At 37.4% G+C, this 144,179-nt stretch overlaps 1 protein-coding gene across 1 annotated transcript; it reads right to left on the bottom strand.

Annotated features, from left to right (window-relative positions):
• Positions 1-43,863: 43,863 nt before the first annotated feature.
• On the bottom strand, positions 43,864-139,007 carry Grem2 (gremlin 2, DAN family BMP antagonist). Its single transcript, XM_070034270.1, has 2 exons — positions 138,374-139,007; positions 43,864-45,790 (listed from the first exon to the last, which is right to left on the bottom strand). Exon 2 carries the CDS (start codon positions 45,787-45,789, stop codon positions 45,277-45,279), a length of 513 nt encoding a protein of 170 aa, XP_069890371.1. The 5' UTR covers position 45,790; positions 138,374-139,007; the 3' UTR covers positions 43,864-45,276.
• Positions 139,008-144,179: the final 5,172 nt, after the last annotated feature.

Here is a 144,179-nt window from a genome sequence, read left to right as displayed (position 1 = left end):
AGTCAATTTCATAAAAATGCAAACACCAGAAAAATGACGCAAAAGAATAAAGCAAATAAAGTCAAAGCATTTGCAACTTAATTTCAGTCCAACAGCATTCAAATACTCCCTAGGCATATAAGGAAAATGATTTGTTTCCCACAGAGGGACATATTTACTTTATTGGTTTTAATAAAACATAACCCAGGTATGTCTTATAACATTGACATTCTCGATCATCTATTCTCCAGGCAAATTCTAACACTAACATATTCTACAGACAAGTTCTATGGCTCAAGACAACCTAATTCTCACATCATCAAAGCACTGTTGTCATCTCTTCTCAGAACCTAAAAGTTGCTACTTTACTGCTAAAAAATAACTTATAAAGTCAAGTTTAAAATAGAGCAAAATACTATTTGCTAATTCATAGTCAGGAGTAGGAATATATTTCATATATGTATGTAAGTTTTTGTACTGGAGATGGAAACTCTTCTTGTGTATGTGAGATGAGTATTCCACCTCACATTCTCCTCTTTTATTTCTATTTTACTTATTTATTTGTTGGTTTGTCCTGAATTCAGGGCCTGGGCATTGTCCCTGAGCTTTTTGGCTCAACAATAGCACTCTAACACATACCTACTTCCAGCTTTTTGTTGGTTAGTTGGAGATAAGAGTCTCATGAGATTTGCTGACAAACCTTGATCTTCGGCTCTCAGTCTCCAGAGTAACAAGCATTAGAAGCATGAACCCACTGGTGGCCTACCGTCTTCAACTTTTAAATCAATAGTATTCATTCTACAAAGAGATTGCCAACTGCCATTGACAACTCTACTTAAAATCATCATGGAAGAGTATTAAGGAATAGTTTCAAAGAGAAATAATATTGCCTTGGATAAGCTTTATTGGCTATAGGATAATTTTCCTTCTGATATTTGATTTCCCTTACATTATGAGCAAAATTATTATAAAGATCTCATTTTAACATTCGAGTTTATGTTTTTATTGTAAGGGTGATGAATAAGGTAATAAGTAAATTTCTTTTAAAACACTGTTACCCCCTGCCTCACTTTCTCCCATTTACTCTTCCCTCCTTTTCTCCTCCCAAGGTGTATAGTTCATTTCCAACATAGTGTCAAGTGAATAGCATTGTTACATTAGTTCATCCTTTGTCCTGCTGTTTCTATGATTCCCATTCCATTCAGGTATTTTATATACTTGATTTGAAATCAGGTATATAAAATATAAATGGTGAATTTCAAAATAAATGTCAATAGTTAGAATCCTTTTTTAGTTAATAGAAATGATTAAATTGTTTTGAAAATATTTGACATTTAATTTTAGTTATTGGAAAAAATAGAATTGCTTCAAAAGTTTTTACCTCGGGACCAACCAAACTTAAACAGTATGTAGCAATCATAGTAATTCTGGCCCAGACCAATGTGAAAAAGAAGACAAAGATTATTTTCATGTCACCTGTTTTTGCTGCATCCCTAGTCCTTCCTGGCTAGAGTTCATGATCACTTCATCATGAGCAACAGGGTCCTTTTCATGGTATTAGGCTCATAATGTCAGATTTTAAACCTACTATATTCTAGGCGTGGATTCATTGTCAAAGAACCATTTTAAAACTTCTGTGCTGTAGCAATAATAAGATATATCCTCCGAGTTGGACCTTCAGGAGATTAGTCCTTACTACAGTGCTGGCCACAGTATTGGCATGGATTCAGAAATAGCCTCAGCCTCTAAAGTGGCAATCTAATAATGTCTCCCAGGACACTTGCTTCCCTCAGCCTCCAAGTTAGTAACTTAGGAAGACAAATACATATCAATATGGAATGGGTTTTAATTTGGGGACAAATGACTGATATCTTATTTGGTTGAAACAAAAGAAGCATCCCACTACATCCAGTATATCCTAATTTGACCACTGTTCACTGGTGAACTATGTCAGAACATTACATTGATTGATAGTGGAATTGTCCCAGAGTTAGTAATCAGGATAGAGAGGATTGTTGTCATCAACTGCTACCTTCATCCAACACTCTTAACATGAAATTCTGAGGAACTACTGCTGGCGCCTGAAGAGTTAGAAGCCTCTTGGTAATAATAACTATGTATGAATGAAATCAGTGGTTGGATGGAGAAAGAATGTCTCACACTGGAAAATAATCATAGCTTTTATGTTCTTGTGTGTGTGCCCTGACAACTTTCTGGAGCCTGCAGAGCATTTCCTCATGAAACCAAAAATTGGATAAAAGGAGGTATCCCCAAATGTTTTCTTTGGTATCTGGAATGAATTCAGTTCTGACTTGAAATGCTTTAAAAAAAAGAGAACAAACATATTCTGCAAGAGATAGGTATTTTCATTTGCATGATGGCATATAAAACTGATATTTTATTAGCTGTAACATTGGGGTTGCCAAATTTATGCTATAGAGGAACAATTTGATGGCCCTTACTCTGAGCTGGCAAGTGGAAGAGGGTAAGGACATTTGGCAGAATTTGGGATTTGATTAGGAGTGAGCCCCAAATTGTGATGATACACAGAATAGATGAGGTATGGAGCAGTATGCCAGAACCATTGTCTATTAAAACCCCTTCTGCCAACATGAAACTACACAGAAAAAACTACCTAGGGTGTGGATAATCCTGTGGGGTGATAAACCCTATCAACAAAGATAATAAAGATAAGATTAGTAGTTTTATTTTCTTGTTTTGTGCCAATCCTGGGGCTTGGAGGCTTTTTGTGCTCAAGGCTAGCACTCTACTACTTGAGCCACAGCTCCACTTCCAGCTTTTTCAGTGCTTAATTGGAGATAAGAGCTTCATGGACTTTCCTGCCCAGGCTGGCTTACCCTGTGATCCTTAGATCTCAGCCTCCCAAGTAGCTGGGATTAAAGGCATGAGCCACCAGTGCCCAGCTAGAAAAATAGATTTTTTGTCTGTGATTGCTCAGTTTCTGGGACATTGTCAGTTCTGTCATTCCACCAGAATTTCACCCAGATGTCTCCAAGAATCACAGATAATCAATGTTACTTAAAAGTTCTTTAAAGAGGCTGGTGGAATTTCATTGTGTTTCCTAAAATAAATCTTTTCAGGAATGAAAAGAATTTTTTTCTTAACTATGTGAAATGACATCTCTGTGATTATGAAATTCCACAGTCATATTAAATATTAAGTCAAGAAGAAAGCTAGCCCTCCCCAGGCAGCCTGTCCAAATAGCTGGGTCTAGTGGGAAAAATGAAAGGAAAATACAATCCACTATAAAGCAAAACCTAATACTGAACTGATTAACATATTCCTAACATCCCTATACTTATGAAGCCTCTGCTTTGGAGCTTTAGAGAACTTGTATCCTAAGGGACTTGGCTCACAACCACCACAAAATCCCACAGCTTTTTGCTTATTGTCTTCATTTTGTTCTAGTGACCCACAGCACCATCATGTCCACCTAGTTTCCATTTATAAGTAGGTTCTGGTATCTCTTCAAATTAGCTGGAATTAGTTGCTAACATTTATTGAACATGGATGGTAAGAGTAGGGAGAGAAGGCCATACACACACACACACACACACACACACACACACACATATGTTTATCATTGGCTACCAATGAGTTTTTTAGTTGTATAGTTAACCTTTTATGGCCAGTAGATGTTGTTATAAATATCAAATGGCCATGGAAGAAAAAAAATCCTTTTCACTATAGACAATGGCAGACTTGAGTTCATTTGTGTAATTGCAGGCAAGCATGTCTTAACAGTGGGCATCCATACTGAGAAATGAATTGTAGGTGATTTATGATTGTATGAGAATCACAAAATATTTCCATGAATGAAGATTGTTAAGTACCAATAGATGACATTATTTTAGGGGACCACCATCATATATCCAGTCAGTTGCTGACCAAAAATTATGTAGTAAATGACTATGACTACTTACATTCTATTTATTATAGAAAATAATATGCCTCAGTGAATAGCATAAGAGAAAAACCACAGATGGAATAGAATGAAATAGGGAGGAATAATAAAAAGGGTAACATTGATCAAGATGGACTGTACTCATAATTGACATGTTGAAGCAAAACCTGTTTGTAAAACTACTTAAGGATAATAAAACATTTTTTTAAAAAAGAAAATATTTTCAACACCATTCTAAATATAATGAACTGCATCTATCTCAAATGTATGAGTAGGAATTAGCATCAATTGAGTATTTAGTCGAACATCTTCATAGTTGAGTTAGGAAAAACAACTGCTTGGAAATAGGCATATTTGGAACAGAAGCCTTACGCCATAGGTGGAGCCCTGGTCTTGAAAAATGGGAGACCCATTTATAAAATATACCTGGAACTCAAAAAATTAAATCCCCCAACAACAAATCCTCAAAGAAACAACTGCCCAATAAATAAGTGGACTAAAGGCTTAAAGAGAAACTTCTCAAGAGGAAGTAAGAATGGCCAATAGATGCATGAAGAAATGTTCAGCTTCTCTAGCAATAAAAGAAATGTAAATCATAACAACATTGAGATACCACCTCACCACAGTTAGAATGGCTATAATCAAGAACTCTAATAACAACAGATGCTGGAGGGGAGGTGGACAGAAGGGAACCTTACTGCATTGTTGGTGGGAGTGTAAACTTGTTCAACCACTTTGGAAAGCAGTATGGAGGTGCCTCAAAAGACTCCACATAGAGCTCCCCTATGACCCAGCAATCGCACTTTTGGGCATTTATCCAAATGATCACAAACAAGACCACACTAAAGCTACCAGCACGACTATGTTTATTGCAGCATTATTTACCATAGCTAAGATATGGAACCAACACAAATTCCCCTCAGTAGATGAATGGATCAAGAATATGTGGTATATATACACAATGGAATTCTATGCCTCCATCAGAAAGAGTGACATTGCCCCATTTGTTAGGAAATGGAAAGACTTGTTAAAAATTATATTAAGTGGGGGCTGGGAAGGTGGCTCAGTGGTAGAGCACTTGCCTTGCAAGCATGAGGCCCTGGGTTCAATTCCTCAGCACCACATAAGCAAAAAGAAAAATGCCAAAGTGGCGCTGTAGCTCAAGTGGTAGAGCGCTAGCCTTGAGCTGAAGAGCTGAAGGACAGCTCCCATGCCCAGAGTTCAGGCCCCACTACTAGTCCCCCCCCCAAAAAAAATTATATTAAATGAAGTAATCCAGCCCAAAGAAACATAGGTCCCATGGTTTCCCTTATTTGCAATAACTAGTATATGTCTGAGACAAGCAGAAAAGGTCAGATAAGATGATGTTAAGTGAAATGAACCCCAAGATAAGGAGACAAGTGTTTTTTTTTTCTTGCTTGCTATTGTTTCTAACGTATTTATAAGGTACCACGTGATTTTTTTGTTGCTTTGTATGTCCCTCCCCCATGATATAACCCCTGTTTTCACTGTATTTGATGTTAGTATAATTTGAAGAAGGGAAGGAAAAAAACAAATTGTTTAAATAGGGATACAGGTGGACCCATTGCAACAATGAGATGTACAAGATACTATGTCGAAAAGCAAACTTTACAATTTAGGCAGGGGTGGGGGACAGAGTGTAGTCATGGAGGTGGGAGGAAGGGATGGTAGAGGAAAAACAAAGGAGGAAGCAACAATGCTTGATAAGAAATGTACTCATTACCTTGCTCATGTAATTGTAACCCCTCTGTACAGTATTTTCACAATAAAAACCTTATGTAAAAAATATAAGATTAAAAAAGAAAAAAAAGAGAATGAGAGGCTCTGGGTTGAATCAATCCTCATACTAAAAGAAAAATGAATGTGCATAGTTTTGTTCCTTCAGCCATATCTAAAGTGAATGATTGATGGATATTTTGATTTGGGACAAAGGCTTACTCAGCTTAGATAATTGTAAAGAACATACGTTTTTTTAAAGGAAGAAACTTTTTATATATATAAATTAAGAGAAAAAGTGAGGAGGAGAATGTATTCATAATAATCACTACATCCTATGGAACTAGGAAAATTGAATGTTAGGATTGAGACAGATGGGTAGAACCATGAAAGGGATTTTATTGATCAAAATGAATTGTACTTACACAATGACATATTGAATTATAACCCCATTGTACAACTACCTCAAGATAAATTGACTTTTAAGATGAAACTTTATAAAAGCTTGATACATCATATAAAGCTTCCATTCTTTCTCTACTAAGTCTTCCTTTGTTCTCTTCAAAAGATTCCCACTAAAATTCAAATGGAAATTGAGAGTTGCATCATCCCCATGATGGTGAGAATGGATATATTATGATTGAGGAATCCACAAGGCAGGATTAGGTGCAAGCTTTATGCCCTGGTACCCATCACATAAGCAAGTGTTTCACACAGAACAATGTGTTGGCTTGAATGAGGACATAGGAACATACATTTATTGTCATTTTCTGAAATCACATAGAACATAAAGGCAGTGCCATACCTGTCCTCTTGGAGAAAATGCTAGAAGTGCCTTAGATGCAAGTCCTTTAAAAAATAAAATAAAACAAAACAACAACAGCAAAAAACAAAACTCCTGGTGTCTGTCAAACATGAACTTCATGACCCTGTTATGTTTCCAGGTAATTAGCAGCATCAGAGAACTGTCCCTCTATTTTATGGTATTATATGCACCCAACATGCCCTGAACTTACTAGGCTTCCTCTTTTACCTACTTTATAACATCAGTCAGATAGTTCTTTTTTACTTTATCCTGTGCTTTTCCTGTCCTGGAATTATGCTGTGAGCTCTTAGATGCTCAGTTGATGACCTTACTTTCATTTTGGCAGTATTTTGAGTTGGAAAAATACAAGTGCTCCTCACCACAGACTTCTAAGTTTACTAAATCAGTTTTCTTTAATAACAGACCAGTTGCCATTAGGGAAATACAAAACCACTTTTGAGATTCCAACTCACCCCAATTGGAAAGGCTATCATCAAGAAAAATAACAAAGAGCTAAGGGTGTGGCTCAAGTGGTAGGTGCTTGCCTACCAAGTCGGAGGCTCTGATCTTAAAATTTAGCATGTTCCCCTTCAAATAAAAAGAAAAAAAAAAGCAAAGAAAATAGATAGCACCAAATGCTGGAGATGATATAGGAAAATGCTATAGAAATGTAACTTAGTCTTGTCATTATGGAATTGAATATGGAGAGTTCTCAAAAAGTTAAAAATAGAACTCCGATAGGATTCAATTTTACCATTTCTGGTCATATACTTAACAGAAACAACACCAGTTTGCAGTAGAGATGTCTTAATGGCTTTAAATTATTTTAAAAAATTGCCTAGGTTCCTGTCAAAAAATGATGGATAAAGAAAATATGGTATATATAAATAATGAATTTTGACTCAGTCATTAAAAAGACTAAAACATGTTATTTTCTAGAGAATGTATGGTACTAGAGGTCATCATATTAAATATAATAAGCGATTCTCACAGAGACAAGTATATTTTCTCTCATTTAGTTGATGCTCTAAATCTTTTTGGTGTTAGCATTTGGGTCTTTATCTACCAAGGAGAAACTTAGCATTCTCATGGCCACCTTGCTGTTGCTTGCTACTTCCCCACACTGTCTTTCTCCTCTGTGTATCCAAAAAAAATCTGTCCTGATTTGACTTTTATGTCACTAAATTTGACATGAACATTAAAGTAATGACAGCCTTCTAATGTGATAGGTCTTTTTACCTGAATACTTAAGCTGAATATTGTACATAACAAAAACCCCCCTTAAACTCAGGCAATGGTGGTTCAAGCCTGTAATTTAAGCTACTCAGGAGGGTGAGATCTGAAGATCATGGTTTGAAGCCAGTCTGGACAGAAAAGTCCATGAGAGACTCTAATTTCCAATGAAACACCACAAAAAACAGAAGCAGAGCTATGGTTCAAGTACTAGAATGCTAACAATATTGAGCAAAAAAACTGAGGGACAGTACCCAAGCCCTGAGTTCAAGCCCCAGTATGGGCACACATGCGCATGCGTGCGCACACACACACACACACACACACACACACACACACACACACACACACAACCTCCAAATCAGTGAAAAGAAAGTCAGAAAATAGAAGAAGAATGGGTAAGGGTTTATATCCAGATGGAATGGGGGGGGAGGGGAATCCCATATGTAGTCTATGAGGGAAGTTGATATCTTTATTCCTCTTTTTCACAGTCTCTGTTCCCCTTTATGTGTCTTCTCTCTGTCCCTGTGGGTGCTCCTTCTCCCTCCCTCTTCTTCATCTTTCTTTCCTCCTCCTTTACTCAGCCCATTTCTCCCTCGTTCACTCTTTTCCATGGATTTGCTGAATTTTCAAACAAGGGGTTTCCTTCCTTTCTTGTGGTATGTGGCAGTACTAGAGTTTGACTCAGGCCTCTTCACTAGCTAGGCAAGCACTCTACCACTGAAACCTCACCCTCAGCCCCTTTGGCTTTCAGGTATTTTTTTTTTCAGATAAGGTATCATTTTTTGCCCAGAAGTTTGCCTTGACTATAATCTCCTAACCTATGGCCTCTTGAATAGCTGAGATGAAAGATGCTTTCACCATGCCTAGCTTATTGATTTAAGATGGAAGACAACCTTTCTTTTTTTTTTTTTTTTTTGCATAAATTGAGCTTATACCATTATTCTCCCAATCATTTCCTCTCAAGTAGCTGAGATTACAGGCATAAGACACCATACCTTGAAGGCTTTTCCACCAGGCACTGCCATGACTTACCTTCATTCAGCTCAGGAACAGAGACAGTTGTCCAACTCCTTCTGGAAGATGCCAGGAATGATTTCCCATGATCATCTTTACATCTGTTGCAGTGGCTTGGAGGGTGGTGCTATGGCCACACACCCAGGCCTGCAGATTCATAAGCATTTCCTTTCATAGCAGTATCCTTGGAGTTTTCCCAAGAAAGCAAACAATTATCTACTGCCATGATTTATCCTGCTACAGAAGTAATAATGTAATTATTCCAATGTCTGATCATGGTAGAAATAACATGAAGAATGATGTTGAGTGGTGTCCTTAGAATGTTCTCTTTGGAGGAAGTTTCCCTTGATCTAATTTGATATTTATAGATTAAGTAATATCTCTTTTTCTCCCTCTCTCTGTGTGTAGGTGCATGTACATCTGTACTAGTCCTGGAACTTAAACTCAAGGCTTCATGCTCTTGCTTGGCTTTTTCCTCAAAAGACTGGTACTCTTCAACTTGGGTCTCATCTCCAGTACAGATTTTTTGCTATTAAATTGGTGATAGAGTCTTGTAGACTCTGCTGTCTAGCTGGTTTTGAACTACTGCAATTCTTAGATCTCAGTGCCTGAGAACCTAGGATTAAAGCATGGGCCATAAGTGCTGGACCAAATGAATATCTTTAAGGTTTTAAATTCCACATGGATGCTCTTTACTCCATTATTTCTAATCAGTGTCTCATTATAAAGTGATAGTTACTATTGTTCTAGATTTGTCATGATAACCCATATAAATCTATGAATATATTTCTTGAAAGGGTGAATTTCCACACATTATATTCATGTAGGAAAGATTTTCTGTCCTTTTAGTACACATGATTTGGAAAATATGAGTAATTTAGTTATATTTTTTAGTTGTTCTTCTAGTTTGCTTTAGTTTGCTGCTTCCAGAATTGTAGAGAAAGGGTGACTTTTTAGAACGGTGCTTTCTTGGCCCTGTAAAATAGAGATGATAATATCTTTCTTGCAGTATTATTGAGTAGCACAACTGTGATGATATATTAAAGTATGTAGTGATTTATTTACATGCCAGATGACAAATGGCTGTTTCTCCATCCCTTAACAGAAATGATAGCCCACTCATGGCAAGATGATCTAGTATGATCATAAGGCATGTTCAGCATGGTCTCAAGATAAACATTATTATTGTGACCCACTTATTGGTTAGGTAAAAATACCTTCATTCTGAGTCTCAGAATGGCTTTTATTTTAAAATGTTAATTTGTTAAATTGTTAATTTGTATCTGCATATTTGTGCTGGATTTTATGATAGTTTCCTGGCTTCATATTGAAAACAGCAAATCCACTTTTTTGTCAGGGATTCAGAAAAAGTTTATGGGATGGGAAGGGGAAACAGAAGAGGCAACAATTCTTGATAAGAAATGGATTCATTGCAAATAAGCAGAAAAGGTCAGATAAGTTGATGTTAGGTGAAATGAACCCCAAGATAAGTATTCAAATTTTTTTTCTTTCATGCAATTGTTTCTAACGTATTTATAAGATGCTTTCTTTGTTGTTTTGTATGTCCCTCCCCCATGGTATAACCCCTGCTTTCATTGTATTGATGTTGGTACAATTTGTGGAGGGGAAGGGGAAAAATTGTTTAAATAGGGATACAGGTGGAACCATCGCAACAATGAGATGTACAAATTGTTATGTCAAAAAACGAACTTTACAACTTTGGCAGGGGGAGAGGGCGGGGGGGGGTGGGGGAAGATGGGAAGGGATGGGAAGGGGAAACAAAGGAGGAGGCAACAATGCTTGATAAGAAATGTACTCATGATCTTGCCCATGTAATTGTAAACCCTTTGTATGGTATTTTCACAATAAAAAGAGAAAAAGGAGGCAAAATATGCATATACATCTAGAAATAAAATAATGCCCTTTATCTCTAGGTGCTAGTGGCTCACACCTCCAATTCTATCTACAGTATTCAGGAGTATGAGAGTTGAGATCATGGTTCAAATTCAGACCTTGCGCAAAAGTCCATAAGACTCTTGTCACCAATTAAACATGCAAAAGCTGGAAGCAGAGCTGTGGCTCAAGTGGTAGCGACCAATCTAGAGTAAAAAAAACTCAGGGACAATGATCAAGCCCTGATTTCAAGCCCTAGGATTGGCAAAAAAATCCCTTCTTTGAAAAGATACAAACATATTATCATTCAACAACATAGAACAGGAGAAATAATTTTAAAAATCTACTTTATTTACTAGAAGTTGGATGAAGAGAAATGCACATTTACTCTCACTAAAGTTCTCAAAGAATGTTCTAATATATAGTAATTGTCAATTTTCTGACAAAAATGTTCAGGAAAACATTAGCACTAGTGTCATTGAACTACGAATGACACTATGTGACATTGGAACAAAAAAAGTTCTATTAACTAAAGGTTGAGGCATCAGGTGATGAGCGTGGATCATTTTTTTGCCTCCTTGATTGAGGTAAGTGCTGAGGTCTTGGGGAAGAGGGCCTATACAACAACTTTATTTCTTACTTTGTCTTATTGCAATTTGAGTTTGTTTTGAAGCAGGAAATTGAGCTCTGTAATTATGTAACACTGTATCTAATTATTTGCTTATTCCATGTTGAGTTTTCCTAGGTGGACATTGAAATTCCTTTGAAGAAGGTCTGTCTCTGAGGCCTGGCTCTGGTAGTCTAGAACTGCTATAGTATCAGGTACAATGGGAGAAATGAACAGGGTGATGAGGAAAATTAATTTTACCAAGAAAATACTTAGAATGGAACTTTGAGCCAGTGTGGACTAAATTTTATAAGAAATTCAAAGACATTAAGGACATTTTAGAATAGAAAATCTGGTTCCAGATAACTAACCCTCAGAACTCCATCATGCATATAGTATAGGTTACTATGATTTCAGTTCTAATCAACTTGACATTTTAATTTATTAAATTAATTGTGGCATTAGTAAGGGTTATATTTAAAGTATTGTCTAACGTAATTTATTGGTTTATTTCCTTGGAGACAGATAGGTAGTCTTTGATGAAAGGAAAGGATATCTACACTTCTAATTGCATAAGCCTGAACCAGTAAAAGTGTGTCTTTATCCCAGCTAAAATCCGTCATCAGGGAGAAACTTTTTGAATGTGTGTCCTTAGATGGTTATGTGTCCTGATGGAGACTTCCCGGTGCCATCTGAGAACATTCCCATTTCCCTAATTGGCATATAAGTGATCTGTCAGTTCAAGTTGACTATAATGTTACAAGAACACATTTAAGAAGGAAGAGAGCTGCGCGCCAGTGGCCCACGCCTGTGACCCTAGCTACTCAGGAGGCTGAGATCTGAGGATCCCGGTTCAAAGCCAGTCCAGGCAGGAAATTCGTCTGTGAGACTCTTAATTCACCATCAGAAAAACAGAAGTGGCACTGTGACTCAAAGTGGTAGAGTGCTGGCCATTAGCAAAAGAGCTCAGAGACAGTGCCCATACCCCAAATTCAAGACCTGGGATCGACCAAAAAAAAGAAGGAGAAGAAGGGGAAAGGGAAGGGGAAGGGAAAGGCAAAGGGGAAGGGAAAAAGAAGAGGAAGAGAAGAGGAAGAGGAAGGGGAAAACACTTGAAAGGAGATTGTGAGAAAGCAAATCTGAATAGGAATGAGATTTTTTTTTCTCTATATGTGTTAGATACCTAAGTGAAATCCCCTCTTGGATGGTGGTTCTTCAGTGTTGTCTCATTACATTACAACATTTAATGACCTTGGCCAATCATTTATACTTTGCAGTCAAATGCTACCTTCTAAAAAAGCAATTCACATACACCTCTTCATACAGCAACTTTGCATCACTGAAGCTTTGGCAGGACCCCTGGAAAGCCCATAGTTTAAATAGTGGCAAGCAGGACCTGAGAACATGTGAGAAATCTGACTTGCCTCATGAATAAGAATGATTAATATACGTTCAGGAGTAACAAGCAATTCATTCCACAATTATTCATGTTCTCTCTATGCCAGACAGGGTTTTTTGTTATCTGTGTCTTACTCTTTAGTTTAAAAAGCAGACAATAAAAAATGTAGGCATATTGTAACTTTCAGGTTTAGGAAATAAACAGGGAGACATTTTGTAGAATCAAAAATGGGAGTGGTTCATTTAGAAACTAGGGCCAGAGGAGACCTTTCTGGGGAGACAGAATATATTTGGACATGTGAATTCAAGGCTGCAGCTAAAGGGAGAGGTAATGTGTGAGCACTTCAGAGAGAGAAGAAGATTGAAGCCACCTGGTCAGAGAAACAACAGGGGCAAGAAGATTGTCTTCACCACGATGTAGCTATTGTTCTATAGAATAGGTTTGAAGCGAGTGGCAGGCATTAGGCCAAGCCATGCTGGCAGATAATTTAGTTGACAAGGAGCAGTTAGCTTGCTTGACTTTGCGTGTTAAACTCTGCTTATGGTTCTGAAACAATCCTGAGAGGGCATCAAACTCAATTTTAAAAGGAATCATTTGTGGGATTGTGTGTCACAGGACATTTGGGTATGGGGACTGCCAAGAATGGGCATCAAGATTGGGGCATTGTTGTCATGATGGGGACTTTGAGACAGGACATACAAAGGATCTAAGACAACATAGGGAAGATAGGAGAGAGTGAATAAAAGTGCAAAAACACAGACCTTATATATACCTAAGATCATTTTATTTAAAAATGAAGCTCCAATGTTTCTGTTGCTTTAGCTCTGAAGTTTTTGCTTTTACTTTTCCCATGTCCCGGCTTTGATTTTTGAGCCAGAGTTCTGCTATGTAGCCTAGAGTGGCCTTAAATTTGAGATTCTCCTGCCTCCTTGAATGTGGGAACTATAGGTATGTAACTCTCATTTAAGCTTGAATTTTGCATTTTAGTGATAATAATTTGCCAAGTATGGTTGCACACACTTATAATAACAGCAATACAGAAGGAGGTGGAAGAAGCATTTCAAGTTGGAGACGAGCTGAGGCAAAGTTAGCAAGACTTTCTCAAAAACAAAACCAAAACAAGGATCAGGGGCATAGCTCATGTGATAGAATATCTGCCTAGAAAACCTTAAGCCTTAGGTTCCATCCCCAGCTCCACAGAGTATTCATGGGAAGCTAGTCAAATGAGTAGTGTGGTAGTTTGTATAAATCCTAAAATGACATAATTCTTTTGCAATTGCATGATTCTGATACCTTTGACATCCATATGTGGATATACCAAAAGATTTTTCTCCGTAGTTGTGTTTTGATATCATATTAGAACATTTTTATTTAATTTCTGTTGATTTCTTTTGCCTTTCGTTCCCCAGTAAGATCTGCCATTAAATGTGTAGAACCCCTGGTACCTTGAATGTCTCTCTCAGCCTGCAAAGTTTAATCAACCTCATCTGTCATTGTATCTCGTTGCTCATGTTAAACATTCTCTAAATAATCCATCAGCCCTGTCTCCATCCTCTCCCACTTGGCCTTGGCCATGCTCCACCTCCAATTGATTACAGAGGACTCTCCCTTCCTTTAGGACGAACAGTTTAGCTGGCCCAGAATTTCACACACTGGATCTTGATGAAAGAATATGTCCCTGGCCAACATGTCTCCACAGCTCATTGATCTTCCTCTAGAGAAAGACTGATGTGTCTCCTTAATGAGTCTTCTCTTGAATGATTTAAACTTGATGCTGAGCTGAATAGAATTCTGCTTATAGTGAGGGTTGTCTTGAGAACTGCCATTTCTACCTTTACATAAGGGACGCATGAACCTCTTCTTACAAGTAGCTACCTCTACTATGACCTGATGTGGAATGAGACACCAATTTTACGTAAGAAAGCTGGGATTCAAAGATAGCGAAGGCATGCTCAGATGTATGCAATCAGGTGGCACCTCTGCCCCATTCCCCAGAGACAACAGCAGACTGGAGCCCTCTGGCTACTTTTCAGGAAGTAGAAATTTTCACTAAGGAGTAATCTAGATGAGCATAGAATTTTGACTATGATATTTGGTGGTCCCAAGCTGGATGATGGCAGATTGGTGAGTGCCCCGCAGCAGCCAGCAACCTGCTTGATTCAGTATTCCAGGAAGGTAAGCTGATATAGAGGTAGAGGTTAATAGCTTGCCCCATTTGTTAGGAAATGGAAAGGCTTGGAAAAAATTATATTAAGTGAAGTAAGTCAAGCCCAAAGAAACATAGGTCCCATGGTTTCCCTTATTTGCAATAACTAGTATATGTCTGAGTCAAGCAGAAAAGGTCAGATAAGGTGATGTTAGGGAAATGAACCCTAAGAAATGTCTTCAAATGTTTTTTTTTCTTTCATGCGATTGTTTCCAACACTTTTATAAGATTATTTCTTTGTTGCTTTGTATGTCCCTCCCCCACAGTATAACCCCTGTTTTCACTGTGTTTGATGTCAGTATAATTTGTGGAGGGAAAGGGGAAAAAACAAATCGTTTAAATAGGGATACAGGTGGACTCATTGCAACAATGAGATGCACAAGTCGTTATGTCGAAAATGGACTTTACAACTTTCCTGGGGGGACAGGGAGGATTGGATGGGGGGGGGCTTGGGAGGATGGGAAGGGATGGGAAGGGGAAACAAAGGAGGAGGCCACAATGCTTGATAAGAAATGTACTCATTATCTTGCTCATGTAATTGTAACTCCTCTGTACAGTATTTTCACAATAAAAAACGAAAAAAAAGAGACAGGGAGGAACTTTAATAGAAATAAGCAGGACATAGATGAAATTACATTAAAGAGTTAGTATTTTGCTTTCTACATGTATGCACTGTTACTATGTCCTTCTTCTATAATACGAGCATGTTTGGTGGGTTGAATTACTATCATCTAAAAAAATGATTGAAATGGAAAGTTAAGTTATTGTCATTAACTTCTTTTCTAACAAGTTTTGAATCCCCATGGCAAATAGGGATTTTTTTAATTAAAAATAAGCAGACGTAGAAGTTTGTGAGACTCCCCAATCTTCTAAGTTTCAATCCATTAAAAAATGTGATGAGAATGAGGCTTTAAACTGTTGATTAAGGGAAAAGGAAGGAAGTATAAGTATTAGCTCCCAGTGCTCTGTCAAGATCTTCCTGTTTGAACCTCCACAGAGCTGGAATCACAGACATATACCATCATGCTTTAAAATATTTGAATTGTGATTATATCTTTAGACAGCCCATTATTTTTCAGATATAAAGCCCATCATAGCAAAAGTATATTCATATTAGGCCTTAATTTTATTTGAAGAATTATTATTCTTAAAAATTAACCTCTAGGGTTCAAATTCTTAGGTCTAGGGGGCAGACATTTTTGGAAAGCTTCATAAGATTCTAGTTGACTTGTTAAAGTCTTCCAAGTGTGTGTGGGAGTTAAATAAGATGAAGCATAGTTAGAAAGAAAAGTTTGTTTCATCAGTTCTGAGAATTTCTGCTGCTCACAAATAACTTAAATGTTTATATTATGAAATTTTTTAATTCATGTGCTGTTTTAAGTACTCAACTCTGTTATGGGTTTAAATACAAGTTTATTTTCTGCCCCTTTGATTAATTTTCCCAATGTTTTCATTTTTTACAAAGACTGAATATGATAGGTGTTAAGAGCGCCAGCTTCTAGCTATAAAGACTCAGAATTGACATTGTCTCTGGCAATAGATGTATTACCCTTGTCATACTAATATACTTTCAGAATCTCAGTTTGTCCATCTGTAAAATAGAGGTAGAAACATTGCACAGTTCCTAGAGTAAATTATGTCAGCCACTGACTGCATACATTTATCAGCTTCTAATGTGCAGAAAATTTTCTTTGACCATTAGCTGATATTATCAGTTGAATATTAATAATATTCCCAAATCAATAAACTCATTAGTAGAAATATTTAACCTTAAAATTCATATAAACCGAATCCTGCACAATTCTCTTCTAGCTACCATTTTTTTCTGAAGAATCAAGGCATTACCTTATATAAACACTTGACTTTGGGAAATTACTTAATATTAGTCAACTTTAGTTTTCTAATCTCTGAAACTAAAGTAATAATCTAGAAACCCAAAGGTATTGGGAATAATTAATGGTTTTAGGAGCAAAAATGATGACACAGTGAATGGCTCATTGAAGATGTTCAATATTTTGAGTGGTATCATTAATATTTATTATTTATTAATAATAATAGGTATTAACAGATAGTAAGGAAGAACTGGAAAAAGAACTTGGGAAAGGAGAGGAATGATAGTAAGTGTTAAGTAAGTAGAGATTAGGAAAAATAATAGGTTTCAAACAGTAAGCATAAAACACATAGAAGCTAGAATAACCACTTGAAATAACCTCTCTGCCAAGAAACTCGTATCTTTTTATGTTAGCAACATTATCCATCACTTAATAATTAGAACTAAAACAGAGATATGCTTACTATAAAACCTTATGCGTTCTTCGTTCAGATTCTGTAGGTCATGTAGATTTGCTCTGTTTTGTATTCTTTACCAGCTTTGTTCCTCCTGATCATTTCTGTTACGTTGTGACTTTCAATACTGTAGATTGCAGATTTATAAGCTTTGTTATATAATATTTTGTTGGTTTTGTTTTTGTCGATCATGGGGCCTGAACTCTGGGCCTGGGCACTGTCCTTCAGCTCTTCAGCTCAAGGCTAGCACTCTACCATTTGAGCAACAATGCCACTTCCGGCTTTTTCTTCTTATTTGGTGCTGAGGAATTGAACTCAGGACCTCATGCATTCAAGGCAAGCACTCTACCACTGAGCTACCTTCCTAGCCCGACAGGAATGTTTTAAACTTTCTTTAAAATATATATCAACAGAACATGAAAACATAAAACCTTGGAATTTACTGGATATGTCTAAAATTCAAGGTCAATAAAAAACTAGAAGAAAAAAATATTGATGGAAAATTAGAAATAATGGTGGGAAGGAAATAGTTCTTCAAATATGGACAGGCTGATGAAGGATTTGGAATATTTTCCCCTAGATTTGTACCAAACTCATAGGTTAGAAAAGTTCAATTTCATAGATTATTTCTAGTCTTTATTCATTTCACTTAGTGTGAATGTTCATATGTATTTTCTTATTCTGTGCTATGCCAGATACTGTGTATAGTCTTATATACCATATTCTTTTATGAACTTAGAATAGGTTACTTGGCCTGGTTTGGGTAATGTATTATAGAATTAGTAGTTGATTAAACTATGCATTTATTGACATACTCACTCCAGAATCATGGGGATGAATGCAATCACTTCTGCAGTAAATGTATCTTCTAATGTTTGGGTTAACTCTGAACATGTGTTACCTAGAAGAATTCTATTTCTGTGGTATTATATCATTAGTTGTATTCATTATGTTGGATATTCTTGAACCTTTCCAGTTGATTTATTTCCTGTTGAGCTGGGTGTTTTTGTCACGTGGTATTTTGCTACGTCCTTTCTGGTACCAGGTTTTATACAACAAATTACACTTCTCCATTGGTCATCAGTCCTTAGAGTCAGCAGGCACAACCTCTTACCCTTCTGCTCTGGGAGACATTCTCTAAGCTCGATTATTTCAAAATCAGTGTTGTGCAACCTGAGGTACATTCACTCAGGAATGGATATCTTAAGGCAAATCTTGGGAAACAGGTCAAGAATGCTTTCATTCTAATTTTCATGTTCTTACATAATTGTTCTCCACACGTTATCTTCTACTTTCTCTAGAACTTCAGTAGCACTTCTCTGCTCTTTACTCTCCGTTTAGCATTTGTCTACATAACTTGCTAAATTCGTGCAACATGTAACTGAAATTGTTTCAAAATCAAATCTCTGCCCTGGTGGAGGTGACATTATAATAGGTACAGATATCAATAAACATGGGCAAGGAACATGTAAATAGAATGAGGCCAAGAAAGTAGTTTGTTTTCATGTCTCTCCATGTAATTATACAGAAGGATAGACTTGAGGCAAGTGAGAGAGTAAAGGGGTTGAAATCTGAAGGGAGGACATGCTAGACAGAGTGAGCAGCAAGGACAGATGCTGAGGGGGGAAAAACACAGGAGCCCAAGGAGCCCAAGTGGGTGGCACAGAGCAAGCTGGAGGAGAGGTAGAAGTGAATTCATGGGGGGAGACTGGTGCAGAAGGTGTCCCCTAATGGACTGCGTAGAGCCTCTAGAAGGAAGGCATATGGGAAGAATAGTTAAAACATCATTAGTGCTCACATGCACAAGAGAGAGGGGTGGGAAGGGAGAGGGAAAGAAAGGGAAAGGGGAGAGGGAGGAAGAGGAGGAGGGAGAGAGAGAGGGGCAGGAAGACTGAGCACTGACTTTTGCATCTGGGATCTTAGAGGAGCTGCTGACATCCACAGTCCAGAAGTCTGGTCAGTGTTAGGGACAAATGCCTGCCTCTGTGGAAGCAATTATTTGCCAAAGTTTGGAAATGTGAAAATTTAGCTTTTCCATCAGAAAAAATCCATGCTTTTGCAAATCAGGTATTTTAAAATATTAGCAAGAAGCTTAAAAATCCTAGCATTTATATGAACACAAATAATAGCAGGAGGGAGAGGAGGATTAGAGTTTATTTTCTGAGGGTTCTCTCCTGTTTGTTTTTTGGATGGAGGAATAAAAGACATATTTGTAGACAGAGGATTTATCCAGTAGAGGAAAATTGTGACCCTTCTCCCTTAATGTGTGTGTTTCCTTGATACATTCCTGTCTTGTATCTCCCACATCTAATTCCTTAATTAAGGCGCTCTTCCTCTTGCATAATTCTCAAGCATTATGATATAAATAGCTTTGTGGTACTCTTTTATGTGTTTTATAATGAGGAAATTGGAAGAAATTTCTATAATCTAATTCTTATGTCTGATAGTCTTGAATTCCCCCAGACTCCTAGTACAGTCTTTCAAAAAATAGTATACAAATGATTACTCACATCACCCTTGCAAAAGACATGTCAAAATGAAAACCACAGTTTAAGTACCAGGAGAGCTGAATTTGTTTTTAATTTTTATTTTATTTTTGTCTGTTGTGGGGCTTGAATTCAGGGCCTGGGCACTGTCCCTGAGCTCTTTTTGCCCAAAGTTAGCATTCCCACTTTGAGCTACTACAGCAAGTGTTGCTTCTGGTTTTTAAGTGGTTAATTGGAGATCAGCATCTCACAGGGACTTTTCTGCCCAGGCTGGCTTTGAATTGTGATCCTCAGATCTCAGCCTCCTGAGTAGGTAGGATTACAAGCATGTACCACCGGTGCCTGGCTAGAGCTGAAATTTTTGTCTGATTAACTATCATCAAAACTTCTCAACCACATGCAAAAGAAAAACACTAAAAACACTGAGATTAAGAAAATGTCTTAGGGCTGGGATGTAGCTCAGTGGCAAAGTGCTTGCCTAGCAGGTGCAACGTCCTGGGTTCGATCCCCAGTACCAAAAAAAAAAAAAATACAGTTAAAAAAAAAAAAAAAGAAAATGTCTTCACTTGGCATGAGGTTTTAAGTTCTAGGTTCAATTCTTAGCACTGCATTATCTGTGTGTGTGAGAATACACATGAATATGAGCATATGTGTGTTCATATGTGTATGTAGAATGTGTGTATGTGAGAACACATGTATGTGTGCATGTGTGTAAGTAAGAATGTGTGTTTGTGTATACATGAATGTGTGGATGTGTGTGTGGATGTAAGAACAAGTATGTATGTGAGAATGTGTGCTGTATGTGTGTGCGTGAATACATGTAGAAATAGTAACACGATGTTGCCTGAGAAACAGTACAATAAAAGACAAAATTTCCTTTCATATATATATATATATGTATATTTATTACTTGTTTTGGTCGCCACATGCAACAGGAAGTTGTTTTCATACATTATCTCAAGTTTCTGTTACCAGTGACAGTTGCTTTACCATTTTGAGGAAATTTTAAAAATGTTTCTGTATGTCTGATAGTATATCATCACTTTTGTAGGATTTAAAGGGCACAACAACTGAGCTACTTTTACAAAGTTCATGAAAATCCAAGTCAAACATTAAAAGATCCTTAAGGAAAAACAAATACATTTATTCTCCAAATCAGAGATTTCTAGGTTCTGGTGTCTTCTACTTGTAATTGTGTGAACTGTCCTTTCTTTAAACTTTTCAATATTTTTACCTTGCCTTAGATTAAAAGCCTCCCCCCAAATAATTTCAAGTGTCATTAGCTTCCTCTATTTAGAATCATCTTCACTGATTCAAATTTTAAAAAAAAGATTATCTCAGTTTACATTAACCTGAGAAAATATCCACTGAAAAATGTCTGTAACTTCTGTATTATTAGATTTGTCCCAATTTTACAATTTATATTCTTTTCTTTAGAAAGCCGTGTCAAAATTCAATCATTTATTATCCAGAGGAATCTCACATGCAAACACACTTCTCACCATCCAGGCTATTGAGCAGCTTCTACTACATTTTCTTAGAGTTAAAAAAAATTAAGTTGGGCATTCACTGGTGGTTTATACGTGTAATCCTAGCTATTCAAGAAGCTAAGAGAGAAAGGATCAACATTTCAGGTCATCCATGGCAGAAAAGTTTGTGAGGTCCTGTCTTGAAAATAATTAGCAAAAATCAGGAGTAGAGGTATAACTCACGTGGCACAATAACAACCCAGAAAATATAAGGCCTTGAGTTTAAACTGCAGTATTGTCCAACAAAATTCAAAGTATTTTCTTGCAAACTGCCCTCCAGGATCTAATAAGTGACACAATTTTTCTAAGAAGTTTCCTTCTTTTCTTTCTTCTTCTTCTTATTTTTGTTTTTTAATAAGAGAGTTTGCCAGGCACCCTAAGCCTCTCAGGAGGCTAAGATCTGAGGACAAAGTTCAAACCCAGACAGAACAGGAACAAAAAAGTCCCTTAGACTCTTATCTCCAATTAACTACCAAAAAAACTGGAAGTAGATCTGTGGTTCAAGTAGTAGAGTGCTAGCTAGAAGAGAGAGAGAGAGAGAGAGAGAGAGAGAGAGAGAGAGAGAGAGAGAGAGAGAGAGAGAGAGAGAGAGAGAGAGAGAGAGAGAGAGAGAGAATGCAGAGAGTGACAGAGAGAGCAGAGAGACAGAGAGACAGAGAGAAACAGAGAGACAGAGAGAGACAGAAAGTAAATATAAAAGAGACAGGATTAAACTCCTTTAAATCATCTTAATTTCAGTTCTGTCTCTTCATGGAGAAAGTCCTGAGCCAGACATCCCAGCCAGTCTTGTCTAGATTCTGCACCTCTTGTGCTTTGGGTAAAAACTTAGACAGTTGGTCTTATGTCTCCTTGAAGTATGTGTTGAACTGGCAGTGATGATACTATGTCGACTCCAAGCTTACTACTCATCTGTGACTCCATTATCAAGATTCAGACCCATAACATCCCTGTTCTGTACTATGTCTAAATCTGTCACAGGCCAGTAGACTCCAGTGACAAATGAAGCTGCCTTCAGGAAGCCAAATTGGAGCCAGGAAGAAATGACTCTGTCTGCCACACATACTTATTTAGATACAATTGTTAATGTTTAGCAGCAGGGAAAAGGCTCCCTTTCTCATTTGGTTGAATAATGAGAGCATATCTGTTATCTTGATAAGACTGTATCTAGAATGGAATTCAATCCAGAAGATAGAGGAAACTTAGGCTTCCTGTAAACTACAGGACTTCTTGTTTCTTTTTGGTGTCTGTGCCAGATCTATCGCCCCATTCATCTCACAAACTGCTTTTAAACTCAATCACACTGAACTTTTAGTATATGTTTGCCTGACAATAAATGGGTCTGGGAATAGAGGTGGAAAGTACAGAGAAAACTACATCTTTATTAGGAGAAAAAGGAGAAACGTCTCTCATCATTTAGAACAAACATTGTGTAAATCAACCCAGTTATAATAAGAGCACAATTCAAGAAACTTTTCATTTGTTTGAAAAACTAAAAATATTAAGGAGGATTTCAAAGTAAGGAGGATTTCAAAGTAAGAAGGATTTCAAAGTAATTTTTAATAAATGCCATACTAAGACCTATATCCTTTACCTACATCTGTCTCCTTAAAATATTGTGATTTGGGCTGGGAAAGTAGATCAGTGGTAAAGTGCTTACCTTACATGCATGAGGCCCTAGGTTTGATTCTTTGGCACCAAATAAGCAGAAAAAGCTGGAAGTGGTGCTGTGGCTCAAGTGGTAGAGCACTAGCCTTGAGCTGAATAGCTGAGGGACAGCACCCAGACCCAGTGTTCAGGCCCCATGACTGACAAAAAAAAAATGTGATTCCTCTGGTCTCAAATTTTCTTGGCAGAATAACTTTTCAGTTTAATAGATTAAAATCAAATAAGACTACCATAAGTTAGACTATCAAAATCCATATAGCAAGATTTATTTAGTTTCTCTTCAAAGGTTATTTCCAATTTCATCTTTTTAAAAGGTAGTTTTTGAAGAAGGATATTTAAAAGCAAGATTAAGGTTTAATAAATAGAGATGGTCTGTACTTTGAAATGCAATCCTCAACCTCCTAAGTAGCTAAGATGGCTGGTGTGAGCTAATGGTACCTACCTGTCACCAGCTTATTTTATGATGACTAGGAGGAAAAATCTCACAGTCATATTACTCACCAAAAACGATGCTGCCTGTTCTTTTCATGTGACTTTGTTGTGCCAGCGACTGTCACTATGGATTAGTGGTTTCACTTTTCTTATCTAAATATGCTCAAATTTCAGGTGTTCCTTCATCATTATGGACAAGCTATTGCATAAGCACAGTGTGACTAGTTGTGCATCGTGCTTTGGCTTTCAGAGCTCTGATGTCTTTTCTATCTGTAAATCTACCTCTGGTCTCACAAACACAACTGTGTTCCCTGAAGTACATGGGAACTGGGGAACAGCGCAGAAAACCCTAAAGCACTTGATATTACTACCTGCAAGTGGTAGAACTACATTCATCTTGCTAGAATTAAACTTAGAATTATAATGTGGAAGTACCATTGGAGCTAACTTAGATACATGTTTTCTCCTCTAGAGAAGACAGAATTATTACAAGGAAATAAAGAGTTATCTTCAGGCAAGCAGTGAGCACAAATCAACAAGTCAAAATTATATCCGGTTCTTCATGAAAACATAACAATTTTTTTTCAAAAAGGTGGTATTCAAAATTGGTTGGGTAGAGATTGCTTCTTGAAAGGAAGAAGTTTCATTACCTGGCATTTACTCTTTAATCATTGTACACACACACACACATACACACAAACACACACACACACACACACAGTTGTAAAGATACTTTTTAAAGAATTGCCAAAATCAAAGGACTTTTGAACCAAAATTATTTTCTCATATTGATCACCTTCTATTTGGTGACTTCCCATAGTTAAATGTCTTCATAAAAATGGGTGTCTTTTTTTTTTTATTATCCTTAGTCTTCATTGAATGGCGAAAGACTTCTTCAACAAATGGTGCTGGAAAAATTGGCTATACATATGCAGGAAACTGAAGCTACATCCTTATATATCACCTTGCACCAGAATCAATGCTAACTGAATCAAAGACCTCAATGGAAGGCTAGATACCATGGAAATATTACAAGAAAGGATAGGGGAAACACTAAGGCTCTTAGGCACACATCAAAACTTTCTAAGGAAAGATCCAGAATCACAACAGACTGGATAAATGGGATTTCATCAAACTGAAGAGCTTCTGCATAGCAAAGGCCATAACTAGCAAGATAAATAGAAAGCCCACAGAATAGGAGATTTTTTTTACCATCTACACATCAGAAGGGCTTTATATCTAAAATATAATCAGAGCTCAAAAAATTAACCCCACCCAAAAAAACCCTCAAACAAAAACTACCCAATTAATAAATGGGTTAAAGACTTAAAGAGAGACTTCTCAGAAGAAGTAAGAACAGTCAATAGACATTTGAAGAAATGTTCAAAATCTCTGGCTGTAAAAGAAATGCAAATCAAAATAACACTGAGATTTCATCTCACCCCAGTGAGAATGGCCATTATCAAGAAAACTAACAATTACAGATGCTGGAGATGTGGCCAAAGGGAACTCTATTACACTGTTGGTGGGAATGTAAACTTGTTCAACAACTCTAGAAAGCAGTATGGCAATTCCTCAAAAGACAGACATTTGGATTTAGCTCAGCAGAGTTATTTGGTTTCTGAAGTCTCCTGGATAATCAAGGAAACTGCAGAAAAATAATAACATAAAATTTTATGGCCTTTATCTACCCCTTAGTATCTCTTTCTTCCTTATAAAAGATAAGGTGGCGTTTCCTGTTTTTTAGTCACTGCTTCCTGTGTTCTTGTTCATTTTTTCTCCAAATCACTAAAAGTGATGAATTGGGGTTTCTTTTTATTATCCTGTGATCTAATCTGCTTATATTTCCCTTATACTATGTGGCTGCTAATTGGAAGTCACATAATCTAAAGTCAGCCACCCCAGAGGCCACTCTAAATGTTTTACTTCCCCTTCTTAGTTTACTAGGAAGATGAAATCTTGGTCAACAAATACTCTGGAAATCCTTTTCATGAGGAATTCTACCACACTGAAAAGAATGTATCTACCCAGCACTCATCCATCCATCCACAATGGATGTTAGAGTCAAGTGAGAAAAAACATTGTCAGGCTTTAGACTGCTGACTACAGACCAGCCATGTATCCCTGGCCTGTCCACAATAACTACTTCTTCTCTTTGTAAATCCAGAGCTGTCCTTTTTATTTCCTTTCTCCTTCCAGACTGAGATGCATTCATGATTCTGATTTCTTGTTTGAAAGTTTATCCCCACCATGCCTCTTCATAGAAAGCCTTTGGTATAAATTCATAAAATGAACCCAGAGAGGATGGAAGAAGGCTTGTAGCAGTCAGTCATCATACTCTGGAGCCCAAGTAGAAAGGTGCTGAGAGGAACAGCTGGCTTAGCCCCCTCCATACCAAACTCTCCCTTATTATTGTCTTTAGTTCTGTCAACAGTGGCAGCATTGTTGAAGTCTGTGGACATATCTTGTTTTCCTGTCCCAAGTATGCAAAATGTTTCTTGTTGTCAGCGGTATATTGAAATCAGTTTGGCATTTGGAACAAATATTTGCTAGGAAAGCTGGGGAGTGGTGGCCATCACTGAAGTGAGTATGTTTATAGGGTTTGCTTTTGTGATCTGGAGTAGGAAGCCCTGTGCTGCTAGGTCAGTTAGAAGCTGCAGCTAGGCTCCTGGGAGTATCAATGACTCAGAGTGGTGGTTCCATGACCCCACTCCATCACATTCTCCTGGTACTAAAATGTAACGCAGATGGGTGTAAGTCAGCGTATGTAAGAATGGACCTTAGAGAAGTTCATATAAGCAAGATCTCCATGAATCTTCTATTCCTACACTAGAGGACCCACCTGTTCCTGCTGCTGCTCCATTCTCCAGTTTCCTCAGATCCCTTACATGTTACATATCCAGAGATGCTTAGGATGAGATGACTCACTCACCCTAGTCAGACACAGGGGAAACAGAGGCACAAACCAGAAAGCGAGTCTAAACTTTAACCATCAACATGGTGGGGCCTGATGGCAGTGGAGGGAGAGCTGGTCACAGAGCTCTGTTGACTACATAATATCTGTTGGTCACCCATTGCATGCCATTCTGTACATGCTACTTCTATTCCCTAATCCTCAGGACCATGTTTCTTTTCCAAGAAAAGAATGCCCAACTGAGATTTCTCTTGAAACAAGACTTAGGCCTCAACATAACCCCTACCAACCAATGCCAAACAAAACAAAATAAAACATCCTCCTCAATACAGTTGTAACTTGTGCAAACTTAGATGGTGGTCCTAAATCTACCATTGTTATTTACTCCCATATCAGAGATTGTTTAATTATTCTTATACAGATCTTCTATGATCTGCCCTCAGGGCATGAGCAGAGTTCCTGTTCTGTAAATGATTCGGATGTGGGGGTGAAGAACAAGGTCCAGTGAGGACTCCCTGACTCCTTGGCCGCCTTCAGGAGTGATTGAATTGTCCTTTGTGTAAAGTTGAATAGGTTGATACTAGAATCAGCTGCCTGTGATTCTTCCAAAGATGTGTTTTGAGAAGAAACTAAATAGAATCGGGAGAAGAAAGTTAGGATGCTTAGGGGTTCTAAATAGTTGTGAAGAAGTGATTTTATTTTTAAGCCACAAAATGCTTTAAAGATCTCCAAGTAAATTTAAGAGAGGATCTACTGGATTTGAGCTAAGTGCTGGAAAAAAAAGTTTCCTTAATTCCCTATCCAAACAATTCAGTTTAAATTTATTGGTAGCTATTTCAGAGGACGATGGGGACCCTGAAATGCTTAGTTTGTTATAAAGAACATGTTTTTGTCTTCAAATGTTTAGGGGAAGGATTAAAGGCAATTTATTGCTTGGGTAGGAAGTAGTAACAATGGGCGTCATCGTCTTCATCATCATTTTCAGGAATTGCTAACAATATCAACACAACAGAAATTTTACCTCTAAAAGGAATGACTTTCCTTTGTCCTGCTTTGGGAAAACTATGATATCCACATTAAAATGCTAACCCGGACATGATTTTTCTGTTATTGAAGATGATCCAGTCAGTTGTACAGGAGATTGATTCTGTCATTTAGATCATTTGCAAAGAGCTAAAAAAATGTATTAGTAATTAATTTTTTTCAGGAAACTCAACTACAAGGTCTGCATAAAATGTGCTTTCTTAGGATCAAGCTACAGTCTAATGCACTAGAAATGTTTTACTTTCAATTCATATACAAAAACCAGGAGAAGAAGAAATAAATTAGTTTGAATGTATTTTCTTTCATTTAGTACCCTTTTTATTAAGGGCCTCAGGCTGTAGATTTCTTGTTTTTACTCTATCTTTAATTAAGGAAATCAGGTTTCAAGGATGTTTTCTTTAAGCTTCTAAGAAGATCCCAAATGTTAGGATCAAAATGCTTGGTATTTGAAATGTAAAAATTCATATGAATCTAAGCATGGGCATCTATGTGGCCTTATGTACACTTCTAGGAGCAAGAGGCCATTTTTACCTTTCTTTCTTACTCAAAAGTCCTGACCCAAAGCAGCATTGGAACTGAGTGTCTGTGATGTGGAATTCTCTGAAGAAGAATCACAATGAGAAATGCAAGGCTATGGTTTGCTCACAGTGCTCAAACCCCCACTGTAGCCCAATGGCTCTAGCAGAGTTACTGTCTGAAGCGGTTGGTCCACAGATTGGTCTGAACAGGCAGACCTTCTGCTCTGCTTGTTGCCCTTAAAAAGATAGAATAACAAGATGTACATTCTTGGTTGAAATGATAGTTTTCAGTGGCTCACACCTGTAATTCCAGATGACATGAGGCAGACGTTAGGTCTGTGGTATAAAAAACAATATTAATGAGCAAAAAATTAGGTAAAACTCCATCACAACAAAAACTCTGGATGTGGTATGTCTGTGTTCCTGGCTATGTGCCAGGTGCAAGTAAGAGGATTGGAGTACAAGTTCAGCCCCAAGAAACAAAGTCCATGCATGAAAAATAACTAAAGCCAAACAATGTTGGGCCATGACCAAAGTAGGAAAGCACTGTTCTCATAAACTCTGGGGTTCTGAGTATAAGCCTCAGTGCTTGAAAAATAATAGCAAATAAGTTATTTTTGAATCTTTTCTGATTCAAGCTAAATGTTAAAGCTGTATTGAATAAGGAAAAATAATTCTTTAATAGCTAATCTTATACTTCTATCAGAACAGAAGATAATTAAAGTTCATTAAGTATGGAATGGAGTGGCCAGTTCTGGCATTTATAATTGGCATTTGAGATCTAGAATGGCAAAGATGTGTTAATACTCTTTCATATCAGGTAGAACTTTTTTTTTTTTGGTGTGTGCTTGTACAGAGGTCTTGAACTCAGGGCCAAAACAGTCTGTCCATCTATCTGTCTGTCTATCTCTCTCTCTTTCTTTGCTTTGTGTTTATGGCTTGTGCTCTATCACTTGAGCAATCCCTCTAACACAGCTTTTTTACTGGTTAATTGGAAATGGATTATCTCAGACTTTTCTGTCCTGGCTGAGATTTAAATAGCGATCTTCATATCTCAGTCTGCTTTGTAGCTAGGATTATAGGCATGAGCTACTGGTTGCTGGTGATTTGATGAAAAATTTAAAAGACAAAATAGGCACCGTGTGCCTCTGTGTGTGTGTGTGTGTGTGTGTGTGTGTGTGTGTGTGTGTGTATGTATGTGTGTGTGAGTATGTGCACATGCATGTGTTTCATTTATGGACTGATTCATCTTTAACTGTTTCTGGGGTTGCTAAGGAATTTAAACATGAGCAGAAAGGTCTTATTTAGATTGCACTAAATTCCTTCCCTTCAAACTCCTTCCTTTTATCTTCTCTATTTGTTTTCATAATAGAAAGATAAGCATGAAACTTGAACTTTGACATCAGAAGGAACACAGTCACCACAACCACTTCTACAAAATTTATCTGACCTGAGGATGGGATGGAAGAAACACCATTCTAATCATTTTTTTCTGCTTAATTTCCTGCATAATCTTTATATTTACTAAGATAGTTCATCAATCATTGAATTTTACTGTATGTTCTTTTTTAAATGCAAAAACTGTACATCAGTGGAAAGCAGAAAGTTTGACTTTTTGTCAAAGTTCGTGGTATTATGCTGACAGGCCCAAACAGCATATTTGAAAGATAATATCTTCATTAATTCTGGACACGCTAGACATTAACTTGTGGGACATTTTCTTCAGCAAAACCACTTTGTTTTTACTGACAACCAAGACTCCATGAATGGATTTAGATTTACAGGCAAAGTTGGTATCAGATTCACATCTGATATCAACATTTTCTGGTTTAGAATACAAGTACCATTTATATCTCATAGTCTCTGCTGACCCATCTCTTGGGTTGTCTTCCACAACAGATCCCTGTCTTTTCACAGATCCCTGGGAGAAGCAGGTGTGCAGCCTGGTAAATGACATCAGAGGTGTGCTTCTGCTATCCACCTTTGTACACACATGAAGTCTCACTCGGTGTTTAGATAGGATTTATTAATTTTCTAAGATCATAAATTTTTATTGTAAAGGTGATGTATGAATAGAATTGCATTGTGTATATATACCACATTTTCTTGATCCATTCGTCCGCTGAGGGGCATCTGGGTTGATTCCTATGGTGAACAATGCTGATGAACATGCTCATGCAGGAGGCTTTAGTGTAGCCTCGTTTATGGCCAACTGGATTAGATGTTCAGAAGTGGGATTGCTGGATCAAAGGGAAGCTCTTTTGAGGATCCTCCATACTGCTTTCCAGAGTGGTTGAGTAAGTTTACATTCCTACCAACAGTGCAGTATTGTTCCACTAGCATTCCCATTTGGCCACATCACCACCAGAATGTGTGATTATTTGTTTTCTTGATAATGGCCATTCTAACTGGCGTGAGGTAGAATCTCAATGTGGTTTTGATTTGTGTTTCTTGTATGTGCAGAGATGTTGAATACTTCTTCATGTGTCTACTGGCCATTCTTCTTCTTTTGAGAAGCCTCTTTTTAAGTCATTAACCCATTCATTAATTGGGTTGTTGTTTCTTTGAGGATTTGCTTTTGAATACAGCCAGAGTAGGAAAATCTGTGAGACTCTTATCTTGAATTGACTACCAAAAAGTGGAAAATGGAACAGTGACTCAACAACTCTCAACAGAGTGTTGGCGTTGAGCACAAAAGCTCAGGGTCAGTACCTAACCCCAAACTTCAAGCACCATGACCAAAATTTGCATGCATGCACATGCACACATACATATATCCTGATAAAATACCTTCTCCTTTATGCACAACCTAGGATTTCTTTTCATTCCATTTCCAACTGAATATCTCACCACACTTAAAAATAGCACATATTCTGGATCAAATCCAGTTTATCATTTTACCCCTCTAGCCCTTACCTCTCTTACTCTCCCCATGTTACCTGTCTCAGTGAACAAAGCGGCACCCATTCAGAAACATGAATCACTCTTGCCATATCGCTCTCCCTTCCCTCTCCCCACAAACATCCATTTATAGGATAAGTCTTATTGCTTCTATATAGTTACTGTCTGCAATACATCATTGCCCTCCATCCTTTTCTCTTAAATCTTAGTTCAGAGCCCTGGTGAATAATTCTAATCAATGATTAGTTGTTTTCATTCCAACATTTGTTTTGCATCCGTTTTTGCTAGACAATGAACTCATGTATTTTTTCTCTAAAATACAAATGTGCTCATCTGAATTTCATACTGTATACATATTTTTTTTGGCCACACATAATAAAGCATTTGATCTCAAACTCATACAGTCTCTACTATAGCCAATGAAGTGAACTTGAGCCAAATTACAATCTTAAGCCACATGACTCAACTTGCTGGAATCCCATCTAAACTCCAGGACTTTAAAAACTTTTCTGTCCATGCTCTTTGTCATTTGCTGTGAGATGAGTGTATCCCATGGGTCCAAAGTTGAAGTATTGGAAGCTGAATCTTCATGATAACACTACTAGAAGGTGGGACCAGATGGGAGGTGCTTGGGCCATGAGAACAGTAGTGTTATTACAGGAGGAATGGGTCTGACTTGAAAGCCTCCTTTGTTGTACATGACTCAGCATGAGACCCTCCCAGCAAGTTAAGATACAGCAGAAAAGCCCTAACTCATTATGGCCTATTGATCTTGGAATTCCAAGTCTCCAGACCTACAAGCCACAAAAATGTCTATTGTTTGTAAATTATCCATAATTGGGCAGGGATGTAGCTCAGTGGCTAAGTGCTTGACTAGCAAGTGCTACATCCTATGTCCAGTAGCAAAAAAGAAAGAGACAGAAAAAGAAACACAGTTTAAAAAATCCCTCATAACAACAACACAGAATCCTTTTGCTGGCATCAGGGGCTCATGCCTGTTATTCTAGCTACTCTAGATGCTGATATCTAAAGATTATGATTTGAAGCCAGCCTAGGAGGGAAAAATCTGAGAGATTCTTAAAATCTCCAATTAATCTCACAAAAAAAGAAATAAAAAAGAAGTGGAGATGTAGCTCAAGTGGGAGTTCACTAGCCTGAGTAAAATTGCTCAGGGACAGTGCTCAGGACTCAAGTTCAAGCCCCTTTAGCCTCTCTCTCTCTCTCTCTCTCTCTCTCTCTCTCTCTCTCTCTCACATACACACACACATACACACAATTACCCATAAATACCATAATTATAAATTATGACATCTTAACAGAAAAATGGGTGAAGATGGCAACTCTAAAACTTTATCCATGTTTTCTACCTCAGTTTGATTCATATATATTTCAATTATCTATTTCATGAATAATTGTTTCCAAATTTAGAAGTCACTTGCCCATCCCTTGACACTAGTCTCTCTGGTTCCTACTACATAATGAACATATAATACACATTTATTGTTTAAAATGAAATGGAGTGACAGCTATGCCAAATACTTTATGATATAACCAAGTGGAGGACTGAAAGAAGTTATTGTTGAAAAAGGTAATGGTGGCATAGAATTCCATTGTATATGTATACCACATTTTCTTGATTTGTTCATCTACTGAGGGGCATCTGGGTTGGTTCCATATCTTAGCTATTGTAAATAAAGCTGCAATAAACATAGTTGTGCTGGTAGCTTTAGTATACTCTTGTTTGTGATCATTTGGGTAAATGCCCAAAATGGAATTGCTGGGTCATAGGGGAGCTCTATGTGGAATCTTTTAAGGAACCTTTCAAAGTGGTTGAACAAGTTTACACTCCCACCAACAATTCAGTAAGGTTCCCTTCTGTCCACATCCCCTCCAGCATCTTTTGTTATTAGAATTCTTGATTATAGCCATTCTAACTGGGGTGAGGTGGAATCTCAAACTTGTTTTGATTTCCATTGCTTTTATGGCTAGAGAGGTTGAGCATTTCTTCATGTGTCTGTTGGCTGTTCTTATTTCAGAGAAGTTTCTCTTTAAATCTTTAGCCTACTTATTTATTGGGCAGTTGTTTCTTTGAGGATTTGTTGTTGGGGGATTTAATTTTTTGAGTTCTAAGTAAATTTTAGATATGGGGACCCTGGTCCATTGTATGGCTAGTGAAGATCTTCTCCCAATCCGTGGACTTTCTGTTGATCTTGCTAGCTATGTCCTTTGCCATGCAGAAGCTCTGCACTTCATGCAATCTCATTTGTCCAACCTTTCTTTGATTTGTTGTGTTTCTGTGTCTCTATTGAGAAAATTTCGGCCTGTGCCTAGGAGACCTAGGGTTTCTCCTATTCCTTCCTGTAATGTTTTCAAAGCCAGGCTCAAAGAAACATAGGTCCCTATTTGCAATAACTAGTATATGTCTGGGACAAGCAGAAAAGGTCAAATGCTATCTACATATGACCAGATAACATGATGTTAAGTGAAATGAACCCCAAGATAGGGACCCAAGTGTTTTTTTTCTTGCTATTGTTCCTAATGTATAAAGTACCATGTGATTTTTTTTGTTTCTTTGTATGTTCCTCACCCACAGTATAACCCCTGTTTTCACTGTATTTGATGTCAGTGCCCTGCATCTTGTATATACACTTCTCCAGCTTGGGGAGGGGAAGGGAAAAAACAAAATGCTTAAATAGGGATACAGTTTGGCCCATTGTAACAATGAGATGTACAAGACACTATGTTGAAAAATGAATTTTACAATTTAGGCGGCAAGAGGTAGTTGTTGAGTGTAGTTGTTAAGGCTGGAGGGAAAGAAGGAGAGGGGGAAAACAAAGGAAGAGGAAACAATGCTTGATAGGAAATGTATTCATGACCTTGCTCATATAACTGTAACCCTTCTATACAGTATTTTTGCAATGAAAATGTATTTAAAAAAAGAAAAATTAATGGTAAAGACTGAGGGCCATATTAAAGATGGAGGTAGGCGATGCTCCATGGAGATTAAATCAATTAAGTAGTTTCTAATGTAGAATTCTGTAGTTTGAGAAACATAGTTGTCATTGAAAGCTTGATTTGTTTTCTCTTTCCAAAGATAAATTGAGATAAAATATATTCTCAAAAGTATAGGTATTGCTGGTGGTGGTGGGTTCCATGGGGAGGAAAGCAACAGTGAGTGACAGAGCCTGAGTAAGAGCGATGACTACAGGAGAAGAGGGACTGACAGCCATTAAACAAGCCAGGGTTATTAACAGATGCAAGACCAGGGAATCTTTCCTACCACGGAGAGTCTTTTGAAAATAACTTCACGTGCTATGTTATCTCTGACAAAGGCGAAGGCAGGGTTAAATTAGCATATGTCTAGGGGGAAGAGAAACAGATCAAACAAAATGGGCAATGACTACTGCACAGAATTTCCAAAGTCATGGAGACACAGGAACAATGAAGTGACAGTAACCATGAAGGCAGTGCTAGCCAGGGACACCCTAAGAGGCTGGTTCGGAACCCCGGAGGAGTAGGTACAACAGCAAATGACAAGCCACAGAGAAGGAAAAGGGGGAGCAGTCTTCATAGTCTGGCCAGACAAATCTGCAAAGATCTTCAAGAAAATTCTCAACTAGGAAGACTAAATCCATTCAACCAAAGGAGCATTTGTCAATCTAATGCAGCATTGGATTGACTTACCAAAATATCAATAGAGCAAAGTTTAAAAAAGTAGTAGCTATGCATGGAGATAAAAATTTGTGTTAGCAAATGAGTTCTGGATGGATGTAAATAAAGACAGCTATTACCTGCAAGATGCTGCTGGGGAGCTCACTGACATCAGACCTAGCACGTCAGAGAAGGGAAAATAAATGGTTGAAGCAGATTAAGACTCTGTTTAGGAAGAATCTCATAGGAAGAAGCTAAAGGAACTGTCAGGTAAGCCTGCTGATAGCATATAAAAACCATGATTCAGAATTTTCTAGAATCAAAGAGGAATCTACTTGATATTGTATAAAGAGTATGGCCAAGGGCATCAGCTCTGCCCCTGAACTCCATTTTGCTCAAAGCTAGTGTTGTACCACTTGAGCCACAGAGCCACTTCCAGGCTTTTCTGAATCGTTTTTATTAGAGATATGAGACTCCTGGACTTTCTAACCTGGGCTGGCTTCCAAATGTGATCCTCAAATCTAAGCCTCCTGAGTAGCTAGGATTACAGGTGTGAGCCACTGGTGCCCAGCTTGATACCCATATATTTGCAGTAGAAAGTCAAAGTGAATTTTAATCTGGTAAAGGTAACATTTACGGACTTCTGGGAAGAAAAGGAAACAATCACCTCCAATGAGGTGAAAATTGTCCTGAAACAGCTTTGTCCTCAACAATAATGGATGTTAGAAAATAGTAAATACAATGTTCAAATTGTGGAAAGAAAAATGGTAAATCAGAATTACCACAGTCAGCCGAAATATCATTCCAATGGAAGAGGAGATACATACTTTCAAACATTTAAAAACCAAAAAAAGTTATTATCCAAAAACCTCACTGAAATATGCTCTAGTAAAGAGCATATTTTCACAATGAAGACACATTTTTTTTAAGTGAAAGATGTAAGAAAGGGGATATAAGAAGACACAGAGCCCAGACACAGTGGAGCAAATCAACTCCAGATTGCAAATGATAACAACTAAAATGACACCAAACTTTTAGTGCCTGGGAAAAAATTTCAGGGAAAATTTCAAACCTTCTAATGGTCTTACTGCGTTTCATTCACTTATCTAATTCAATAAATGCATAGTGGTTAATATGGACCAGAAATTGGTAGTAACAGACCAAAAAAAAATTCCCTGTCTTCATGAAACTTGCATTCTACAGGAGACAAAAAAAAACCATACAAAGTAATGTAGATACTATGCTAGTTAAGTGTGTTATGAATAACATATATTTCATACTTGAGCCCCTTTGAGAGTGCAAATGGTTGTGACAATACCTGAAACCCTCCATAAACTAATACTGCTACGCCATTCTCTCCAAATGTGTGTTGTGCAGATCTGAAATGCTAGAATGGAAAAAATAAAAGAGGGAAAAGAGCAACACTGATTTGTTTACACTTCATTGCAAAAACGTGACAAATATGAAATTTAGGGGTGTCCATTACAAAAATTAAAGTCCTTTAAGAAGAAACAAAATATTAATCTAATGTAAAATCAGAAAGGTAAGTAAAAACTAAGACAGCAAAATAAAGTGCAGTAAAAATTAAAGTGATTGTTATAATAGACTGGAGAGCCCTGGGTGGAAGAAAGTTGTTACAAGGTATAAACATCTTTTGCCACCATCCTTTGAGTTACAAGAGCTTGTCATAAGCTTTTCTATTTCCCAGCCAATTAGTGGACTCTGATTATGGGAAGCTGGAGCTTCAATATTTCATTTACCATAAAACACATCTTCAGTGATACAGTGCAATCAAAAGCAGTAGGACAAGGCTTCCTTTTTCCCCCATGCTTAGGGAAAAAAATTCATCCCAAAGTTTTACAACAAGGAGTAAAATTGCAAACTCCACCTTTGATTAAAATTAGAAGCATTGAAAACTCAAGCAAGAGAAGAGCTTCCAAGTGTATGGGTCTGGGAGGAAGCAGAGAAAGAGCAAATACTCACTCTGTAAGCAACAGGACCCACCCTTAGGTGCTCTCAAGGTCCTGTTTTTGTGTACCTGGACACACCAATGGGTGACAAATACTAAAGATGAGTATAGAGACTTCCTTGGTGTGAGATATCACTTGTTAAAGCAGGAAGAAGGCCTATGGAAGAAATTAGTCAGACATATGAAAAGGTAAACTGGATATTTATGGAGTAGCAGTATTGGTATTTAGGGAGTAAAGCAGGAAAAAAGAAAGAGAATTTTTCACTATCTGTTGATTTTTCAGATTTGGTACAATAGGAAAACAAGTCAATATAGAAATATTGTATAATTAAGTTGCTGAAATGTACCTCATTTTAAATGTTGAAAAATATTCACCCAGTCAATTACATTGAGCGGAAATTAAGACAGTCTTGAGTTGGGAGGGGTGGGTGAGAATGCTGAAATTCCTTTGTACAACTCCTTAAAGAGAATAAAAACATTTGCAGTCTGAAATGACCACAACCACTCTATCAGATGCCCTTCTCCAGAAAGATCAAGACAATTCTCTTGCCAGCTTACTGCATAGACTTTTTAGAGAGTCTGACAAGCCAACCTTATTTTTCTTCAAGCCAACCCTATTTTTCTGCTACAGGAATGAAAAACTAAATAAATCAAGCTAGAGTCATATGTGAGTATTTTCTCCCCTGGTGGTCTGATTGCTACAATAACTTTCCTAAGGCTTATTTACTTCCCAACAAGCCCATTTTGGTTCACCTTCTAAAAAAAAGTCAATTTTGGAATTTCTTCAGCTGCATTCATGAACTCTGTGTCAGTGTTAGGCACATGGCTGGATTCCTGTCATCTACCTGTCATATATGCTAAGGTTTTCCAGAAATTCTCCATATTTTCTAATCAATCCAAGGGATCATGGGGACACTTATGCTCACAAGATAGAAGTGAGAACTCTCTGCCAGTTTAGGGCTTTTGGAGTCAGCAATTCACAATAAATATGTTTGAAAAATTTCACAGCCATAGCCTAATGGGTCTTATCAGTTGGACCTCAGGATACTTGGGGTTTCATGCCATCTGACTTTCTCTGTAAATTTTGTTTGTTGTTTGTCATATATCCTTAAGTGAGGGAGTTCGTATATTTCCAATAACAAGTGAGAATCAGAAATTCTAGCATTTAGCTTACAGAATCCTAGAGACATCCAGAAATAAACCTTGTCTACAGCATACCTTACAGCTCATGGACAAGCAGAAGCCATTTATTCTAAGGTTCCTCAAACAAACACATCTAAAGCCCTTATATAAGCATACAAAGGACTTGCAATCATTTTGCTAAACTTTCACACATAAAATCTGTAATTTCCAGCTTTGATTAGGTACATAATTAGTAACTGAATATCTAGTATCTCCTCCCCACAAATTAGCAGGTATATCCTTTCTTGTTAGATTAAAAAAAATGTCCTGGCTGTAGAAGACTTCATATGAAGACAATCATTCAGAAGAATATTTATGTGCTTAGTTTATTTTGACTTCTTTTCTTTCTCTTTCTTTCTTTTTCTTTCTTTTCTTTCTTTCTCTCTCCCTCCCTCCCTCCCTCCCTCCCCCTCCCTCTCTCTCACCTCCTCCCTTCCTCTCTCCTCCTCACTCCCTTTTTCTTCTTCTTTCTCTTTCCTTCTTTCCTTCCTTCTTTCTTTCTTTCTTTCTTTCTTTCTTTCTTTCTTTCTTTCTTTCTTTCTCTTTTATTTGGGAGTACTTAATGCTTGATGAGCTGGCGTTCTAATTCCAAAACAGCCTTGTTTTCAATGGATTATTATTAGGACAGGGTCTCTGTTCTGGCTGAGGAGTGCAGCTGAACCATGATCCACCTATTTCAAACTTTCCATATTGCTGGGATCGCTGGCATGCACCATCACATCCAGCTTCCCTCCATGGGGATGAGTCTCTGAGACTTACATGCCTGAACTGGGCCAGAACTGTGATGCTCTCAATCTTAGCTTAGGTCTAAATGACAATATACCCCATTGTGTCCACTTATAATATGAGGCAAAATCGATGGATTTCTTTGCTCAGACTGGCCTCGAACTACAAACCTCCTGATCTCAGTCTCCCCAGCACCTAGGATTGCACACATGAAACACTGGTGCTTGATTTTTTGTTTGTTTGTTTGAGGTGGTATCTCTTTGTATTGCCTCTTGACTGAATTAACCGTCCTGCGTCAGTCTCCTGAGTCGCTGGGACTACACGGGCCTATCTCAGCACCTGACCATGTGCCTAGTTTTTTCTTCAGGAATGTGAATCAAGAACGGAGTTCCAAGCCTGACTGTTCATCTGGAAAAAATAATGCTGCTGCCCAAAAAGCAGAAGGAGAAGGGGGGGATAGAGCTATTTGGAAGGGGAAGAGGAGCATGAATTCTTCATGGCAGCAGAGATACGCATTGGAGAAAGGAAAAGGGCCAGAAACACTGTGCACATTAAGACAGGAAACAGGGAATGGAGAATCACACTTACATCAAGCAGTGAATAGGCAGCCAAGGTTGAAGAATATTGTTCGTATTATCTGGTGTTGCCTTATTCTGACTCTCAAGCATTTTCAAAGGTTACTTTTGTCTACCTTCCCTCTATGACCTCTCTTTTAGAAGTCTGATCTTTGTGGATCTAGTCAGTAGAGTTTTTCCTCCATATCTTGACTCTGAACTCAAGTCTCAGTCCTATTGCTTCAAGTGGGGGAAAGTTGCATTCAGATTATTTTACTCTCACTGCAGACCCATGAAAGCCCACATTATCTTCTAGCTCCAGGTCTTCACTAATATCGGACTCATAACTCTCACAGCAATACATTCCTCCTTGGTGTATATTTCTTACACTATCTCTTCTTTGCCTATTCAGTTCTTTAACTAGGTTTGACCCCAATCATCACTCTCTGTTCTTTCAAGACTCATTCAAGAGCCACTGAACTGGCTTATGGAGACCTGGATTCTGTTCCTCCAACAGCCTTGTATATGGGGAGTGAAACAACCCTTAGTCAAATCTATCAGCAACTGTTAACTTCCCATGAGATAACATGGAATTTCTGTTGTTTTTTGTTCAAAGTCATTCATATTCTCTTCTCTCTCTTTCATCTCTCCTCCCATGTCCTGCCCCAGCAGACATCCAAGATCACTCTTATAATGTTCTCTAGCTGGATATTCTCTTCAGGGCTTATATGCCCAGCTCATCTCACTTCATCCCCTGGCTTCTACTGCAAACATCAGCGCTTCATGGTTTACAGCTGATCTCTCATCTGAATTAGTGAGGAAAAACCAGACCTCCTTTCAGGCATGCCCCTGCAGGCCATGATTGGCTACTGCAGGCTACAAAGTCCTACCCCCTCTCCCCCACCTTCTATTTAGGTCAACTTTAAAATGCCATTTTAAAGCTCCCCTTAGGATCAGCTATCTCCTCATTTAAAACCAGATTGTTTTTCTAGATGATGTTCTATGAGCAATTCCAGTAAATATGCTCGGAACTCTGTGGTCAGAGCTTGGGAAACCAATCTAAGATAAGCAGTGACACAGGTAGGTGGCAGCAGGGAGCACACTTTAACAAGTAATTTGGAGACTAGTCACTTGCTGGAGAATGGCTAAGATAGTCCTAGGAAACTTTTCCAAAGGGTAAGCTGGGATGGGCCATGGTGGATGGGTATATTGGTGGGATGGGGTGATTGGGATGCTGGGTGGGTTGGTATCAATTTCTAAGTGGCATTGATGTGTTGAAGAGATAGTGAAAACATGTTTCTAATCATGAATTCAGGCTGGCTGTGAATGCTACAGATAGGGTCTCTTTGGTGGCATTTCATTACGTTCTGGTTTCCTGCAGTGAAAAAGGGATTTGGTTGTAAGCATGAAGTTTCAGAGAAGTTAGAATTCTCCATTCCTGCAAGTTCCCTTTATTACACTTAAGATTGTCATATGGAAGAGGTGGAATCCTTTGTAAAACTGGGAGAGATACACTTGAGACAATGCGGTGGAGAAACTCTTTAGTTCTCCTCAAACTGTAAAACTTGCTGGTTGATTCCTATTCCTACTGAAAAAGAGTAAGCTGGCTAGTTGATGACAGGAGAATATCCAGAGAGGTCACTGAAGGAGCCAGAAGGAGAAGCCGGGGGATATACCTTAAGGCTGCTGGAGGTACAGAACATTAAGCTGGTATAGGGTATTTCTCACCTTGGGGACAATATGTCTGGGTACAGGATTTGACTGTGTGGAAGTTATCACAGATATAGTGATGATAAGCTACTAGAGTGCATGATTTCTAGAAGATCATGAAAGCTGTGGTCCTCATCAATAACACAGAAATGTGGTAGAGAAAAAGATTCAAAGGTTCAAGCAAGGAATTCCCAAGTTCATTTGTCCTGTTCAAGTGGTCTAATCTTGGATATAGTAAATAGAATAGGTTTATAGTTTATAGTTTCTGGAGGCAATATAGGTAAGCTGAGCAAAAGAAATACATGACAGATGATCAGAGGCAGAGGGTACTGTCTCAATAAAAGTTGCACTCTCTCACCCAGTTTTCAAATCAGACATGGACTACATTAACTAAACAGGTGGCTGATCTTTTATGAGTAAGCGGTCAGTCTCCAGTACGAGGGACAATCCTTTTCTTTGTCATCTCCTCACCCTTTAACCTCAGGACCTTGGATCACTTACACAGGCAAATCTGCTTTGGAGCAAAGGAATATACTCAACAATTACTGAACACAGTCTAGATGACACTAATACCTAGAGACCAAATGAGCCAGCATGGCTTACTACTGCAAGGACATATAAGGGCTACCAGAGTTGGAGCAAAAATCTGGCCCTCAGTGGGCCCAGCGCCTCACTGAGCAGCCTGATGATCCTTTGCCTCTTGTCTACACAATTTCAGAAAGAGTTAGTATAGTGGCTAGGGGCAAGCAGAAGCTCTGAAACTGCTCCTGACCCCAGCAAAAAGGGGACATGAAAACCAAAGCTGAATTCCAAAAGGAATGGGAGAAAATCAATGAAAGTCTTGCATTTTAGTGCTGTAATAGCCTCTGTCACATTTCAGAAATGTAGTAGCCCCAGTGGCCACTTCCACACTCAGTGCTGCTTTCTTTGCTAGAATGCATGTAATCTGACAAATGTGGGTTTTGCCACATGTATTAGAATGGAGAACCAGATGAAGTCTGCCTTCTCCTTAGACCAACACCTGTTTCTGCTCACAATGCTATCTATATACATTCCCTTTGAAAATATATAGACTTGAAGGATCTGGATTTTGCAGTCATTCTGTACAACAGTACATAGAGTCAGTAAATGATTGAAATCATGTAGTAGCACCAGATAAGAGATATGAGCAAGTATGTAAGAGCACTTGGTAAGTTTTTATACAGTGTACCTAGGGAATGAGTGACTAATCTCAAAAACCTCAGAAGACTTCTGATACCAGATCATTTTTTTATTTCCCCTACAAAAATTGTGTGTGTGTGTGTGGGTAGGTGGGTGGGTGGGTGAGAGAGAGAGAGAGAGAGAGAAAGAGAGAGAGAGAGAGAGAGAGAGAGAGAGAGAGAGAGAGAGAGAGAGAGAGAGAGAGAGAGAGAGAGAGAGAGAGAGAGAGAGAGATTATGGGTGTTATAAACAAGCATAAGACTAATGGTAGAGGACAGAAGTTTGCCGATGCAGGTGTCTCAGAATGCAAAGGATGACATGACAAGGAGTCCTGGTTAGTTCGCTTCACTGAATATTCTAGACTGAATACTAGAGAAGCCAGTAACTTCAGAACATCCATAGATAGAAGCAACAACAGAAACTAAGTTTTCCTTTGGCAGGCTGGTTAGACTGCTTGCTGGGGCTTGAGAAGCAAACGTATGACATTTGGTGAGCCAGGGATCCACGTTCAGTGGTAAAGGGGGATTGAAAAGATGACTTGATGACTAACAAGCTTTAATTACATTATGATTTGTTATTATTATTACCTCCAATGTAGATATTAATAATTGGTGACAATGTATCAATTGTTAAATAAGCTTGCTATGAATACATACACCCTAAGTTGTTCACTCAATAGTGAAACTTCATTTTCATTTGCTTTGCAACATAAAAATGTATAACCAGTTTCAAAAATAATTCAACTGAAATACTTTCAGACAAAGTGGATTTTTTCTTTCCTTTCTCTAAGCTGAGATGAATTATTTATTAAGCAACTTAAATCCTTTGATGTCCAGACAGTAAATTAACTGTGTGCAATTTTATTAGGGTTTTTATCTTTTATTGATCGTCGAGTTTCTAATTCAGGCAGATAGTTCAAATAGCAGAAAAAATAGAAACACTATGACAATGGGACAGATGTAAGTGAAGAAATGCTAAACTCTGTGAATGGCAAATGTAAAATTGAACAAAACTCAGGGAGATTCCTACATGGTTGAAGAGACCAGTATGGCACACTGGCTATGAAAAGGAGAGTGGAAGGGACCAGGGACCTCTATGGGAAGCAGCTTTTCCAGGTTTCCTCGTTCATTCATTCACTCACTCATTTACTCATTCTTACTCAGGGAACACAGTGAGAATATCCTATGGTAGTGGGGGTCTGGAAGAGGCATGAAGCTTGCAACACCAGGACTGAAGGCCACTCCTAGCACCTCTCTCCTTGCATGCCCGATTCCAATTCTCCTTCCAGATGCCAGGTCTCCAAAAACATCACAGAGCATGGTCAGCCAGGGGAACATCTCAAGTCACTAGAGTCACACACTCTTCACACCAGGTTTCCTTGCTGGTCATCAACATACACCCAGAATCCCACATTCAATGGCACATCACACCAGGATCACATATAATCCTAGAGTATCTTTATTTGTTCTATAATTTAATAGTATACCTATAAAATAATTATATTATACTTAGAACTTTTCTTCATTTATAAACAAAACAAAAAATTTAAATACATTTTGAGCCATTAGAAGGTAAACTTTATACATAGGATACCCCCAGAAGGAGCGTCAGCCTGCAGCATATCACATTGCTTTCATTGCCACGTCTATGATTGGGTTCAAAGAGTGTGCTCAGGCCTAGAATTGATGGGTTCTGGCTGAATCCTTTCCTTATTTGCATCGGTTCTGCATTAATAAATTGATAAGGTTGGCCTTGTAGTTGGACTGGAGACTCCTCTCCCTTCCACTGAGATCAACGTGGATTTCCTTTCTTCCTTTCTTTTGGCTACATGTTCTGAACTGACTCTATCTTGAAGTTTTCTGCTAAAAATCAAAACTCTGATCTTAGATACCCTCTTCACACATCCTTGCTCTTTGGGTGATACGCTGTAGACACATCATCACTGCGTAGTGTCAGAAAGCCTTGATCCCAGAGCAGTGTGAAGAGGGTCTCTCTCACATTCCAGGAACACCATCCTTTGGCAAGGGCACTGGCTGGGAAGTTACCAGTGAAAGGTATTTAGAGTATGCTAATTCCTCCCTATGGCATCTCATTCACATTTGTCAGATTCCATAAACATCACTCACAGAGAGGCCTTCCTGGAGCAACAGAGCAAAGGGACTTAAAGTGAGTATATTTGCAAGAAAATAAATTAATTCAACTCTCTTATATCTAAGGACCACAACAGAAGAAATTCAGTAACTTCAGGGAAATAAAAAGATAGTTTAACGTTTGCTTATGCTCTTTAAATCTTACTTCTTTTTTTTTTTTTTTTTTGGAAAAGAAGCTAATTATTTTAGGAGGGACTCTTCCTCTAGATTACTATACTCTATATGTTCATTTTTATTTCCTCTGATACCTACAAAGGGACCCAACTTGTCACATTCTCAAGTATGTTTAAGCAAGAAGTATGTTTTGCTTAGTGTCATGGCAGCAAAAATAGTACGTTATCTCAACCACTTGGGCATATTAAATAGTGAGAGCTTTGGGTTAGCAACTTCCCAGTGACTTCCTACCCAACCCCCATCCATCCCAATCCAACTTCTACAAGTGTGCTGCTGCTGCACCTTCAGTGACAGCATCTTCAAAGCAACATGGCGACTCCGCCATCCCCTTGCCCAGTCTCCATTGGGCGTACAGCTGTGAGCTGCAGGTCAGGCAGTTCAGACAATACCTTGAGTCTTTTCAGTAGGCCAGCGCCTGCTCTCTTCCCTACTTAGAACCGTGCTGCAGAGCCAGGGGCAAGACATGTGAAGCAATACACGGAGAGGTCTATACCACTTTTTAACAGCTCATTACAATCTAGGTCCATTATAAAACCAGCGTTAATACAGAGGCCTTGTGTGTGATCATTGTCTAATTGCAGCGGTAATGCATGCACCCCCCCGAGTCCATCTTGACTGCACAGATGGGGATGGGGGCAGTAAGGGAGAAGAGGCGGCGATGCTGGAAGAAGAGGGTGGGCTTGGGTTGCTGTGAGTACGGTTCCCCAGCGTAGTCCCCTTCCTGATCCTCTTGGCTCATCGGATCTTCTAGGCATCAGGCTAGTTGGAGGCGGCCAGAGCAGGGGTATCTCCTTCCGGAACTCTCTACTTGGGCACTGCAGTAGCTGTCAAGGACAGCCTCCAAATCATGAGAAGGAACACCCACTCCAAGAGTTCCATGGGCCTTCCCTTCGTCTCCCTCTCCAGAAGACATTCGAGTCAAAGGAGCGCGCCTTTCTCCAGGCGGGAAGAAGGGGCCAGCTGGCTTGGAGGATGAGACCAGGGGGAAGGCTCGCTTTTCCACATGGTGGAAACATCGACGTCGGATTTGTAGTGCATCACCTGAATGGTGGTCCCCGGGGCCTCATCCATCCGGCCCGAGCCATAGGCTAGTTTTGGGGACACAGGTCAGGGCCCGATTGTGCCAGGAACACATAAGCAAAGCTCCACTGGGGTCCTGGTGACCAGAACACCTTCAGCCCCAAAGAGAAGCGCTGTGGCATTGGAGGAGGGGAGACCAGAGAGCGAGTGGGTGAGCTCCAGGCCAGGGACAGAGACGACTGCAGCCCCCCCACTTCCCCCACCACCACCACACACACACACACACAACACACACACACACACACCAGCTGCCAGGGCGCGCTGTGCTGAGCTGCGTCCCGCCCGGGTGCTGGGTGCTGGGTGTTCACTGCTTGTCCGAGTCGCTCAGGTTCACGGACATGCACCGGCACTGCTTCACCTTCTGGATCTTTTTGAGTCGGAAGGGCGGATCCTGGCCAGGGCAGTCGAGCTCCACGATGGCAGAGGTGAGGCGGTGGGGCTTGCAGAAGGCGCAGGACTGGAAGGACTCCTCCTCCTTCTTCACGTGGCGCGGGATGTAGAACGAGTTGCACTGGCCATAGCAGAAGCGGTTGATGATGGTGCGGCTGCGGCAGCCCTCCTCGCTCACCGTCTGCCGCAGCGACTGTGTCTTGCACCAGTCACTCTTGAGGTACTTGCGCTCGGTGACCACAAGGGCCTCCTGGCTGGAGGCCAGTACTTCCTTGATCTGGTGCTGCCATCTCTCTGAGTTGTTGTTGCTGCTGCCGCCGTCCTTATAAGGCGAGGGGATGGCGCCCGCAGGTCTGTTTTTGCGGGTTTCAGTTACCTTCACCAACAGGGCCACCAGGAACACGGACAGGGACAGCTTCCACAACATCCTGCAACAAAGAAGAGTTAGATGGTGGTTAAGAAGAGCGAGAGAATACAGCTTCCGGTGGTTTCCTGTTAGTGCTGGTGACTGGGTGGCTCCTGGGGGTGCTGGGAGTGAGAAGTGACAAAATCGTACACTTTGGAAAAGTAGAGGACACTTAGGACGCTTCCCTAAAGAGTGCGTGGAGACGGGGTGGTCGGCAAGTCATTTATACAACAGTTTGAAAACGTATCTAAGTTGAACAACTACGGAGAAATGAAAGCAACAATCCTTCCACAATGACAGCTCATCGTGGGGATGAGCTGGGGACTTAACTCAAGCGGCAGAGGACCAAATTAGCAAGCCACCAGGACGTGAGTTCCGACTCAGTACCCCAGAAGACACTGGTGGCTCACGCCTGTAACCCTAGCTACTCAGGAGGCTAAAATCTAGACGGTGGTAATTCAAGGCAAGTCAGGCAGAAAACTCCTGTGAGCATCTATCTCCAATGATCCAGTAACAAAAGGCAGGATTTGGAGCCTGGTTCAGCGAGTAAAAGTGCTGAGCAAGCAAGCCAAGCAAACCTGGGGAATAAATAAGAAAATAAATAACTAAACAATAAATAAGTACATACATATATTTTTGTATTGGAAATCACTTTCTAGTTGAGAATGTCTTTCAAGGCCTATGAAGTAAAAACTAAATGAGTCCCTTAAAAGCCAATAGGATGCCTCCAGGTGTAATGGTCCTAACAGCACAGAGGTTAGGCAAAATAGATGATATTCTGTAAAAGGAATAAAATATATAAGCACAACTGGGAGTCCATGACTCATGCCTGTAATCCTAGCTATTCAAACAACTTAGATCTGAGGAACAAGGTTCAAAGCAGGTGCTAGCTGGTACTGTTAACTAGCAAAATGCCAGAAGTGGAGAAATGCTTTTAAATGCTAGAGCTCCAGAGTTGAGTGGAGAAAGGTAAGTAAGAGTACAAGACCTGAGTTCAACCCTCAGTAGCAACATTAAAGCAAGAAAATGAACAGAGAGAGAGGAAAATTATTTTCTTTTTCTTTGGTAAAAAAGATCAGTACAATTATTGGCAGTTTGAGGTTAAGTTTTAAAAGATGTTTTCTTATGCCATTTAGTTCCATGCATGTGGTGTATGACCACACTTCTAGCACAGCCACAAACCATGAAGGTATTGGACTAGATCTGATAGTTGCAGAATGATTGTGACCTTCATAATCTCTTAAAAAGAGAGTATTTTCCCCAACTCCCCCCCCCAAGTTGTAAAATTCATTTTCAACATAGTATCTTGTATATTCTCATTGCCACAATGGGTTAACCTGTATCCTTATTTCAGCATTTTGTTATTTCCCTTTCCCTCCTCAAATTAGAAAAAAGTGTCTATACAAGATGCAGGGCACTGACATCAAATACAGTGAAAACAGGGGTTATACCATGGGGAAAGAACATACAAAAGAAACAAAAACATCACACAATACATTAAAAACTACAGCAAGAAAGATAAAACCTCTTGTGTCCCTATCCTGGGGTTCATTTTGCTTAGCATCATCTTTATGTGGTCATATGTACATAGCTTTTGACCTTTTCTGCTTGTCCTAGACATAGGCTAGTTATTGCAAATAAGGGAAAACATGGGACCTATGCTTCCTTGGGCCTGGCTTTCTTCACTTAATATAATTTTTTCCACGTCTTTCCATTTCCTAACAAATAGGGTAGTATTATTCTTTCTGATGGAAGCAAAAGGGATAGTAGGGGAAAAACAAAGGAGGGGGGTAACAATGATTGAGAGGAAATGTACTTATTATCTTACTCATGTAACTGTAACCCCTTTGTACAGTATCTTTACAATAAAAATATATATTTAATTTAAAAAGAGTATTTTGATTTCATTTTTCGCTACAAGCTTGCAAGTCTCAGCCAAGAGAGTCTGGACCTCGATCCCTCCTTCCATTTGTAGCCTTAATGCATTGTTGGTAAGCTCCAAACTGCACATTTACCTTCAATAGGTTGTAATTGTTGTTAGACACAGTCAGATGGACTGGCAGCAAAACCATTTCATGTCAACATTAACAGACCTGATGGTTCGATGTATTAATTGAAACATGGTAGGTAGACTCTAGTAAGAACTCAAATGGTGTAATTTCTTAGGAAGAAAAAGTCAAGCACCAGGAAATGGGTACTTTCAAGGAGGAATTTGGGGCCTATGAGAGAGAGGTACACAAAGGAAGAAGAGAATAAGGTGAAATGCAGTCAAGAATTCATGGTATAAATATGCTAGAAACAGTAACAAAAAAGAAAAAGTTTCTAACATATTTATAAGATTATTTCTTTGTTACTTGGTATGTCCCTCCCCCATGGTATAACCTCTCTTTTCACTGTATTTGATGTTGGTATCATTTGTGGAGGGAAAGGGAAAAAATAGGATATAGGTGGGCCCATTGCAACAATGAGATGTACAAGATGTTATGTTGAAAATAAACTTTACAACTTTGGCATGAGGGGAGGGGGGGAGGGATGGGAGGAGGGAGAGGGGAAAGGATGGGAAGGGGAAACAAAGGAGGAGGCAACAATGCTTGATAAGAAATGTACTCATTACCTTGTCCATGGAATTGTAACCCTTCTGTATGGTATTTTCACAATAAAAAATAATTTTTTAAAAAAAGAATTCATGATATATACTACAAGGTTTAAAAAAAAGTGAAAGACAGATGGGAGGTAAGAATATTGAAAGGGATGACACTGATCTATATTCATCTTAGTCATAAACTACTTTGTTAAATTGCAATTCCTTTGTACAGGTACAGATAATAAAAAATTGGGAAGAGTAAAAAAGAATGAAATATGCATTATTTGAGCAGTCTAAGCTAGGTATAAAACACCATGAATCAACCCATACAAAGTATATCTCACAAGAACCTAGAGAAAAAAAGCAAAACTCCAAATTTTAAGAAAGGAAAAAATGACTGCGGAGATCTAGGTGACTAGAATCCACTCAGGCTCTTTCTGTCTTTTCTTGAATTTCATTTCTTTTCTCCCTCCTATGTGTGAAAGAACAGGGAAGTGGGCAAGAGTCGGCCTACTTGCCATGGTGGCTGTTATGATGCGCCCTCTGTCTTCCAGGGGCACCAAAGCAATTCAGATCATGACACCTACTCCACTGGCCCTCTTTCATGTTGGGTTCCCAGGAAGAGAGCATGCGCCTGCCTCTGCCCTCAGTTCAACAATATCCCATACGTGTCTCAGTGGACCCATCAGGACCTGAATTCGGGCCTTCCAAGTTTTTCTCTGTCCCAAACCCCTTTGCTAGCCAGAGAAATGGCTGGCACAAAATTAACCTCTCAGGAATGTTGCTAAGGCTGCCAGTAATGTCAGCATGAGGATACTTCATTTGACTCTCACATCTTGGATTTGGCTTGTATCAGAAGAAACTCATAAATAAATGCTGCTGGTTTTATTAACCATCCTTCTGGCCTGACAATCTTGTCAATTTGCAAATAGTGCCAGGCCTATAAATGCTGATGGCCTAAAGCAGAATGGGCTGGCCAAAGTTGATTTTGCAAAAAGAGAGGTAGTAGTGAAAGTATTTTTCTCTAACAAAACACTCTGGATTTGGCCTCTGAAGAAATCAGAACAAGAGTTACCCAGGCCAGAACTTTACTGCCTTAGGCAGGGGAAGAATCACAGACCCCTTACTCCCAGTGCATCTTAAAATGGTCAAGATTGGGAGTGGAGCTATGTCATAGGACTGGGACAAGAAAGCTTCCTGATTTCTAAGAAACCGTAAGGCAGTCATCCACCCCTACAGATATATGCAAATGAGCAAAAGCCAAGGGTGCAATGAGGTAGATAAACTCTCTAGGACTGAACTTGCTGACTCTCAGAGGTCAGGTGGAGGCAGAACTGGGCTGGGAGAGTGAGGAATGAAATGCTTCTGAAATGTTTTCCTCTGACCTAAGGATTCCTGGGCATCCTTGAAAGATAGAAGGGAAACACTGGGGGCTGAATATCCATCCCTAAGCACATCTGGGATAAAATTGCTTCTACCACCCAAGTAAAAAAACAAAACAAAACAAAACAAAAACCCCCCAAAACTGAAAGCAAACAAAGATTGAAACCCAAACTCTTAACAATGTTAACTACCAGAGATTACTTTTAGAGTTTTAAACAGCAACAGCCTCAACCACTAAAGGTTCCTCAGTTGCCATTTCGATTCCTAAAGCTGGGAGGATAGTGGTTTAGGGACTATTCTCTCTCTCTCTCTAGAGAGAGATGTGGTTTCCCTGGTTACAACATCCTCCAGGTCTAAAATTGTTGCTGCTGAAGCCATTTACCTCCCTGGTAACTGTAAATTACAAGCACAGCAAGCTACAGCACAGGAGTCAAACCCATCCTGAGGTCTGGGTTTGCTAATAAGGTGGTATTGGTGCATGGTCAAATTCATCCAATTACATTTTTCCTCTGGATGCTTTTTGCATTGTGAGGCATAATGAGTAGTGGTGTGGCCATAAGCTCACAAGGTAAAAAAAATATTTACTCTTTGAGTTTTTACAGAATGGCCAGGTTTACTCCAAACTTTTTGTGTCTAATTCAATTCTTGCCTTTTAGCAAGTAGGTTCTTTCATTTTACCACGGAAAAGTAGTTTGCTTTCTTTCAATGTAAAAAAAATGATGAGCTCTTTAGCATTTCAAACATAAAATGAAATAAGGAATGTAATAATCCTTTGTACTTACCAGGAAGAGACAAGCAAGGTTGCTATACAATATCTTTTCATTTTGGGAATAAGCAACAATGAATATCTTTGCTTATATTGGTACAACATTACAGTCTCCTCCCCTTTCCATCCTTTCTTATACCCCCATTGAGATGGTCAGCATGCTGTCACAGGCACCTAACTTCACTGCTGGTGCATTGTAGGTGTGTGTATGTGTGTGTGTTTATGCAAATAATCTTCTATATATATCTATATATATCTTCTATATCAACTAGTTTTTTAAAAATATATGTTTTTGATTTTATTCATGTGCACATTTGCAGAAGTCTGTTCATTACCATTGCTCCAGGAAGCAAAGTTAATTCATTCATCTTCCTGAGAACAGGAGCGATTCTTTTGCTTCTCCTATTTTGCCAAGAGAACTGCATTAAACAGTTTTATATGTGTTTATTTATGCCCATCTGTTGAAGTTTTTCTAGAAGAGACACTGAGCATTGTACAGCACATGTGCAATATGAGCTTGACAATGTTTTTCCAAGTTTCTTTCCAAGGACTTTCTCCCATCTTCTCTCCCTTGACAATGATTTCTGGCTGCTGAACATACTGCCTAATACTTGGTGTTATAAGATTTATTATCTCTTGCACATCTGAAAATTTTTAAATGGCATCTTAAGTTTAATTTGCATCGATCTGATTACAAGGGAGTTGCTTAGCATGATCAAATGCAGTGGTCCTAAGACTTCAGTTTTAGGATTGATTTGGAGTGATGGCAGTTTATTTAGCTTGAGAGAAATGTAAATTATTAAGGAAAAATATCTACACAAATAAATGTCTAACTACAAATTTTCTGAAATGTCACAAAAATAATAGATAATGGTTAACAAATTCAAAGCAGAAAGGGCACAGTATCATGTATGACTCAGAAATTTGAAATCCAAAGTGACCCATTTTCCTTTTCTAAGTGGTGTGGACTGAATGGAACCCTGACCATCATTTGTTCTCAGGAAGACTCAATTTAATCTGAAAACATTATGTTTTCAAAAAAGACTTTCAACCAAAGAAGAAATGATCCTATAACTATACACTTTATGTTCTAGATAGCAGTGGGAATGTGTAATCAATGTTCTGAAATTTGGAAGAAATTGCTGAGATAACTTCAGGATAGGAAGGTGACATGAAGCAAAATGACAACATAGTGCTACATTCATAAGGAATTGAAGGAAAGGTCTTTGAAAGAAAGCTCATTTGTACAAGATATTGCTTCTGTCTGTGCCACATCTACTTGGGAATATGGGGGAAATATGTGTTCTGGGCCTTGACCTTCCCTGGCTTGCTTGAAGGCTTCTGTGCTTTTCTCTCTGTAAACTGGTGGCAATTATACTCCCCAAATCCCATATGTGGTGCTATGAGTTAGAATGAGACTCAAAATTCAAGTTACAATCTAAGAACTCCTAGAGCAAAGTAAATCATGAGAATTATTTGAAAGGAAAAAAACAATTTTAAAAATGTTCACAGAGGATTTCATAGCCAATTACATGGTTATGTGCAATCAGTAGACAAATTTGTTGTTGTTGTTTTCCAAAAGGAGATGTAAAACTATTGCCTGGAGACTGGTAATGTGTATAGCATGGATTCTCCCCTTAAACCACCAGCAACCAGGATGATATTGTGCATCCCAGGGGATCCAAAACAGAAGAATGCCATTTTCCTGGGTGCACAATATAGATACTCTGTCATTATACGTAAAAACAAAATTAAAGAGGCCTGGCTAAGATGGTTTGAGTAAAGTAAAAATTATCTCGTTCATGTGCTCTATCAGCCTTCCAACAGGAACACTGATTTCCAGCTTCTCATCCTCACTTCTTATACCCTTGCTCATAAGAATGACAATGAAGCATATGGTAAAGTCTGAGAAGGCTGTGTGCCCCATGGTTACGTTTTCTGGAATTCCTAATAACACAGTTTACCTCTTCCTCTTTTCACTCAGTCTTGCTATCTCCTTTCTTGATTTTTTGTTCCTTCTCCTGATTTCCTTGAAAGGTTATTTCCCAACATCCTGTCTTCCAGTCTGCCCAGGATTCTGACTCTATATTCACCTACTAAACTAACTTTCCCCAAATGTTGTGTAGCAGCCCAAATTCTATATGTGCCCACTCATTTGCTCCTCATGTGACAGTTTCTACTGAATGAACTGCACAACTTTCATCCTTTCAGACAGAAGGCTGAAAGAGCAAGTCTTACTCACTTATTGCCTGCAAGCCAATGTCTTTGTTTATTCTCACTCCAATTTTGCTCATCTTTTGGATTCTAAATTTGCCATATACTCTTCCACATAACACAGAGGGTATCTTTTTAAGATAGGCAAGTTATTGAAACTTCAGTGTTAAATAACTTTCTACCAAGTTAATTACATATTTATGCAATTTTCATCAAAACAATAAAAAGTAATCCATGAAAAAAATGAATTAACTTTTAAAAATTTCATGGCTATAAAATAAAAATTAGTATTTATATGTGTACTTTTTATCACAGAAAACAATGCCAGGGTAAAAAGAAAAGATAATTTTAAATATAAAACTTACAGGAAAATTAAAACAAAATATGCACTGCAGGAGAGAAAGATGACGTAAAATTTTCTTTAGGGGAGAACTTCTACATGAATTTTTAAAAATATATAGTAGTGTGGATAAAATAGATCTGGCATTTGTAACCCTTTGAAAGCATTTAAAAATATTTCTGTATTTTAACTTGAAGCACTCAATTTGTGAATATTATTTGAATGACATCTAACACAAATTTTAGATGTCAATGAAAAAGCATGTCAGAGTTTAGGTAGATGTGGAATAAAGTTGTTGGAGAGCAGTGCATGAAAGCATATTATTAGTTATTTTAAATATGATAATTACATTAATAAGATTGGGAAGGAATTCCTTGACCTCATTAACATGTAAAAACACTATGTAAAAGACTATGGCATGTAAAGTTTTTGAAGGAAGACCTGAGTCCTTATTCTGCTCTGATTCACCTACTCATATGTCTCAAATGCTGAAGCCACTCTTTGCTAACAGTTTCTCAATATACTTTTGGTTAATGGGTCCAGAGAGGCCTGGAAAATCCCCTATTAAGTAATATAATTGAAACAAGAAGTCTGGTTTGGTTGGTGTTAATTCTTAGGCACCCTGCCCTTTTCAAGTTAGCTCCTATTAACAACTGATGTTGGATTTAGACAAATTTGAGGGCAAATTCAGGGCTCTCGACCAAAACAAACAAACATAATCAGAGACAAACAGGAGACTAACAACATGCCAGTGGATATAGAGTTATGGAAAAAGTGGAGAAAATGGTGATAAAAGTGTATGAAAAAAGAATCTGAATACCAGAAATCCTCTCCACTTACAAGGACATACTAAGCAGCACTTAGTCTTGTGCATAAGTAGATTCATTCATTAATTTTACATGCTCCATAGGCTTTCTTAGGGCTTGGCATATAATGAAAAATAAGACATGAACCTCATCCTTGGAATCACACATATATGCACATAAATAACCTTGGAGATAAGAAAATACATAATCACCTGTTTGCGGAAGGGCATAGGAGCTAGAAAATTTGGAAAGAATTTTAGAAATTTAGGCTTTAATTGACTGAAATTGTCAAAGGAAAGCATGAATAAGGGAGAGAGACAAATCTAGGTATTTACTTTGCCAATTGGATGATTGAGCTGTGATTGGTGTTGGCATTTATCAAGATAAACAAAGATCCGAAGAAGAGCTGGGGACAGAGGAATATAGAGCACAAGAAAAGAAAAAAGAAAGGAAGGAAGGAACGGAGGTAGGAAGGAAGGAAGGAAGGAAGGAAGGAAGGAAGGAAGGAAGGAAGGAAAGAAGGAAGGAAGACATCTGACTCCTACCATGAAACTACTTAGCCACCTCAGTAGGGGTGGTAACATTCGCTGATGAGTAAGGAAGAGTGGACTGAGGATGTACTCTGAAAAGGCCAGCTTTACCATAGGAAAAGGAAAGGAAACTCACCAAGGTGTGTAAGCAGAAGCTGGAGGAGCAAAAGGTTTTAGAAATCAAGTGAAGCATTGGATGGATAAAGATGGAGAGAGGCAACTGATGGAGGAGTTTCAGAAATAGCAAATAGAAAGCGATACTGCAACGAGGAAGAAATAAAGATGATAATGTGGAATAAACCCTTGTTACTGTGTTTTACATTGTTGTTGATAAGCCATAATTCTTCCAGCATTTAAATATTTAACAATCTACTCTGAGTGTATTAAGTGCAATCATGGGGGAGAATAAAAACTTCTTTCTTTGTTGTTGTTGTTGTTGTTGTTTGTTTTTTCCCCCTTTTGGTGCTGAGGATTGAGCCCAGACCTTGGTACATGCTAAGCAGATACTTCACCATTTAACTCTCCCTCTCCAGACATCCTGTTTTCTGAACATTTTCCTAAGATATAAGTTGCACATCAATGAATCCACTATTTAAAGCCTCCAATCATTGGTTCCTAGTGAGTTCCCAAGAAGCCCCCAAAATGAAGTGGCCATTCTCTAGCTCTCTCTATACTCTGCTATGGACCCCTTCCCTCCCACATGCTCTCAACAACCACCCATCTACTTTGTATCGCTGTGTTTTCCAACTATGGACATTTAACTTTTTTTTCTTTTTTATACTTTGAATTACAACCTAAAAATCCAAGGGAAATCATCTTGAAATGCTAAGCACAATAAGGTAAGTACGAAGCAGGTCCATGAAGTTGAAGATCTGTCTTCATTTCTGAGTTATCTTCTGTTTCACAAATAATCTCTTCACATATCCAACTTACTAGTTCTTTAGGTGGAAAAGCTCACTAGAAACCAATTCTGTTTTGCTCACCACCACATTACTAGAATTAAACACAAGGTCCACTACACAGCAGATCACGGATAAATATTTACTGGATAAATGAATGAATATCCAATATTTTTAGCAATTACAGATGTTGTTCTTACTAGTATCCAATATAACTGATATTTGAGAAAGGAAAAGACTGGGAGGTCAGAGGCATCATTCTTTGCCTTTTATTTGGAAAATAAAGCAAATTTAAGTGTACCATTCATGCAGCAAATATTTACAGACTGCACGTGGGTCCATTCTGCTTTTTATAACTCTCTGTTTAGATCTTCCTTTGGATCAGCCTAATTATAAATAATGTAAATAAAATGGACTTTCATTGAACTTTTGAAGTATTCACAGAGAATGGTTCTTGTTAACATCAAACAGAATCAGTTATACCTTTATCCAAGTGTACCAAATATTTTTTGATTTGTTGTTTCTGAACACGAACATGACTCATTCTTTTCCATAGAGAAAATTGTATTATAGATTATATAGATATGAAATTCAAAATCTTTCTTTTATATGTGTGATCCTCAAATTTCATTATAAACCACACATACCAAAACAATTCCAGGTAAGTGTACTGGGAGAATTCTGACATTGAAGATTTGAGTTTGAACCCAAAAAAGGATACTGTTAATATGCACTCCTTACTCTACAAAGCAGAGCATAGATTATTTTTCTAAAATATATTAATCTGAGCTCTGGTCTCCTGGCCAGGCCAAACTTCATTAATTATTTCTTCGTTAATGAAGACCAGAGAGTAAAGCAATCAATGTTCAAGCTAATTGAGAATTAGATCTACTATTTCTTCTGTGAGCAATTTTCCTGTGTTTATAGTAGAGGACTTCTTTAATGGTTTGTGACGGGACAATGTGAAGAAACTGATTTGCAATGAATTGGAATGTGTGTTTTTACTTAGGATTCCTTTATTATTATTCTGTGCTCTACATAAAACCATTTTAGGACAGGCTCTTGCATTGATGAATTAGGGACTCAGAATTAGCCGCACAGATGTTGGGATGTTGATCTTTAACAGCATGAAGAACTCTGACCAAGAACTGACTCACTTGATTCTCCTGACCTTCTTGTCCCTCCTTCCCTTTACTTTTTCATGAAGGTCAGGTCTCCTTCAGGGATCATATATTAACTAGAAGCTTAAAATGCTATTAGGATCTATTATGGTGGAAGGGGCCTTATAAGGAATTGTATATGGAAATCGTTATGAGGAATTTACTGTGAAGGAAATTGTACATGTTTGATAGTGGAGGTACCATTGATGGAAGTGATAGATGTCAAGTGATATTTTTGCCGGAGAGAGCATTATCTGGGATGGAACCTGTGGCCTCTTTCTGGCACAAGCTCAGCAGACCTTTGCTCCTGAGGCACATCTCCACTGAATGACCACAATCCCCAAGAGTCAAGACAAACATATGACAGCCTATGGTATGGAAGTCTCAACTGGGTTTTTTTCAGGGATGCATCAGAGTAAAATGAAGGCCAGTGATCAGATAGGCTGGGAGTGTAAGGGAAGGAAGTAGTCTTCTTTTTACATGCTTTTGGTAAAACCTAAAACAATACTTTAAATATTGACCACTGTGGCTTTGGGGGGTGAATATGATCAAATTTATTAATACACAAATGAAAATGTCATAATCAAAATAATCATTTTGTAAAAGGAAAAACTTTGCTTAAAAATGATATTCAGGCTGTATCCAGTAAATAGCTGAGCTAGTTGTATACCCCACATCTACCCCCTAACAACCACCATCTGCTGTTTACTTGATACACAGTTTCCTTTTGTAGCAAGTTAAAACATTTTGGAACTAGATAGAGCTAATAGTCACAAAATTTTGCAAATGCACTAAATTCCTCTGAGTTTTGTATTTCAAGGTTAATTTCTGCTTCCAAGTGATGTTTCTGGCTTATCTTAAACTGCTGAACTCTAGGCCTCAATCTTCAGAGCAGCTAGAATTAGAGAAGCAGTTAATATTTGACTGGCAGTAGTGGCTAATTTTATATTCTGTGAATTTTACTTTATTAAAAGAATCTACTCTCCAAAATCTACTCATCTCACAAATTCTACTATTCTCAAAATCTAATCTAATCTCAAAAGTTCTAATTGATTTTAAATTATATGGTAAATAAGATTATTTTGATTAAAAATCTAACCAAGATAGATGTACAAGACACTATGTTGAAAATGAACTTTGCAACTTTGGGGGGGTGGGGCAGTGAGAAGAAGGAAATGGGGACATGGGGAGGGAAGGGATGGTAGCAGAAAATCAAAAGAGTGGGTAACAATGCTTGATAGGAAATGTACTCACTGCCTTACTCATGTAACTGTAACCCCTCTCTACAGTATCTCTACAGTAAAATTATTAAAAAAATGTAACTGACCAAAATTCAAGTATTTTTCTCACAAAGAGGTAATTGTTTCAGAGTACTAGATCTTTATTGCTGAGGAAAATATATAAATGAAGGCTTTGCGTTTATTCTCCAAAGAGAAAAAAAGGACATTCATATTGAGTGGAGAGTGGTAACATGTATACGCCAAGTTAATGTATGTTACTTTTTAAAAAGTAAATCATTGTATCTTTAATTTACTTACACTTGGCTTCAAAAGCTCAACTGCAAATAACAAAAATAAGTACAAATGATTTTCAAAGATTATATTATCCAGTATCTATCTATCTATCTATCTATCTATCTATCTATCTATCTATCTATCTTCAAAGTACTTATTCTATTTTGGTTGCTTCCAATTTTCAGTTTGACAAGTAATAATGCTATAATCAATAATGCATATTAGTGAGGATGACATTGCTATAGTTTGGATTTTAAATGTGCCCCAAAGGATCCATTGTTGGTGACTGGGAAAGCTAGGTGAGTTAACTAGAATCATTCAGAATAATTCTTTAAATTGAGTTCTGGAAGTAACTAAAATTGTCACTTATTTTCCTATTGTCTGGGCCCTTTTCCTAATTTCAAATGAGTTATTTGTTAACCTTGATTAGATTTTCTTAAATTTATGATTTCTTAACCAATGAAGATATAAAGTTTGCCTTCCATCCCACCCTATCTCCTAAAACTTTTGAATCAGAAACTTTACAAAGACAGGTCCTTTGGAGCCTTGCAATCCACATTCTATCCAAATAATCAATAGATTTATCTGAATATTAAGTCCAGATATTTCTGAAGTTCCTGTTGCATAATGTACAGCCAGAGGGTTTCATTTGTAAGAATTTTCATAACTGAGTAAAATTTATTCTCTTCCTGATTAATTGCTATTTTTAATAATAACTAGGCAAAAAGATTTAGAAAATGAATTAAAGTAATAAAACATCTGACCTGCTTCTTATTTTGGACATTGTTTGTAAATACTTTTAATTTATAAATATTAATAATTATATATAAATACTTTTATATAATTGTATTAACTATAGTTTAAATTACAATCTTAAATATTACAATTGTATAAAAATAATTTTAATTTATAAATATTAATAGTTTCATGTAAGGTTTTTCATGGGAAGTATTCACCACAGTAGTTCAATTTGCTGGTAGATTTTATCATGTATTTCACTTCAGTTACATGAAGTGAGCCTCTGATATTAGTCGAAATTCTACATTCTCTACAATCTTGATTGTGGAATGCTTTAAAGGGTTCCACCTCGACATTTCTCTCTGACAGAAAGTCATCCATTCTCAACAAATACTGTGAGCCTTCTATGTGCCATCAGGAACTGTGGGAAGCTCTAGGAATGCAGTAATGAAGGTCCCTATTCTTCTAGCAGTCATATTCTAGAAGTGATATTCTAGTGAGTGCACACAGATATTGGCTAGGCCTAAGGGAGCGAGGGTGAACAAAGTACATGGAACCCAGGATGAGGTGCATGTGGACCCATGGATATGTGATTTGATGGGGTAGGGAGAACATAAGGCTGCTTTGGATTTTTAGTGAGAATATCTAATTTGATTTCAGGGATGCAAGTATTGTGAGATCTATTTTATTAGAGGTAAGAATAAAGCAAATGTTTTGAACTGAAGACAGAAAGCCACAATTCAACTTTGCCCGTGCTAACTTTGATATGTCTATCAGATATAGAAGTGGAAAGAAAAGTAAAGTGTCTGAATGGAAGTCTAAAATTAAGAGGAGAGGGGAATGTACACACTAAGCAGAGGCAGCATTTGTATATAAGGATAGAGAGGAATGCATTGACAGAGACTAAAGAGGAACAAGAACACAAGGCCTGTTTGTCCAACCTAAAAAGTCCACAGAGAAATAAACAAGGTACAGGAGAAGGAACAGTTGTCATAAAACCCAAGAAAAGCTCTTTCAACTTTTTGAATGCACCTGAGATGAAGTAGGCAATGAAATGAAAATGTCCCATTGATTTGGCAATATAGAGGTCACAGCTGACTGTCACAAGAACAATTATAACTGAGATGCTTTGAAAGAGATCTGGGATAAGAGGATGTAAGTGTAGTATCTACTAGGGATGCTTTTGGAGATTTTGTTATGCTAAGTTGGTAGCTAGAATAGGAAGACAAATACTGAGGATAAAAGGGAACTATGGACAGTTTCAGCACAAGTGATAGCTTTGCCCTCCCCTCTATGACACAGCAACAACAGTAACAACAACAACTCTACAAGTCTGTAAACCTCAACACAAAGCATGCTCTTAAAAATAAAATCAAGTAGCCTGGAACCAGGGAGGTATCTCTGTAATCCTTGCTAGTCAGGAGGCTGAGATCTGAGGATCCCAGATCAAAACTGGACTAGACAAGAAAGTCCATAAGACTCTTCTCTCCAATCAACCATCAAACATCTGGAAGTGAAGGTCTGACTTAACTAGTAGAGCATCACTCTTGAGCTCAGGAGCTAAAAGACAAGTTCATGTCTTGAGTTCAAACCCAAATATTTTCATACACAAAGTTAAATCAATTGAATAACTTCCTCCACTTCTATTTTTGATTATTTCCTACATGATTTTAATTACATAAACACTGTGGGTCTAATTTCTTTTTGCACCACTTTCCCTCTCCCTAGCTTAAAATAGTAATCACTGTTAATTACCCCCTTTTAGTTAATGAAATGAAAATGGGTGAGTTAAATGGTATCTTGGAAGCGCTTTAAGTCCTTGGAGGTACTGAATTACCAGCGAGGATTTTATTCTTTCTCATTTTCTCATTTCCTTTCTCTCTCTAGGAGGGCAGTTTGGGAATGATGTGAGGTTAAGATATATGAGTTAAACAACACAAACACTTAACACAAGTACTAGCATTTAAAGAAAAAGGGAATGGGGTCATTGCAAAATATTGTAAATGTTGGGACTAGCTGTGTGGTTTTGTGGGTTTTCTTCCTGGGGCTCAGTTCCAGAGAGGGCAATAAAGGGTAAAACTCATTAGTGTATCATTATCTTTTGTCTGAAGGAAACAATGTGTGGTTTCTAGGCAGCCCACTTGATGTTTGCATTGGCTCTGGAAACATTTCAAACCAACTATATTGTTTGAATGATTCCCCCTCTTGAACATGAAAAGAACCACCATGAAACCACAGAGTTGATGCTAAATTACTAGTGATGGCTGCTCTGGCTCCGAAAGGTTTCAAGATCTCAGTCATTGAAATCGTGGCTCTTCCTTCTAATGAGAAAGATCCTTGCTTTGAGAGACCTCCCATGCAGCTCCTACCTGCCCCCAGCATGATCCAAAGATTTCTGGGAAGTTTGGTTTAGAACCAAGGTCATTGAACTATCCCTAATACTAATTCTCTAGAATGAGAATTCGGCCAAGATTTGCCGAATTCGGCCAGGTCTGATTTGCAAGTTCAAAATTCTGGACAACTCATTGGTGAATAGATTGCATATTGAAAATGCAGTCTATTTTCTCTTTTGCAAAATAAAGCATTCAATGTATAGTAGCTCTTTTGTTTACTAAGCTTACTCACCTTCCCTGGGGATTACATTATAAATGATGATGGTTTTATCCTCATTTATAAGGAAATTTTAAAAACACATTTGGAGTAATCAGAAAAGAAGCTTTCCTAGGACTTCCAGGAAGTGTGCCTCTCCAAACAAATGTTGATTTGATTCTCACATTGCAATCTCTTTTCCAGATCTGAGCAACAAAAACAGTGCTTTCCTCTGGTTTATACTATTTCCCCAATCATGAGAAAGTTTCAGAGTTTTAATGTCAGAAACGGAAAGAGTCATCATATTCTAAATGGTGGGTATTCGTATGATTGCTGAGATCAAGTGCACAGCACAATTCAAGGTGTAGTATATTAGAACATGGTGAGCAAGCAGGGCAAAGGTGAATCTGGACCCCGGAGATAGACTGCCTAGGCTCCCATTCCAGCAACAACTCCCCAGGTCCCTACCCTGGAAACTTTTACCAAGTTTCAAATGACTTTACATAGTAGTTTCTCAACGACACACTGACTACTGGAGACAGCACACTGCTCAGCAAAAATCTCATGACATTTAAGAGAAAAGATTTGAAAGTCTTAAAAATATGAATTTGTTTAAAAATAATTAAAAATGGAAACACAATATGATAAGTAGGATCACATACAATGCTTGCAGAAAATAGAGGAGTTCTAAGGCATAGACTTACTGCATAATCATCCCTCCTCCCATACCAAGGTAGGTTCAACCACAGGTATCTCAGAGAAACTGAGATTGAAGGGACAGGAACTGAGGAGACAGTCGCTTTTACTAACCACAATCTTTTGCTCACCTTCACCATAAGGGCAAAGTTTCTCACTTTCCATAAATTATGCCAGTATAACTCTGTACTCTATACCAAGGAGTTACTTTTCACATATAGGTGCCAGTTCTTCTAGTTAATTCAGACTGTGATTGTATTCTGCAATTGTAAGTGTTAACACAGATGTTGGTGCACAAGCAATAATGGCAGTTGCAAAATATTAAATTCTACCAAACGTTGGAGAGACAGGGCTGATGAAATCATTAGTAAAATAGCATTCTCAATAACATTTTAAAACAAATATGCTTCGCTTTGTTCTTTAAAGGATGCACAAAAATGCTGAAAAAAATGCCCTCCGGTCACATAATGTAAAGAACAATATATTTTTTTTTCTTTTTCCTCCCTTTCTTTTTTTTTCCTTTTTAGCTGCAAACTCTTTCATGATAGAAGGTTAGAGTTGAAAACTGTAGCCTGAATTTTTCTGCAGCTGCTATGTATATAGCATTGTAAGGAAAGGTAACTCTAAGCAGGCACAAGTGGCCGGGGTCCAGGTTCAAAGCCAGTCCTGGCAGAAAAGTCTATGAGGGACCATTTTGAAAATAATCAGCAAAAAAATAAAAATAAAAAAACAGGGATAAAGTCATGAATAGGTAGTCAAGTGCCAGCCAAGCAAACAAGAGCCCTGAGTTCAAATTCCAGTGCTGTAAAAGAATGAGGAAGAAGAGGAAAAAGGAGTGAAAAGCAAAAAATAAAAATAAATAAATAAACTGAAGCTCACAGTTTGATTAAAGAATTCTATCTCATTCAGAAGAATAATGCATTCCCCAAAAGAATCACTGTAGGTGCTGGTAATATGGCTTAGTGGTAGAGTGCTTACCTAGCATGCATGAAGCCCTGGGTTTGATGCCTCAGTACCATATAAACAGAAAAAGCCAGAAGTGGCTAACCTTGAGCACAAGAGACATAGATAGATAGATAGATAGATAGATAGATAGATAGATAGATAGATAGATAGATAGATAGATAGATAGATAGATAGAATCACTCTATGACAACATTTCACTGGTTGTGCCCATACAGTGGAGTTTTTGATCAAAAAAGGCTTTGGATGAAAAGTGCCACTCATGGTTTTCTGCTACTCAGCTTCCCTAGTTGGGAGACAATCTGTCAAAGTACATATTGTCTTTCTGAATGCTATGGTGTTTTTATTCCTTGGTGGATTTATTTTATAAGAGGTATCGCTTAATTTGTTTTTTTTACAGTGTATTAATTTTTGTTTTTAATTGGTTATCAAACAGATTCTGGCTCAATGTAAGTTTAATGACTATGATGATGCTCTGCTGCCTTTTCATGTTTCCTGAATTGGGGGCAGGGATAGACTTGTCAGTTTCAAGAGATAATGGTCTGAGTGGCTTTCCTAGAAAGAGATTCCCAATTGGAAAAAAAATGATTGATTTTTGAGGTATTCAATCAAAAGCTCATACTATGTGATCAAATTTGATAGTAACTTTTTAAAATAATATTTTTGGAAGGCAAAGAATCACTCCTTACATTGCTAGCTATACTTTTTCATGTATTAGTTTAACAAAGGTCACTAATGTGTAGAGAGCCATATACACATATATTGAATGCCCTCAGATTGGGCACATAATTCTAGTAATATTAAAAATATAAAATAATTGGTTTTTCCTTTTCTGTTTTCAAAATATTAGCTCCTTGTTAATGTCCCTGTTTGGACTGATTCTGAAATTCCAGCTTGCTCTTAACTTCATTTAGTTTTTTCCCCTTTTCATTTCTTTTCCTTTTGTGTTATCTTAATTTTCCAAATCTGAAACAATATTTGGATTGTGAGAGATGAAGTCTTCGTTCTCCTTCTATTTCCTTATTTCTCATAGTTGCCCAGCTAATCCTTATTATTTATTTAGTATGTACTGGGAACAGAAAGATTTAGCTGTTCTTATTGATGACTTACTATAGTCACTTCATTTCTATTTTCCATAAAATGAATGTAAAACAAAGTGAAGAGACAATGATTATGAAAGGTCCTTGAATTATTGATTAGAATTTGTTCTATTTATTAATTCCAACTCAATTCCACTGACTTTAGGACACTTTTTCTTGTGTGTGTGCATGAATTCCAAGGTCATGATTTATTCTTGTCTCTCCATCTCTCCACCCTTACTATGCCTCTTTTTCTGGCTAACATTTTTACATGTTCCTTTTTAAATATGTTTTATTGTAAAAATACTGTACAGAGGGGTTATAGTTACACGAATAAGGTAATGAGTACATTTTCTATGGAGCATTGTTACCTCCTCCTTTGTTTTTTCCCCTACCATCCCTTCCCTCCCCACCTCCCCAACTCCTCCCTCCCCACCCAAGTTGTGAAATTTGTTTTCAACATAGTGTCTTCTCTTCAGATCATATAAATATTTCACCTTTTACATGTTCTTTAGGCTCAACCTAATTCTCTTAAAGTTGTTGAGTACATAAATTACATCTCAAGATTTGATATGGGCTTAACAGGGCTCTTCTAAGCAATTCTCCTTCAAAAATAAGAATCCAAACTGCAGAACACAGTCAGACAAATAATCACCATGATCTTTATCTTTTTGTGTTCACAAAACAATTACAACCAAATGAGACTATGAGACACTGCAGAATATATTTTGCTTATGGATGAGCTGCTTTGAGGAACTGGTAGATCATCACTGTTTTTCTTTCCTAGATTATAGATTCATCAATCATGGAAATATTTTTTTCATTTGTTTATACATAAAGGCTTTATTAAATCATATTTTGTTTTAGTAAGTAAAAAATGTCATTATCAGGGCTGTGTTGGCTTAGAATCTAAAATCTGGTTCAGGATCTCAGACCTTGAATTTCTGAAAAATCTAAATATATAGGATAAAATACTCTACCAAAATAAACTCTTATAACAGCCATGGCTTACATCACATTTATTTTTGAATAAGTTCGTTCCACCTATGAGTCTCTTGATGTCTTTTCTCACCTCTGCTCTTAAATTTTAGAGGCTTTGTATTTTTCTATCTTCAATAATGTTGGCATTCTCTTTCTTTCTCTTGGTTTGTCATTTTGAAACATTTTAAATAGGAAAATCAATAAGGGAAGTAACTGTCCCAAAGGAAGTACACATCTTGTGTTAATTATATGTGTTACAACATTATGTATGTACTAATGAAAGCTTGCCCAGAGCATTTCATATTATTCTGAAATCAGCCAGTTATTACTCCTGTTACTGATCTTTAATGTGTATCCCTGTTACATAGGCATTTTTATGTGTGATATATTTTTAAAATGTAGTTGGAAACCTCAGACAACAATTAAAATTTCAAAGCCATCCCTGAAATGAACAGGAAAAGATAGGAAAGGTACCTTACACTAGCTATAATGAAAAGCTACAGTGGAACATATAAACTCTTGAATTGCCTTTTCCAGGGAAAAACATGAACAATACTTGTTGTGGGAAGTATCCTATCTTGATCACAATGAACTTGGCTGCTGGCACAAGAAAGACTCTGCTGCTTTATCTTGGGAAAGAATTTTGGGCACAGTACCAAGAGAGAGGGTAAAGGTCTAATTTTAAATATAATTTTGTAGTGGTGCCACAAAACATGGATAATTTCCAGTAAATTAAATGATTTCGAGGAAGGTCCTCAGAGAAAGTCACCATTGTCAATTCCAATTGAAAGGCACCTTTATATGATCGGTTTCTTTCCTAGGAATGTTTGCCCTCCTTCCTTGGAAAACATTGACTTACACACTTGTAACTTCTATCAATTTAGTCTTTAATTTCTTTGGTATTTGCTAAGACCAAACAGCCCACTTGACTGAATAAAACACAAGGCAACGTCATACTTCTAGTTTATTCTTTCATTAGAAGAACCTTTCCAGGCAAGAATATTTGTGTTGAAACAATGATGCCTTTGAGCTTTTCAAATGAACAAGGGCAACCAATAGAGAAACAAACAAATACGAAGACTTTTTCCTTCTACATGTGTTTTCAAAAGATGTAGCTATGACATAAAAAACAAACAAAACAACAGTATTTGTGTATAGAGGTACCTAGTTCAAAAACTGAAAGTGAAGCACAATGAAAAGATTTTTAGCACTTACTTCAGAATAGTAACACCCCTTTACTGTCTCTCCCAAATTACTCCCCACTAACCTCTAAATAACCTGAGTAGGTAGATTGATAATATGTAAAGAATACTGTGAATGTTTGGAGAATATATTCAGTAATTTATTAAGTGTATTGGGAAGATCTATAAACTGATAATCTTCCCATGTTTTCTCTTTTAAATTTTATCGTAACGGTGCTATACATAGGGGCTCCAGTTTCATAAACCAGGTAATGAGTACACTTCCTTTTGAACAGTGTCACCAATCTCCAATCTTTTTCAATTTGCAGTTGCATGTAGAATTGTATTGAAAAATCTTACATATAGGTGATTTCATTTACCTTAAATATGGATTCCTAGAAGAAAAAATAATTAGATAAAAGGCTGTATGTGTTTTTCTTTCTTTTTTAAAATTAAGTAGTTGTATGAAGAAGTTGATATTTTACAAAGCAGTTTGTTTCCAAAGAGTACTCATTAAAAGCCAAACCAACACATACTGTCAGCAAGAATGTAATATTGTCAATATCCTATGCTATTATCATTTGTATTTTTGCCAATCCCACAGGTGAAAAATAATGCCTTTATTCTTTCAATTTTCCTTCACATGCTAATAGAGTCACTTTCCTTTGTTTACCATCTACTCTCATCTGTTTTTTTTTACAAAGTATCTGTTTATGACCTCTTCAGAAGAATTTCACATACTATGCTCTTTCACAATGGCATGAATTACAATTTCTTTTTTAATACAGTTCATTGCTATTTCATTTGTTTATGGGATAAAACAGGGAATTTGGAAAAACACAAGTACAAAGGGGATTTAGGAAATGTCACAGCACTTTGGAACTGTGAAGTATTGTGAGTTATGAAAAAAATTGTGTTGAGACAACTGGAAAAGCATCTCTAGAATGTAACAGTCATAGTACAACTATATAAGCCTATCATGGACATATTTCAACTGAGAAGAAAAAGGATCACAAAAAACATCAATTATCTAGTTAGAAGGAAGGCCTTCTCCAGTATAACACAATACAAAGGCTATAAAGATTGAAATATGTTTACTTTTTGATGACTGTTTTTTCTACCCTGTTTTTCTACCATGATGTTCAAAACCAGTTCCAAGCTCCAAATAAACATACCAGCAGAGCCTCAGCTCCCTCAACATGAACCTAGAGTAACATCATGATAATGTTGCTGAATGGGACTGAACAGTTAGATTGAGAACAGCTCAGAGTTTTGGGAAGCTCATGAGTTTTGGGGTCAGGCAGGACTAGTTCTTACCTCTTACTCCAGTTAGAAAGGACACTATGACCACGAGCACTCATCATTACTCTGAGGTTCACTGTGCACCACTTTCTCAGAAACCTCATCTAAGTCAGATGTCATAATCCTCCTCTAAGTTAGATGTAATAGGACATGTGACATGTCCAGCAGGTGGAGGCTCTAAATCTTTCATACTCATTCTCCACGTCTCTGCTTCCTCTAACATCGAATTCTGGATACCCTTCTTATTTTTCAAGTTCACACTGGCAGGAAGTGTCATGATTTGTTACCTCAAAATTACTTAGCACTACCTCTTTGCTGAATCTCTACTTAGTGATATATGATGGCTGGAATCTTAAATGTCTTCCAGGAAACCCGTACTTTGGAAGCATAAAAATGCACCCTATGGCACTACTAACAGGCGGTGGACCCTTTAGGAAGTGGGAACTAGTAAGAAATGAGGCCACGGGGGACATGATATTGGTTCTCCCTCTCCCTCTCCCTCTCCCTCTCCCTCTCCCTCATCCTCTCCCTCTCCTTCCCTCCCTGTCTCCCCGCCCCCGCCCCCACCCTGACTTTTTCTTTGCTTCCAAGCTGCCATGAGGCAAGCAGTATTGCCATATCAAGTGCTCCGTGACAGATGTTCTCCCATAGGACAAAATCATGAGACCAAGTACCTATGGACCAAAACTGTTAGCTAAAAGAAACCTGTTTTAACAAAAGCTGATTACCGTAGACATTGGGCACAGTGATGGGAAGCAGACTGGCAGGATGTATGGCATGGCACTGTTTGGTTCTTCTCTTCTCTCTGGAGTCCCTCATTTGGAGAGATTAATACCATAAATCTAACATGGTTGTTAAGGGTCTCCTGGCTGTCAACCTAGATCATGCTGAGTTAACTACAGTGAAGTGATATGGACAGAGCTCTGCCTTGGAAACCTACAATCATCCTTTATTCAGTTCCTATTTACTGCCGTTGCTAATTCCCACAAATTCAGTCATTGAAAGCAGAACAGATGTCAATAGAGAGTAAGTCTAAAATAGGGTTCCCTAGGCTAAAATCAAATGTCCAACAGTGCTGTGTCCTTTCTGGAGGCTCTAGAAGGAAATTTATTTATTTGCCTTTTCCAGCTTCCAGAGGTTGACACATTCTTTAATCTTGATATCCTTTCTCAATCTTCAAAACCAACAACGTTGAATCTCTCTTGCCTTTTTTATAATAGTAATTTTTTGAGGTAGACTTTCCCTATGTAGCTAAGGCTGGCTTTGAACTTGCATCCTGCCTTAGGATCCTGCGTGGTAAGATTGCATGTATGCACTAATTTAATTAAAATTTTAATTATACTTATATATGTATATATAGATAGCTAGATAGATACAGTGGAGATTCTTTATAGCCTTATCTCCTGCTGAGCATAGCCAGGAAAGATTATCTTCTAAGAACTACTAAATTCATATTGCACTTACTTGTATTATCCAAGATGATCTCCCAATTTCAAGGCCTTTCATTTCCTCAGACCTGCAAAATCTGTTATTTATCATTTATGGAAACATATTTGCAAAGTCAAGGGACTAAGGTAAAGTCATCTTTGGAGGAACACATTTTTTTTTTCCTCCACACCTCTATAACATGATTGTGAACTCAAGTGGTGGACAATTCATTCTGAGACATTAAAAGTCATATTTTATAACTATGCCATGATACAGAACACATTAGCTGGATGGTTTCTAACAATAATTCAGTTGAAATTAAGATCTTTCTTACAAATAGCATCCACATTTAATCTGCTAGTTTCTATAGAAATCAAAGCAACTCAATCCCTACTCTGCCTTTAATCACTAAGCTAGCAAGCATTTAAAGTCATGTTCTCTCTGGCTTGCTCAGTTGTGCAGTCAAGTGGTACAAATGGTGCTGGGTGCAGTTGCTGGCCTCACTGCCATAACCCAGATCAGGTTTCTCCTGCCTCCTTCTCTACCTGGCTATGGCCCAAGAAGAACTTTGATTTAAATATTCTATTACTGATCTACCAGGCGCTCTCTAACTCTTGGCTGTCTTTGAGACAATTCCAAATCTCTGTGCTCTGTAGATGTGTCTCTTCTTGAGCATCTAATAGAAAGATACACATTGTTCTTCCAGCATTTTTAATATTGAGCTGCAGCAAAAGTTCTCTAATATTTGTCCACCATAAGAAAAGAAATGTGCAAGTTGACAGGTTAAAAATTGCATTTTAAAGCTACTTTTCTTGGCACATAAAAGGATGCCTAAGTGCACTGGCTGGAGGAAACTTGAGCCTCTAAGATGGGGTCAGATATCTTGTTACCTTTTAACCCATATTCCACTAGCTAAGCAATACTTACTAACTGCACTCCTCAAAGTCCGGGCTAGCAAGATGGCTGGGCAATAAAGGAGAAATGCAGGAAAGAGATTAAATCCACTTTGGGGAAAGGATAGATTGTCCATGCCACTCAGTTGTATCCATAGCAGGTTGAATAACTCTGTTCAAAATCTACTGGCATTTTTTTCTACCTAATAGTTCAATGTGAAATGTCCATGTATTGTTTTTAATTTTTTTATTGTGAAAATACCATACAGAGGGGTTACAATTACAATTACATGAGCAAGATAATGAGTGTATTTCTTATCAAGCATTGTTGCCTCCTCCTTTGTTTCCCCTTCCCAACCCTTCCCATCTCCCACCCCCCTTAATGTATTTTTATTAAAGAAAGGAAAATACAATCATGATAGGTTTAGACAGATTCAGTTATTTATTAACATATGTCTCTCTATGAAACATGAAACCATTTGTATGAATTGCAAGAAGTCTTTAAAATGTTTCATGAAAACAATTAGAACAATTTAAAATCATTTAAAATATATTGATAATTTTTGAGAAGACAAAATACCTTACTTATTTAAATTCTATTGAAATACCTGTCTGAATGTCAAATTTTACTCCTAAGAATAAATTGACTCTCAAACAAATATCTCATGGGAATTTGAAATTCCTTGGGATAGATTTTTACAATGTGAATTTGTTGAAGTAGTTGTGTGCAATAATATTATTAATTAGTATATTCTATACTCTAATGACCTTGATTCTCAATAGTCAGACACTCTTTATTCACCCATCCCCAATCCCTAATAGTTAAGAAGCACCATTAGCTATAAGAAGAAAACTGTATCTAAATTGAAATAGAAATATTTTTAAATGGAATATACTTCTTACTCTGTATCAAGCTAAGAATCACACAAAAACTATATTGAATTAATTTAAGTAAAGTTCAAATAATTGGTACCAAGCTTATTCTCAGTATGCTTAGTAACAGAGAAATCTTCACTTACAAACATATCTTTCTGGCTGGCTTCGTGCAAATCCAAGCATTTTAGCTTCTCAGTTCCAGATTTACCAAGGCCTTGCCAGGGAAATGATAAACAGCCTGCCTGCTGAAGTTTTATGACTTTCTAGCTTCAGAACAGCTCTTTCAATCCAAGTTGAGCTTTGGATTTAGCAGCAAGCTTTTGCCAAAGCCACATCAAGAAGAATCATTTAACCTGAATTATTTTCCATCTCTGTCTCTTCCATCCCCAGGATGGGGCACTTGGGAATTTCTTGAAGGGAGCATTTGATAAATCCCAATGTTCAACAGCCCAAAGTTGCCCACAGGTTTTAAAAAAAGGAACATGATCCAAATCCTTTCAGATTTAGTTTGCTTTATCATCTGACCGTTACTAATGATGACAGGACTCTTCCAGCCTTCATACAGTAGATACGTAGAGGTGTCAGGATCTACTAGATTTTCTGATGAAATTGAGAACACGAACAGTGCCGTTGTAATCCATCTTGATTGAGCCTCCTATTGGGTCATTTAAATTGGGTAGAAATTTCATTGTCAAAACTTCCTATGATTATGGCTTAAAGTAGTTTCTTACTATGGTGGTTGCATATTTGTATCAGTGAATTTAGAAAATGACAAGGCATAGAAAGTTAGAACTGGAAAGTAACACAATTTAACAGAATAGCTGAACTGTCCCACATTGCTGTTGTTTTTATGGTCCTAGCCGTATCCTTGTGGCATGCTTTTCCCGAATAACAATTCATATGACATGCTAAAATCCATCAAGAAATGTAAGCATATACCCAACATGCTTACTAGTCAGTACGGCAAACAAAGATGTCTCAAATGAACAAGAAAGAAACTACCAGAAATAAGTTAGGTCTGCTCAAAGATCTTTAGTCACTATATTCCAAAATTATCAGAAAGTTACAATAGACATGCTTGACAGCCTTGCTGTATAGCTTAGTCTGGGCTCAGATTCATAATCCTAATCAGCCTCTTGAATGCTGGGTTTATAAGTATGTTCGACTATGGACTCAACTCTGGGCATGTACCTTTAATGACTTTGGTAGTGGAATATATTAGCTTTATTAGCTTCCCTAAGCTCTCTAAGAGTATGTGTTTTATATTGCACTTCCCATGTGATGTCAAAGTAGGCTTAATTCCTCTGAGGTGGTCTGTTTCAGGTTTATTTGCACATACTATAGTCAACAAACATTACCAATGGTGCTGTAATAAGAATAGCTTATTCAGTAAGAAAAATAAAGAGACAGCCTTAATTTCAACTGCATGGGGATTTTGTCAGTGTAATCTTTGGATATAGATTATCATTAAATGCTAGTTAACATTTTTAGTTCCATTTAGCAAACCAATACCCACTGATAACGTAATTGGACCCTAATTTTATTAAAATGATTTGTGAATGCTAGTTCTATAAAAGTTTTCTATGGCAAAATAAATTAAGTAAACCAGGGTTGAACAAAGCTGTAGACACCCTTTTCTGGAAGACATAGGTGTGACTAATATGAAATGTGAGTCTCTAAAACAGAGTTTGAGTATGCAGCATTTCTTAAATTCACGGATTTTATAAACAAGAGACACACATTGAAACCAGCCAGACAAGATGATTTCTAAGACTCTTGACTCATTTCTGCTCTAAACTCCCTAGTGATCTTTGGAATATGTGATAAACAAAGGTATTCTCTGGATAGTTCTTATACACTTACATCTCTGCAATCCCCTCAAATATATGGGTCTTTTTACTAATACAAAAGATCATAAGGAGATCATTTGTGGCATCTATGAGGAGAACGGTACCTTAAGCTTGTAGAATAAAAAACATGAAATTCCATTCTAAATAGTAGTTTCTATCATTAACATACTAATATAGGACAATCCCAAATGAAACCACTCAGGAAATAAAAAATTATCAATGGTTCATGAACAATGCCATGATAAACCATTCCAAAGCTCAGTTATTCTTTCTATAGTAGCCATGTATGGAAGACTGTTGAATTTTTCTCTTGACTATGAAGGACAAAGGTAGGATGCCATTTGTTGAGTTATGAAGTACTTCTGCGAAATAATAAATTTTGAGCTGAATGGAAAAACACAATGGTACCACAACACTGCCTCTTGCTGACAATCTTACAAAATTTGAAATTTTGATGGACAGCTGGATGTGCATGATATTCATGGCTTTATTTCCTCATGTCTCCAATCATGCCTGGTCAGAACTCATTGAGATAAGCACAAGTATTTTTCTTCACAGCATTATTCACCATAACTAAGATATGGAACCAACCCAGATGTCACTTAGTAGATGAATGGAAGAAAAAATGTGATATATATATATATATATATATATACCACATTATATATTTATAAACCACTATACATCTATCTATCTATCTATCTATCTATCTATCTATCTATCTATCTATCTATCTATCTATTTATCTATCTATCTATCTATCTGAATTCTAAGCCTCCATCAGAAAGAATGACACTGCCCCATTTGTTAGGAAATGGAAAGACTTGGAAAAAAAATCATATTAAGTGAAGTAAGCCAGGCCCAAAGAAACATAGGTCCCAAGGTTTCCATTATTTGCAATAACTAGTATACATCTAGGATAATCTTACCAGACAAGCAGAAAAGGTCAAAAGCTATGTACATATGACCATATAAGACGATGCTAAGCCAAATGAATCCCAAAATAGGGACACAAGAGGTTTTATCTTTGTTGCTGTTGTTTTTAATGTGTGTATAATGTACTGTGTGAGTTTTTGTTTCTTTTGTATGTTCTTCCCCCATGGTATAAACCCCTTTTCCACTGAATTTGATTCTGGTTGCCCTGCATCTTGTATATACAAGGGGAAGGGAAATAACAAAATGCTGAAATAAGGATACAGGTTGACACTATTTTGAAAATGAACTTTACAGCTTCTGGGTTGGGGGGGGGTGCGCGCAGGGGAGGGAGGAGCTGGGGAGGTGGGGAAGGAAGGGATGATGGTAGGGGAAAAACAAAGGAGGGGGTAACAATGCTCAATAGGAAATGTACTCATTACCTTATTCATGTAACTGTAACCCCTTTGTACAGTATCTTTACTATATATGTGTGTGTGTGTGTGTGTGTGTGTGTGTGTGTGTGTGTGTGTGTGTGTTAAAAAAGAACTCATTGTGATAATTATCTTCTTATGAAGGCATGCATAGAATTAGAAAACACCCTTAACCAAGGAAGAATCATTTAGAAACTTCTTTTTGGATTTCCATAAGAGAAAGTAATATTCTCAGCCATATAGTGCTTGTTTTTCTTTTTTATTTTTTTTCTGGAGCAAACAGACACCTTCATTTTGTATTTTTAGTTGTCCCTATCTCTATTTATAGTGCTAATTTTTCTTTATGAAAACTTACACAATTGCCTCAAACAAATTGGTAACATAATTATTTTTTTTTAATTTTTCTAGAAGAGTACTTAATAGGGAGAAAGTATTATAGTTAAAGCTAGGCAGAAACTATGGCATTACACATGATCAGCGCTACATGCCAGGCCTGGAGAACATGTCCGCCTATTCTCAGAGTTTACAATCACTGTAATTTTAATCAGATTTGTATGTAACATTATTTCATAATTTTCCACTGAGTCCTTTTTCCTTTCTTTGGCAAAGAAAAGCTTCTCAGACAAAGGAAACAGAATATTGTAGTTGGTGTGGTTATGTGGCAAGACCACTTCACCCACTTGGTATCTGTCTCCTAGCTCACAATTCTGGGTGCTCTTATTTTCCTAAAACCTAATCATCACAGGGGTTTCTTCAGTCCAGACAACTGAAAATAACAGCCAGTGGTAGACCTTTTAGTGTCAGGCCTGGATTTTTGCCAACTTCTACAAAGCTACAGGGCAGACCAATATTTTCCTATATGAAGAGAGTTTTGAGTTAGTCTCAACTATCTCTTCCATCGTGATGAAACTGAGCCTTATACTTAATGAAAATTTTCTAAGTTAAATAAAGTTATATAACTGATTTTTGGGGGGGGATCAGTTGTGGGGCTTGAACTCTGGGCCTGGGCGCTGTCCCTCAGCTCTTCAGCTCAAGGGGAGTGCTCTACTACTTGAGCCACAGCGCCACTTCTGGTTTTCTGAGTGGTTTATTGGATATAAGAGTCTCATGGACTTTCCTGCCCAGGCTGACTTTGAACTGAGATCCTTAGATTTCAGCCTTCTGAGTAGCTAGGATTATAGGTGTGAGCCACTGGCACCTGGCTAAAACTCTCTCTCTCTCTTTTTTGGTTGGTCATGGGGCTTGAACTCTGGGCCTGGGCACTGCTCCTCAGCTCTTCAGCTTTACCACTTGAGCCACAGTGCCACTTCCAGCTTTTTTAAATTTTTATTTTTTATTTTTATTTTTCTGTTTATGTGGTCCTGAGGAATCAAACCCAGGGCCTCATGCATTCAAGGCAAGCACTGAGCCATCTTCCCAGCCCCAATGATTTACATTTTTACCATAATTTTAAACTAAAAGAATAGGAGGTGGGGAGGGAAGGGATGGCAGGGGGAAAACAAAGGAGGAAGTAACAATGCTGGATAGGAAATGTACTCATTACTTTACTCATGTAACTGTAACCCCTCTGTACTGTATTGTTACAATAAAAACATATATATATATATAAAGAAAAAAAGACTAACCAATTATAAAGCATAATTTAAAGTGATCTGACAGGTCTGAGAAAGGAAAATTGGAAAGGGACATTACTGAAGACTAATTATACGTGCTATAGTAACCATGTTATGGTAGTGGATCCTTGCAAGAATCATATAAGGCATCATCATCACCATCACCACCACTAACATTATTTTCATAAACATCACTGCTACATAATGCACAAAAAGAAGGAATTCTTAAAGACTGAGCACATATTTAAACATGAGAGATCTTATGAACAGCCAAGGGAGACACAAACCAAGGCTTTCTTGTTCAAAACTATTTTCAAATCTGTAGTTAACTGTCCACAGGATTTTTCTTTGAATTTCATATTGTTTCCCTAAGTATTCTTCAAGTCATTTCTCTTTCCTAAACTTTATTTGTATTCCAATTAAAGATTATATACAGCAAGATATTTGATATTTATGACCTAGAGAGGATATAGAACACATTCATTGAGGAGATGCAAAAAGTACTACTTATAATATAGTAGGCACTGTGAGATATAAAGTCAGATATGCCTACGGTATGGAGAAAAGGGAGGTGAAAGTAGATATTGGAAATAAATCTCAAGAATAAAAGTGGGGAAATGTCTGAAATGGAAGTTCAAGAACCAGTGGAAATAACTTACTGTGAATAAATTGGGAAGAATTAAAACATATTATCCAAAGCTAACAGGTAAGAGTAAAGATTTGTAAAAAAAAAAAAAAAAAAGTTGCATGTTCTAAGAATCAAGAAGTTTACATAGGGGCTGGGAAGGTGGCCCAGTGGTAGAGCGCTTGCCTTGCATGCATGACGCCCTGGGTTCGATTCTCCAGCAACACATAAGCAAAAGGAAAAAATGCCGGAAGTGGCGCTGTGGCTCAAGTGGTAGAGCACTAGCCTTGAGCTGAAGAGCTGAGGGACAGCGTCCAGGCCCAGAGTTCAGGCCCCACGACCGGAACCCCCCCCCAAAAAAAGAAGTTTACATAGCTGAAATATAAAGTGCACAATAAATTCTTGGACACAAACCTAGAACACTCTGTAAGTGGGAAGCTCTTAGTATATCACACTGAATGTACTGAACTCTACATTAAATGTATAAGGAGTCGGGGCTGGGAAGGTGGCTCAGTGGTAGAGTGCTATCTTTGCATGCATGAGGCCCTGGGTTCGATTCCTTAGCACCATATAAGCAAAAAGAAAAAAACCAGAAATGGCGCTGTGGCTCAAGTGGTAGAGCGCTAGCCTGGAGCTGAAGAGCTGAGGGGCAGCACCCAAGCCCGGAGTTCAGGCCCCACAACCGGACCCCTCCCCCCAAAAATATGTATAAGGAGTCCTCTGAGAATTTCTGACATTACCTAGCTATTAAAAGGCATAATAATAAGTCATAAACATAAATGTAATTATCTGCAAGTAGGTAAAAGAATCTCCTGGGAATCTATTTTGGAATCTACTAGGTTAATTAATCAAATGCATTTAGCTGAGCCTCATGGTGCTAAGAACAAAAATAAGGACAAATCCAAGTGGGTTGATGCAGGATGAGAAACAAAGCAAAGAGGAGGACAGCATGAGCAAAGAGGTGGAGGATAAAATAGAACACCATATAATTATACATATAACAGATCCTGAACCAAGGTCTACACTTCAATGAAGAGGGGCACAGATAGACATATTGATCTTAAGTTGTTCAAAGGTTAATTTGCTTTGACTTTACAGTAAATGTGCAGGAACCAGAGTAAATTTGTAAATTGGTATAAAGCAGGATGAACAATTAAGCCCTCACACTTGAGCAAGTTGACTTTTCTAAAACTGGGAGTAGTATAGTAATGTTTCTAAGGTTGGGGGAATTGGACAGTATGACTTGGTAATTTAAGAGAAAATGTTGACTGAGGCTGCATGTTCATCTGAGAAGCATTTGTAACTAGGTTCATTAAGACATGATCTTTGAGTATTGGGGTGAGTTTTACCATAGGCAAATACTGACCCCTTGAGAAAATGAAATTGGACTAGGCAGATGTTTACTAACTTTCAATGGAGGTGAAACACCACTAAATCAAAGCAAGGCAAGCATACTGGGGAGTTAAGTACTAAAGTGAGAAGCCACAAACACAGTAAAGAAGAAAGCACTAAAATAACCATCAACTCATGGAAATTAGATACTTTGATTATAGCAATTTTAGTTATAATATGGGAGACAAATTAAGAACAGATTTATTTTTTCCCTAGAAACGAAAATATACTTCCAAATTGGAAGGTTCTGCCTCCTCTCTTCCTTCAATTGTTTTCTTCCTTGCTTTCTTTTAACTTTATATCTAAGATGGAAACCATCTAAATGTATTTAAGCCACCAAGAACAAAGAAGAAAGAGCACACACAAGAAAAAAAGGGAAGAAGTAAAGAAGAAATGAAAGGAAGAAGAAAAAAAGAAGAATGTAAAACAAAAAGAGAAGCATGAAATGGAAGAAAGAAAGAAAGAAGATCTGGACAAGATGATCTACCTCAAACTCAAAAGAGCAGAAATAAGGGGGAAAAATAGTTGTATATGTAGATAATTGTAAGGATAAGGAAATGTATGCCTGGGTAGTTTTCCCTGCACTCTGAAGCTTGTCTTCCCAGAGAGAACAGAGAAAGAAAAAAATTGACTCACCTTAGCATGGGCTGAAAGCATGTGTGGTTGACTCAGGAAATGACTAGTGGGGGATGGGGGAAGCAACTAATACCTCAAGACATCACAAAGGGAATCAATATCCCTGGTAATCATGAAGCAATAGATGTCAGTAAGTAGAAAGAGGAATCTGTTGAAGGAGGATTTGTTTTAAGATTTCTTGGCCATGTGGATCATAAATTTATTCTTATTGCCTATAAACTAGGATTCAGGAGACCAGGATGCACGTACCCTGAAAATGGAATGGTTCGTTTTTGTTTTGTTTTTTTTTATCCACTTGAGAGTGCCTCTCCTTATCTCCTTATTCACTGATTAAACCTTAGAAATGTCAACCACTTTAAATAAAACTAATATGAGTTATCTTCTTCAGCTTCAGCAATGCGGAAAAAGATTCACACAGTGGTTCTAACTACCTGTACTTTCAGTAAAGACCTGGAAAGATTCAACAATCTTGTTCACTAATCTATATGAAGCATGTTCATTTCAGCCACTTACAAGACTGGGCAAATATATATATGTATATATATGTTTATGTATATATGTACATATATGTACATGCATGTGTATATATGTATGCATACAGTGTATGCATGTATACATATGTGTGTAGATATATACAGTATCTATCTGTATATATGTGTGTGCATATATATATACATATATATACATATACATATATATATATATATATATATATATATGAGTGCTCGTGTTTCTTTTAAAATGAATGAAAAACTTGGCAATCTGGCTAAAAGCACTTTGAAACAGCTCTTAAATGAATAATTTTAGATATTACATTGTAAAAATGAAATAAAAGCATCACATCTTTGGCAGCCAAGTCATTTTCCCAAGTACTGATGCCAAGCTCATGGCAGACATCCACCATGTTTTGATGGAGATCAGAAGGGGCTGAGACACCATCTCATGCTTATAGAATTTCAGAGTTAGAGACATTCAAAGGGGAAACATAGCATTATTTGCCCTAGTAAAGCCAAGAATGTGCAGTGGGCTTCTTTTCTTTGTTGGTCAGGCTCCAGTTATTCCATTCTTATTTACCTCTCTCTGAATTCCTCATACTAGCCTGATATATGTTGACACTCGTTGCAACCTAAGGATTCACTGCAGTTACAATGGCTGACTCAGTGTCTTCTGTCTGTGCCTGACTCCCTGGGATTTTGTCCCCCATCTTTAGCTACAGTCTCTGAGTTTGCATGAACAACTTATCTAAAATTATTTTTAAAGTATTAGAGACACATAGCCTATAAAATTAAAATACTGAGGGAAACAGCTGAGTTTGGAGAAAAGGGAGACAATGCTGAAAGGGTTGACATGGATAAAGATAAATTATCCTCACCAGTAATTAGGTTCACTGGTAACTTCTTTGCACAACTATTTCAAGATAATAAAAATATAATAAAAATGAATAAAAGTTTTTAAAGAAAAAAGAAATTTTCCTCCACTTTCATGGAAAGGAGCTACATATCTCTCTGTTTTCTTCTGTTTTAAGATTTTTACTATATCTTCTGATCTTGTAGAACATCAGGTTCCTTACTAATGGTTGCCTTAGTTAATACATGGTTCAGCAATGTGCATGAACAGGTCAACAACATGTCCACCAGGACTTTAAAAGACTCCTTGAAATAATGTACTTGAGTTCTCTGACAAAGCATAAATCCATATACATGCAAAGAGCAACTGGCTCCTCTTTAACATTAAACTCTGTGTAATAATGCTGAAGGGGTGATTGTAAACTGCAATGTTATTGTAAATTTTCCAGTAATCTAGATCTGAATTGCAAATACTGGAAACCAGTTCTGCCTTCCTGCTTCACACGGACAGCAACACTTTACTTGACCACATCTGAGATTGTGTGGTTTTTGATTCATTCTGTTGTCGATGCCTTCTCTTTTGTTTTCTCAAAATGTAAATATTTGTTCTGTCTGCCTTTTAATTGGTAGTTGTGGTGTCTTAGTGAATATAAGGACTGTGGTAACTCAGTGCCTTAGGACCTCTTGCTATGTGCTGGGATTTCATGTCTTATGACATTAGCTTAGCATAGTCAATAGCCACCCTGTTCCTACGCCCCTAAATTGCAGCTATGTCTTTAATTGAAACCCAGTATTATTCTACTCCTTTCTGTAGAGAGGAAACCAGAACTATCATTCTGTACACACACCAAACCACAGGAGCCTGGGTGGGGGTCTGTAATGACAGGGCCTCCTACACAGCATATTTGCAAGCTTTCTACTAATTACTCTAATTTTTTTGTCTAGACGAACTTATTGCATTGAAGCGCTGCTATGCTAGAAGGGGCAGAAGGAGAATCGTTAATCCTTTCATTCCTGCCAAATAAGGAGAGGTTTAAAAAACAAGAATAGAATCCAGAAAACAGAATAAAAGATCAAGCAAAATTGTCCTTGAATGGACTGTTTCCTATATAGTACATTTTGATTCAGATTACCTGATTGGGGAATTATGTTTTAGTAAGATGGTAATCTCTAGCATTAACAGAAAAGAAAATGTGAAATAATAGTACATAAGCCAAAAGAGGAAAGATAATTCTTCAAGAAGACAGGTACTAAGGAGCTTCATTACCTCTGCAGGGTCTAGGCAATCCTCTGTGTGTGTGTGTGACAGAGTTCTTCTGTATTTGTTCTTCTGTTTTTGTGGTAATTTCCTAGTTTTGTTTTACAGATTAAAGGAAAATGAGTTTGTGTGGAACACCCATTTGGCTCACGTTTGTGGTGAACACTAAGGGAAATTTAATATCGCAGCTATAAACTCTTTGAGGTTTGCTTTGGATAAAAGAGAGAGACCAACTTGAGTAAGAACAGGCTTGGAGTTTGAAAAGCCGGAGTTGAAAATGAATGTAGATGCTTCCAGATAGTCTGACCTTAGGCCTGGGGAGAGCAGCACAGAAAGGGGCCGAGAATGGAAAGGCCACAGAGCAAGGCTGGCCCATCCCCAGCTGGAATTGCCTCTTAGGTTCCACAAGCCAAAGTCTTGGGAGCTTTGGGACTGGCCAGTGCCCTAGAAATGATTTGCCTATGGGATATTCCCTTTTAGCCAATTTGTCTAGTTCTGTTAGTTTACTCATTTCCCAGTCTTACTGTTTACTTCAGTGTATCCCCCGCTTCAAGCCACCACTTGCCATGCTCAAAGATTAATTGATCCTATGATGGTTTCACTTTACTGCTGTTTTTATCCCCCCCCTCTTTAATTAAGTTCCTCTTGAAAATTATACTTTTCAGTTTCATTGAAGTAATTCTCAATAGGCCAAAAATTCCAATTAGTTTCGTTCAGTGGTTTTATTTGACTGATTAAATGAATTAATGATTGTCTCTTTACAAATTGCACATCGTAAGGGTATTTTTTTTCTTTTTGGATTAAATATATTTACAAACAGTCAAACTGAGGATGAATTGAAGAACTGATGCAATAGATTCCTTTTGTTTTTCCTGAGACAATGCGTCACTATGTCGCCCAGGCTGACACCAGACTCCAGGACTCAAGTGACCCTCTTGTGGCTGGGACTACAAATGTGTGCCATGATACCCTGCTGTGATGTAGTGTGAATATATACATTTTCTTTTATCTTGGCCTTCCCCACAGTGCATACCATAGAGTTTTGCATGTAACTAGCTAAGGTTAAGTAATTGTTAGATTGAACTAATTCAGTAGAGGACAGAACACCAGAGAATTTTGCTAGCAAAACTACTTTGACCTGTTTCAAAAATCAACATTGTTTCATAGATTTGTAAAACATCCTCTGAGGTACTGTGACACTGTCCATGGTATTTAGGCAATGAGAGAGAAAGCTAAGTTTTCATTTTATTAAATTAAAGGATTGTCAACAAATTAGTGTTTAACACTTGCTATGCTTACTTATTGATTGAAAATATAATCTTCTATGTCATAATACAAAGTGGTAACTTGACCTTCCTGGCTGAAAATAAAGTTAGGGACAGAGGATATATGCAGACACACATAACAATACATTGCCACATGAATATAATCTGGAACTTGTCAATGAAAGGGAATAGATCTTTGACATTGCAGGAAATCAGACAAGAGATATGACATTGAAGACAAGAAGATTGAAAACAGCTTGATGAGGAAGGGTGAAGGTTTCTTTCTAGCCTACAAAGGAAGAGGACTTCAGGGGAAGTTTCCTGAAGCAAAGTATTTTAGGCAAGAAGTTAGAAAGAATGCTTTGGTGACAGGAATGGATCTAACAGGATTACAAAACAAGGAGTAGATGAGAGAAATGTCATTTGAAGCAAAACAGAAAAAAAAAAATGAGAAATTTGCATGTGAGGGAGTGGAAACAGAATCAGACTTTTAAGATCCTCACATACCAGATAAAGGAATTTTGATGATCTTGATAAAGTAGGACTAGGTAATATTTTAAAGGATGAGTCATCAGAATTTGGTGATGAAGAGCCTTTTCATAAGACTATATGTGTAATTTTTATGTAAAAAGTATAGAAATAAGATATTGTCTCTCAGTCTCATAAAATCTCTAAGATTTTCTCCTTTAATTTCCTAAATCTATTCCAGTTCCTCAGATATATTTTCTTTGGCAACTCTATTGCTTTTTATGTATTTCTTTTCATAGTCTGTTTCTATATTGTTTTGTTGGAACTTCCAATAATATACATGCTAGTATATATTGGTTTTAGTAAAACAAATATGAGTGTAGTTTCACATATCAGTTAAATAATTAATAAGCACTAAGAAAATACTAACAGGTAAAGATGAAGGGTGAGTTAGAGGGTGGAGTTCAAAAGAAGGAAAAGCGGGCTTTTAAGTTGGGAGAATAAATAGGATTTCTATGAGGAAAGCAATAATACTGTAAATAATGAATGCTCAAATTCAAGGAAGGAATAAACTGGGAAGGAAGTAATGAACAACCTTTGATTAGAAAAAAGTAAAAGAACTAATCTATATGGAATTGTGGGAAATAAATATGGAAGGAATTTTTAGGAGAAATTAGTCAGGCAGAAGAATAACTAAACACAAACTTGTGATTGGCAACAACTGAAAAAAAGATGCAATAAGGAAGTGTGGACGTTATCAAATCACACCCAATTTTTGAGAAAAAAAACAAATCAGATGTGGTAATTCACAACTGTCATCCTAGATATTGAGAGCTGGAGATCAGGAAGATTATAATTCCATTCCAGTTCAGGCAAAAATTTCACACCCCAACCGCATTCAATAAAAACCTGGGTACTGTAGCATAAACCTATCATCCCACCTATGCAGAAAGTTTAACATAGGCTGACTCAGGGAAAAATAAGACTATATTCATGAGTGAGTTCAAACATCAGTATTGATAAAAGAAAAACAAGAATAGTAAATGAAAGTGATCATATGCCTATTATTTGAACTAAATAGGTAATTCACAGCTGGGATGAAGAGAGGAATTTTTTAAAAATAAGGATTAGAACAGAGTTACAAAGTAAAAGCAAATCAATAGTCAAAGATTGAAGCTAACAACAACAACAACAAAATAGTGTTCATCAGAAAGTACACAAGTCAAGAGAAAGTAAAGATTTGGAGGACTTCAAGGAAAGTCTTCTTTTTTTTTTAATTGTGAAAATACCACACAGAGGGGTTACAATTACATGAGCAAGGTAATGAGTACATTTCTTATCAAGCATTGTTGCCTCCTCCTTTGTTTCCCCTTACCATCCTATACCATCTCCCCCGCCCCCAACCCCGCCGCTGCCCTTCTGCACCAAAGTTGTAAAGATGTATATCTTGTACATCTCATAAAGAAAGGTTGGACAAATGGGATTGCATGAGATTGCAGAGCTTCTGCATGGCAAAGGACATAGCTAGCAAGATCAATAGAAAGCCTACAGATTGGGAGAAAATCTTCACTAGCCATACAATGGACAAGGGTCTTATATCTAAAATATACCTGGAACTCAAAAAATTAAATCCCCCAACAACAAATTTTCAAAGAAACAACTGCCCAATAAAAAAAGTGGGCTAAAGACTTACAGAGAAACTTCTCTGAAAAGGAAAGTCTTTAACCTTGGGAAGAGAAGTCACCATTCCTCTCTAGTTTAGAAAAGAGTAACATATCTGGAGATGGAGGGGAAGATGTCACTTTGAGTCACATAAAGGTAGCAAGGATAACAAAAGAGCTAACTTTCATTTACAGAAAAAAAATGAGACCATCAAAGAGATGGAATTACATAGAATGGACTCTAAAGGCAAGATAAGAAAAGACAAAAGGGCAATTTAAAGCCAGATAAACTTAAGTGAATTTAAAAATTAATCATTTGAAAATATACGCATTGAATAATTGTCAACTATTTCTTCAGCAACTTTGAAGATTAAGTATGAGTATGACCTGGGATTAGGCACTGTACAACTAAAAGGTAAATAATGACCTTTGGTATTGGGGGATTGCAAAGTCATGGGAAAATGGAATATGTAGCATTGAAGACAATGTTAGAAAAGATTGCTGAGTTAAAAAACAATGGAGGTGGGGCTGTGAAGGTGGCTCAGTGGTAGAGTGCTTGCCTTGCATGCATGAGGCCCTGGGTTCGATTCCTCAGCACAACATGAGCAGAATGAGCCGGAAGTGACACTATGGCTCAAGTGGTAGGGTGCTAGCCTTTAGCTGAAGAGCTGAGGGACAGTGGCCCAGAGTTCAGGCCCTGTGACCCACAAAAAAATAAGCAAACAAACAAATAAACAAAAAACAATGGAGGTGATTTCCTAGATGTGGACCCTGATGGGAGGAAGGAGAGTAAACAGATATGGTGGAGAAAGGTGAATCTGACCAATATACTTGACGTACTTGTATAAACATGAAATAATGAACTTTGAGATTGGCTTGGAAAGGGGTCAAGGGAATGAAGGAGATTGACAGAAGAAGTGAATCTGATCCATGTGCATTGTATGCATGTATGCATATACATGTAAAAATGAACCTACCTTGTATAATTAATTGATACTAATAAAAAGCATGGAAAAATTTAAATGTAGTATAAAAAAGTGGCTATTAAATATCTTCAACCTTCAACTTATACTTCACTCCCTTGATTCATAATGGTTTTTCATTTTCTATTTTTTCATGGAAGACCATTTTAATAATATGTTAAAAGTTAACCAAGCCACTATGGTTTCCACTGCACAGGACATGGCTGTGAATGAGTTAGAGCAGATACCATGCTGACAGATGCAATAAAGCATATATTCATACTTCTAAAACCTATACTATTTAAATTTTATCTTTTGGGCATTTGGACCTGTTGCAATTACTTGAGTGGAGCCATTAAGACCAATTTCAAATGGAAACTTACAATTTGAAAGGAAAAAAATATTTCAGAAAAGAACTGTTCCATGGCCAAAAGAACACACTAAAAGTCTTCTATTATCAGCTGAATGTTTCTGGCTGTTTCTTAATTTGATTTATTCTGTTGCAGGCTGAAATTAGGCTAGCTCTGTGTCTTCCCCATGATTTCCATGGAGTTAATCCAAGCACAGATTCTTCTGTAGTGTTGGAAGAAAATTCTCATTTGGATCTCCTTTACAAGGATTGAAAGTAAGTAGAAATATTAGCTCTCAGGAATCAAACAACTGTGAACTTTTAATCCCTAAGATGGAGAAGACGTGATGGTTTGTTGCAAGCCAAGTTTATTGAAAAGTATGGATTTTTGAATATTTGGGTCTATGTCATTAGATACTTTTAAATGAGTACATAAATGAGGTGCACTTAAAATACATGGTGAGTTAGAATGAAAAAAAATTCACAACAAAAATATCTTCAGTTTCAGGGCTGGGAATGAGGACTAGTGGTAATGTGCTTACCTAGCACGCATGAAGCCTTGGGTTCAATTCCTCAGTGCCACATAAACAGAAAAAGCCAAAAGTGGTGCTGTGGCACAAGTGGTAGAGTGCTAGCCTTGAGCAAATGAAGCTCAGGGACAGTGCCCAGGTCCTGAGTCCAAGCCCCAGTACTGCCCCTCCCCCAAAAAAATCTTCAGTTTCTCAAGCTTTGAGTAGGTGGCTCATGCCTATAATCCTAGTTACTCAGGACACTGAAATCTAAGGATTACAGTTCAAAGCCAGCCTGGACAGGAAAGTCCATGAGATTCTTTTTTTAAAACTGGTTTTGCCTTATTCTTTTTATTTAAATAAGTTTTTATTGTGAAAATACTATACAGAGGGGTTACAATCACATGAGCAAGATAATGAGTACATTTCTTATTTCTTATCAAGCATTGTTGCCTCGTCCTTTGTTTTTTCCCTATCATCCCTTCCCTCCCATCTCCACAACTACATCTCCCCTCCCACACTGCCTAAATTGTAAAGTTCGTTTTTTGACATAGCATCTTGTACATCTCATTGTTACAATGGGTCCACCTGTATCCCTATTTAAACAATTTGTTTTTTCCCTTCTTTTTTTTTTTTTTTGTCCATTGTGGGGCTTGAATTCTGGGGTTGGGTGCTGTCCCTCAGCTCTTCAGCTCAAGGCTAGCACTCTACCACTTAAGCCACAGTGCCACTTCCAATTTTTTCTTCTTTTGTGGTGCTGAGGAATTGAACCGAGGGCCTCATGCATGCGAGGCAAGAGCTCTACCACTGAGCTACCTTCCCAGCCCTTGTTTGTTCCCTTCTTATCTCCAATAACCTCCCATAGTAAAGCCAGAAATGGAGCTCTGGTTTAAGTGGTAGAATACTAGCATTGAGTAAAAGAATCTTAGAGGCAGAGTCCAGAATACAAGCCCCAGGACACACACACACACACACACACACACACACACACACACACACACACACACGCACACACAGATATTCATATATTCATTTCTTATTGTTCTTGTCTCCATGTTACAGGCTGAGTCCAGCATAGAGTGGAGATATTGGAGGTGAATATTTATTGAACTCAACAAAAGCAGAGCTTAAGAAAACTTCGGATTTTCTTGGAGAAAGAAGGATTATAGGTCCTGTGACTCACTTTTAAAATCTTATCGATTAGGTGGACTGTGACTTCAAGCAAATAATGAGCTATATCTAAGATGGCACACATTGTCTGTGAATAACCTAAAAGTATAAAACAGTTCACTACATTGTATTTTTCTGCCTCTCATAATTTTCTCTTCATAATTCACCATCATCTGGATGCTTTTATAAGGTATATTTTTATTGTAGCATTACAATCTTATAATGGAAGTGATTGAAATGATATCTAATTCAGTTTTCTACATTTAGGAAGTGGCTAAAATAAAAATGCAGACTCTTGTAGAAGTGTATATAATCTTTGAATATAATACCAGTTTTTAGGAACACTCTCCTTAAAAAAAAATAACATATCCTGCAGAAAGGCAGGTTTTGTTGATACACAAATCATCAGGAAAGTTGGTGTTGGTATAGATCTGTTGTCTAGATCTTGTTGCAAAACAAGTCCTAGATTTTCTGACTTGAGATTTGTAGCTTCCAAATGCAGAATAAGGTCCTTTCAGCCTACTTTGATGTGAAGGATACACTCACATCATGAGATTCTAACTTTGAAAATTATCAGAAAAATACATCTATACGGTGAAATTACAATAAAACATCTTGTTATAAGTTATTTAAACCTTGGCTTGCATCTGAGTTTTCATGGATATTTTTAGCAATCAATGACCACAGTCTATATATTTGAATATTCTTTTTTTTTTTTTTTTGGGTCCGGTTGTGGATCCTGAACTCTGGGCCTGGGCACTATCCCTCAGCTCTTCAGCCCAAGGCTAGTGCTCTACCACTTGAGCCACAGCGCCACTTCTGGCTTTTTGCTTTTTGCTTATGTGGTGCTGAGGAATTGAACTCAGGGCCTCATGCATGCAAGGCAAGCGCTCTACCAAGAGCCACCTTCCCAGCCCCTGTATTTGAATGTTCTTAAGCTTACTCTCTGCATTTTTTGTTGTGTTTTGCATTTCTTTCTTTGAGTATCAAGAAATATCTTCTAAGAAAGAAATTCAGAGAGAGGCTCTATATTGGAAATTCTATACAGCAACCTGATCGTAGAATACCCTGAGGCTAAAGAGCATTGGAAATCTATCTTGAATCACAAGGACTTTGGAATGTCTATGCGGATGCGAAGCCAAAGTCCCTTGAGTCACAAGGGAGAAAACTGGTCTTTTCAGGAATCCTTTAAAGCTATACAGACTCAGTAGGCTTGGCCAGAGTGTAGTATACGCAAATGAAAAGTAATTTCCAAACTTCTGTTGCCAAGGGGAAGTTGGCCTGAATGTTGAAGGCGAGGCTATTCTTCATCTGGGATATAGCCAGTTTTCAAGATATAGAACAAGTGATTTATGTAATTTTCATTGCTATTTCTCCACTCCCTAGAGGTCAGGTTAAATACATTTGTTTTGATAACCTCCCTAGTACCTCACATACCCACCAAGCCATCAGATGCAGTAATATCTCAACTCAGGATGAAATATGGATGACAGAACCTATCTGACAGACTTCAACAGGTAAGCACAAATTCCCAATCAACAAGAAAACCATGCACACACACGACAACAGTTCACACTTTATGTTTAATGTCCTGTGACCTCTTGGGGTCTGCACTATGTTATTAAGAGGAATGCTTTTGCTACCGGTTGCATTTAAATATACCCAGAGAAATATAAGGAAATCTTGTGCAAAAGTAAATCTACCAGAGAAAGATTCATATTTCTCAATGAATAGCCTCTAAATTCTTTACAGAGCTTGGTTTTCTTGATCTTCCTCAAAAAATCCATGAATACCCCCAGAGATTAATAAAGAAATTGAGCCTCACATGAAACACAAAGAAACAAGTGCACCTTCAAAGCAACCCAGGGGTGAATGGCTGGAACTAAGCAGTCAGCCCTGGTTGGTCCAGGGGCTTGTCTTTGAGCCATGTGTCCAGCACAGTCCCAGCTTCTGTGGGTAATGGCATCAACATTGACTTGAATGTTACCTGAACCAGATCTGCCTTTCTCTGAGCCTCACTTCATTCTGCATGGTTCCAGATCTACCACTTGAGCTAGCTTCTAGTCAGGCTATTCTTCCTTGGAAGAAGATGTGTTCTTTGTAATTAGTTGAGCAGAGGATTCTTGCTTCCTTAGGCAAATGGAAACAGATTGGACTTCATGCTACTCTGGGCACACATTCAATAAAGTCAGATGGCACAACAAATTGGAGTTATGGATTAGAAGTTCTACAATTCTTTTTTCTGATTTATATAAAAAAAAGAAAATGAGGGTTGATTTCACTTGATCTTCATTTTTCAGATCAAGAAGACATTATTTTTTCCTTTGTAATATCATCTTAGCTACATCTTCAAATGCTCTGAGATACTAATGCTTCATACAATTAAAAAAGAATTAGGGAGATTTAATTTTTTGAGTTTCAGTTATATTTTAGATATGAGACCCTTGTCTGAAACAACTGCCCAATAAATAAGTGGGCTAAAGACTTACAGAGAAACTTCTCTGAAGAGGAAAAAAAGATGGCTAATAGACACATGAAGAAATGCTCAGCTTCCCTAGCCATAAAAGAAATGCAAATCAAAATAACATTGAGATATCACATTATCCCAGTTAGAATGGCTATAATCAAGAACTCTAATAACAACAGGTGCTGGAGGGGATGTGGACAGAAGAGAACCTTACTGCATTGTTGGTGGGAATGTAAACTTGTTCAACCACTTTGGAAAGCAGTATGGAGGTTCCTCAAAAGACTCCACATAGAGCTCTCCTATGACCCAGCAATCCCACTTTTGGGCATTTACCCAAATGATCACAAACCATACCATACTAAAGCTACCAGCACAACTATGTTTATTGCAGCATTATTTACCATAGCTGATATGGAACCAACCCAGATGCCCCTCAGTAGATGAACGGATCAAAAAAATGTGGTATATATACACAATGGAATTCTATGCCTCCATCAGAAAGAATGATATTGCCCCATTTGTTAGGAAATGGAAAGACTTGAAAAAAATTATATTAAGTGAAGTAAGCCAGGCCCAAAGAAACATAGGTCCCATGGTTTCCATTATTTGCAATAACTAGTGTATGTCTGAGACAAGCAGAAATGTTCAGATAAGTTGATGTTAGGCAAAATGAACCCCAAGATAAGGACTCAAATTGTTTTTCTTTCTTGCTATTTTTTCTAACATATTTATAAGATGATTTCTTTGTTGCTTTGTATGTCCCTCTCCCATAGTATAACCCCTGTTTTCACTGTATTTGATGTTGGTATAATTTGTGTTGGGGTGAAGGGAAAAAACAAATTGTTTAAACAGGGATATAGGTGGACCCATTGCAACAATGAGATGTACAAGACATTATGTCAAAAAATGAAGTTTACAACCTTGGTGCAGAGGTGGGGGATAGAGGGAGTGGGGGGGAATTGGAAGGGATGGGAAGGGAAACCAAAGGAGGAAGCAAGAATGCTTGATAAGAAATGTACTCATTACCTTGCTCATGTAATTGTAACCCCTCTGTACAGTATTTTCACACACACACACGCACACACACACACACACACACACACACACACACACACACACAAAGAATTAGGAGCTAGGTGCCAGTGGCTCATGCTTGTAATCCTAGCTACTCAGGAGGCTGAGATCTGAGGAATGCAATTCAAAGCCAGCCAGGGCAGGAAAGTCCCTGTAAGACTCTTATCTCCAATAAACCACCAGAAAATCAAAAGTGGCATTATGGCTCAAGTGATAGAACACTAGCCTTGAGCTAAAGAGCTGAGGGACGGCACCCAGGTCCAGAGTTCAAGCTCCACAACCAAAAAAAAAAAAAAAAAAAAAAAGGAGGAGTAATTGTTAGTATAGAACAACCTAAGCTAAATTTGTACATTTCAGGTATTGTTCATTTTCCTGTTTGAGGTCCTAGTCTGTAAATCTCTTTTCCAACAATAGTACCTCATTGTTTAATGTAGTATGGAGTCTTGATATGGACACCATTTTGTAGTTATCCTTTTTGGAGTTTTTTTTAAAAAATAAAATACTTCTACTACTACTGCTACTGCTACTACTACTACTACTACTACTACTAATAATAATAATAATAATAATAATAAAAGCTAATCCCTGGTTTCCTCATCTTCCAGGTTCCAGTGGATTAGCTCATTCATCCCAGCCCATATTATTCTCAGGCATTCTTATTCCTAGAAATGCATTTAAGTTTTACAAAATTTTCTCAGACACTTTTTAAAAGCTAATGAGGATTTAGTAACTATGGAAAAGCAGCAGAGCAGACAGAAGTATTGAGTGAATGAATATGTTAATTAAATATACATAAGCTAGGAGTCACAACCTATGCCTGAAATCCCAGAACAGAGGTGACAGAAGCAGTCTGGTCTTCATAGCAAGACCCTGTCTTGAAACAAAACGAAACAAATCTATCAGTCCCACTTTACAAGCTAGCTGGAAGCAAGTATTGGCAGCATAAAGACCAATAGAGATTGTATGGTTCATGACTCCACAGAGCATCCTGAGAACAATAACAACAACAACAACCATGTTTGGAGAGAGGCAAGCACTATCTGGTCAGAGAAATCAGCAATAAGTTTGTCCTGTCAGGCTCATCAGCAGTTTTCTAGCATTAAACATCTCATACGAAACTGTTCTTCTGGTGCCTTTTGTAGAAATGAGTGGTAAATGGGTTTTAGCCCTTTTCTATTTCATATTTTTCTTGTCTTTGATTTTAGGTTTTTTTTTTATAGTAGTGTATAAGTTCTAATTTCTTTCCACTGCTTATTACTATCAAAACCAATAGCACTATAGTATAGTTTTAATTTGAATGTAGTTTCTTTTCTGACTCAGAAAAGATCACAGAGGGAGACAGGAAACGATATTTTGTTTTGAAGCTCTCAGCAACTGAACTTAAAGTTCATATTGTTACATAGATAGTATGCTTCGTGTGTACGGGGCTTTCAGTTGAATCCCAATAGAAAAAACGTCTCCATATTTTAAAGAGCCCTGGTTGATATTTTTGTTTCTAAAAAGCAGAATGCAGATGAATACTGAATAAGCTAAAAAAAATTCATTTTGATCTCCTATAACTTTCAGATTATATCACTTCCAAATTTCTACTCATTCAATTCTAAGCACCAAGCTCACATATGAATATTATTATTATATTATTATAATATATAATATTACATAATAATGTTATATTATTCTGTGAATATTCAAAGTGCAAACCAGAAACCTGTTAATAGTATCCTAAAATTTATTCTATAGCAGCTTCTCCAGGACAAAGGTACAGTGATGTGTGTGTGTATGTGTGTGTGTGTGTGTGTGTGTGTGTGTGTGTGTGTTCGTATCTACATTAAAGTATTAGTAGTTGCCAAATTTTTATCCAAGTAAGCAATAATTTGCCCAAGAAGAAGCCGACATGGGTAAATACATTTGCATTGGCAGAGAACCAGCAATTATTGTCATTGGACAAAAACTGCATTTTTTTACATTGTCAAAAAATAAACAGAACTGCAAGTGAAATTTCACAACTTTCACAATGTTTTTTTTTTCATGTATTCTTAACAGTTTTTATTTCATTCCAACAATTACAGTGTGTTTCCTTCTCTGGGAATCTGGGCTGACATATTTTGTATCTTCTAGCTCTCCCCATTAATTATACTAATATTAAAAATAGATTGTAATTTAACAATTGTAGCATGTCCTAGGGGTGGGAGAGGGTGTTATTTTGAAATGCTGAGGAATGCAGTATTTGGGGCAGACTAACTTTGGTTCAAGTACTAGCTTTGTTAGTAATTAACTATATGACCTTGTGTAGTTTATTTGATTAGATTAACTATATGAACAACATACATGAAAAACTGGAGTCACACATTTTGGGAGGTAGGTGTAAAATGGACCTTCAATGACTTGAAAGCTTATATTTTTACTAGATACTGAAAATAGTTCATTGGTTAGCAACTCATCCCAGATCTCCTTGGAGAATTCCACAATTACAAACAGATGGAGATAATTCATAATTACTACAAAATAGAAAGATTTTATTTATCAAGATATCTTAGTCACTTTTGATTTAATGGCCTTTGGCTTTAATTTGTTCTGTTGAATTTATTTTTCTAAGGTATGACAAAAATTACCTTACTATCAAACATAATACCCCATTTTCTGACCTTGGAATCAATATTTGTGTGTGTGTGTGTGTGTGTGTGTGTCTGTGTGTGTGTGTCTGTGTGTCTGTGTGTCTGTGTGTTCTGCGGCTTGAACTCAGGACCTGGACACACAATCCCTGAGCATTTTGCTAAAGGATAGTGCTCTACCATTTGAGGCATAGGTCCACTTCTGGCTTTTTGCTAGTTAACTGGAGATGTGTCTTATAGACACTGAACTGAGATTCTTAGATCACAGCCTCTTGGTAGCTAGGATTACAGCCTGAGTCACCTGAATTACCAGGACCACTTGAGAATCAATAATTTTTTTTGTCACGGGGCTTAAACTCTGGGCCTGGGTACTGTCCCTCAGCTCTTCTACTCAAGGCAAACACTCTACCACTTGAGCCACAGTACCAGTTCTGGTTTTCTGGTGGTTAATTGGAGATAAGAGTCTCACAGACTTTCCTACCTGGGCTAGCTTTAAACCGTGATCCCCAGATCTCCCAGATCTCACGCTCCTGAGTAGCTAGGATTATAGGCATGAGCCACTGGTGCTCAGCGAGAATCAATATTCTTGAATAGCAAATAATATAATTCCTGAAGTTGTATTTGATGTTTGAAAACTAGAAGTTATAGATCAAATCAGATTTTAATAAGATTCTTTAAAAATGTTCTTATTCTTTGTAAATTCTGGAATATGAAATCACTGAAAAATTCAGGAAATTTTGCCAGCCGAATAATAATAATAATCACAATCAAAGTGTGATAATGAAATGAACTTTATTTAAAGATAATGAAATGAACTATATAAAAACTTTGACTTAATTCTAAATATATGTAACTAACCAGCTAAGAGAGAGAGGGGCTGGGAAGGTGGCTCAGTGGTAGAGTGCTTGCCTTGCATGCATGAGGCTCTGGGTTTGACTCCTCAGCACCACATAAGCAGAAAAAGCCGGACGTGGTGCTATGGCTCAAGTGGTAGAGTGCTAGCCTTGAGCTGAAGAGCTGAGGGACAGTGCCCAGGCCCAGAGTTCGAGCCCTATGACAAAAAAAGAGATAAACCCAAATTGATAAATAGTAGAACAGAATATAATAATAACATTTTGGAGGCTAAAAACATAGTATAAGTTTTAAAGAGTATAAGCCTTGGCCATAAGGAGCTAAGAAGGAAGTGCGGGTAGGAGGATCATCATCACAGGCCAGCCCTAGTTAGCAATTCAAGATCTTGTCCAAACAATAGCAACAAAAATCCCCCCTCCACACTAACTAACAACAACAACAAAGCAAACTAACAACAATAACAAAAGAAAATAGGTAAAGCAAGGAAGGGTTGGCTCAAATAGTAGAATAATTGCCTAGATTGTACAAGGCCCTTAATTCAATCTCGAGTAGTATCCAAAACTTATAAGCTACAAAGGGGTTGGGGGAATCAGTTGAAAAGAAATTAGATATCTTTTGGACAACAATGAATTTAAAGCCACACAGAGGCTGAGTGATATGCATACACATCGTAAGTGGAAATACATGCATGTGTCCACATGTATGTATGAGTGCATGTATACATAGACATGTATATGTAGATATGAATATGTAGATATAGATATTCTTACTCTTTGGAAACAATTTTAGAAGAAGGTCTCTAGCATAGGATACCAGTTAAAAGTGAGTCTATGTGATTTAAAAAAAAAATAAAGTGAGGGGGAAGAAACTGCACACTGAAATCTTCAAGCTTCTCCCATTCAGCTCTCAGTACTAGGCTTCTGTTTCCCATTCAGGAGAAGAAGTGAAATCTATTAGTTTCACAAGGAAGAAAAGATATCATAATACTGAGGGCAGAATTAATTTAGATCACTCCACAGTGTATACCACAAGCATCAATTTCCTCAATGGTGTTATCCTTCAACTTAGTTCTTTACTGTTCCAATTCTAAAAAGAGCCACAAACTCCAAAGTATCAATTAGCTAACCTTAAGAAGTCCTCTGATTTTTTAGGTATTTTCTCATTATTTTTATTTGATAATGAATATAACAAAAATAAAGGAAAAAAATTAGTAAAACAACAAATTTACAAAAAAAGAAATCTTCTAACATTAAAGACAAAATACCAAACAAACTAATAAAAAACACACAAAAGTGGGAGAGGGGAGGGATAGTGGAAAAACAACAAAAAAGTGAATAATAATGTTTGACGAAAAACGCACTCATTACCTTACTCATGTAACTGTAACCTCTCTGTACAGCATCTTTACAAAAGGTAAAAATAAATACATAAATAAATAACATTCAGAAGAACTCAATTCTCAATTCGAATAGTCAGGGGAAAGAAGAATTTCAAAAGCTTCAGGTAAGTATTGAGCGCAGTGCGGAGAAAAGAAGCAGTTACTAAGAGAAAATAGTTCATAGAGTAAAAAAAATTGAAAAGAAATGGCAAAGTAAAAAAATGGAGATGATTACAAAGATGAAAAGACTATGCTTGAAGTTCCAATACCTGAATAAAAGGAATTATATAGAGAGGAGAAATCAAAGGTCAGGAAGCCACGAACCTGTTTTAAAAAAAAGCACTGATCCACAAAAGAACCCACCAGTACCAGAGTAGTGAATTCAAAACACATCCCCAAGCTATATTCTTATCAATTTTCTAAAGTGGAATGGTGTTGAAAAATCCCAAATTGTTTCAGAAAGTAAAATCAAGCAAAAAAGAATAAAAACTAATTTTTGTTCCAGAATCCAATTATAAAAAGGGCATGGCACTTTTCAACACTCTCACTAAAAAAAAAACACAGAAATCAATCTGGCAAGGTCTTCCAAATTATTTATCAAAGTAATAATATACTAATTTGTAATTTGTCAATTTAGTAATTTTGTATTTTTAAAGAAATTTACAACAAATAAATTCATATGCGTTTAGACCCGTACACGCTAGGACATTTAATCTTCCATTTTTGATTTCTAGAAAGTGTGTTGTACCAACCTACGGAGGAGAGCAGGAAAGAGACATTTCGGGGACCACAAGACAGGACCGATTGGTGGGGATTGTGGAAGAATCTCACGACAGTGGCCGCACAACTACTGAAGAGTGTCCCACCATCTACCCCATCTGGGAGCATCCACAGACCCTACTGTTGGAAGATGAAAATAGAACAGTGAATGTGACTAACATGTCCACAAGGGATTGTGTAACTAATGGAAAGTTGGAGATGGAAGTGGTGCTAAATAAAAAGAAAATGGAAAAAGGAAGAGAATGATTAATTAACAAAAACAAAAACAAAAATTTGTTCTGACAAAAAAAAAAGTAGAATAGCATTCCATTGTTTAACTGTGAGTCGTGCATGGAAGGTATCTAAGCAGCCATTTAGGTCTAAGAGGGGTCTTCATGTGTTTGATTGGTAGAGGGACTAGTCTAGGGAATATGAAATGAAAGAGCTCAATTCTTATCTTTCACAGTGAGGAGTGATCAGATAATGCCAACCAACTAAAAAGAGTTAAAATATTCTAGTGTATTATTTGTGTGTGTGTGTGTGTGTGTGTGTGTGTGTGTGTGTGTGTGTGTGTGTGTGTGTGTGTGTGTGTGTGCGTGCTAGGGCTAGGATTTGAGCTCTAGGTGACATGCTCTTGCTTGTCTTTTCCTGCTGAAGGCTGGTACTCTACCACTTGAGCCACATCTCTGCTAAAGGCTTTTTGCTTGTTAATTGGAGATAAGTGTCTTTTGGATTTGTCTGCCCAGCTGGCTTTGAACTTCCCTCCTCAGATCTCAGTCTTCTGAGTAGCTAGGATTACATGTGTGAGCAGTGCTGAGCAAGATGTCCTAAGATAAAAGTAGATAGATAGACAGATATAAATATAGATATAAAAGGTAAATAGATATAAAAGGAATCAACTGGAAACATTGGGAGTATATTTGAAGGTAGGTTGACTCTTGAGGGAGGTCAGATTTATCTTTTTTGTATCTTCTTTTCCTTTTCTTTAAAAAAATTACATTTAAGTAGTTTACAAAGGTGTTGCCATTCAACAAAGCAGTCTATGAATACAACACAACTTCATGAAGATCACCTTTCCCCCAGAGATCAGATTTCTTTCCCAAGTTTTATACAAAAATCAAAAACAAAAACACTTTTTTGAAATAAAAGCTTGTAAAGAAAAAAATAATAAATCCACAATGTATGTATGGCACAGATAGAATTGTGCAAGTAAAATTCCGAATATTTAATTAGAATATTGAAATATGAAATATAAAATGTAGGAAACTTAGTATATCTCAGAATCCAGTTTGCTACTAAAAATTATTAAGGACCAGAAAGATACTTTTCTTTTGTCAGTTATATCTATCATATTTATCCTAGTAAACATTAATAGGATAATGAGAACTGAAAACAAGCTGAAATCTGAAAAGAATTTGAAAAGTATTCATGAATTCATTGTAATATGATGGTAATAAACTCCTGGTAAGCTTGTGAAAAATAACTATATTTCCCAAGTCAACATCAAGAAGCATGGCATTCTTTTACATCATAGCACATCTCATATTTAGATGAATAGAAAACAGCTGCTCATCACAGCTGCTTCTACATTCAGTCCCTTGGGTCTTTATTTTGCTTAAGTTTAGGAAAGAAATTTGGCCTTACCCATAGATGTCATGATCCTTAGTGGATACTTTTTGATAGTACACTAAAACTCAGCTCAACTCAAAAGTGTGGAAATGTGGAATGTGTATTACTGAGTTTCTTGAACTTTGTTCCATGATTTCAGTGGATCTTTTACTCAAGTATGATATATTTTTCTTGCTAGCACCAAAGGTTTGAACTCAATTCCTTGTGGCTTCTAGGCTTACTCCACTAACCCTCTATTACTTGAGCCACACCTAAAGTTTGGGTTTTTGCTTGTTATCTTTATTTTCCTGTTTCCTTTTTTGTTATTATTTTTATTATCTGTAAGTAGTTGTACAAAGAATTTCATTTCAACCTTTGAGTACAAAGCATCTTGATCAATGTCATTTTTTTCCCAGCATGGAGTCTTGTTAACTTTTCCACGCAGGTTGGCTTTGATCCACAATCTTCCAGAACTCAGCATCCTGAGTAGCTAGTATTACAGGCATGAGCCACTGGAGCCTGGCGTAAGTGTGTGTGTGTGTGTGTGTGTGTGTGTGTGTGTGTGTGTGTGTGTGTGTGTGTGTGTGTGTGTGTGTGTGTGTGTGTGTGTTTCTCAAGCATTGTGTTTTACTGAATTGTGAAGATCATGAAAATACTGAAATATTGACATATAATATGAAACAATCAGTCCATACTATCAGCACCACTCTCCTCAGAAAGACGCTCCTTTAGAGCTTAATATTTTTATTGCAAATTGGGTTCACTGCTTTTCTGGAGGTGAGAAGATCATTCTGAACATTGTTCTTCTTGTGTTGGAATAACCATAGATAGTTTGGTAGCCTTTCTTTTATTAAAATGTTCCATGCCTGATGGCTCATACTCACATTCCTAGCTACTCAGCAGGATCATGGTTCAGAGCCAGCCCAAGCAGGAAAGTCTGTGAGACTTACCTTAAATGAGCCACTAGATAATCAGAAGTGGAGCTGTAACTTGAGTGGTAGAGTGCCAACATTGAACAAAAAAGCTAAAGCTAAAAGACACTGCCTAGTCCTTGAATTCAAGCCTCAGTACTGGCTCAGTACTGGGGGTAAAAGAGTAAAAAGAGGAAGGGAGGATACAACTATAATATTCAATGCATATTCTACAAAATTAAGAAAATTGAGGGAAGGGGGGGTGGTTGGGAGGGATGGGGGAGAGTGATGAAAGGTGACATTCACCAACATTTATTGTATTCATATGCTACTAGATTGAATGTCAAGTCCTTTGTACAACTACTTAAAGATAAAAATATTCAAAAAATATAAGGTAAAAAGAAAATGTTCCATGAAAACTGGTTATGGGGTATATTCAACTCAACTACACAGTACTTTTATCTTGACTAGTTGTGGTTGTACGTATCAAGTTCAAACCAAGCAAGGACAAGTAAAGTTTGTTGAATTTCAAATTCTCAAGTGATTCCATGGTATTTTATTTGCCCATCTTAATAAACTCAAAAGAGGAAACAAATTTGTTCTTAAGAATAGAGCTTTGAGTACCTAAACAATAAACTATTTCATGTTTTATTACTAATTAATATTAGAAGAGTTACAAAATCAAATTTTCTCAAAGATGTTGATGCTATGATAAAAAGATTTTGTGGAAATATGTTTTCTTTTTCTTTTTCTTTTTCTTTTTGTTTTTTTGGTGCTAGTCCTGGGGCTTGAACTCAGGGCCTGGATGCTGCTCCTGGGCTTTTTTATTTGCTCAAGGCTAGTGCTCTACCACTTGAGCCACACCTTCACTTCTAGCTTTTTAGTGGTTAATTTAGTCTCACAGATATTTCTGCCCAGATCCTCAGATCTCAACCTCGGGTAGCTAGGATTATAAGCATGGCATCCTGATGGAAATATACATTTTTAAAACTTTTGTTGAAATGAGATGATTCATCATCATTCATATGAAATATTCTTGCATTAAAAATCCTTCCATCAGAACTGTGAATGGAAACATTTACTGTAGCACTTATTATTTATCAAATATGTAGATCATACCATTTCTGTAATCCTTTCCCTCCCCAAATTTTCCATAGAGATATCAGTGTTTCTATTTAGAGAAAAGTAACTGATACTGTCCCAAATCATAGATCCTATAAACTCTGTGTTCTGTACAGAGATTTTGGGGTCAAATTTTGGGGTCTGTTTTCAAGAAAACCACTGCTTGATTTAATAAGGTGTTAAATAAAGATCCTGTGAAAAATTCAAATAATTAAATCTGTAACTAGCTGCCATGTGAATATTAAATTCAATATGATGCCTCATCTTGCTGATTCAAAGATGTCTTGCAGTAAGACAATAGATGGTGTATTTTCCAGCTATGGTGTTTGGGGATGCAAGGTTATCAGTGTCAGATGATGCAATCAGCAGCTTGCTGCCCACACGGAAACTTCCAGAAGGGAATCTATAAACAGATGGTCCCAGAGCCCTGTTTCTTTGCTGAACTGTGTGACTTCAACTCAACCAATCTGCCATTGTGTTAGTGGAGACCCTTTTGCCTTGTCACTCTAATGAAATGGCTGAAACTTTACAAGGACAAAGTCACTTGTAAACTTCTGAGGAGGAGTCTTGCCCCTGCAGTAACCATTTTACATGCCCAAGGATTATGGTTCCTACACTAGCAGGTGGTGTCAGAACTCAAAATCTGATCCTCTGGCGGCTGCCTGGTGTTCAGTTTCCCCTTTCACCGCGGGTGTAATCCACGTCATTAGTTTAATATTTCTCTGTGGGAAACACATCAAGAGACAGGATCCTGGAGAATGTTCTGGGATTTCCGATGTCTCTAGAGGAAATTATTTGGATCTAAACTAGGGCTTTCCTTTAAAGGTTTGCTATAAAAATTTTTTTTTAAAAATGGGGGATGTAGGGATGGCTACAAAGTGTATATAACTGTGCATGCACAGAAACGTATTTGTTTTTAATTTAAAGTCTGAACATCCATTTCAGTGTGATGAAAAAATATGCAAACTCCTAGCTGGAGAACACAATGGTCCTCAGGCTAAATTCACGGTGGATGGACTTCTGTCTGTTTGTTAGTACATATTAAAGGGCACTAAGTAAGTTAGCAAAAACTCCTGTCTAAATACAGTCTCTAACATAATGGCATAACAAATTGATTTAGACAAGAACAGAATAGCTGAGCATGGAAAAAAAATGTTATGTGCCTAGCTAGTAATCCAAACACGGGATAGGGTTGCTACCTTTGTCTGAGTTTCCCAGGATCTTAGTCAAGGGGTCCAAATAAACCTTAGGCAATCTTCAACCAACTAGTGACTAACAGTCAATGAACAGAGCTAGAATCACCAGTGGGCCTAGGCTCACATGTTATTTGGTGAATCTCTTTGCTAGGACAACCAAGCCAGATAGTAGTTCATAGCCTGCTACTCCATCTCCCATCATTTTTTTCCCCTTTTCTTTGATTTTCTTCGCTTTTCATTTCCAGGTAAAATAAATCCTACAGGCAGACATGACTTGATAGTCTTTGAACTTTCAGTGTTTATGGATGTATTAAAAGCAAGCTCCATGAAACCCCATGTGGCAGTTTCAAATTGTACTTGTTTAAAATGAAGATGGGACAGTTTCATCATCATTCTGAAGTTCTACATGTCCCCCTTCTCCCTTTCCTAGGGTGGATTTAACATAAAGAGAAGACATTTAATCTCAGTGACTGCTTAGAGGCCTAGCAATATATATATATGCATGATCCCATGGCTCTATAACCTTCCCCGAAGTCAGTATATTCCTTGAAATTCATTAATGCTGAGTGTCTTTACATTCCAATCTATGTTGCCACACATTTTCTTATGCAGCAGGTGTTCTCTGTGACCATGGGTATACTTTTCATCTCTAAGGGATTGGAGCTGAAGGTATGTTTCATTAGCATTTCAAAGAAGGTATTTATGTAATTTACATTGAATATTGTCCATGAGTGTATTTGCCTGCCACCGATAGAACACTGGATTTGAAGCTACCTTTGGTCAGCAACACATATATTTAGTTTGAATTTTATACCTTAAAGAGGTATATAAATTTTAGGTAATAACAAATCACTCTGAATTTCCTTTCTACACTGTTCATATGTATTTTATGTTAATATTCAGTTCTACATGGGTAGAGGATACATATAGTTGTATGTATGCATACATACCCTCTAAGCATTCTAATCCCACACTATCATTTACTTAAAAAATTATAGCATCAGGAAGTGGCACTGTAGCTCAAGTGGAGAGCGTTCGCCTTGAGCTGAAGAGCTGAGGGACAGCGCCCAGGCCCAGAGTTCAAGCCCCACGACCGACAAAAAAAAAAAAATTATAGCATCAAATTACCAATATGAATCTTTAAATTGACAGCCCTGTCAATTTGCTAAAATTATCTATTACATTTTTATACTATACTTCCTTTTATACTATACTTCCTTAAAAATAATTTCCATTCTTACAAATGCAAACTGGTATAAATGATCATTTTAGAGAGCACTTTGTAAAAACAGTTCAATCTATACAAACTACCCCTCTACCAGGCATTCAACCTCACAGCATTGCTGTACTTAATAACATAAATCTCCATCATGGGTGAGTGGATGAAGAAATTGCATTAGAGTCAGACAATGGAATATTGTTCAGGTAAAGTAAAGACCATTAAGTAGCAAATATTGAACTATGAAGGTACAATATCAGTGTAAATCTCAAAATAATCTCCAGAAGTTACAGAAGCTTACACATTCTGGATGAATTGATGTGTATAAAATTCTAGAAAAGCACCAGGCTATATCATAGAGCAGAAATGCCAAAGGTGCAGCAGGAATCTTGTGGGGAGATAACTATTTTGGCTATCTTAATTGTAGTAAGATATGTCAAAAAAATCTTCTTTAGCATAGATTTTGTGGATCAATTACACATCACCAAGCCTTATGAAAAAGTGCAAATGAAGCCTAGAACCTGTGGCTCACACCTAATCCTAGCTACTCAGGCTAAGATCTGAGGGAACAAGGTTTGAGACTAGCCAGGCAAAAAAGATGTGAGATACTACTATCTCCAAAACATCCAGCAAAAAGCAGTGCTGGAGGCTTGTCTCAAGTGGTAAAGCACCAAACAAGCATGTGTAAGGCTTTGTGTTCAAGACTTAGAACCTGAAATCAAACAAAAACAATTCAAGTTTTTGAAAGTTCTGTAGTGGGATATTGTACTGGATAGTGTAGTGGGAATGTGCTGGATTCTTGGCAGATACATTTATAGCTGATCTATGTGTTCTCAGACTTGAGCTGGAAATTTCTTAAATTCTCTGAAGTCTGCACTGTTTCCTTCTCACATCACCATCTTCAACTGTAACATTTTCTTAATAAAAATCTAAAGAGCTGTACATCAGTGGTCCATGTTTGTAACCTAAGCTAGTAAGAAGCTGAAATTGGGATAATAACAGTTTCAGGCCAGTAGGACAGTAAAGATTGTGAGAATCCATTCAAACAGAAAAAAGACAGGCATGATAATCTGTTCCATTCCTCTCATCTCAGCTATGACAGGAAGAGTACATATGAGGATCATAGTCCAGGGCAGCCTGGCCAAAAAAGACCCCCAACTCAAGAATAACTGAAACAAACAGTGGGTGGAAGCATAGCTCAAGTGGTAGTATTTTTATTTAGCAAACACAAAGCTCCATTACTGTCTAAATGAAAATTAAATAAAACCAAATATGCTTGAGTCACTTGTTGTGCACATACAATGATGCTGTATTGATCTAATTTTGTTGTACACAGAGCGTTTTTTAAAGTGTCTTCTAGGAGAGGAAGCCTCTTTTGAGACAGGTAATTCTGTCTTGTAATTTCACTTCTGATTTTTTACCACATCAAGCCATTCCAAAAACATAAAATAAAATATCAGTTGACTATGGCACACATAATCAGGAATTTGTAGGACATGTCCAGTGAGCTAACTTGATAGTATGTACATAAATGTAATAATTGGAATTTAGTATACTATTGATCCCTGGCTCTCCTTCATCGTTTATTAAGCATTGTGATGATCTATACCCTGTGCTCTACTATGAAAGGAATCTGTCTGTGAGCAGAAAATGGGACAGACATTAAAGACTTAGCATAATCCCATTAAACATACCTGTTACTAGTTTTAATTATATAATATTTCAACATGTGAACTACTTTAAATTATAATCTTTGGTAAGAATAATTTTAATAAGGAATAACTCTGTTTATAAAAGAAACATGGGGTATTTTTGAGCATCTCGATGCTCTGTGAATATTTAATTTTTACTTTGTGTGAAAAAAAATCAGCTTTTGTTTGATGATACTTTCTGTTCAGCTTAAGAATAGCATTTGCTACCAGCAGATAGAATTAAGAGGTAGAAAAATCTTCTATGATAAGAAGTGCACATATGAGTTTTTATTCTAAAAGGTTGAGTTAGCTGGGCACAGGTGGATCACATCTGTAATCCTAGCTATGCAGGAGTATAAGATCTGAGAATTGTGATTCAAAACCAGCTTGGGTAAGAAAGTTCCGGAGACTCTGATCTCCAATTAACTACCAAAAAAAAAAAATCTGGAAGTGGAGCGATTGTTCAAGTGGTAGAGCACTAGCCAAGAGTGAAGAAACTCAGGGACAGTGCCTGGGACCTGAGTTCAAGGCCAAGATAGACACCAAAAGACAAAATAAAATATAATCAATGAATTAAAAGGCTGAGTGACCTAGAAGAAGCTTTATTCTCTGTAAAACTAGAGCTGTTGGAACTGACTGATTTCTAAAACTCCTCAAGTGAAAATGTCTGCTTTGAAGTAATCTTTAGGGAAGTATAAACTTCATAGAATTACGAGCGAGGCCCTCTAATGGCATGATTGAACACTGCCCAGTTTTCAAATTGAGAAAATTGAAATTATTGGTATTACTTGAGCACGGAGGAAGTAGGGAAGCCAAGAGTCAAAGCTGGACCCTGGTCAGTCCTCTCATTGTGGAGATAAGGTGACTGCCAGGACCAGCCACGCACGTCAGCACGGCTACTTGGAACTGTCTGGCTCCGGAGGGAATTTGATTACACCCACAGGGCCCCAGGAGAATTTTGGCACCTTTTGATCCAAGAGGCAATTGACACGGAACTAATGATAAATAAGCATCTTCCCTTTCTCTTGTCTTCTCTAGTTTTGAATACCTAGAACAATTCAGTGCATTTATTAGGACCCTGGGAATCTCACTATTTTTGTATCTTTCAAAAGTGCTTTTTGTGTCTTTAGATGTTTGGACAGATTCCGTGACTTGTCAAATCATGCACAATACTTAGTTGTACACAGTTTGTGACTTTCAATCAGTAGATAAGCAGAGAACTGGGTTTATTACACTGGTGAGTACAGAGCAATTACTGTCTATAGAGTGAAGTGTGAATCTATTGTTCTACAACAAAAGTGAGCATAGCTGGTATCACTTGACAGATGAAATACAGGTTTTCTAAGTGTTTTTCCTCATTCCAAGGTAACTCAAATTGTCTTAAAGAGTTCAAAGTCTTTCCCATTTTCTGACTTATAACCTTCTTATATCAACAATGGTAATTATTGCCAATACCAATACTTAGTCCATTTTGTTTCCTACTAAACTTTACCTTTAGACTGATATTTGTTTTTCTTTTTAAACTATTTTCTTCTAGTTGTGAGACATTCATGTCCTGTAATTCTTGTTCCTTATCGATGCTGTCTTGTTTTACTTGGAGAACTGATTGTAAGGGATATGTCTACATTTTGATGGACTGTCTTAAATATTTCAGAAAAGCGGTTGATGGATGTGGCTAACAGGAGCAGTCCTTAGAATGAATATTTGTTTTACCTGCTAGAGGATAACATATATGCAATTAAATGCTCTAAAAACAACTATTGAAGTGATAACTCACCCAAATTGACCCTGAGCTTGTTTTACAGACTAATTCCCTTACCTGAATAATAAATTCTTTTATCATAAAACTCCTTGAAAACAACACTATTAAAATAGTGATAGTTAGAGCTGAAACCAGGAAGAGGCAAAGTGAAGCATGTGTCTACAATTCAAACTTTAATTACCAGAGCTTGATAATTCTGCTAGGTACGAATGCTACTTCTGAGCTATATGCCCGGTCCACTTCAAGCTTAAAACAGGAGAATAATTCAAACTTTAAGCAGTTTCAAAATATTCAAACATTAAGCAGGAGAAAAACATTTGGTAATTAAACAGCAAATGAAACCCAAAAATAAAGAAACAAGAAACAAAGGCAAGGAAAATATTAAATCACTGTGGAAAAGAATTGCACAATGTATGAAATCACAAAATTGTAAATAAATATAAAACTAGAATTAGTTATTGAGATTATCTTTTGCTTCAACATATATAGACAAATAGATTATATATAGTTTCTCTCCCTATATATATATCTGTATCTATCTGTCTATATAGATTCTCTTTTGGTTTTATATATATATATATATATATATATATATATATATATATATATATATATGGAAAAAGGGGGAAGCTATGTATATGGAAAAAGGGGGAAGCAAAGAATCCTAGTAAAAGAATGAACTATTTGTAATAGAAACAATAGCTTGGCTGTAAAATTACTCCTAACTAGAATGAAATTAAACTCAATGATTTTAAGTTTAGGTATTTTATTTAAACTCTGAGTTGAGGTTTATTAAATTCTGCTGATTTCTTTTGTATTAGTTTACAGTATTTTATTTTACAAGTAATGATATGTGCCAGTGTGACAGGTGGAAAGCAGTATATGGTTAGAATTTATTTGGAAAGATTTTTAAAATAATCCTTAAGTAGTTGTACAAAGGAGTTTCAAATAAATATATCTGTTTGTGAGTATAATACGGTATAATATATCTTGAGCAATGTTACCCTCTCCATTAATCTTCCCATTTTTCCTCTCTCAATTTACATAGTTCCATTTTCATATGTCAGTTAAATATTATGACTGCATTCACCCACCCTTTTTCTCTCCATGTGGGGGAAAAAGAACCCTGTTATACTGTTGGTGGAATTGCAACTGTTGCAACCACTGTGAAAAGCAATTTGGAAATCTCCCAAAAAATCTAAACATAGAACTACTCTGTGATTCAGCAATACCACTCTGCTAACATTCTACCCAGAATTCTATAAATCAGGAGATGGTAAGATTTGTACAACTGTGTCCATTGCTGCATTATTCACCATAGCCATGATTTAAAAAATTACATGTATATTTTTTAGTAAAGTGCTATAGGAAGATCCTTGTTGATATATAATTATTTTCTTGTACTTCTTTATTTTTTCCTCTATTCCTCTTATTTCTCTTTTCTTACTTCCTCCCTTCTTTTCCTTTCCTTCCTCATTCCTTCCTTCTTTCTTCCTCTCTCTTTCCTTTCTTCCTTCCTTCCCTTTCTCCCTCCCTCTCTTTCTTTCTCTCCCTCCCTCTCTCCCTCTACCCTCCCTCACTCCCTTCCTCCCTCCCTTCCTTCCTTCCTTCCTTCCTTCCCTTCCTTCCCTTCTTTCTCTTCTTTCTTTCTTTCTTTCTTTCTTTCTTTCTTTCTTTCTTTCTTTCTTTCTTTCTTTCTTTCTTTCTTTCTTTCTTTCTTCCTCTCTTTCTTCCTTTCTTTTGGGACATATAGAATCTCACTATTTAGCCTAGAATGGCCTCAAATTTTCCATGTAGTCCTAATTAGCCTTGAACTCAAGATTCTCCTACCTCTACCTCCTGAGTACTGGGATTACAGACATATACTACTAACTCTGGCTTCTGTTACTTTTTATAATAAGCAGATCAATAAGAATCATATTTGAAACATTTGTACAAATTTTCCAAATTATTCTTTGTTTCTGCCACATTAGATGCCAAGTAAGTCTTTCCTGTCTTTTGAGTCTTTTCATTTACCTTACAGAGATATCCAAAGCAACAGTATCTTCTTTAACTTAGCTTTAGAAACATTTTTGGCAGCATCAATATCTAAATAAATAGAAGTTTTATTCCTGAAAATGAACATGGAATTGAATAGACTATAAAAGTGATGTGGTCCCAACTTATTTCAACCAAGAGAAATCTTAAAATTAAAAACATGTTTCTTCTGTTGTGTGTCATACAAGGGGGAAAAAAGAGGAAATCTTAATGTGTTCCTAATTTAGATTCTTCTTCAGTACTATAAACACAACTTTCTCCAACAATGACACACACCAATATGCTGTGTCCCTCTGAATACTGATGGCTTTTCTCTTTTCAATTTTGGTTCCCACCATTTGAACATTAGAAATAAAGAAGGTTGAGTGTGCCACTACATTCACAGTGGTTGCAACATGATGAGAGGTAGCTCAACGATTAAATGTAGGGTTTTTTTAAAGAAAAAAAAACCACATTTTTGATCTTGAAAACCAGTACAACCTAGACCACATTTCTTTGTTAAAGTTTGAGATAACAGTTTGCAAATTCACAGATGTTTTGGCCAAGTCGCAAAACTAGTGAACTACCTAGATAAAATATTACCAATTTTTAAAACAAAACTCACAATCACTCATATGTATATTATGAAGAAAGTATTTTAGAATTTTAGCCATGAATTTCACAATGGAAATAAATAGAGCACAGGCTATGTCTATGTGAACAATTATTCACTTTTAGAGTCCTTGTATGAAGTAAGTCATTTGTTAGTTAAGATCAAATAAAATGCAGCCATTTTCTTCTGAGAACAATTCATAAACCTTTGTAAATACATGGCACTGAATTCAGTAAACAAGAAGGTGAAGGTGACTGGGCTGGGAAATGTTAGTGTACAGGAAATGAATTTTTGCTCATTTGCTTTTAAAAAGGTAATTTTCACTGGGCACAGGTGGCTCATGCCTGTAATCCTAGCTACTCAGGAGGCTGAGTTCTGAAAATCAAAGTTCAAAGCCAGCCCCAGTGGGAAAGTCTGTGAGGCTTTTATCTTCAGTTAATCACCAGAGAACCAGAAGTGGTGCTGTGACTCAAGTGGTAGAGCACTAGCCTTGAGCTGAAGAGCTCAGGGATGGCACTCAAGCCCAGAGTTCAAGCTCCATGACTAAGAAAAAGACAAAGGTAATTTTTTTTCCCTAGCTTGCTTATCTTTGAACTGGGTATAAAAACACTTGCTACTTCACTGTTTCGCCTCAACGGGCTTTCTGAGCAATGCTTCTGATTAGTCAATTATTTTGTTTTGGTTTCTTTCCAACTTGCCTCCACCCAGGCTCTGAGACCTCAATTTCACTGCTGGTAAAATAAATGAAATTGGAATTATGAACAGATGCTGTGCCATCATTTCCTGTGTGTTCCAGCCAAAAGCCTAACAAACTTTGAAATTGCTCAAGAGAGTTAATAAGGTAATTGGCTATAAATAAATAATCTTGGGCATCCATGGTAGGATTGGCATGACCACACAAGTTGCCCACCTGCCTCCTCACAGAGCATAGGCTACCTACTCATCTTTGCTGTTGTCTTCTACTAATCCCCTTTATCAGAATCCCCTGTGAGTCTATCTGGAAGGCAGATTCCCTGGGCTGCTGAGCAGAAGGCCATGAATAGGAGATTGGGAGTCTACTTTTTTTTTAAGTAAAGCAGGAGGCTATAAAGTTCATTGGATAATTTTGTATGGCACATTTTTGCTTCCCAGCATAGAGTGGGGGACAAACTGAAGATTCCAGAACTGGAATGAAGTGCTACTCTCCTCCATTCTTGTTCCCTCCTGACCTCTTTTTCCCATAATGGGACATTTGGTTGATATTTAGTGGAGATACCCAACTACAATTATTTTAGGAGGGGGTGGTAATCCAGTTTATGGGATTGATGCTGTTAAGAATTTAATCAAATGCATGTGAACCACCCTATGAGAGATTTGGAATCAAAGGGGAAAAAATAAAAAAAAATAAAAACTTCACACTCAGGAGCACTGTCTTCCTCTTTCCTTCAAGCACTTGATGTCAGGATATTAAAAACCTTCATGGACGATGGATGAGTTCCTAAGGCCACATCTGTCAAATTTTATGTGGCAGTAACATCTCTGTCACCATAGTTGGTGGAAATAGTAGGGTTTGATGAAGACTATGGAGAAGTAGCAGGAGTTTGTGATGCTGACTTTGTAGTGGGATTCCTGATTGTTTTCATAATTACTCAATTCACTTTAAATTTATCATTTCATGCAACAAGTTTCTATCAGCAAATCTATACTTGTGTCAGATGGTGTTGTGTTATATTAGAAGAGCCAAAGGAACCTTGTAAAAATCATGTCCCTAGTCTCCTTGTCAGGTTCTTCTTGTACAACAAAAAGTGAAAGATAGTATTATGCTACTTCCCAGGCTAGAAAAGTCCATGGCTGGAGATTTGGCTCTAGTAGTAAAGTACCAACCATAAGCAAGGAAGCCCAATGAGTAGGTAAGGCCCTGAGTTCAAACTCTAACTCTGGTTAAAAAAAAGTATATGCCAATGCTAAAATATTTCCTTGTCATATGTACAGAATGACAAAGATATTACTGTAGAAAGTGTTTTGTTAAATTTTTGCTGTCAAACTTTTTATTTTTGAAAATAAAAATGGTTTGAACAATTACTGGCCTTTTCTTCAGAATGATGATTAAATAAAATATTTTATTTTACTGGCATGTATCATCAAGATATAAGTTCTAGTTTAATGAACGAATGGTTTATTGGACCAAATATTTATGGAGATATTTTCCTTAATTCATGAATTAATTTTTCAAGATTTAGCTGCAGCATAGTGAAGATATCATGAACATTACCTAAACATTTGTACCTAAGAAACTGAAATTTTGGAGCTGGAATATAGTTTAGTGGTAGAGCATTTGTCTAGAATGCAAAAAGTCCTAAACTCAATCCCCAGTCTTGGGAAGAAAAACAAAGAGAAACTGAGAAAAGCAAATGGATTAGCATAGCCTGTTAAGAATGTAAACTTTTCTGCATTCACATAGCCCATATTTGTAACAGAACTCTGACTGAGTTACTATGTACAAAAAGTAGTTACTAGTACCTATTTCATAAAAGTGTTAGGAAGGTTATCAGGGCAAACTCTCAATAGATTGTGTCTAAAATGGTCCCAATCTAAAAGTTTAGCATTTTATAACTCTAAACAGTGTTATTAAATAATTTATAATCTATAACTATAAAATGAATAAATAAATATTAGAATATTAGTAATTTTTAGAAAAATACTTTTCAGAATGTATTTGTATTAGAATTTCAGATATTTTAAGAATGAAATGTATTTTTACCATAGAATTGAAATTTCTGTTCACTGGAATTAATCTTTCCTATGCTTGCCAATTTATAAATAAATACAATTAGCCGTTTTCCAAATATAAATTCAAATATTATATTGTAAGTATGAATGTTTCTGCTTTTACAGTTACTGAGATGTCAATTTCCCTAATAGAACCCAAGAATTTGATAGATAGCTCCCCAAAATAAAGTAGAGCTGTTACTCAGTATCTGGAGTTCCATATCCACTGATTCAACCAACCACATTTCCAAAATGCACTTATAAAACTGCACCTGTACTGAACGTACTTGGATGCTTTTGACCTGTTATCATTCCCTATAAAGATAGTGTAACAAGGCTTTCCACAGCAATACATATTGTTAGGTATTAACAATAATGGATCTACCTTGTAATGCACACGTGAAAAGGCACGTAGCTTGTATGCATGCAAATATTATGTCTTTTTGCATAAGACATGTGAGTGGCTCATTACCATGAGGATTCTGGAACCACTCTTCCCCTCAGAGAAAGTGAGAAGCAGCTGAATTTATAACAATACATTAACTAATAAACAACGCAATTTATGATAATAATTTAGTAAGCTTTTCAATAGCTCTCTACTCAAAGGATTATTTTCCAATACACTACTTCTTGAATTGTATGGTCACCTGAAGAGTCACAAAGGCACATATGGCTGGGTTCTTGGTCCTGAATACATCTGACTCAGAAAGTCTATTCCTTCCACAGTTAGACCTTTGCTGTAGTTTTGTTCTTGCTGCTGGTAACTGGACCAGGAGGCCTCAAACATATCAGACAAGGGCACTACCAGTGAGACTCAGATCTTCATGTGTTGCCCAGGCTTATTTCAGACTCCTGGGGTCAAGTGACTAAGTGATTTTGCTGTCCCAGCCAAATGGATGGGATCCTACATAGGTCTGCACACAGTGCCTAGATGAATCTCCCTCCCTCCATGCCCCCTTCCCCTCCCTCCCTCTTTCCTTCTCATTCTCCCTCCCTTCTTCCTTCACCTTTTCCTTCTCCCTCTCCTCTGCTATCCTCTTCTCTCCCTCCCTCCTTCTCCCTTTCCCTTTCCTTTCTTCCCTCTCCCTCCTCTCTCCTCCTCTCCCTCTCCCTCCCTTTCCTCCTTCCTCCCTCTGTCCCTCTCCCTCTCCCCTCAATCTCTTTGTCCTTTTTCCTCTCCTTCTCCCTCCCCCCTCTCTATGTCTCTCTCTCTCTCCCTCTTTTCAATCTTCCTCTCTCTCTGAAAGTACTGGGATCTCGTCCGTGCTGGGTAAATGGTCTTCTACTTGAACCATACCTTGGTCTTTTACTTTGGTTTGTTTTTCAGGTAGACTCTTGTGCTTACTTTTGCCCAAGCTGGCCTTGAACCTCGATCTTCCTACTGCTGCCTCCCAAGTAGGAGCTGGGATCTCATCCACCATCATGCCATGCTAAACAATGATGGTGATGATTCTGGATTCAGACCACACCTGCTGTAGATCTTTGTAAGAGAGAAAAACAAAACAAAACAAAAAAATGGATTTCTGTGTTCTGATATGAATATCTTTTATTAAGGAATTCATTGTTGGATTTTTCTCCTCTTTGATCCAAGGGACAGCTATTTTCAGAAATCATATTCTCTTTTGAATCCTAAAGGATAAATAAAAGTTTGGAAAATCAATTTCTCAAAAAACTTCTGGACTTTATGGAAACTTTGTATTTTCATTTTAAATTTGCTTTGTGAACACCTCTTGCATGTTTTTCTGCTCCTTCAAACACCTCGCTTTAATAGTGATGAAAATCTCATTCCCTGGGATTTGAAGGTTTCATCTTGCTTGAAAGAATCCTAAATACACTATTTCCTGTACCGCCCTACATATTGTCTCCTAATCTGTAATTACCTGGCCTGACCATTTTAAAGTATAATTTTCTGGAATGTGACACTTTTGGAAAATAATCCTTATTGCAGAAATTGTTGCTTATTCAGCAAAATATGCATTTACTCAAGTAGGAAAGAAAGAGAGATGCCAAAAAAAAAAGGCTGAAAATTTTCAGCCCGAGGAAAAATCAGAGTGATCTGATCATATAAAAATCATTATTTAAGAAATATGAAATTGTGTAAAGTACATATTAGCCAATGATCAATTTTCCTGTCTAACCAAACTTGGCTACTGGATTTCCCCACCTATGTCTTACTCCAGTGTTGCATTTATCCAGCAGGTCTCAAATTGTCCTCTGTAACTTTACTCTGATGGCAAAACATATGCTTCATACAAACGTTCATGTCTAAGCACTCTTCCCATTCCCTCTCTCCTGCTTTCTCCTCTCTTAGTCACATCTAAGTTCTTCCTTCTCTGTTGCACCTACTTTGGAAGCTGTGTTGTGCCTTGAGTCTGTCAGAGAGATGATTATGTCTGTGAGATTAAAAACTGGAGTGTTACTACAGTTATCCTCTTCTTCCATCCCTTCTTATGTTTGTGCTTCTTTTCATTTGAGAAAAGAAAAGAGCACATTTGACCAGATAAGAGAGCACAAGAATGGAGCTCTGAGGTGAGCTCACAGGTAGACACTTGCTTTGCAAAGGTACTATTTTGTCCCTAAATTCCCATCCTCTAGCTGGCACCATCACAAAAGCTTTCAGTTAGTCCATCTATGAGTTGTAGAAACTGTAGTTTCTTGATTTGAAAATTCAGATGTATTTAGCCATTCAGGGGAGAGGCATCATGTTTTCTAGATCTCCTAAATATGTGGTGTGAATCCTATTATATAATACAGTGATGAAAAAAAGTGTTAAAAACATAAACTACCTGTCAGGGCTGAGGGTAAAGCAAGAAAGGTATGATGGTGACAATTTAAAGGAGACACCATCTCAGGGTTTTGACAACCCAAGGCTGTGTGAAGGTTACCCTTTGTCTTGTGAGTTAACTGTGCTCTGTAACTCTACTGGGATGCCACAGGTATAATCTAAGCACAAATGACTGGAACTGTGTGGATAAAGTAATCTTGTTCCCTAGGGTAGAGGTACTTAACAGAGGCTAAACTGTAAGACTAGAGAATCAAAATCATTAGCTAGTGAAAGACCCCTCATTTTTTTTCAGACTACTGAGCTAAATGTATGAAGGTAAGGAACTGGGTGCTTGTGGCTCACATCTGTAATCCTACTTAGTCATAAAACTGAGACCTGAGGGTAAAAGTTTGAAGTCAGCCCAGGCAAAATGAAAAGAAATCTGGGAGATTCTTATCTCCAGTTAGTCAGAAAAGTGTCAGAAGTAGCTTAAGTGATAAAATTCCAGCCTTGTATGAAAAAACCAAGTAAGAGTATAAGGCCAAGAGTTCAAGCCCTGGGACTGACACAGCTCTTGCAGAAGTACTGAGGGAAGAAAGCTTGAATATTTTCAATTTCTATCTGAACAGCTTCTGCTCAAAACAATCTCTGACTTTTTTACTATATTTAGTTCAAAACTATATTTTTTACTATATTTAATTCAAATGAAAAGCAAAAGTCACAACCAATGAGAGTAGAGAAGCCTTTCTCTACAAACTGCTTTGCTTCCCAAGCAGATTTAAAGAAAAAATATTTCCAACCTCAATATAACATTAAGACAAAGATTACTACATAGTGACAAAGCTAAATCACCTCAGGAGGATTGAGTTACTTGCTCACTAATGACTATCATCTGCCAAGAACTAGCATGCTATTAATACTTGTAAAGCTGCCTGAACTAGAAAATCATTGCTAGCAAAAATACAAGACCATTTTTATTTTAGGCAACTATTCATATTTGACTTTCTCCTGATCATTGCTTAGCAGAAATGGATGTTGACACCCTTCTCTGTAAAGGAAAACTAAATATGGAAAAAATGGGAACTGAAAATAATTGTCCATTTTCCTATTATATATCCTCTGTGTTTAGTCAGTTTTCTAGTGCAGAAACTTATGAATTATGCTAACAGGAAAAGTACCTGGATAGATACATAGGAGAGGAAGGAAGATAGCTGTGGGGAGAAGGAACAGGATAGATTCATGAACCCCAAAAGAAAGCAAGAAAACACATTATTTGTGTATATGGTGATTACATACAGATTACAGAATTGAGATCACATAGATTTTACTTCTATAACTATGTTGCTTCCTTGAAAGAAAGTCAAAAGGCATAAGTATTTATGTTGCTATAAATATGATGGCTGTAAGAGAAACAAAGTTCATATGTATCAATCTCAACTCTATACTTAAAATGTCTCTGATAAAGAAGTCAGGTGACTGAAAATACCCTTCTGAGCTTCTAGTCAGGTTTCCTCTTCTACTGTAAGGGAATTAAACTGGAGAAATGAGAAATTGAGGCCTTGTGGAGAATAAATTAACATACATTACGCACTAAAGCAATCAGTGAAGAATTCTTGAAAATATATATGGTGCATCCTATAGACATTTCTGCATTAAACTAATTTTCCTCATTAATAATATTATTTGGTTGAATGTACCATCCAGTCTTGATTCTTTCTGCCTACTCTGAAGCTAAGCCTTTACAGATCAATTGAAGAGAAATTAGAAAATTCAGATCATCAGAAAAACAAAATCACTGAGAAATCTACCACCTAATGATAAGTCTTCTTAAAACTAAACTATGCATAAGTATTTCCTTGCAGATTTTCATCCATAGTTATCTCCATCTGCTTTTTACCCAAAAGTTTTTTTACACCTTGAATTTTCACTGTTGTAAGTTTTTTTGCATGCAATTACACTCTTTTTCTCAGATGAATTATGACAGATTATATAGACATCATGTAATTTATGGATTTACTAAATCAGATAGAAAATCTTCATAAATGCCATTCTTTTCCAGTCCAGATAGACTACAGAATTCTTAGGCTTTTTCCCTTGTGAAAAGCACTCAACTTATGCCTACTTTTGGAACCTGAATATTCAATTACATTAGTAGAATTAATCTTTGGCCTACATGTAGGTCTGTTGGAAGGGAATGGCCAAGACCCTGCCATATTCCCTCCATGTCATCAGCACTTGCTTGCATACGTGCCTCACCTTCTAGAGTTAGCACCTTTCTCTTGACTGGAAGCCTGCCTTTGACCATCATCGGAACCCACTATTCCTGCAGGCCCAGGAGTCAGAATGACCTGGTAGTATCTGTCTTTCCTGGAACACTTGTGAATCATTGACTGACAGGTGGCAAGTATCAATACTCAGCCTTTCCACCACCAGGTAGAGATAAAAGTGAGGTATGTATTTTGCACATTTTTCCATTGCTGTCTTAATGAATGAAGAGCCATTTGTTCACTGTGGTCACCAACCTCTAATACACCCTTTACTGACTACTTCACTTTCCTGACCACTTCTTCCCTTACCCTGGTCTCTTGTAGTTTCTACTTGCTGTGCGTGCTTGAATTCTTGCTCTGTGTCTGCTTTTGGGAGTACTCAAGCTCTGCCACCTGTTTCAGGTATTTCTGCAGCAGAGATTCTCAAGGTGTAGGCTGTGTTTGCTGAGCAGAAGTAATGTGAAGATTCATCTAATCATCAAATAGTGCAGTCCTGCGCAGATAGCAATGTTTCCATTATATATATATATATATATATATATATATATATATATATATATATATACACATACATACATATAGTTTTATATATATATATATATATATATATATATATATAGTATAATGGTTGACCCATTAGATTATAATAAAACAGAAAAATTTTCTATTTCTGTGGTGGCATATCTATTCTTCAAGTAGCACATGTGTTGGTAGGGGGGTGGTGTGTACAAGCCTATTCAAGTATATAAAAATGTAGCATTTATACACGTACCTACAAAATGCTTGAATGATAATAAATGATGAAGCTCATGTGCTATGCATTTACTATCCCATATTTGATGTCATTATGATAGAGTAGAAGTAAAAGTTACTTATTTAAAAAGATTACTATAAAACAATGTGCTGTTATTATGTGGACATTTCACATTTACCTGATTTTTTGAAACCGTGTCATGTGATTGACCTATGCCACTTAAGGTTGCATGCAAGCACTTTGAGGCTCATACACTATAAAAACCACCTAACAGTGCAGTTCTCAGAAACATCTCAGACTTACTGTACAGGGTTTCACAAGTCACAGGGGATCCGTGCAGGTTAGACCTTTTAAGCTTTAGCCTGAAAAGTTTTAGAATTTCTGAGTTTAGGGCTTTGGTTCAAGTCAATACAGCTAACTAGATGTTAAGCCAGTATCTAAACCTGTATTTTCTGACTAGAACATTTTACTTCTACAAGATAACAATGAATTGCATCAAAAATGAAGTTAAGTTACATTTTATCCGGGATGCAGATATTGACTGAATTAATTTGAAGAAGCTTCAGGTTTATAATGTACAATACAATAGCTCCCCTTTTTCCTGTAAGAGATATATTCCTTGTCTGAACTCCCAGATAGCACCAAACCCTATGTGTTACCATATATACTTTCTTATAATAATGCTTTATAAATTATTTTGATAAACTATCATCAATAACTAATGATAAAACAACAAATTATAAATATATACTGTAAAATGAGTGACTCTAAGAATCAAAACAAATATTAATTTGGGGGGATGGATCACAGTTGTTTGTTTTAGATCTATGTTCCTTCCTTGGTCCTCCTCTCTACCTGTGGACCTCTTCATGGTACATTCCCAGAATCTCCCTCTACCTTTGGTATCTAAGGGTAGGTTGTTTCTAGGAGACACAGCTGTAATTGTGGACCAGCTGACCTTTAGTAGGCTGTGCTCATGGGGCAGAGCAATGCTCATAAATAGGCCTAGTTCAAGGCATTCTAAAAGAGGTGCAAAGTCTTTGGGAGGAGAGAGGAAGGGAAGATAAGTTCTGGCAGAGGGAGAAGAGAAGGCTAGCTGGAACAGGTGGCCTTTAAGCTGCATCTAGAAGGATGGGTAGAATTTCAACAGGCAGATATGGGCTAGGGGAGGAGGAGCGAGGAGTGACCTGAACACAGACTGACTCCCAGGGCACAGGACTGAAGATGGAACATTCCGATGGAGAAGGATTTTCAACTCAATGCCTGGAAGTTTCAGTTTTGTTTTATTTTAGTATTCTATGATTTGGAAAGGGTCATACTTAGATTTACAGTTGAAGAACATTTATCTGAAGATCCCTTTCCTTTATTAGGCAATCTCTGTTGTCTTATACTTAGTCATTTTGCTTTGAAATTTTTGAAATTAGATCTTGTTATATGTAACAGCCCACATTAAAATTCACCATGTAGCCTGGGCTCAAATTTGTAACACTTCTGCCTCACAAATGTTAGAATAACAGTATAAAACATCATGCCAGGCTATTGGCTTAATGGACAGTTCTTCAGAAGAGATTATTCTCTGACCCTTCAATCTAAAGTAATACTCATGTTGTTTTCTATAGAGCAAATAACACATTATTCATTATCTATGTGTTCACTGTAAAGGCCTTAATGAAACCATGGGCCATATTCTTACTATCCTTTGTAATCTTCCTAGAGTTTAGCAAAGTGATCATATAAGAGCTCAATAAGTTCTGAAAAGACTGAATGAACTAAAATTAATTTGCTAGGAAACTGAAAAGATGTTGCATTCCTTAAAACAAACCCTTTAAATAGAGATACAGGTGGACCCATTGAAACAATGAGATATACAAGTCGTTATGTTGAAAAATGAACTTTAAAACTTTGGGCAGGCAGGGGTGTGTGTTGGGGGGAGTGGAGATGGGAAGGGATGGGAAGGGGAAACAAAGGAGGAGGCAACAATGCTTGATAAGAAATGTACTCATTACTTTGCCCATGTAAGTGTAACCCCTCTGTATGGTATTTTCACAAAAAAAATTTTTTTAAAAAAAGAAATGCACTGAAATAGTTTATTCTGAACCTGAGGACAGACATTAAGACCAAGGACTCTGGAACCTATTGGCCCATGGACTTAGAGAACCTTTTACCCTTGGGATCCCTAACTTGCTCATGTCATTCAGTGCAGTGTTTATAATGGAATTTCTTCTTAGTTTCTTCTTCTCACTTGCAATATTTTCTGACCATTATTTCAACTAAGTGCTAGGCTTGGTAATTTTCTAAATGATTTGGAAATGGGCTGCTCTTTTGCAGATGGCTATAGATTGGGTTGCTCAAGACTGACCCAAAGCCACTATTTGCTGAAGAGTGAGAGAGTTGTTTTGAAATGGAAGGGGGGTTTGAGGTCATCCAGTAGCTTTGGAATCAACTCCACCAGCTAAACTAGAAGCCCAGAAGCTTTCTCTGGAAATCTGGGTTCCTGATTTCCTACAAACAGTTTGATGTTATTTGGTGGAGTTTTTGATAAAGAAATGGAATTCATTCTTACTACAGGATAAGGTCACATTTGAAATGTTTTCAGCCATTGTTCTACGATTGCCTATAAAGTGTTTCATTTTTGTTCCAAGAATATGAAAATCAGTAATGGGATCCTCCTCCATTCCAGGCTATAGCAGGAAGAATTCTAAAGGGCTATAGTTGAGATATTCTTTCTTGGAATTGGAAGAAAATAATTCCATAAGTAATCTGAAAACATATAAACTTAGGTGGGATTAGTTCAAATGGACTTTTCTTTCCTTTTTTTTTTTTTTTTGAGTCCTCTGGCCTCTGCTTCCCAAATGCTATGATTACAGGTATGTACCACCATGCCTGGCATGAGGTGATTTAACAATTAAATCTCACCTGGTCTATGAATGAAATATGGCTAATTACCACACCTGTGATTTAAAGAAGGAAATGTAATTAGAACTATGAGACGTGATTCATTTGTAAGCCAGGAAAAAAGTGTTTTATCACCATTTTTATTGTGCCCGTGAACAACATGAGATATCATTATAATAGCAGCCTTGTGGATATTTGGAGGAAATAACTACCTTTTATAAATGTTTGCATAATAATAATTAAACCTTTAAAACATTCACATAAATGGAATTCCACTGATAGAGGTCACTGGCCGGTAGGATTTGCTAACATTTTTCTTAACTATATGCTTCACATGGAGCATCTATAAACATTCTGAAATATGACGTAAAATATTTCCTATCCATAGCACAACTGTGAATATGTTGATTTAGTTATATGCTTCAAAAATCCCAATGTTGTGTCCCTCCTGCTCTCTGGTGCAGAGGAAGGCAGTACCTACTGCCCTTGATGTCCCTCAGTCTTTTGTATTATAAAGGAGAAATTTGGTTCCTGGTATATGAACCAAGCTGTGAGGCTTGGCACTGTTTATGATGTCTCCACTCCATTTTTCTGCTTCCTAATGAAATTCTGTGTATTCTTTGCCCTGTCTATACTGCCACCTCTTTGGAGATATTATCCTTCCTCTTATTCTCCCTGTGGAAGGATGGAAAGCTTTCCACTGTCAATGACATAGAAAGGATCCAACTGGTCTATAATTATTAGGATCCGATCTTCCCATTAGATATATATCTAAGTATTCTCAATAAGAAAGCAGTGAAACATGGTGTCAAGAACTCAGGCTTTGAAATACCATCCACTTCGAACCAAACTCTGTTTCCATCAGTTACCTGTGTGGATGCCCTGGGTAAGTTTGCCTCAGGGTCTCAGCATTCTGATTTGAAAATCGAGCCTAATCATACTACCTATTTTAGTGAATGAAGTGAGAATTTAATAGATGACATAAATCAGCCAACACACTGTGTTCCATGAACAGTTCTCAGTGGGAGTTGGTTATTATTGTCACTATTATTAATGTCTCTCACACAGGTGTCATTCTTCATTTAACTCTTAACTTTATTGGGGAATCTTTAGCAGAACCTCATGTAGCCCTGACAAACATTGTATTCTCAGGGCTCATAAATTAATAGCTGTGGTTTTTTTCAGTAACTGTTAAAGGACATATCCAACTTGTGCATGACTATGTTATCTGAAAGGATTGACACTACCTTAGCAACCAGAGTTCACTCTTTTTTTGTGTGTCCTAGTTTGCCCAGTCATGGCCTAACCTCTGCCTGCTGTCCTAGTATCATTATTAATAGCTCCCTTTTTGCAAAGCAGTCTATTTTGAATAATAAACATTACGGTCACTCTACTTTTGAGAGGCGTCTCATCAGATTGATTCCTAGAAATTGACATCCTCAGCCTCAATGCCTACACCTTACTCGGCAGCAAATATGGGGAGCAGTAGATACCTGCTGCCTGGACCTGACATCTTGAGTACAGGAGAAATGCCCAGCAAACAGAGCTCATGAAGCAAGGAAAGAAGGAAAAGATAACTGGCTAAAATTAGCTAAGAATGACTGTTAGCTATGAGTCTAAGAGGACAGAAGAAATGAATTGAGAAACTCTTCTGGCCATTGACAATGAATGGTACGATAATCTTCTAGAGATTCAAGAATTCAAGATTCTTGAAAATTCTTGAAGATGACTGAACTTGAGAATTCAGTCGCACATCCAAAACAAGATATCAGACAAAGACCCAAGAAAGCAAATATGGTTACAAATACAATTTGCAAACATTCTTTGCCATATAAACAATAAATACCTCAGGGATGAAACTACTCAAAGTAGATATTATTTCACTGAAATTCTAGAATAAATGCTTAACTCAGTATTGATAGCTACTTATCTGTTTGTTTGAATAGATCAGATAGAATTTATATATCATATATATAAATGAGATATAGGATAGAATGCATTATGCATATATATATAGCATATATGTATGTATATTGATACATATATGATAGTTTAGTACACAGTTAATTAGTTCATAGCCAAAGGAAAGTCCATGGTCAATGTCTTTACCTTCCTGGCTCCTTAGATCTATAATTCATCCCCGCTATGTTTCCTTTTCCCTCTTGTTCCCTCTCTCCTGCAGATCTTGGCGACGAAGAGCTTTCTGGGTCAAACTCCAACTATCTCATGTCATATTTTACTTCTTAAGTCCATTTCCAAATTATAGCATGAGGGTTATAAAGCTTATAAAGGTTATTTCAAGCACCAAAACCCAGTGGCAAGGCGACCGAGGGTTGAGAGTAAAACCTCGGCAATATCTGGAGTTTGAGATCAGGCCAAGTGGGGTCTGAATTCTAGCTCCTCCATACTGGCAGTGAGGCTTTGGCCTTTCATTTATATGAGGGGAATATCAGGGTAACTGACTCCTAGGCTTGTATGAGAATGAAATGAGATTGGGATTATAAAAGACCTCATATCATGCCCAGATCATACTGCAGCAAGAAGATCAAGAATAAGATCTTTGATGGATGACAGACCAAGAGCCTTATTTTTAGTTCCCAAGGGGTAATAACTTGATAGTATGGCTTCAGAAGAAGAGAAATAACAATGTTCTTCTCACAGGATGGTTGTAAAACATAACTACACTCAAAAGATTCACCTCAGTTCTTGGTATAATAAACATGAAATAAGTTTGGGCTGCTCTGACAACAGTTATGATTAGGTTGTTCTACTGACAGAAGGCCCTCATGAATGACAATCACTGTGTTGTCATGGTTGGGATGGCATGAGATACAGCCCTGAATTCATTTGGGAGGATATCATTTTATTTAAATATAGTGTAGAACCTTGAATCTAACCAATCATTTCATAGTACATTTGACATATAGGATAAGTTAGCTAAGTGTTGGAGAATCCACTATGTTTATATTGGGAGGAGTTAAAGAAATGTAAAACCAGAAAGGGACCATTTAACCTTCAGTGTCTTGATTGCTACTTCCCAAAGGTCATTTATCTTATATCACAAAGTGACTGATCTGTTTTAACCTGATCTCAGGCTGTCCAGCACAGCTGTAAGGCCTTATTATGAAATAGGATTTCAACTTAGTTGCCACTAGTCACGTACATGTACCCAAATTTGTGCTCTCAGAGAAAATCAAACATTTGGATATCTACTTGTGGATATGTGAGGGAGAGAATAAAACAAAGAGAGAGAGAAGAAAAAAAAACCTATGACCTTTCTGTAGTCGTTTTCTCCATCCTGCATTCTGGCCAGAGAACAAGTAAATAAAGGCTGGAAACTATGAGCCTGTTTTGACTTTCTTTCTCCTGCTCTCAAGTCCAGCCACTGCCAGACATGAAACCAGGAACAAAGACTATTATTGCTTTACATGGCACTTTCCCTTCTGCTGATCATATTTTCCTAAAGAACTATACCTGGATGTGACTTGTTAGAATCCCAATGATCTTTGTTTTTAATGATTACTGTGATAATCCTTCAGGAAAAAGTCAGGAATGAGACCTCTGCCCCTGTTTTGCAAGAAAAACAAAACAAAGCAAAAAACACAGGAACTGGATCTTGCAAAGTATAGCTTGCCCAAAACACCTATTGAAGATGGAAGGGTCATTTAGTTGCTACCAGCTGTTTGCATTTATACTTCAAGCAACTAAAAAACAACTGCATAACAGACCTGCTGTACTTTCACAACAGCCAACAAATGAAACTGCTGAATAAATTAGGTGTGGAGCTGTTGATTGACAAGGATAACCAATATGGTGTATCAGTGATCCCATGTCTTTTCACAGAGGTTGCTCATAGTCATGCACGCTATAGTTATTTGTTTACTTGTTCATCTCTCTTAGTGAATTGGGAGCTTCTGGTAGGCAGTGTCATATCTTCTTTGATATTTCAGTGCCTGGAACACTATTGAAAGTCAAGAAATGTTACTTTTTTCTTTTTGTAACTCTGCCAAAACAGGGCTGACATTCTAAGCCAATGTGTTGGCATCATCCACTATTTTGTCATATTTTAATCAAAATCTTTCCATTTAAATCTATGTGTTTTATGTTTTTCTTTCTGTTTTTTTTTCAGGCAGCCCCTCAACATTTTCTAGGCAGCTATAACTGTGTCAGCTACTGCAAGGGTTACACAGATGGAGAAAATCTTTTCCCTCTCTTTATGTGAGATTACCCGGTCTGTGTTATAAGCCAAACTCTATATATTCAGAAGTCATCCTAATAAATATTTTAGGGTTTATTTGATAGTTCTGGTTGTCATTTGGAACAGAAGATCAGTTCAGCACCACTGCAATTTCATATTGAATAAACCACTATGAGTCTCATTTGGCTAGTGCTGGATCATATGGAGACAATATGAATCTTATTGCCATCAAGAAACAACATGAATATCAAATGAAAGAATTGGGAATGCGTATCAGTTTTCATAATAGAAGTTGGTAATGATGGAAGCACACTTTCTTGTCACAAAGGGGACTTTTGGTAGGCAAGCTATTGTTATGTTGTGTGGAGAGGGTATGGACCTCAGTGACTTCTTTGCCTTTGATGTTTTGCCTTTCTATGTAGTAGTGTTGTGTGTGATACACTGATAATCCAGGAAAATGCACAATCACCATAAAAGGAAATTTTTCTATTAGTCTAAGAATAATCATTTATAGTAAAACCACCTGACAAAAACATGTGGAGGCATATCACCCTCATGAAGACCAAAGGTAGTTTTATAACTGAAGATTACTTTCTTCTTTGTAGAAACCCATATGGTGCCAACACAGACATCAGTCATCTGCAATACTGCCTCATTCAATTCCAAGAAAAGTTAAGAACTTTTGTCCCAAATTTGGATTAGAATTTAGTTGCTTTATCATTGTTGGCTCAGTTACTGAAAGTCAGCAGCACATAGATTCAACAGGAGTAGAAAAAAACAGCAGAAACACAGTGGTCATGGAAGACAGCTCTCTGCCATGGACATACTCAGATTGATATTACCTACACCTCTTCTTCTTTCTCTTCAGGTGTATGTCTACAAAGATAATGCTTACTCCACAAAGCCCTGTCTAACTGTTGACTTTTGAGCTTTCTAGGGGCACCATTGGAGAAGATTGTTGGAACTACCCCACCTAATAATGCATAATACAGACATTTGTTTGTCCAATCATATACCCATTCTATTATCCATACACCCATCTGTTCATTCTTCAACCATGCATGCATCATGCATACATCCATACAATCAACCACTTATATGTATGTATGTATATTGTATGTTTGTATATACACATGTATATACATATATATATACATGTATACATATGTATATACATATATGTATATGTACATATGTGTGCATATTGTATGCATGTATATATACATACATAAATACCTTTACTCACTTAGCCAATAGAGATCAGTTGAGAGATATGTCTATTTTTTCTTGTGGAATGTTGCCCAAGTGAATCTACAGTAATGCATATGTATGCATCCAGAAATAAAAGGGTGATAAGGTGGACAAAGGAACATTATAACCAACATGTCTGGCTAAGAAGAGCAGTATGTTTCTCTCTCTAGAGAGTGATCTTCCTCTGACACTTTTCTCCTTCCCCTTTCATGAGAGAAAAAGTGCTCGTTGGACTCTGACACAATTTTTTTCTGTCTTGAATCCTGTCCAGAGGTTGCATTTGCTGGTTAAAGGAATTTTAAGCATGATCAAATAAACTAGTCTAAATGGGTCATTTGAACTAGAGGAAATACTACTTTGAGATGGGGAAAGGTTGAGCACGTGTTTCATAGAGATAATCCATCCTAACTCCATACCAATCCTGCTCCACATAGAAGTAAGGATGAGGCATCGTAGGTGAGCCAAGAGGCATGGCTGGTTTTCTAGATGTGTTTTGGTTGATTTCAGTAGAATGCAGCTTTGCGGAATTCAGGCCCTGGAATGATTTGGTATTGCAGTGAGCAGTAAGAAAAATCCAAATTACAAAATACAACAAACTTCATATGGAATTTTTCTATTGCCCTCAGGCAGAATGATTTTTGCTTGATTTTGGCATTCAGGCTGCACCTTGGACTTTTGTGAAATTTGCCTTGCAACACATCATGTACTGTTGATTTTGGCTCAGCATGATGGTGGAAACTTGTGAGGGAGCCTGGTATAGCAAAAAAAAAAAAGAACCAGAAGGAATTGAGAAACCTGGGTTCTAGTGCTAGCTCTACAACAAACAAGTTTGCAGTCTTCAAACTCACACAACCTTTGGGGCTTTCACTTTCCTGTCTGTGAAGTGAAACTGAATAAGTTGTTTTCTTGGATCTCAATAGATGTCAAAAGATATACAACACATAAAAGATGCTATAACTGAGGAACGTAGAAGGAAACACTGAAAGGTACAAATAAGAATGATAATAAAGAGCCAAATTTATCTGACTTCAAAAGCTTCCTCCAAACTAGACACGCATTGTCCTATGAACTTGGCTATATTCTCAAGACAACTGACTGGATTTGGACTGAATTTCCAGTATGAAACCAAAGTCATTGTGAGGAACCAAGGCAAATATGATTCAGGGAAAAGACAGTGCTTTGGAATGCTTTTTACATTTCAGATAGTGTCTTGTGTTTTCTTATGGCTGGTTACAGACCATGATCCTCCTGTACCTGCCTCTGAAGTAACTGGAATTATAATTATGCATCTCCATGTCAAGCCCTATTTGGAGTTGTGAAACATTCAATCAGGATTGTTTCTCAGCCACTTAATGGGTGTGTGATTAAAGAAATTCATTAGACCTCAGTGAGTAAAATGTAGACATTCATATTCACATGAAAATAATGCAAATATGATAGATTCAAGGGATGTCACAAATAGTATAATTCCTTAGAAAGCCAAAAATCAAAGTTCAGCAAAATAAAACACCAGGAATCGGGTACTCGAAAGGAATGGGGTGGGGTCAATGGGAAAAGGGCAGGCCAATGAAGATAAAAGAGGGAAAATGAAGTCAAGAATTCAATCAATGTATAGCCTACAAAATTAAGAAGAGTGAAAGAAGGGGCAGAATGGGTGACAAGCTTGAAAGAGGTAAAATTGATCATGATATAAAACATTTATAAACTGCTTTGTTAAATGACAACTCCTTTGTACAACTACCTAAAAAATAACTTCATAAAACATTGTATATGAAAATATCTGGGGTATATACTAAGTTCTCTCCAGTCTCCCTTTTAGCATAAGAAATGAACCTGCAAGGACCAATTCCCTGACTGTGGAAGAATAAAGGAGATGTTTGTGGGGACATGTAGGAACCCTCATCTTATGTGCCAAACGAAGTACTTTATCTATCTAGAAGTGATGAGGACCTGTCAACGCCGCCAAAATGCTGAAAGGTACTTTCTGTCAATGTTTCCATTTAGTGGAGGCTGCTCAATGAGACTGCTTATTTTATGACTAGCAAGATTCCTTTCAGAAGATTTAACACCATGATAGGATCAAGATTCTCCCTTACCCCATCCCAACATAATCCTTCAAGCAAGTATGTTAGTATGTGACACAAGACCTGGGAAAAAACTTTAAGGAAAAAAGTTAATTGTTTCCAAAGTTTCTCAGATCTCAGTCCATGATCACCTGGCCCAATTGTTTCTTTTTTTTTTTTTTGTCTGTCATGGGATTTGAACTCAGGGCCTTGAAGCTATCCCTGCCTGACCTTTTGCATTCCAGGCCATTGCTCTGCCACTTTACCCCACAGTGCCACTTCCAGTTTTCTAGAACTTTATTGGAGATAAGAATCTCATGGGCTTTTCTGCCCTGGCTGTCTTTGAATCTCAATGTATACTTAAAAATGGCGACGACATACATATATATGTACATATACACATCCATTCACCTATATAATTCATTTACATAATATACATACTATATAATGAAATTAGCAAACACTTTGTAAACAGGAACAGAACAGAGGCAACTATGAGAATATAACAGAGGAATCTGAAGGTTTTTAATGTACAATATATGCAACTATGGAGTTATCACAATTGATTAATAATATATGAGATCTAAACAGAGAAATTCCTTAAAAATTACAATTTTTAGCTGGGCACCAGTGGCTCACTCCTATAATCTCCTAACTACTCAGGAATCTGAGATCTACTGATCATGGTTTGAAGCTAGTGTGGGCAGGAAAATCTGTGGGACTTTCTTCAATAAACCATCAAAACACCAGAAGTGGAGCTATGGCTCAAGTAATAGAGAGCTAGTCTTGAAGGAAAAAATATTCAGAGATATATATTAGATTCCTAACTGCAAATTAAGAACAGTAAGGGAAGGGGTGGGTAGGAAAGGGATGGTGACAATGTTGAAAAGCCAAGGCATTGATCAAGATATGTTATATTCATAAACTGTTTTGTTAAATAGCAACTCTTCAATATAACTATTTAATGAAAGTTTTCTTTAAAAAAAAAAAGCAAACTTAAAAATCTTAAGAACTGCAAGGGGGAAATAAAGACTCAGGGATAACACGCAGGCCCTGAGTTCAAGCCCAGGACCAGGCACAAAACAAACAAACAAATAAAAATTTTGGCAGGAAGTATGCCTTTGGGTATTCTTCCTTTTTTTTTCTTTACATAATCTATTTGGCTTAGACCAATAAAAATTCAAGCAGAAAAAAAAAAAGAAATGAATGGCTCCTCTCTTGGTCTTGAGCATATTGCAGTGATAACATGAAGGACTAACTTAATCAATGATGTTTATGACTGGATTGGGTTTTTTCCATTCTCCAGCACAATCTTCATTGGTTCATCTGGTGGCCATGTGGTGCTATCTGATCAGCTACTTTCTGACTTACAAACTTTCTGAGTTACATTCTTGTATTTTGTTACCCAATAGTCATAAGTTTGATGAAGCCTAAATATTCTGCTTCAAATGTTTTTCAAATTCATGAATTATATACTATAAGTAAATCACACACACACACACACACACACACATACACACACACACACACACACACACACACACACACACACACACAAAGAATTATATAATTTCTATAAAGCAGCCAAGAATAGATTTTAGATGCAAGTAAGCTAACTACCATTATTTTGAAATATTGGGAAGCACAGTGATATTTTGAGACATCTGTATCAATGGCAATATGATACTAAAACAGTTTTCCTTCTATTTGTGACACACACTGTGGTTTGATACAGCCATCTCAAGAAGGAATATGACTTCCAATTATAGTAAAATGCAATATGCAATTTTTTCCCACTCAAGTTCATAGAGTCTCCTCAATTCTTCTAGATCCCCCCCCAAAGAAAGATGAAATTCTTATTAGAGAGAGGTTATTTTGGTTTTGATTTATATTTTAATCTGTTCCCTGAACTGGGTGTGGTGCAACATGACTGAAATCCTATTCTAAAGAATGAGGCACAAAGCTTTCACTTGGAGCTCAGTGAAGGCACCATAGTAAATCTCTGTCTGAAAGAAAAATGAAAAAAGATTTGCCTTTAAACATCACACATAGTAAGTCTGCTTATACTCTTCTGTTTCTTTTACATTAAGATTCCCATTAAAAACAGTGACACTTTTCCCAGAATTTTCAGTAGCCTTAACACTTTTTCCTTCACGAGCAGGATTTATTGTTTTTGTTGTTGTTTCTAAACTAAACAGTGAATCTAGAAAGGTAGATATGTTTTCTAGATTATTCTGACCAGCCTGGAGACTCCTATGGGTATAAAGGATAAATTTACAGACACTCTAGCATCCTCTACTAATGAAGTTTTCCTTCATGTGAGAAAACATCCTATAAAAATAATTGATTTAAGCCAGACGCCAGTGGCACACGCCTGTAATCCTAGCTTCTCAGGAGGCTGAGAGCTGAGGATCACAGTTCAAAGCCAGCCGGGGCAGGAAAGTCCATGAGACTCTTATCTCCAATAAAAACCACTAGAAGACCGGAAGTGGCGCTGTGGCTCAAGTGGTAGAGCACTCGCCTTGAGTTAAAGAGTGCAGGGACAGCGTCCAAGCCCAGAGTTCAAGCCCCACGACCGACCAAAAAATAGAATAAAATAATTGATTTAATGACCAACCAAAAAAACAGAATAAAATAATTGATTTAATTTTTAAAAACCTCAGTCATAAAGTCCTTTTGTAAAAAGGAGTTCACTGATTTTTGATGGTAATTGGACTTCATTTCTAAAATGATCTTTTTAAACAATTAAAAAGGCAGAAGAGATCTGTGATGAAACAAAAAAGGGAAAAAAATCCCTTTCCAGAATAGATGAGAGAATTGTCACTTCTTTCACTACTGCTAGATGTGTGTGTTTAAAGCATTTGGAGACAGTCTTCCCACAGATAAACAACAGTCTCCAATCCAAGCTCTAAATTAGGTGCTGCCAGATCTCTGTAGATGCAGATCAAGTACAGTTCATCATGGACCAATTCTGAAATGAAAGATTAATAAGGATCGGCTTCTATGTCTAGATACTCGGAAGGATCAAGGTTTGAAGCTAGCCTATGCTTAGAGTGGCTGAGACCCTTCCTCCCATCTCAATAGATAAAAGACAAGTGTGGTGACATGTTCCTGCCATTCCATCTTTGCAGGAGGCATCGATAGAAGGACCACTGCAGTTCAGCCTGCCTGCCCACTCCCATGCTGAATACTAAAGAAGATTCCAATGCTAGAACACCTGGTTAGCAAGCACGAGCTTAACATTTAGTGAAAGATGTAAACCTGCGGAAAAGTATGAGGAAGAATAAAAACATATAAAAGCAGAGGAGGAGAAAGGATCTGAAATGAGGCAAAGAAAATATTTTAGCTGTTGTTATAATGATCAGACTTAAATTGTCTAAATTAAGGCAAAATGATACTGTAGTGTCAGAGTGTCATAGATTATTATTACCCTCAAACGCTATTATGATTGTTGGTTATTCTTGTTCTTTCCTGCTGATATTGAGTTGTCTAAGGTACACTGTCTTCTTCACAAATCACCCCCTACAAGCTTGCACAATAGTTTACATGTAGCATCTTCTCAATACCTATGAGTGAATAAGTGCATGAAAGTACAACATATTAGAAACCAGATGGAGAAGGTGGATGTGAAAGTCAGTTCTGCCATTTGCTTTTTGAAAGCCCTAAACACTAGTACTCACTTCTGTGAAATTGGGATAGGAAGGATATTAGTTCAAAGTTTTCTATAGATTAGATGAATGCTTATAAAATGTTGAGCAAGCCAGACATTTTCACACAAGGGACGATCAGGACCTGATGTTAAGGGCTGGGATGAAACCCAATGATTCAAATCCTTCATCATAAAGAATGAACAGAGGAGAGACTAGACTTTGCAGAATAGGTATAAATTCAACTTGTCAGAGTTTCTTTGGAAACCACTTTTTTCATGATCATACAATGATGGCATCTAAGTTAACAAAGGCCCCAAATGATTTGATTCTGTGAAACAAAAGCATGTTGATAGACTGTTTCCTTTAAATATTTTATTATTTTTATCCAGAGAAGGAAAACACTAAATGTATGTTCCTGTTTACTTGATTTATTTATGTATTTATTGCTTTGGTTTGAGACAGATACTTGCTAGGTAGCCCCAGGTTGATCTCAAACCCATGATCTTCTGATGTCTGCTTCTCAAATGCTAGGATTCCCAGTGTGTAATCCTTGACTGGCTTTTAAATGTGTTTCCCATATTCTTTATTCTTTATTAGGGTAAAGACATATGTATGTAAATATGAAGTTTCACATTTCAGCATCACTAAAATTTTTTTGTAAAATTACTGGGTGCTGGTGGCTTAAGCCTGTAATCCCAGCTACTCAGGAGCCTGAGGTCTGAGGATCATTGTTTCAAGACAGCACAGGCAGAAAAGTCCATGTGATTCTTATCGCCAATTAACCTCAGAAAAGTCAGAAGTGGAGCTGTGCATACACACACACACACACACACACACACACACACACACACACACACACACACACACACACACATTTTTAAATTTTTCCTGCCCTCATGAAGTATGCCATTATCACAGGAGTAAAATTGACCCAGGCCTATTTTCTTTCAAGTAGTAAGATTGAGGATATTTTTGGCTTCATATATTTATAGTGCATAAACTTGAGTATGTATATATTTTATTAAATGCATTCCTATGACTACAAATCTAAATCAATTAATAATCTATCAATCATATATATATATATATATACTTTTATTATTATTCCACAAAAGAAAGGACATCTAGGTAACTTCTGAATGTTTTTCTTATGAATGAGTACATGGTGCATGGTTGTATTTGTAGGTATCCAATGTTATAGTTATAATGAACTTTATTTACAGCTTGCAATGTGGTGGTGGAGACTAAATTAGATTATATGAGTGAACTGTATTCTGTAATCTGGCCCATGTTGTGCTTTTTTTTTTTTTTTTTTGGTCAGTCATGGGGCTTGAACTCTGGGCTTGAGTGTTGTCTGTGCACTCTGGCTCAAGGCAAGCAATCTACCCCTTGGGCCACAGCTCCACTTCCAGTTTTCTGTTGGTTAATTGGAGATAAGAGTCTCATGGACTTTCCTGCCCAGGATGGCTTTGAACTGTAGTCCTCAGATCTCAGCCTCCTGAGCAGCTGGATTACAGGTGTGAGCCACCGGCACTAGGCCCACGTTGTGCATTTAATAAATGTTAGAAAAAAATCTTAATTTAAAAAATGTTAGTAAGGGAAAATTAAAGATCACTTACAAATGAGATTCCTTGCAAAACATTCATTAGATAAATCTCATTTTAGAATTTTTGGTCATGCTGTCATACTATATTTGTGCTTATTAACTATTCTATTTATTATATTTTCTTATTTACAATTTTTCATTATACTTAGTAACTATGACCAAAACACTATTTCTGTACTCAAAAGATAGAGTGCATTAATTAGAACTTATAACTGGATGAAAGCAGGCAGAGGTGACTAGTTTTCCCCATAGATGATAAGATGGATTTTCACTTAGAAAAGGCTGCAGAGTTTAGATGAATACTATTTTTAATGCAGACAATGTTTGTAATGGACAAAGTCAATTTAGCATTTCATACAAGCTAGTCCAGTATTAGTCTGCTTAGCATGTTCCTTTTTTCCCCTTTACTGTTTAAATAAATTAAAGAAGAAGAAAGTTTTAGCTTGGAACTGCCACTAATCTATGTCATCAAAATCATATCTGAGAATATTTGTTTTCTAGGCCTCATGTTGTTCAAAAGTTCCCGTACAAGAGGACTTTTCCCTAAAACTTCTGTTTCAAAGTCGTTTGCATTCCTTATCTATGAATGGATCGTACATGCACATGGGTATGCCTCCTGGTGATGATTTTGCTATCTGCCTGAATACTAGAAGCTAATCTATGTCATTTTTATCCCCTTTCCTTTCAGCTGGACATGGTTTTAAATGGATGGTAATCTGAAAAGGGGAAGAGAAGTTGGAGTTTCTCTGGTGATCTGAGAAGAATTAAGCAATGCTACCATAGAAAGAGAAAAACAGCCATGGAGACTTTCAAAATTTATTCCCCACTTTTGGGGACTTGTTTCTCTTCTTTGTTAATAGTCTACTATTAGAGCATTGTGTCTGCTACCATGGTGATGCTAGGTGAATCTCTACCTTCCACCTAGGCTTTCCCAGTTCTGGGGCATAACTCTAGTCCACAGCTGGGAGTGTAGCCCATGCTAACCTGGCTGAGCCAGGGGAGGCACAATGACCTCCCTTTCCTCCCAGACACAAAGAATATTGACTTTGTCCCTGAAAAAAAAAACATCCATTGCCTTGATTCAAGGATACCATACTTCCAGTACAGTGCCGTGGCCCCAGAGAAGAAGGAATCCATACACTCAAGGCCTCATTCATGCAAGCACACTGCTGAACAGTGGATGGACACTGGCCTGGGCCTCCTGGGAACCGTTTCCCCAAAGCATCAAAAATACTCACGCTGGATAGGAAGGTGGCTTAGTGGTAGAGTGCTTGCCTAGCACGCATGAAGCCCTGGGTTCAATTCTGCAGTACCACATACACAGAAAAAGCCAGAAGTGATGCTGTGGCTCAAGTGGTAGAGTGGTAGCCTTGAGCAAAAGAAGCTCAGGGACAGTGCCCAGGTCCTGAGTTCAAGTCCCAGGATTGGGAAAAAGCAAACAAACCAAAAACATTAAAAATATATATACTCATGCCTCAAAAAAAAATTGACTTTCTTTTCCCCATAGCATCCATCCCAAATTTTTGCGTTCTTGTCTCTGCATTTTTTTAATCGACAGATACCATTGATCTAGGATTTCAGATGGTTTCAAAGACCCCTCTGTGTCCCATAAAGCCCACATCTTCAGTGGTAAGATGTATGGCAGTTGAACCAAAGACAGCAGAGACAAGGTTGCATCTGAAGCTAATATCTTGAACCCAGAAATTACTTTTAATCACTCTTTTTTTTCTATCAGAATATGGGTGTCTTGATTTAGATTTAAGATGAACTAGGTTAACCATCTCTGAGCTGCTAAGAGGCAGACTCATGGCTGTACTTGTTCAGTATACATCTTAGACTGTGGACCCCAATCAGACAAGCTATTACAGCCCTGTGTTTTTTTTGAAAGCTATCTTGTTAGTATACTGAAGGTACAGTTGATTGCCAGTGTACAAAATAGATCTTGTGTTCTTTAGCTTACATTTGTGATATTCTTAAAATAAAGGGCATGCTTACTGATAAAGTAGTACATAAGCATTTCCCCTGGATAGCTAACCCAGGAAGTCCCATTCTTCCTCTTTCTCTTTTCTGTATTCTGTATCCCTTTTTCTCACCCATCTCCTGACAGATAAAGAAAAAGACTGCTTGAACAAAGAGTGAGGCTAGTTAAAAGAAAATAAAGTTGAGTTCACTCTTAAATAGGTTGTTACTTTCCTTACTTTGCCAGAGAGTAGTCATTCTGGAAGAAAAACTGGAAATAAGTCCTCCTGGATGACGTATGCCTTAAGACTGTACACTGTGCTTTCTGGATACGAGACTACATCATAATGGAGAGGCACTGCTAAGCCAATTGAAGTCCCGGAGCCTTCCCCTGGAGAAGCCCTGACTTTCTCAGAGCTGCATGCTGCCCCCTACTGGCCCACATGCACAACAATGTCAGCCCATCAACTATATTCACTTCAATCCTACACCTGTGTGGGATGTACCAGTGAGCACTGAGGACTTCATTAAAAAATATTCAACATCATCAAAAATATATACTAAGATACATACTAACTAAAGATGATTAGGAGAAATAAATTAATTTTCTCTTTGATTCCTGGACACATAGTTAAAGATGCCCTCATTTTATATCTGCTGCTTCAGATCAGTTGTTCAACCTTCTCATTCTCCACATTAGTAGCCTCACATGGCACTGGCACTCCTCAACAAAGCAGATCCCACCTGGAGCTGGATCCTGTTGATAGTCTTGCCGTTCAGAAAGACCTTCCCTATCGGAAGTAGTAAAGTGGGAAATACACTGAAGTTGTGGATCAGTGTTTCAGAGAATGATCTGAGCACTATTTTAGCCTGACACTTGGTCAGATTTGATTCTACATATTAGGTAAACACATCTGTTTCAAAGACAAGGGAACTATGTAGTAAAGGAGAGAAGACAGTGAATCAAACAAGTAAAAGGAACTGTGTGTCTATGCACATCTTCCCTTTTAGCAATTTGCCTTACATGTTAGTCCTGTGTGAATCTTAAACCCAAAACCAGGTGCATTTTCCCTGACTTAATTCATTCCTCATCTCCTAAATACCTAAAGAAGCCTAATCGTCAGATTCTGTCTGCCTGCAATCTGGCATACTTACTGTGAAAACACTGGAGTGAAAAAGCAGCAAGTCAGGTAGGCTAGTCCCTTCAATATCAGCAAGAACTCAGGGCCTAACATTTTTGAATCAAAAGAAGACTAAGGAAAGAGTATTTACTTTAAAATGATTTAAGGACCTGTACTTTGTTTAAACTTTCCCGAACTTATACCCTGAAGATGTAGAGACCCATATCTACTACAATTTGTAGAGAATGAGCATTTTTGCTTTCATATAGAAAAATGATAGCACAAAACAATGAATAATATTGTTTAGATTTATCTTTGCAAAGTCATCAATGCCTCAGCTTAAACAAGGTATATATTCGGACTCATACTTGTTCAGTCAGTGCCAACATATCTAATACTGCTTCAGAGTTTGGTAAGAGAAACAAGTCACAATTTACTTCTGATTTTGCAGTGATAGAAATTACAGCATGCTTATAAATAATTTGAAACTGTCCTTTCAACCACTCTTTGAATTTGCTGGATCAATTATTTTGTATTTTTTGACTAGCAAATGCTTTATCAGTTATTTCTTTTGTGATATAAAAGGAGAAAAAATTCATCTATGACATTAAAATATCCTCTCCCAAGTGTAATATTCATAATCACTTGCCATATCTACTCTTTGACACATTTTTAAAAATACCCTGTTGAATTATTATTCACATTAGTTCATGGTCCCAAAATGTAAAGTTTTTACGATCTCAAAGTTTTCAGGATCCCATGTATTTCCCTAAATTATGAAAAAAACTTAATGATTTGATTTAAAACAATTCAGGCAGGAACCTGTGTGGCTCATATATGTAATGCTAGCTACTCAGGAGGCTGAGATCTCAGAATCCTGGTTCAAAGCCAGCCCAGGGAGACAAATCTAAGAGACTTATCCCCAATTAACCACCAAAAAAGTGGAAGTGAAGCTAGAGCACCGTTCTTGAACAAAAAAGCTAAAAGACAACAAGCAGGCCTTGAGTTCAAGCCCAAGTACCAACACATACACACACACACACACACACACACACACACACACACACACACACACACATCAGATCAACATAAATTCTGCATAGTAATACACGGAGCAAATACCTTCCTTAAAATTCCCTTATCTCGTTTGGTCAGGCACATATCTTGGGATAAGAATTGTTCTGAAAAATTATGTACCACTGAGTCATGAATTGACTGTGAATCATGGATGAATGGTTTGGATATGATCTACAGGGAAGTCATTAAGAGTGCCATTTAGACTTAAGATACCACACTTGATTGCCTTGCACACACCTGCTAAGTTGCATTCTCTTCTTGAACTACAATCCTTATTTGTGCAAACAATAAGCTGTGTTTTGGTATGGTAGGTGCCAGTGGATCACACATCTGATCTTAGCTATTCATGAGGCTGATATCTAAGGATCATGGTTCAAAGCCAGCCTGGGTAGACTATTATATCCAATTACCTACCAAAAAGCCAGAAGTGGAGCTGTAGCTCAAATGGTTGAGTACTAGTCTTAAGTATAAGAACTCAAGGACAGTGCCGAGATCCCGAGTTCAAGACTCAGGGTGGACATTAAAAATTTTTTAAAAGGAGCTTTGATAGCATCTCACAGCAGTTGAATAACAACTGTACATGAGAGTTGTCTGAAGCAAGGCAAGTCTTTAACCATTTATTCTATCTCTGTTGGTTGGCTTAAAGTACTTAAACAATGTTAATTTAGTCACAAATAATCAAAAGGGGTTAGGTGGAGAATTGTTATATGATCATATTTAAAATTCTGAGTCAAACCTATGAAATCACAGAAAAATAAATAGCTTCAAAAATCTTACACCTCAAAACTAAAAGGTGTAACAAGACAGGATGTACTAAGTAAGTCTCCATTTTTTAAAAATAACAGTCTGACTACATAGTCCAGGCTAGCCTGGAACTCACAATCCTCCAGCCTCAGCTGCCTCCAATTGATCCATAACTTTTTAACATGGTAGCATGTAAGAGATTGAAACTCTTCTTATCTGAAGGTGCAAAATACAAGTGTCTTCAATTCATAAGACAAGGTAAAAATAACATGCATGCACAGAAAAAGTCACAGATAATCACATTAAAAGATATCAATCACCTTTCTCTTCCTTCTTCAACCACAGCATAATAAGTACACCTTGGCTAGAACCATTCAAAATAAAAACCCTGCCCAACTCCACGGTGCTGCCTATTCCTGTAGGGAGAATATCACTCTGATAGGTAGGTGTGAAATGGTCAAAGACTGCTACCTAAACAATACATGCCCTTTGACTAGCTACAGGTCACCATTCTAGTGAAGATCACCTGGAGCGATTCTATTTACAGATTGCAGGCAGCTTGTAAGTCCTGTGGTTAATGAAAACAAAGAGATCTCGAGATCAAGGTTAAGGTCTTTGCCTTACACCTACACACAATCCAAGAGGTGATTAAACCTTGTGTCCTCAAAAAAAAAAAAAAAAAAAAAAAAACCGGGCGCACTGATCGTTGTAATTCTCTAGGATGGCCAGGCAATACACTCACCCAGGGTTTTATGCTGACCGGCCACAGAACAAAGTCCAATTCCTTCTAAGTGCCATGTGAAGGTAGAAATCAGAAACCATGCCTGAGTCAGGTTAGTGGTGGCAAGCTGCATACCTGCAAAAGATGTGCTGAAGCCTCCTCCTCTTCCTCTCCTCGTCCTCCTGGCGTCCTTTCTATCAGTGCCCCCTCGTTGTTTTTTGTTTTTTTTTGCTTTCTCGGTAACACAGTCCACAGCCTGGGGGATGTAAGTTTGCTCTCTCCTGGCTGCAGTTTCAGCAGGTCTGCAGCGGGTTGCAGCAGACTAGGGTGAAGTGCGCCAGGGCTCCGGGAGGACAGAACGTGCCTGGCCACCACCACCACCAGCCCCGGCTCGGGCTGCTGTGCCTGCAGATGTGGAAGGAGTCAGGAGACAGCTCTGGCTGCTCTTGGCGCTGCGTGGGGATATTATCACAGTCTGGGATTTCTATTGGCTCTGAATACTAAACAAATCACACCAGCCACCCCCCCCCCCTCCCCTTCTCCCTTTCACTCAGCACTGGTTTCTCATCTAACCCACAAACATTGCAGCCACACACACTTCAGTCGCTCGCAGTGTTTCTCTTTTCCTCCTTCCAGTCTGTGGATTTACAACCTTGTGGTCAGCGCTAACATTTTTGTTAGCAGACTTCCAATCCAAACGTTTCTTGTTTATGTAGAGAAATTCTCAATCCCTTGAACCCGCAAAAACCACTCGTTCCCTTCAAATCCTCTTCCCCCTTTGGTAGATGGGTTTGAAATGTGAGGAATGCAGAAAGCCTGTGTGTGATAAGTAGAACCTTCGCGCGAGCGCACACATGCTCTCTCTCTCTCTCTCTCTCTCTCTCTCTCTCTCTCTCTCTCTCTCTCTCTCTCTCTCTCTCTCTCTCTCTCTCTCTCTCTCTCTCTCTCACACACACACACACACACACACACACACACACACACACACACACACACACACACAGAGCCAGGCTCCTTTTGTTTTGAATAATTGAGGTCAGGGAAACTAAAAGCAAGCGGACCCTAATAACCCAAGTGAGAGTTTAATAAAATCTTCAATGAACTCAGTGCAAAACGCTCATTGTTTGTATTTGTTTTCTGTTCCAACTAGTGCTAGATTATGGTTACCTCCTCCCCCTCCTTGAATTCAGGGCTCTGCCTGGTCTTTTTATTTTTTATTTTTACTTTTTGCTTTTGTTTTGGTTTTGGTTTTGGTTGGTTGTGAGGCTTGAACTCTGAGCCTGGGCTCTGTCCCTAAGCTCTTCAGCTCAAGTCGAGTGCTCTACCACTTGGGCCACAGCACCACTTCCTCTCTCTGTTTTTTAGATGAGGCCTTTACACCATCTCTCTGATTTCTTTTGCTCGAGGTTGGCATTTTACCATTTGTCCCTTAGCTTTAGCTTCTGCTTCATCTTCTTCCTCTCCTTCTTGTCCTCCTAATTCTCCTCTTCCTTCTTTTCCTTCTTCCTTCCTTCTCCTTCTCCTTCTTCCTCTCTCCCTTCTTACGGCCAATCGGAGATAAGAATCTCACAGATTTTCCTGCCCAGGATGGCTTTTAACTGTGACCCTCAGATCTCAGCCTTCTGAGTATCTGGGATTATAGGCATGCACTACCAGTTTCTGATTAGTCGTGTTTATTCAATACAGAGATTTCTAATGCAAATCAGCTTCCTCTATATCCAAAGAACATGGAAAAGGATACTATACCAATTCTTGGGTTCTGTGAACTTGGTGGGTTCTATCAGCGCCCTGTCTCTGGACAGACTCCTGGTGTCATGTTGGAGAGAAGACTTCTAAACTCAGCTGATAAAGGTGCTTATAACTCAATAGGGACTATAAACCTTTGGCTCCTCATTGGAAAAAGAATACAAGAAAAGGTTCCTGAGGTCTCCCATGATGCTTAGCTGGAAAAAAATCTCACCTTTCACCATGTTTTGTAAAACAGATCCTCCTTTAGCCTTTTCTGCAAATTAGTTTCTCTGGCATTCATGGAAATTTCAGTCACAGTTATTCTTGACAAGTTGCCATTGCTTTGGAAATCACCGAGCTCTGTTTAGATTTTGATCATAGCTTAACAATGATTTGGTCCTGCATGATCCCCATTTATATATTAGGTTTATAATAATTGGATTCTTGACAAGTCATAGCAAGTTTTTCAATGACATCATAGAAATTTGTAATTAGCTTTTGCAATTATCACCAAACATTTTATCTTTCTTTTCTTACTTGGATATTCTAAGTATTCTAAAATGGAATCTTTTTACCAAATGGTCCAGCTGCCCCATACTCTGATTTCTCTTCAGATCATATGAATATATTGCCTTTTACAAAATGAGCCACCCTAATATCATCTAACATTAACAACAATAACAAAAAAAGCAGCACAAAACCAAATTTGGCTGCCAGTTCCTGCTAACCACAGTCCAACTTGATATGATAGGATCACTTTAACAACCTTTCCTACAGGTAAACAACTAAAAATTAATAGTATCATCATAAAGCTTTAAAATATAGAGTACAATGAGTTTCTTAAACACATTTTTATTAGCATCAATTGTACAGGGCTATTTAATTTGGGAATATCAGTCCATCTATACAAACAGTGTACCTGGATCAGATTTACCCTTCATCCTCCCTCATTCCCCACCCCTTACCCAAATCAATCTCAACAAGCTTCATTGTTCCAGGTTCACACATGTCCATAAAGTACTGTGATCATGTTCATTACCTATGAATGTCTATTTTTTCTTTTAAAAAATATTGTAAAAGTGATGAACAGGGGAGTTCCAGTTATATAAATAAGGTCATGAGTACATTTCTATCGAGCATTGTTACCTCCTGCTTTGTTTTTCCCCTACCCTCCCTTCCCTCCCCACCTCCCCACATTTCTTTTTGAACACTGTTACCCCTCCCTCATTTTCTCCCACTTGCTACTCCACACTCCCCTCCATCAAGTTCTAAAAGTTTGTTTCCAACATAGTGTCTAGTAGGTATCATTGTTGCATTAGTTCATCTTTTCTCCTGCTGTTTCTGTGCTTCCTTTTCCCTTCTATGCATCAGATAAGCTTATATACAAGACAGAGGGTAGAATGAAAAAATAGAAATAACTACATTCAGGGCATAATAAGAACCTCTTGTTTCCAATTCTTGGAGTTCATTTTGATATGCTTCATTATATATGGTCTTACACACTTAGCAATTTGGATACTGTGATCCCCTACAAAGAATATCATAGGCATATTCTAGTTATTACAAATGAGGGAAACCATGAAGCCTATTGTGAACTTTTTTAAGGAGCTCAAAAGTCCAACAAAGAACAGACTCCTAGGTAAGATTTTCTAGATTCCACAGATGGAAAAGCGTAAGGTACAAAAGTAACTTGTTAGAGGTTTGCTGAAACTATTGGAAGTTAGTATGACTGCTTTCTTCCTATCCTACAGCAGATTACCCTCCTATGTAGACTAAATAATTCAAAGGAAAGTGAATGATTAAGTTAACAAATTCTAATTTTTGCCTTCCTTTGCACACAAGAGCTAACAATTCATGAAAACATCTCTTCAACTATATATATACATGTATGTATATATATATATATACATACATATATGTAGTAAATAGTAAAGATACTGTACAGAGAGGTTACAGTTACATGAGCAAGTTATATGAGTCCATTTCCTATCGAACATTGTCACCCCCTCCTCCTTTGTTTTTCCGTTACCATCCCTTCCCTCCCCACCTCCCCAACTCCTCCCACCCCCCTACCCCCACAAAGTAGTGAAGTTTGTTTTCAGCATAGTGTCTTGTACATCTCATTGTTACAATGGGTCATCCTGTATCCTTGTTTCAACATTTTATTTCTCTTCCCCTCCCCAAATTAGAAAAATGTATATAGAAGATGCAGGACACCAGAATCAAATACAGTGACAACAGGAGTTATACCATGGAACATACAAAGAAACAAAAAAAATCACATAGTACATTATAAGTTCATTAAAAAGAACAAGAAAGATAAAATTTCCTGTGTCCTTATCTTGGGGTTCATTTTGCTTAGCATACATTTTATACATTATTTCAGAACCAGTCATATCTCCAACAATTTGCCCATCATTTTCCATTTTAGAATAAAAGAGAGTGGCAGTTAAAAATCACAATAACAAAATAAATCCACAATACCACCACTGCCAAAAACACAAAAACAAAGAAACAAAAACAAACTAAAAACAAAAAAAAAAACAACAAAAAAACAAACTAAAGCGACATATGTTCAGAGAGGTTCCATTATTTGCTTTTTGTTTCAGGTCTATTATAACACCTCATATCACCAAAAATAATGTAAGTAAAATCATAAATAACTTAGAAGTACAGATAAGGTGGTAATAAATTCCTATAATATGGACACTGAGCTAGCTCAGGCAGGAAGCTCTGGAGATTGAGACCAATCTGGGTTACATTGAAAAACCCTACAATATGCTGTTGGCTCATGTGTATGATCCTACCTACTTATGAGGTTGAGATTCAGAGGACTGAGATGCAGTCAGCCCAACCAGAAGAGTCTGAGATACTCCATTTCCAATGAATTAGCAAAATATTTGGGTGGAAGCGTTGCTCAAGTGGTAAAACATCAGCCATGAACAAGTAAGCCAAGCAAGAGCACAAGACCCCAGGTTCAAACCTTCACACTGGCACGAAGCAAAAATAAAAGAAAAAGAAAACACATACACAAAATCTTATCTTTAAACATAAAAGGCACAAAGTCAGGCACTGGTGTCTCATGCCTGTAATCCTAGCTCCTCAGGAGGTTGAGATCTGAGGATCGTGGTTCAAAGCCAACCTAGGCAAGAAAGTACAAGAGACACTTATTTCCAAACAACCACCAGATAACAGGAAGTAGCACTGTGGTTCAAGTGGTTGAGCAGTAGCCTTGAGCTGAAGAGCTGAGGCCCAGAGTTCAAGCCCCATGACTGACAAAAAGAAAAAACTAAAACAAAAAATACCAAGCACAGATTAAATTTTCAAATTCAGTTTTCTCTACTCTGGGTAATGAAGGGGAAAACTGGGTGATTTAAGGCACAATTCTTACAAGGAATCAGTTCAATGATTAGAGGGAAAATAAATCATCAACATATTTTCTTATTTATGCTTTGACCATGTGCTACGTTAAAAGGCTGTTTTTCCACAGATATTTTTCAAATGCTGGATTTCACTAAGCCCATAGTAAATGACACTGGAATTGTTACAATAGTCTTGCAACTCAATAGGATCAATAGTTGACCACTGTGCAAATTAATGGCGAAACAATTTTATGTCCTCTTCCCCACACTCCAGCCATGTCAGTATCCTTCTGTGTGACACTTTTAAACAGCAGACAGTCACATACTGGTATAAATCCAGGAGATCTGATAAGAATGTGATTCGAGACGCTAGAGTGTACAGAATATTTTGTTTTTGAGAAAGTACTTGGAGTGGCGGTCATGATGCATTTATAGATATTAAGTATGGAAAAGAAAGTGCTTATAGCCCATTTGGTGCTTCAAATCTAGTGATTTTCACGAACATTTTCTTCTCTTTCATAACTGACATTTTTTATTGTACTTCTGATACCTGTATAAATGTATAAGTGAACCAGATTCTAAGTCATAATCTGAAATATTAACTTACATGTACTTCTGATACCTGTATAAATGTATAAGTGAACCAGAGTCTAAGTCATAATCTGAAATATTAACTTACATGTACTTCTGATACCTGTATAAATATGTAAGTGAACCAGATTCTCTGCCATAATCTGAAATATTAACTTACAAACATGTTCAAATCTTAGGAAACAATTCTGAAGACAAACACATTTTTTACTTGAGTCTTTAAACGGCCCATGGATACTGCTGAGAGATTGTGGGTTTAG

Source organism: Dipodomys merriami, unplaced genomic scaffold, assembly GCF_024711535.1.
Source record: "Dipodomys merriami isolate MVZ:Mamm:240054 unplaced genomic scaffold, mDipMer1.0.p SCAF_24, whole genome shotgun sequence".
Classification (NCBI taxonomy): domain Eukaryota; kingdom Metazoa; phylum Chordata; class Mammalia; order Rodentia; family Heteromyidae; genus Dipodomys; species Dipodomys merriami.
The sequence above is the reverse complement of the archived record's forward strand: the minus strand, read 5'-3'. Positions and strand labels throughout refer to the sequence as shown.

Bases quoted from the DNA above. Each gene is read 5' to 3' on its own strand.
- Grem2 (XM_070034270.1), bottom strand. From the start codon at position 45,789: ATGTTGTGGAAGCTGTCCCTGTCCGTGTTCCTGGTGGCCCTGTTGGTG.